At 38.4% G+C, this 144,179-nt stretch overlaps 1 protein-coding gene and 3 long non-coding RNA genes across 14 annotated transcripts; 2 read left to right on the top strand and 2 right to left on the bottom strand.

The window, feature by feature from the left end:
• Positions 1 to 14,816: 14,816 nt before the first annotated feature.
• LOC125961816 (UDP-N-acetylglucosamine--peptide N-acetylglucosaminyltransferase 110 kDa subunit-like) lies at positions 14,817 to 112,279 on the bottom strand. Of its 11 annotated transcripts, XR_007472803.1 has the most exons (9): positions 107,340 to 107,744; positions 105,286 to 105,375; positions 103,332 to 103,380; positions 102,811 to 102,866; positions 98,168 to 98,210; positions 93,630 to 93,758; positions 64,636 to 65,301; positions 63,986 to 64,110; positions 52,214 to 52,650 (listed from the first exon to the last, which is right to left on the bottom strand). XR_007472803.1 is itself a non-coding variant. In XM_049700840.1 (7 exons), the coding sequence occupies exons 6-7, from the start codon at positions 93,645 to 93,647 to the stop codon at positions 14,817 to 14,819; spliced, it is 921 nt and encodes a 306-aa protein (XP_049556797.1). In that variant the 5' UTR covers positions 93,648 to 93,758; positions 98,168 to 98,210; positions 102,811 to 102,866; positions 103,332 to 103,380; positions 105,286 to 105,375; positions 107,340 to 108,346. The 11 variants fall into 11 exon arrangements, 1 of the variants encoding a protein (XP_049556797.1); XR_007472806.1 differs by lacking the exon at positions 93,630 to 93,758; XM_049700840.1 differs by lacking the exons at positions 52,214 to 52,650; positions 63,986 to 64,110; positions 64,636 to 65,301 and adding an exon at positions 14,817 to 15,719 and having other exon boundaries at positions 107,340 to 108,346.
• LOC125961850 (uncharacterized) lies at positions 52,214 to 63,989 on the bottom strand. Its single transcript, XR_007472926.1, has 2 exons — positions 61,733 to 63,989; positions 52,214 to 52,495 (listed from the first exon to the last, which is right to left on the bottom strand). It is a non-coding gene; the product is annotated as an uncharacterized LOC125961850 (long non-coding RNA).
• On the top strand, positions 52,358 to 64,112 carry LOC125961846 (uncharacterized). Its single transcript, XR_007472922.1, has 3 exons — positions 52,358 to 52,481; positions 61,727 to 61,804; positions 64,019 to 64,112. It is a non-coding gene; the product is annotated as an uncharacterized LOC125961846 (long non-coding RNA).
• LOC125961853 (uncharacterized) lies at positions 98,184 to 120,758 on the top strand. The gene is made up of 3 exons (XR_007472929.1): positions 98,184 to 98,276; positions 104,350 to 104,458; positions 120,642 to 120,758. It is a non-coding gene; the product is annotated as an uncharacterized LOC125961853 (long non-coding RNA).
• Positions 120,759 to 144,179: the final 23,421 nt, after the last annotated feature.

The following is a 144,179-nucleotide window of genomic DNA, read 5'->3' on the forward strand; positions in this document are numbered from 1 at the left end:
AGGTGCCTGGCCCAAGAGAATGGCTCAAATCTGGACCCACCTCCTGGCTCTACGTTTCAATCCCTGACCCCAAATGCAATGTCTTTCCCCCAAATGCAGACCCCCTGATGGACCGGGGTATCCAAATATGTGTGCATCTTCCCTCCCTTCCCCCTCAGCACTTGATTCTAGCAGCTGATTTGCAGTGAGACTTCCTGGTGGTCAGGTGACCACCCTGAATGACCAGTAGTCTACTTGACTCCCTAACTGACTCAAAACCCAGGACATTCCAAACCAACTGCCCACATGACAGTTGCACAGAGAATTAGCATCATCTTCAACTGATCAAACCTGGATGATGAGCAGTTAATATTCATTAGCTGGGAACAGGGTCTACTGGGCTGGTGTTTTGGTGGCTTCACAGATGAAGTTTACAGGCTCCCAGGGTCTCACTGACTAGAAACTGACCAATCGTCTGAGCAGCTTGGACTAAGGCCTGGCTAAGAGCGGGCAGTGGCTGCACGGGCTCTGAGTGGGCACCTTCCCTGCCCAATCCTCCCTCAGCCAGATCCAGGCTCTGCTGTACAAACTACAGCCATTGCTCCTGAATCTACTTGCTGGTATTATTTCCACAGTACCTTCAATGGAGTGGTTAGTGGGGGTGCTATTTGTGTCCCTACCCTGTTGTTTGGCCAGATGCTGATTCTGATGTGCCTGAACCACCGCTGCGGATGGCCAGCAGATTATCTTGATCGCAGATGATATTCTTGTGCATCCTGTGTTTGACTCCTTTATAATCTTCCTTTTCTTCTTGGTACCCGAGTCATGATCCAGGAAAACACAACAAAAACTGAGAGAACTATTGATATGTTGCTGGGAGAAGACCATGCAGAGGTGTCAATTCATTCCCAGGTCACACGTCTGTTCTCTTTGTTCACCAGCCTCCTAGGGGAGTCTAGGGGAGTCAAGTGAATCGAAGCTGGGCTGAGAAGAGGGTGTTGCAATGTGGTGTGCACTTAAAGTAGCCAGCAGGCTGACTGCACGGAGACATGACTTTTTTTAGTGAGATAATACAGAAAGGGAGCACAGCACAGTGACCGACAGAGTGGGGGCTGGTGCCTGATGGACTGGATTCAAATCATACCAGAAGCCACATGAACCTGGGAAAGTTATGCAGACTCTCTGTCCTCAGTTCCTTGTTCTGTGATAACGGAAATGTTAATAGGGCCCACTTATTGGTATTACATGATGAAGCTTAATACAGCAAATCAGGTAGACCCTGATGAAAAATGATGGTTACTTCATAAGTGCTACCTAAGTGTTCAAATATTAAATGTCTGGAAGAATAAGCAAGAAATGTGGTAGTGCTGCCTCCAGAGAGGGGACCTGGATGCCACAGGGCAGGAGAGTGGGGAAGGTTATGGGTGTGATGCTTTAGAGCTTGTGAAGAATATGTCATCATCTCCTGTGATCCCCACATCAGCCCCGTGGGGAACTCATGGCAGGTGCTGTGAACCATATTTTATGGTACATGGCACTAAAATGTTGAGATTTTAAGTGACTATCCCGGAGTCGCAAAGCTGATGACAGATGGATGTGGGACAGGAATGTAGTTGGCTCCCTGGGACAGAAATCCCTGAACCCCTGAATCCTCTAGATGGTGCTCTGGACCCCTGAGCCCAGGGCTCCCCTCCCTCCATCCCCCCAATCCTCCTGCCTGCCCCATGGTTGCTCCAAGGACAGGAGGGGTCTGAGCCAACAGGAGGGCCCATGCCTGACCCACTGCCTCCCTTACATGTTGATCCCTGACCCCACAGCTCTTAAATATCCCTGAAAGAAGGTCCCTTGAAGGATCAGGGGGTCCCATCTACGTCCCTCCTCCCTCAGCGTCTTCACACACTGGGTGAGCCTCCTGGTGGTCTGACCAGTGGTCGGCTTGTCTCCACGTGGCTCAGAGCCCTGGTCTCTCCAAGCCAGTTGCCCACATGGCACGTCTCTAACAAATTAGCTTGGTCTTCAACAACCAGCCCTGGATGCACAGGTAGTGCTGATTAATGAGGACAGTGGCCTGCTGGGCTGTGCTTGGTGGTTTAGTGGGTGAAGCTGGCGTGCCCCACTGTCGCCTGACTATTGATGTGAGCAACTGTCTGAGTAGCCTGGGCTACGGCCTGGCTGGGGAGGGGCCGTGGCTGCACTGGCTCTGAGGGTGCACCTTCCCTGCTCATCCTTCTTCATTAAAATCCAGCCCCTACAAACTCCTCATCCATCCCTAGACCCTGCAGTGGCACAGGAGAGAGGCCCATGCCCTTCTAGAGGGACCCCTCCATAGCCACAGCCTAGAGACCCCATCCCAGGACTGTCTCTGAGGATGACCCAGGCCCTCCTAATCTCTGTCACCAAATGTTCATTCCACTAACCCGATGGCATTGTCCCTTCTCTCCACGTTCCCAGGCAGCACCCAAACACCCAGTGATCCTGTTCACATCAACCACTGGAAATACCACCACAAAATCCCAGTTTCCTTCCTTTCTGAAAACCTCTAGATTTAGACTGCTAATATTTGCTTTTGGATTTTGACATCGACATTCAGAAGTGTTTAGCCTGTAATTTCTCCTGTCCTGTAATATCTGCTGCTGGTATGACATCAGTATTCTCCTGGTCCGATGAAAGCAGTGTGGGTGTGTTCCCTCTGTATCTGTTCTCTGGAAGAGTGTGTAGGAGACGGGCATCGTTTCTGTCTTAAATGTTTGGTAGAAATTAGAGGAAGCCACCGGGCCCTGAAGTTTGTTTTGTGGGGAAATTTTTTTGGCATCTCTTTCTAATTGAAGTTTCCTTGGTGTATTGTACAGGTCACAGACCTTAAGCGTAGAGCTTTATGGTTTCTTGTAAATATAAACACATCTGTTACCAACACCCAGCTCAATATACAGGACGTCCCCAGCACCCTGGCTGCCCCCTGTAGAAGGGGAGAAGAATAAGTGCTAACTTATTCGGTTATAAGAATGAAACCAGTTACTCCACGTATATTCCAAGTGCAGTGATTTACACACAACTCAAAATGAGTGTGGCAGCACAATCAGAAAGTAGTGGAGGGTGCTGGAGGGCTGGGAGAATCCAGTCCCTTTGGGATTTCCGCTGTGGAGGTCGGGCCAGAGTAAGGAAGCTGAGAGGAGCTTCTCAGAAGCATCTGGGCTTTTACAGAGGGAAAAACTACTGCTCCCCAGAGTGGAGCGCCCATTGTAATTCACTGAGCCCTCCCTTTGCGGAGGGTGCTTTTCTATACTTGTGTGTTATCTTACATAGAAGTGTTTTAAAAAAAAACTGAGGAGGAGATCAATTTTGCTTGATGTAACAGCCTTTCACTGTTAAAAGTAAGACCTATATCTAAAATTTATGCTAAATCTGTACAGCTCCGACAGGAAGTAACCAGCACTCACTAGCTGACTCAGGAGCGGAGGGGGAGCAGAGAGGCGTTCCTCCTTCCTTGGCCTCGTGTCTCATTTAAGCTGCCAGACGCTGCACAAGCTCCATCCCCTCTGAGTCTCAGGCTGAGGCCTCCAGGTCACAGTCTTCACAGGTGTCAGACCAGAACCTGCCATACAAAGGCAGGGACTGGAGTCAGTGGGGAGGTGGGCTTCCTGGGGTCGGTGTGTGGGACCCAGGGGGCTACTCAGACCCTGCAAGTGACTTTGGGCCCTGACATCCCCAGGGCTCACATCCCCAGGGCACTGGGGCCTGTTTGCTGCTCTTTGCCAAGTGTGTTCTGGTAGCAGAGAGACCTGTCCTACAGGGGCGATTTAACCTGGGCATTTGGCCGGGCGGCGTTCAAGTGACTGGTCCCCTGAACAGTGAAAGTGATGCAGAGGAAAGGGGAGGCTCTGGGGCTCCAGGGTGAAAAGTGTGGGTCCCTCCCACCTGGGCGCCGTGAGGAGTGGGAGGTCTGATGACACACGTGGGAGTAGTGACCCTGTCCCTCCAGCCCACATGCAACACGGCCCATCATGAGACCAGCACAGTGGAAGTGGGCAGAGAACCGCAATGTTCCCTTTTCCCCTAATAATCATTTTTCTTTCTTTAACACCCCAGCCAAACTTGCCTGTGCTTTTTAATTTAAAAATATCCTGATGCTGTGGTCATAGAATCATAAATTCTATAGCTTTGCTGTATCCCAACATGAAAAGTTTGTAGAAGACACTGCTTTTCAGCGTGTAATAAAACCAGATGTATTTGTTATCTAATTTTAAGGTCATAATTAACTTGGAATCCTGGCCCTTTAACTCATCCTAAATTAGCATTGCTCTGAATTGCCTTCATTTTGTGTCTGTGTTGTATTCAATTTTTACACATCTATGAAAAATCTATAGAACCTCAGGTTGAGAAATGGTGCCATGAGGTGACCCAGGCCCTTCAGTGGGGCTCCACAGAGGCTGCGGGGTCCCCAGGGGCTGGGCAAATCCCAGCCAGGTGTGGATCCTGCTGTGTCCCCTACCGGATGCCAGGGCTACCGCGTGCCCACAGGGATGCAGCAGCGCTGGGCCAGGTGAGCTGTCTGCTTGCGTGAGAAGCCCCGGTGCCTCTGTCCTCCTCACCCTTTCCCCAGGACGCCTGAACTGGGGGGTACCAGGGCCACTCCAGATATCTCACTACACCTGGTGATTAACTGGGGATGTTGCCTGCTGACCTTGGCGGGTTGGGAGGGCAAGGCTGGGTCCTGCAGAGGGAGATGTTGAACCTCACCAGGGACACTCTTTATATAGAACACAATGTGAACAACACCTCCAGGAGTGATGTATGTGGTGACCCCACAGACACCTTCGGCCCCCCATCTAAACATAAGAGCCTGGCATCTTCAGGGGTTCTATGGAACGGGGACTGTTCCCTGGCGAGATGCACTCAGGTCATCCTCCAGTTGCCTGCGCAGATTACCACCATTCTCTTCTCTCCACCTTTTTGTTCACATGCAGTGGTGACCACCTCCGTGCTCTTCTCTGGCTTTTGGGTTTTCCTGAAGAGCAAAAAAAAAAAAAAAAAAAAAAAAAAGTCAGGGATGGCAAGGGAAGCACATACACTTATTTGCCTTCTGCTCTTCCTCCTACCCTCTCCACGCTCACATTTCCCCTTCTTGTTCTTCCTCATCCTTTTACTTCATCCCTTCTCTTGAATCCAGGACAAGAGAATTTCTTTTTTTTTTTTAATAGGATGAGTCAGTCTTCTTTTATTTATTTATTTATTTTTAACATCCTTATTGGAGTATAATTGCTTTACAATGGTGTGTTAGTTTCTGCTATAAAAGTGAATCAGCTATACATATACATACATCCCCATAACCCCTCCCTCTTTTGTCTCCCTCCCACCCTCCCTATCCCACCCATCCAGGTGGTCACAAAGCACCGAGCTGATCTCCCTGTGCTAAGCGGCTGCTTCCCACTAGCTATCTATTTTATGTTTGGTAGTGTATATATGTCCATGCCACTCTCTCACTTTGTCACAGCTTACCCTTCCCCCTCCCCATATCCTCAAACCCATACCGTTTTTATGCTAAGTTATATTCTACATGTACCTGGAAAAATGTTAAAAAGGTTTTTAAAGAACTGCGCATCTATTTTTGAAGCTGGTTTGCCTGTTCAAGGCTTGCTAGCACTTTATCCATCTCAGTGCTATTTCACTTAGTAAACAAATGCAGTTGCCATAATTGCTGCATATGTGTCTGTGTTCCCTTCTAGGTTATATGTTTTTGAAGTTAGAAACTATATTTATATCACAGCCCCTATGTATAGCACAATATCCATTGCTAATTCAGATTGTGCTTTAAGATATGAGACAAAATTTAAGACTTTTATTATAGTCATAAACATCTAGCAAACCAACCAGAAAATAAAAACTAATTTTCAACTGGTTGGCCAAGAACAAAAAAGAGAGGAATACCTAGTGCAAAATCATATCTCTAATAACTACTGTTGGATTTAGAGCACACACATGCTAAACTTATTTTAAAATATCTTCTCATCAAAGATTTGAGGTTGGACCTGAAAAAATTGTATCAGAAGTGAAAATAATTATGTGGTCTGACCAGCGTGGATCACACAAAGTAAGTGTATACTATGTATAAAGTAGATAAACTACGAGGTCCTGCTGTATAGCACAGGCAACTATATTCAATACCTTGTAATAACCTATAAAGGAAACGGATCTGAAAAAGAAATATATATATCTGAATCTCTTGGCTGTACACCTGAAACACAACATTGTCAATCAACTATACTTCAAGTAAAACAAAACAAAACAAAACAAAGTAAGTGTAAAGGGAAGTATAGTTTTATAAATTCACCTCTGATATCCAATGGACCAACTGAAAGACAACAGAAAGTACAACTTTCTAGGAGACAGGACATGGCCGGCAAACAAGGCCATTACCCTCGGTAACGGTCATACCTGCCAAAAAATATACAGACTAGCCTGCATTCATGAATACATAGGAATTCTTCATTTATCTGGCATTGTTAGGCAATGAGGTATTGTATGTTACGAGAAGTTTTTATAAATGACAAATTGAAGAGGAGTTATTTTAACCTTCACTCGGTAATTTTTTTCTAAAATTAAGAAATGTATCTACTGGTGTATCTAATGTTTCCGTGATAACTCGGGGTCATCAGTTCAATCAACGTTTGCATGAATAATGCAAATGGAAACAAGACAGGCATGCTTACTGAAACTGAAAATGACTTGGCACTGGCTGGAATAACTGATGAGAGAGGAAGAAAAAAGCAAAAATGAAAACAAACCGTGATCAAGAAACAATCAGTCAAGTTCTGACTTTCTGTACTTAGTTTCAAAATGAGATACCACAAATCCCAGCAAGAGACTCCAGCATCATTAGCTGTCTTTCTCCTTTGTTTCCACCTTCCTTTCCTTTTCCTTCTATCCTAGATTGTTCCAGGAAGTGTTTATAGCTCCTTGCAAGACACATTCTAATACTTGCTTTCTCTCACACAAACTTCACAATATGTCCATGTGATAAATAGTGTGGAGGTAAAAGACAATTCATCACAGGCACATCTCCTATGAAAATAAAATTAGAAACTAGCTTCTAAACATGCAGAGAAAAGGGCGTGGTGTCAGGCACTAATTTCCTTGCGAATTCCTCTCCATTTCTAATAGACGTTCTACTTTATCAAGATCCCTTTTTATTGGTGTCCTATTCCAGACTGCTCCACTCCGCCCATCCTCATCCTGTAAAATACATTCACACTCTTTTGTGACCCTACTTATTTGCCCATTAAATAATTAATCATAGAACTGTCGGAATTAAATACAGAGTGAAATTAAAATACTGGAGTCACTCGGAGGGTTTAAGCAGCTCCACCAGAAAATACTGGGCATGGATTTAAAAGAGGCTGCGTGGGACTTGCTCTTGTCCAACTTCTTTCTCAAGAAGTATCTGAAATAAGCCTAAATTCAGAGTTAATCAGACTGGCCTGCTTTCTCAGGTGGACTGGAACACATTGCTCTTTCCCCTCAACTCCCTGATGTCAGTGGCACTTTCTGGAGATGAGGTGGACTTCTCTGCCTACTGCAGAAGCTCAGTTCCCCCAGGAACCACTCCCCATCTGAATCCCACACTGGAGACCAGATGCCAGCCTTCCCAGAACATTCGTGGTCTCCTTTCAGTTTTTGACCTGCTCAGATTGAGTTCCTGTAGACTCTTTCTCAGCTTGAAACCTGATCTTCAACCCCTTTCCCTGACCTCGATGGTTACCTGCCTACTTTAGGCCTCAGGTGCTTTAGCTATAAAATGATATATTTGTCCTTAATTCTAAAGTCTTCTTTCTAAGGCTCTACAATGTGGTGGCTCCTTGAAAATGTTTCTCTTTGCTGGTTTTAATTTTGTAGAGAATTAAAACCCCAGCCACTCTAAAAGACAGTAAGTTGCATTGGATAAGGAAAGTGTGCTTTTGTAGTTAGATTAACAGGGATGGAAGACGACTTAGTATGTTTTAAGATACTCATGATCCGTTCTCGTGAGAGTCGGGGGAAGAGAGTTAATAAAATACCAAATGATTGTGACAAATTAAGTTCACCAAGATGTAGCTGATTAGTTACTACTTGAATAAGCCACACAAATCCAATTCAAGTTGTCCTTTATTTTTCTAAGAAGGATCCCAGTGAACTGAGTCCCATGTTCAGTAACTCCACGTTCAATGGCTTAGTCTTTAAAAATTGTTATGTTGCTGGAAGCAGAAATATTGCCCATCAGTCCTAACTGATGTCTACCTATCACGCACATTTGAAATAAATTTAATACTTTGCCTGATCTCAGTGTAATACATTCCAAAGGGGCAAAGAGCACACGAAAATTTATGAAGTCTCCATCTTCTACACTGAAGTATGCAATAAATTACATATTATTTGGCCGTGAAATTCACAAGCCATAGAAACCACGCCATTAGCAATGTATACAGAGGTAAAGAGCAGGTAATGAGAATGATATAAAACAAAATAGACTGTGTATGTTGGCACTGCTGCCAATAAAGCAATTATTAAATGCATTCATATGCATCTACGCTAGGTAAGCTCTTTGAGGGCAATTGCTATGAATTCTACATACCTGTCAGGATACTATATATAGCCCACTTTCTATGGCCTTTATTCAAAGACGCTGAGAAAGGGTTACTCTGGGTAAATTCAGACCTTTTCTCAATATAGAATTTGGTCAACATGCATTCTGAACAGCAAAATTTCACAGTATTTTCATACACTAATTGCCACCTCAGCAAATGCAGGATTAAGTATAATGGATTATAAGAAGTTAGAAAGGAAAGATGGAAGAAAAGAAGGAAGGTAGAAAAAAGGTGGGTATGGAGTACTTCAACATTTATGTAAAGAGTGGACCTAAAACTACCCTGAGGTTACTGTGAATTATTAGCATATGCTATAGAAACTTAAATGAAAAAATAAAAAAACCCAGCAAGGGAAACTCAAAGATTCTTTGTTTTTTCACTTTACTGCATATACACGTCCATCTTAAACAATCTATATGCTTATATCCAATAAGAGAGCATTGTTTTGCAAGGCTATTTGGGTTCTATCAGCATGTAAAAGTCGGACAACTCAACTTTAGCAGAGTTAGGCTTCAGGTGAATAATTGCTTCTCTCAGGTTGTGAGCATTTGAATTCTCCAGAAATGTTTCCCAAAAAATGAAAACTAAAAGAGTCCTAGGACAGCGTCCTTTAGAAGTTTTATAGTATCAAGGTTTTTGGAGGAAGAGTATCCTTGTCGATTATCAACACAATGATTCCAAGCAGGTCAATTTTTGCTGAGAATATTATATAACAGAACCCACTTCACCTCCATTATACTAACAGTGATCTTCCTTACTTCAACCTTGTGCTTCTTAGTAAAGTTGAAAATACTGAGCCAAGAACAGACAGTGACAATGCCAGAGACTCAGATGTACCTATAGGTGCCTTCAGACAACATCAGCCACCCAGGCTAAAGTCCTGGTTTAAAACATCCCAACATGAATGAATCTCAAAAACCATATGCTGAGCAAGTGAAGCCAGATCAAAAGGGCACCCACTGTATTATTCAACTTACATGAGATTCTAAACTGGGCAAAAGTCATCTCTAAAGATAAAAAACAGATCCGTGGTGGCCTTGGGGTGGGAGATGGGAATACTTTTGCAAAAGCCTAGGAGGAAACTTTCTAGGGTTTTAGGATTGTTATCTATCTTTATGGGGGTGCTAGTTATACAAATGTATACATTAATTAAAAGTCACTGAACCGTTGACTAAAAATGTCTGCATTTTATTGTATGTAAATGATACCTTAATAAGGTTGATTACAAAATGAACCAAAAATAAAACAAAGCAGAAGAGAAACCTCTCAAGACCTCAAAGGAAATACACTGTTTTCTTCCAGGGTACCAGATTGGAAATGAGGCATTGGTCTGTTCTACCCTCAGATTATCCCTAGGATTATCTAGTCTATTTTAAAGCACTAGAGTCCCCTATCAGGAAAACTCACCCCATGTTTAATTACTTGGATTTCTTCTGTGCCTCTTCTCCCAACACAGTGAAGCCATTCACGGAAGAAAAACCACCTTTTTCCTACTTTGCATCATCACATATTCTTTCCAAAGCTATTATGTATGGAATAAAATTTGGCTACACTTTGTAAAAATGTAGCTTTTTGAGCCTTACAAATCTTAACAGTTAACCTATTGCCTCCACTGGAATTTGCAAAAAAAATTATTTTGAAAAGGAATAGCTGAGACTTGACAATTTTGTTTTTTGTGATTTTCTCTTCCCCTAAGAGAGAAGTGAGTAGGAATGAGAAACACATACATAAAGGAAAAAAAATTATCTTGCTGCCTTTGCATGGTTATAATTTATAGGAGGCCCTTTTCAACAATAATCTATTACCAGAATCAATAAAATATAATCTCCATGAAGGCCAGGCCAGGATATTTGTCTCTTTTTCAGCAGATTGCAATACAAACCACATTCATGGATATGCTTCTTGATGATCTTTGTAATACTGGAACAGTTGACCATTTCCTCATGCCTCTTCACTTTAACTTGAATCTGGTTTTTCACTAATGACCTCACATTTCCTTCTCTATCACTTGGTTGTGGGCCTCTTTTCCAACTCCAACTCGCATTTCACTCTGGAACCAAAGGAAGACTCACACCTTCCTGCTTTTTAGTGATACCTCAACATCATTACCATATTGTGATCACCCTGAAGAATAGCCATACAATTGTTATTTCAGAGCCATCTGACAGTTTGTAGCTCTAAAAATTAACTAAGGACCGCATTTGTCAAAAATATCCTAGTTTAAAATTTTGGTAATACAGCAACAGTAATTCCAAAGTCATTATGCTACAGTTCCAGATTAAATAGACTAGAAAAAGGAAGGTTGCCAGATGGTGGTTTACATTATCTACAGACTGTCTCGGCTCAAGGTTAACTTCCCTGGGAGAAAACCCATAAACCCAGAATCAACAAAAATAACCTGCACGTGCAGGGGGGAGACAGCTTTGCTTGTCAAATTTTACATTCTTTCTGATATCTGGGCCATGGTGATTTATCTCCCATGGAATGGAATAAGGAGGGGAACAAGTAGGGACAGTCCCTTCGAGCAGCGGCCGCATGCCTGGCATGTCCGTAGCCTGCTCTCAAGGCTGAATGCTTCCCACACATATGTTGCCTTGTTTAAGCCTCAAGCCCTCGATCCTTTGTTGAAATACAAAAATTTCATTCCTATGGTTTTCAATACCAAAAACTCAACCTCCAGGAGGGCTAAAGTCTAATTTGTACTCCAAACCAAGTAGCAGTGCAGTTCGCTACTACTGAGACTGAATCCATAAAGACTTCAAGACCACGTCCAGAAGACAAGTTATTATATATAATACCCTAGAAGGTCTGAAACATAATTATCATATACATAGCTGGTCCTTCAGAGCTTTTTACCTATAACATGTTTCTTTGATGAAAGTTATTTAATGTACTGGAGATAACTGTGACTTACTGATCAAATATTTGAATACTTATACTTACCTGGGATTTCATTTCTGCTGAAAGAAAAAGGAAGAACAGGACTCACTAAAAAAAAAGACAACATTAGAAATGAAAGTAAAAATCTTATCACACACTATGACTTTTGGAAGCAGCATAGAGGGGCAGTCAACGGTAAAACACTGGTGAAATAGGTCAGCACTCTAGGCCAAAAATCCATTATCGTTATCATCAGTGACAGTAGCACAACTGTGCCCTTCAGAATTAATAATCACTCCTAAGAATCTTCATTTGGCACCAGATGATGCGGTTAAGAGAAACACTCTGGGAGGTTTTGAATCAGACTTGGTTTTTTGTTAGCCAAGTTACAGGAGAATTTTTAAAGTGGGGGGAAGGGAAGAAGGAAACGGACCAGGAAAAGAATTTAAGCCATCATCTATAAACCAACAAAGCACTGATAGTTCCGAACATTATGTCAGACACTAAAATGACTGATATAGGCTCAAGTGGTTTACAAAACCTATAAAAAGACTACACTAGAAAAGTCCCCATTTATCTGTAGAGTTCAGAAACTAAAACAAGGAATATTTTAGCTTAAAAGCTTATCTCAAGAGAATCATACACACTTCACATGAATAAAAATACCTGAAACCAAACATTTTTAAAAGCTCCAATACCCAAAATGTAAAGAAAAATATTAATTCAGAAGACTCAATCAATCCATGATAATCACAAAACGGCTGGGCAATCTCTATCTCCCTTCCACACTAACCATCCATCCCATGGAAGACCAAGGGAGATCAGACCTTCCAGACTTACCTTCCAGACCTTCCAGACACCTGGCTGCTGCAAAATTCTATGGAGACTCCTTGTGGAACAGCAGTTTCCCATCTCTTGTGTCTCTCCCTATCGTGATCATGATCATGCAGGAAGCAAGTCTGGCTGTGCTATTTCTTATCATTGTCTGTCACCCATCTGCAGCATGGTATTGTACAGATAAGGAAAAAGTAGTTCCCTTTCCCCCAGAAGGTTGAGGCTCAGGTACAGGGTAATTCTCCTGTGCACACAGTCATTATTTAGGCCGACTCAGTGACTTCAACAGGCTTAATCATGTGATCAGGTTTGTTGCCAGCTGCGTAATGCTCCCACATCTGTAGATAGAGCCGCTCTAGGTCCATTGTGTATTGTTTGGTGTTGAACAGAGGGCTAGATGTTCTCTGCTTCCAGACTTTGCCACGAATTTTCTTCAGGTATTCTAGATCAGTTCCCAGTTTCACAGCTATGTCTTCATATTCTTGTCTATTTTGAGCAATAAGCTCAAGACAGCCTAAACAAGTGAGCTGGGAAGCTGCAACTCGGGAAGCAAGAGTCTCTCCTGGCATAGTCACCACGGGTGTCCCTGACCAAAGGACATCCATCCCTGTGGTGTGTCCATTACAGAGTGGAGTGTCCAAGCAGACATCAGCCAGCTGGCCTCTCCGAATATGTTCCTCCTTAGGAGCAACAGGTGAAAAAATGATACAGTTCTGGGGAAGGCCCATATTTTGTGCGTACTGTTGAATATTAGGTTCTCCTACTGCTGGAAAACGCAACAGCCACAGTACACTTTTGGGAACACGCTTCAGAATATTTGCCCACATCTGCAAAGTAGATGGGTCAATTTTATATAACTGATTAAAGTTACAGTACACAATGGCATCTTCCGGTAACCAGTACTGAGAACGTGTGGTTACAATAATGGAACGGGGAACCTCCTCTCCAGTGGCAGCCTTAATGTTGATCTGGGTAGTTGGCAGTCCATTGCTATACTCAATCAATTAATTGTTATCTGAATTTGTCCTCTGTTAATCATTTCAATAACTGCCTCTGCAATAGTATTCATAGGAATGACAGGCATACTAAGAGCTGTATTACTGCTGTCTGCGTTGTCTCCTCCATCAGGACATTTCATCTTGACAATTTGCACATCTGGGAGACTATCAAGAAATGCTTTGAGGTCGATGCCATTCAGTACAATCCGATTGTCATAAATGTGTCCATTGGACTTAAAATCGATGACTCCTTTCTTCTTCAGGTGAGGGAACATATTAGCATGATCACCAATAAAGAAAGTATGGGGCATATAAGCCACTTTCTCAGAATACTGCTCAGCAACTTCAGCAGGTGAAGTTTCCTGATCAGTGATGATATAATCCATGAAAAGCACGCCACTGGTCCCAGGGTAGCCCAGCCACATTGCCTGAATAGGAGCTGGCCTGAGAGCAAAGAGTTCATTTCGAGCACCCCTGGTATAACCATTCATATTTACAAGGATGTGTATACCATCTTTATGGATGCGATCAGCTGCTTTCCCATTGCATGGAATCTGAGAAAGATCAATGAAATGATGGGCTTCTGCCATCACCTTTGCTCGGAAGTTTGTGCCATCATCTGGGCTCAGGGCATAACAGAATACCTCAAATTTATCAGGATTGTGCATGCCTGGAATAGACTGCATAAGATGAGAAGTAGGATGATTCCCAAAGTCAGAACTCACGTATCCTACACGTAGTCGACCATCACTGAGCTTCAAGTCTTTTGGATGTTCATACTGTGGTTTATGAAGGACATTTATCTCATCCAAGCAGAGGTTCCCATGACTCTCAGCAATAGCCTTCCTGAAGCCATGAGAAAGAAGACAGAGCATACTATGATGAGGCTGCACAGAAGGCAACCTATTCTTCTCCAACTGGTCAGCCACAATGCTGACCAACTTCTTCATTCGCTCATCATAGTCTGTCCAATCACAGACAATCTGCAGGCAATGAGCCAAATCACAATAAGCGTCAGGAAAATCAGGTTCAAGCTTCAGAGCAGTGCGATAAGAAGCAATTGCTTCTGGAATATTCCCTGAATACTTGTGAATGGAAGCCAGATTGCTGTGGGCATCCGCAAATGCAGGGTTAATCTGAATGGCACGAGTATAACACTGCAAGGCTCCCTGAACATCCTGCATCTCCTTTAGAGTGTTTCCCATATTACAGTAGGCATCAGCAAAGGTAGGACTGATTCGAACAGCCTCCTTATAATGCATCAGAGCTTCCTGCAGTTTTCCCTGCTGCTGCAATACACTTGCTAAATTTGAATGGGCAACAGCAAACTCTGGGAAGACTTCTAATGCTTTACAATACAAGCGAACTGCCTCTTCAATGTTTCGCTGGTCTCCTTTGATATTGGCTAGGTTATTCAGAGAGTCTGCATGGGTGGGACACAGCCAGAGAGCTGTATTATAACAATCTTCTGCTTCAGCAACACTGCCCTTCTCTTCCAGAGCGTTGGCTAGGTTGCAATAAGCATCAGGGAAATGTGGTTGCAATTCAATAGCTCGCCTGTGTCTATTGTCAGATCTATCAGGCCTTGCTGGTAGTATACACAAGCCAGGTTGGCAGGTACCACTGCATGATTTGGACTCAAGCTCAGGGCACAAAGGTAAGCTGCCACAGCTCTGTCAAAAATCCGTGCCTCTTGCAAGACATTTCCTAAATTGATACAAGCATCCAGAAAATTGGGGTCAAGGGTGACAGCCTTTTTAAAGTGATGAATTGCAAGCCAAATCTCCCCTTGTGCATTGAAAACACAGCCAAGATTACTCCAAGCTACTGCAAAGTTCGGTTGCGTCTTCGTTGCTTTCAAATAACATGCCTTGGTTCCTTCCAAGCGACCCAGGGCCTTGAGCAGGTTCCCCAGGTCACTGTGAACACAGTACAAATCAGGATTGCACTGAAGAGCAGAGACGTAAGCTTGTACTGCCCCTTCCATGTCACCTGCTGCTACCAAAGCGGCTGCCAGGTTAATATAACCATCGATGAAATCTGGTTTGAGACGCAATGCACGCCGGTAATGCTCAACTGCTTCCTGCAACTGCCCTCTTTCCTTGTACACATTCCCCAAATTCGAATAGGCTTCTGCCAGAAGAGGGTTCTGTTTAATTGCCAGAGTACTAAAGTGGGCAGATCTGTCCAGCCTTCGACACTGGAAGTGTAGAGATGAAAGTAATAAAAGTACTCCAGTATTGTCTGGCTCTTGTCTCCACAGCTGCATGCAGTGTCTCTCAGCTGCCTCAAAATCACCTGATTGATATTCTCGATGAGCCAACTCAGCTAACCCTTGGAAGGAAAGCATACGTTTCGTTGGTTCTGTGCTGTCGGCCACGTTGCCCACGGAAGACGCCATCTGGAGCTTCTGCAGAGAGTGATAAAAGAGGGTAATTGAGTCCCGCTGCCGCCACTCCTGGCAAGAATGTTTCTAGAGGTAGCAAATACGAGGGCAGCAGCCGTACCACTGCTTTGACAGGCTTAAGCGGCGGCAACAGTTACATGCACCAAACCTTAGGAACTCTAGTTGGCCATCTACCTCTCACGCTCTTGAAATCTTAATTCTTAACCCTGCCTTCTTCCACCATTTTTCTCCTAATCAGGGAATAAAAATTACCTATACACTTGCCTTAGAAGAAATCAAAAGTCAGTAGTCCAAACACTTTTCAAAATTTTGTTTTCTGCCCAGTTGGAGAGGAAATACATGATTGACTTTACTTCATCATTCATATAGTCAATGTGGAAAACATTAGGGCTGTGAATTTCAATACAGTAAGTTCAGAAAATTTTAAATTGGCCTTCCCAAACCACTAATAAGTAACCAATGTTGTATATAATGCTAAAATCTTAGAGACTGAGTTTGATATTTTAAAAGTTCTGAAAGGATTAGCTAATTTCTCATCATATTTCTCATGCCTCAAACCTGAGTATTACTTTTTAAAAAATAAATTTATTTATTTTTATTTTTTAATTTTTATTTTGGCTGCGTTGGGTCTTCAATGCTGCGTGCAGACTTTCTCTAGTTGCGGCGAGCGGGGGCTACTCTTTGTTGCGGTGCCCGGGCTTCTCATCACAGCAGTTTCTATTGTTGTTCCACAACTCTATGGGTTCCTTTTTAGGTCCTATGAAGAACCCTAGAAATTAATTCACGTAATTATAGGTTTTTGCAAAATTGTCAAAAGTGAGATATTTTAACTTCCATCAGGTAAGACCAGCGTCTCTTTCTTTGCCAATTTTCCTTCTATCATATTCCGCTATGTTGGATCATATTGGAATGGCCACAGGCTTTTTTGAAATCTGGCTAAGGAGATTTTCTTTTGTTCTGTGGTACGCGGACCTCTCACTGTTGTGGCCTCTCCCGTTGTGGAGCACAGGCTCTGGACGCACAGGCTCAGCGGCCATGGCTCACGGGCCTAGCCACTCCGCGGCATGTGGGATCTTCCCGGACTGGGACACGAACCCGTGTCCCCTTCATCGGCAGGTGGACTCTCAACCACTGCGCCACCAGGGAAGCCCTAAGGAGATGTTTTAAGTGAGGCTATTATGTGATTTTCAGACACCGCCATATGTAATTGACTATATACCATCCCAATACAGGAATAACTTCCAGTACTCATACTGACTACTCTACTGACTTAACTAGCACAAGACACAGAAGCATAAGGACAAAAACCACCTTACAATATAGCCATGTCTTGCACTTCAGAGCTCTCAAAGCATGTGCGTTTGAAGAAGAAAAAAAGAACTGAAAAGTACAAAACCAGAAGCTATTCTGTGGAAAATTATTTCAATCATCAGGCATGTGAAAGATAAGTCAAAGATTCAGTTTTATCAATGCTTAGTCAAAACGGAAATTTTCTTCTGTCAAGAATATACTCCAGAGGCTTCCCTGATGGCGCAGTGGTTAAGAAGCCACCTGCCAATGCAGGGGACAAGGGTTCAAGCCCTGGTCCGGGAAGATCCCACATGCCACGGAGCAACTAAGCCGTGGTGCCACAACTACACTGCCTGCGCTCTAGAGCCCGTGAGCCACAACTACTGAGCCTGCGAGCCACAACTACTGAATCCTGCGTGTCTAGCGCTCGTGCTCTGCAACAAGAGAAGCCACCGCAATGAGAAGCCTGTGCACCGCAACAAAGAGTAGCCCTCACTCTCTGCAAGTAGAGAAAGCCTGCGCACAGCAACGAAGACCCAACACAGCCAAAAATACATAAATAAATAAATAAATGAATGAATGAATGAATGAATATACTCCATCAACAATGTGTGTAATGGAATGGTGTGAATGAGTATTTTATCAGAATCCCTGTAATGCACAAACCTATAGCAGTACTGAAATCAGTAATGCATTTATAATAGTAAATACTTATGAGGAAGTAATCCATAGAGGTTTTCTCAAAGTTAACAATGAAAATTAATGTGACATTATCAATAATAAATTGTGAAGCTGAAATAAACTTTTCTAAACTATTAATAACTAGAAGCAAATTCTAATCAACCATGGTACAAGAAATCTATGTCTATACACTACAAAGTTTATTTCTTAAAATTTTATTTCGAAAATATATAAACTGTCGTATGAGGAGGCAGTTAAAGAACATATAGCTAAAAGAGTGGGGGAAAAGTTTTATAGAGACACATCTGGCAGTAGTTCATTTTTAAATGTCATTTTTCTAGATTTTGTGACACCTATAGTATTGATAATTGAAAGCATTTAAAAAATTGTAATTTGAAGATTTGCTACTTCCAGGTAGAATAAAATATTTTGAAGCAAAACAATGTTTCCACTGAGAAAAACAAAAAAAGCCAAATAAAATAGCCAGCATTCAATCAAAAAGTTCTAGACAAACCAAGAGATAGAATCATATGACTAAACTTCTAAGAAAAGAACAGATAATACAAAAATATTTATATAAGATATTGTGTATCTTTATCACAAAAAGTCTTTATCAAGAAAAGACTTTAAAATCACCAGAATTAATATATTTTATTTATTTGTATATTATATTTATATATAGATATTTATATATTTATATAAAGAACTTAAAGATAAAGCCCTAGTTAAGGCAGTGACAATAGCAGTAGCAGTGGGAGTGAAAAGAAATGGTTATATTCAAGCATATTTTGTCAGGAAAAGTCCAAGATCAAATGTCTGACTGCACACATGGGATGGATAGACGGAGTGGGAAAAATCAAAGTTAACTATAGAGGTTCTAGTGAAGATGGGGTTGCCGTCACCCAACCCAAGGGGCTGCGATCATCCCCAAGGTCTAGGAGACTCAAAGGGAAGGTCATGGTCAGAGGCAAAGTTAATTGGTGGGAAAATAAGACTCCCAGTCTCTCCATCTCCTTATACCAGTTTTTTTTGTAACATCTTTATTGGAGTATAATTGCTTTACAATGGTGTGTTAGTTTCTGCTTTATAACAAAGTAAATCAGTTATACATATGTCCCCATATCTCTTCCCTCTTGCATCTCCCTCCCTCCCACCCTCCCTATCCCACCCCTCTAGGTGGTCACAAAGCACCGAGCGGATCTCCCTGTGCTATGTGGCTGCTTCCCACTAGCTATCTGTTCCTTATACCAGTTTTGTTTTTCTGCTCATATACGTAGCAGCATTTCATTCAAGGGGAAAGTCATTGATCTGACTGGTCAAATTAAACAACATAGTTCAAGGCACATTTACAGTGGTTAGTTCCTCCACAATTTAGAAAGTCACATTCACAATTTCCCTCTTCCTACGCCGCGGAACACATTGGCCATTCCTCCAAAGTTTCCACTCCACAGAGTGGACCAGAGATGACATTAGCCCAGAACTGAGAGCTTGGCATGAGATGGTGTCAGCCCCACGTAGAGCTCTGGCATAAGTTATAACCCAATCCAGCTCTACAGAGAGCTCTGCATGGAATCCTGGGAGTAAACTCAGCCATAATAATGGGATTCTGTTTTTCATTTGCTTTTCTTCCTTGCTTAACTTTCCCTGGCCACTCTGACAAACAAACTTTCAGGCATTCCTGGGCCACTCACTAACTTTATTCCATTTAATCTCATCCAGATTCCCAAGAAAATTACTAACTATAAGGAGGGAAATTTGGAACATGGTGAGTTTTAGATGCCTGAAATATGCAGGTCATTGAATCCAGTTAAGTAGCAAATTATCTGGGTCTCAAATATGCCAGTAGAATAGCAGACTAAGCTCAATTTAATGTACTCTTACTGGAGACACACGTAAATTCTGGGTCAATTTTGAAAAAGTTAAAAGCACATAGCAGAGATTAAAAGAAAGAAAGGAACACCTGCATGTTTCAGAAAGTAACAGAGAAATTAAATCCAGAGAAAGAAGAGCGGACTGATGTCTGTGGGTTCCGTTCCTTAGTATAGGCCTTATGTAAATAGGGGCTGGAGCTAGAAATCTAACATTACTTTGAGGCCAGGAATTTAGACTCAGGATGGAACAATATTGAGAAGTTGGTACAGATATCCTACAGAAATTTCACGAGGAACTGCTTAGTCCATTAAGAGGGCCAAGGGAGGTGGTGAGGAAGATTGATATCTCTTGAAAACCTTCAGGTACAGAAAACATCAACACCTCTGAAAAGTAGGCCTGTCCTTCCCAGCGTTGTGATGGCCAGGTTGTCACTAACCTGTAAGGCCCTGTATGAATCAGAAACTGCAAGGAGAGTAATTCAAAGAAAAACAGATGCAGGATGGGTGTGGCAATAAATCCTAGGACCCTATCAGAAACAAAATTAAAACCACTCTAAAGGGAAATTTTAACAAACCAGAGCAGAGAGTATCCTAACCAGACTAGAATAATAATTCTCAGGAAGTTACTTTAGTTATTTAAGTAATATTCAATGCATTTCCATGGCCAGGCCCTTTTGAAGAATTCTAAAACATATACAAACAATTCATTTACATCTTACATATCCCACCATCCAGAGCAAAATTCACTTAAGTACTGTACTGGTGGAAATTGAGCAGCACTATGGAGACAATAAAAAGGTGTTTACCATCAAAAAACGTCAAGGTAAGAAAGATAATGTCTAATTTTTAATTATCTTGTGGTTTATTGAAATCTTTTGGAAACCCAAAATAGAGAAAACCTAGCAGGCAATGAAGACTTAAATCTTTAGAGATTTATCAACTCATCTATAAAAGCTTTATTAATCTCTTCTTTTAATACCACTCCTGAGAGGTATAAATGTGTCCAGTGATAGGGTTGAAGAAGCCTGAGAGAATTTCAATTGTTTACTATTCTTGGTCAGCTATTAAGACCTTTCAGGAGCATCTTGATTTTCATGGCATCATCCAACAAAAAGCAGGATATTTTACAGAAAGTCCTGGTCCACTTTTTGGCTTGCTTTTGTGTTTATGTTTTTGGTTTTCTCACATTGGGCGGTACATTAGGCTACCTACTGCATACTCCCTCAATCATGCATGCATTCATTCAGACAATATTTACTGAGTTGTGATATTTAATTAACACCCAATAAATGATGTTTAGATGAATGAATGCGCGTTTTATCAAAGTAAGTGTAAGTACTGAGAAAAATTACAGAATGTATGATCCCAGCCCCACAAAAGCGTATAATTGTGTTGAGGATATAACATATGCTGATGAAATAACTAATATATCATATTGGACAGTTTCTAAATTCAAAAATGAGTTTTTATAAATAATCAGAGCCTAAGGAGGACAAAGAAGGGACAGTTCATTATGGGTTGAATCTATCAATAAATGTACATTTCAGATGAGATTTGAGATTGACCTTAAAGAAAGAAGAGGACTTAGATATATGAACAGAGAACAAAAAAGGCATGGTGATAGCATGTGCATAGATAGTGTGGCCAATATTTATGTTCTTCATTAAAGATAGTCAGAGATAACCCAAATGTAACTCTTCCCATGGTTCCATTCTCAGTATCCAAACAAAATAGCAAATACTATCTTAGTAAAACTAATGAAAAACAGAGTCTTTAACAAAGAGATTGTGAAGGAAAGGGGGAGAGAAAGGCTTGCATCCCACACCACACAACAAAACTTATTTAATTATGTTTCATTTTCTCCCTCCGAAAATTTCCTCTCCTCTCTGTACGTCTCTCTTCTCCCACATCTGGCCACACTCTACAAGCCACCTTTCCAGATCTTTCCAGAACTCTCCATCCTAGTTTCATTATGCCACAAGTTAAACATCTCACAGGTCTCCAGGATGCATCCTCATCACTTATTCCACAAAGACAAACAAAGGACACTTCTCATGATCACGTTTCTTGGAAGGAAGAAGTCACGAGGAGTGATTATAAATAATATAAGGTGAAGAGCAGTGACTTAAAATACCATTTTTCCTCTTAGAATGTGAATACAGGGAACTTTAGGAAACTAGAAAATCTAGAAAGGATTCATTGATAATTATTTATTTTCAATGAATAAAATAAAATGTAATAATACGGCTAAACTCTGACAGATTAACTTTTTCAAAAGTTGCTTTCACACACCTTCACTATTGGGATGTTTGATAAACACATCTTTCTTCTTTATTTGCAGATACTGGCACCAAACTTTCAAACAGTAAGAACCTTCCCATAAGTCCCTTGCCAGGCAAGATTAAGGTATAACAATCCAAACAGATTTTTGAAGAAGATGACTGGTTGAAAGCACAGGAAAAGAGCTGGGTTGCTCTTTTTCAACAGTCACATAATGAGTCATGTGGGAATTGGTTTACAAAGTCTCTCTCCATGAGGGGCTAAGGTTAAGATTAGAACTTCTGAGGCCAGAAGAGCAAAATAACTACAACAACACACATATTTTCAAGAGCCGCCCTTTGGATGTGAGGGATTGATTTTTCCCACGCTTTTTTCAGCAACCCAACTGGTGTCTTTAGTAAATGACATAAGAGAATACAGTGTGGCCAAGAAGGCTTAGATTTCCTTAGCCCCAAGTCAGATATTCTCAAGTGACTGTCCACTCAAATTAAAAAGAGAGATTTACAAGAGGAAACTGGATACAACTGAGTGTACTTTTATTTCAACCCTTTACTTGAATGTTTCTTGTTTTCAGTTCTCCACTGAAGTTGCCTACATTAATATATTTTTAAGAACATTTCCTTAAGTTGAAGTATTCATTCAGTATATTCATTTACTATAATTGAGAAAAGCCAAATGACTTAGGCAAATTCATTTCTATATTGCCACAGCAGTGTATTGTGAACTAAATGACACCTGGCAGTTCTTTACTCAGATACTAACTCAATTAGAAGGCAGAACAAGGATACCTACCCATTCAGGGAAGGAAAGGTCACTTAGCCTCTGTAGCTGTCTTAGGTCTCTTATCATCACAGTAACAAACTGAAGACTAAAAACCATACGATCATCTCAATAGATGCAGAAAAAGCTTTTGAAAAAATTCAATATCCATTCATGGTAAAAACTCTCCAGAAAGTGGGCATAGAGGGAACATACCTCAACATAATAAAGGCCATATATGACAAGCCCATAGCTAACATACTCAATGGTGAAAAGCTGAAAGCATTTCCCCTAAGATCAGGAACAAGACAAGGATGCCCACTCTCACCACTTTTATTGAACAGAGTTTTGGAAGTCCTAGCCACAGCAATCAGACAAGAAAAAATAAGCAAATAAAAGGACTCCAAAATGAAAAGGAAAAAGTAAAACTGTCACTGTTTGCAGATGGCATGATACATAGAAAATCTGAAAGACACCATCAAGAACCTATTCGAGCTCAAACATGAACTTGGTAAACTTGCAGGATACAATAGATTTCTATATATAAATTTTGTATTTCTATACACTCACAGTGAACTATCAGAAAGAGAAATTAAGGTAACAATCCCATTTACAATCGCGTAAAAAAGAATAAAATACATAAGAATAAACCTGCCTAAGGAGGTAAAAGACCTGTACCCAGGAAACTATATGACACTCATAAAAGAAATGAAAGATGACACAAACAGCTGGAAAGATATACCATGGTCATGGATTGGAAGAATTAATATTGTTAAAATGACCATCATACCCATTGAATCCCTACGGATTCAGTGCAGTCTGTATCAACATATCAAGGGTATTTTCCACAGACCTAGAACAAATAATTTTAAAGTTTGTATGGAAACACAAAAAGATCCTGAATAGCTAAAACAGTCTTGAGAAAGAAGAACACAACTGGAGGAATCATGCTCCCTGGCTTCAGACTGTGCTACAAACCTACAGAAATCAAAACAGTATGGTACCGGCACAAAAACATCCATCACTGGAACAGAATAGAGAGCCCAGAAAGAAACCCATGCACTTATGGTCAATGAATCTATGACAAAGGAGGCAAGAATATGCAATGGAGAAAAGTCAGGGCTTCCTTAGGGATGGTTTCATCAATTTGTTTTCCTAAATGGACCATACTTTTCCATGTCTTCATACACCTTGTGATTTTTTTGGTTGAACATTTGGCTTTCAAATATTACAATGTGGTGTCTATGGAAATCAGATTCTCTCACTTTCCCAGGGTTTTCTGGGCTTTTGATTGTTGAAGGCTGTAGTAGTCTGTTTGTTTAGGGACCTTTCCAAACTATTTTTGCAATGACCGTACTCCTTATCGTATGTAGTCACTGAAGTCTTGTTCCTTTAGTTCATGTTTAGCTAATGTTTTGACAGAGATGTCCTTGAATTCCTGCACCTAAGACAAACAAAAACAAATATACACAAGCACATCCACATGCACACTCAAAACCACACACCTCTCCCCATTGTGCAGATTACTGGATCACTCCTTCAACATTTAGCTGACCTGCACTGAGTTCAGGGCTCAGCCCATGGTAAAAGCTTAGAGACTCCCCTGACGTTTTCAGAACATGCATCTGATCTTGAGTATGCATGTGGCTTTCTTAATTTCTCTGGACACATGTGTACGTTTTGTATGTTCTAAGTTCCCAAAGAATCTCCCCCAACGTTTGCTCCTGCATCTTATGTGGTCTATTGTATTTCAATGCACAGTCTTCTGCCCCAGCCATCTGTGCTTTGTTAGTTCACCTTGCACTTTTCTTGAGCAATGACCGCTGCTTTTCCAGACTGTGTTCCAAGTTAGCTAAGACAGAGTTAAGCATCTTCTGTCAGTCCTTCAGGTAGCTCCCAGACAGGTTAGAACAGATACACATAATAATCTGAGAGTACGGTCTCTTCTGCTCCCTCCTGAAGCAGGATTGAGGGTCCCATACTAGGAATGATCTGCTGCTACTTTAAGACTATCACTGCATCAAGACTCCACCACTTTAAGACCATCACTACACTAACAGTGGATGGGGCAAGGGCAAGTAAAAATGCCACAAAGCTTTCCTGCCATTTTCAAATTGCCTCTTCCCTGGTTCAGTATGTGTTTGCTTGCTGTAAATCTTTGCCTGATTTCAGGACTAAGAGAAACTCAAGGAACGCCACAACAAGAAACAGTGTAATCAAACTCTCAGATGCCAAAAGACAGAGAAAGAATCTTTACTCCCAAAGGAGAAAGAAAAAACAAATTGGTTACAAAGCAGGGATCCTCAAAAAGATTTATAGCTAATTTCCTATCTGAAACCACGGAAGCAAGAGGCCAGACATATTTAAAGTGCTGAAAGAAAAAACTGTCCACCAAGAATTCTATATTTGGCCAAACTGGTTTCAAAACGTAGGGAGAAATTAACACATTCCCAGATGAACAAAGGCTGAGGGCGTTTGTTTTACAACTTCCTACCACTGCCCTATGACAAATGCTAAATTGAACCTTCAGGTTGAAATGAAAGGACACTAGACAGCAACTCGAAGCTGTATAAAGAAATAGAAATCTCCAGTAAAGATAAATACATGGGCAAACACTAAAGCCAGTATTGTGCTACTGGCTTGTAACTCTACTTTTTATTTCTTACATGATTGAAAAAAGAAATGCAGAAAATAATAATAAATCCATGTTATTGAGCTCACAAAGTATAAAGGTGTAATTTTTGACAACAATAATGTAAAGAGGAGGAATGGAACTGTAGAGGAACAGAGTTTCTGTGTGCTATTGAAGTTGGTTTCAATTCAAATGATATTGATTGAACTTTTGAAGGGTAAATGTAATCTTCTTGATAACCACAAAGAAAATATCAATAGACTTTATGCAAAAAGAAATGGAAAAGGAATCAAGAGTTCACTACAACAAAATCGGCTAAGCACAGAAGAAGTCAGTAATGGAGTAAATGAGGGGCAAAAAATGCATAAGACATACAGAAAACAACCAGGAAACAGACAGAATTAAGTTCCTCCTCATAAGTAATTTTTGAAAAAGTAAGTGGATTAAGCTCTCCAATAAAAAGATAAATATTGGCAGAATGGACTTCAAAAACAACCATAATCCAAGTTTATGCTGTCCGCACAAAACTCACTTGATTTCAAGAGACACAAGTTGGTTGAAAGTTAAAGCACAGAATAAAATATCCCATGGAAATACTAACAAAAAGAAAGAAAGAGAGAGAGAGGAAAAGAAAGGAAGGAAGGAAGGAAGGAAGCAAGGAAGGAAGATAGATCTGGGATGGCTACGTTAATATCACACAAAATAAACTTTAAATCAAAAACTATCACAAGAGGAAAAGGAGGCCACTATATGTTGATAACAAGTTCAATCTATCAAGAAGATATAACAACTATAAACATATATGTACCAAAGAACCCCCAAATATGTGAAGCAGTCATTGACAGAATTGAAGGAAGAAATAGTTCTAAAATAATGGTTGGAGATCAATACCTTGTTTTCAATAATGGATAACACATCTAGACAGAGGATCAGTAGGGAGGTAGGGGGACTGAATAACTCATTTAACCAACTAAACCTAACAGCCATATATAGATCACTCCACTCAACAACAGCAGAATACACATTTTTCTCAAGTACACATGGAACATTCTCCAGGAAAGACCATATGTTACGCCACAATACAAGTACCAAAACATTTTTAAGAAACTGAAATCATACAAAGTATCTTCTTTAGCCACAGTGAAATGAAGGTAGAAATCAATAACAGAAACATTGGTAGCCATTTCCCATCATGCCTGCCACACATGATATAAAGCAATGAAGGGAAAAACATAATTGACCATTTAGAAAAGTGGGAAAGAGGACATACCATTGACACAGAGGGTGTGCTGTTTCCCGTTGTCAGGGATAGAAATAAATTAGCATCATTTATTCATTAGTGTGTTAATTTCTTGGTCAATCATTGCGCAGCCAGTGTTTCTGCCTGATGGGAAGATATCCTATACTCAGTGTTGAGTGGAGACAACCTCGAAAGGGACATTTAAAAGGATTATACTGTGATGGGCTTAGCAGTACCCTTCCTCCTATGCCAGTATTTAGGCTGGGGTATTTCCATGCAGTGTGTACAACCGTAGGCCCCAGGTCACCAGAATTTAGTTGGATTCGTTTTCTTAATACATTCCCTCAGTACTTTGTCTTTTATTTGACTGTTGCATTTACTTCATTCTTTATTATCACTGCAAAACAACTTTGTTTCCTGTTCAGATGCCAAAAAGTGGATATCAATACCTCCTGAGTTTTACACATCACAGATCTGTTTTACATATCAGAGAGAGAGACCGCAACTATTTCCAGTGACTTTGAGACATACTTTGAACATGTGATTAACATGTGGAGTGTTGAAATGTGTGTCGAGCTCATTATACTTACTCTAAAAGGTTTCAAACTGCAAAGATTTAAAAATCTTTATCTCTGAATAGTTTTCCTGTGCTGTCCCTTTGTGTCAGACTGTTAATGTGCAGTCTGGCACCTTCAAATAACGTGGCTTTGTAACCAATTATTTACATGTTGTTTTATCCACAGAGAATCTTTTTTAAAAAAAATAAATTTATTTATCATTTATTTTTGGCTGTGTTGGGTCTTTGTTGCTGCACATGGGCTTTCTCTAGTTGGGGCAAGCGGGGGCTACTCTACATTGTGCTGTGTGGGCTCCTCATTGCTGTGGCTTCTCTCGTTGCAGAGCACGGGCTCTAGGCGCTGGGGTTTCAGTAGTTGTGGCACGTGGGCTTAAGTAGTTGTGGCTCACTGGCCCTAAAGCACAGGTTCAGTAGTTGTGGCGCACGGGCTTAGTTGCTCCGCGGTATGTGGGATCTTCCCAGACCAGGGCTCGAACCCATGTCCCCTGCACTGGCAGGCGGATTCCCAACCACTGTGCCACCAGGGAAGTTCCCACACAGAGACCCTTAAGGCCAAAACATACAACTCGATTAACTACACTTCCTCCTGTTCAAATTTCCCTCATCTTTTCTTCATCTTCTGTCTACGTTTCCTTGGCCCTGTTTATATTAAGTGCTTTTGCCATTATATTTGATTGTCTGTATTTTGCTGAGTTACCACAATGCTTTATGAGACATGGTAGGATATAAATGCATTTAAGTAATATATATAGATAGATAGATAGGTAGATATAGATATATAGATATATATATGTAGTTTGCTTGAGTGCAGTGTTTTTTGTTTTCTGTACTGAATTCATTAGCATGGGTTGGTAAAAAATTTAGCATAGGTCAATATGTAATTTTCTAAACTAATAAAGTCTTAAAAGTGAGGAATTAAGTCTTTTGAATTTTATTATTTATTGTAAAGAGCAGAATAGCATACATAAACAGGTGCCTAAGGAAAACTTGTATTCTAATATGGAACTCTCATGAACACCTATTTTTTTTTCTTTTAATGGTATGACAGTAGGCCATTTGATTATTTCTATTTTTATGGCTTTAACTTTAGAACAATGAAATATTCGTAAATTTTAAAAAGTATTTTTCTGGGGCTTCCCTGGTGGCGCGGTGGTTGAGAGGCCGCCTGCCGATGCAGGGGGCGTGAGTTCATGCCCTGGTCCGGGAGGATCCCGCGTGCCGCGGAGCGGCTGGGCCCGTGAGCCATGGCCGCTGAGCCTGCGCGTCCGGAGCCTGTGCTCCGCAACGGGAGAGGCCACAGCAGTGGGAGGCCCACGTACCACAAAAATAAAGAAAAAAAAAAAAGTATTTTTCTTTATTTGATGCGGGTGGGATACTGGAGAAATGAAAGGTCAAACACCTATTGAGGAATCCATACTTGTCTATATATTGTGTACTTTTATTTCAATAACTGATTTAAAATTCCTAAAAGGATGCTATAATAAGTTATTATGCCATTTTACAGACTGAATTAAGTGAATTTCAGGGAGGTATGAAACTTGCCTAAGGTTATCCAGCTGCCAAGCGGTTGGAGTGAGAATTAAATCCAGGTATACCTATCGCCAAAGTTTCTGCTCATCTCTTTATATCATCCACTTTTAATAGCCAATGCTTTCCTGCTTACAAATATGACTGAGGTTTCCAGATAGTCAACATTCCTTTGTAATCAGATAGAAAACTTACTGTTGATTCTCTAAAGACATATTCCTTTTCCATTAAGTGCCTTTAGTTGTTCAAATAATACTTCCAGACAGTAGTAATCACACAGTTGGAGACTAAGAACAGAACTCAGGGATGTGTCTAGCAGTCAGTAAAGACCAACTGGGCTCACTGATGATATTTACGGTCATTTCCTCTAGACTAACATAATCTTATTAATAAGACCCTAATAATTCACAGTATTGCCCTTGCCTGATTGTTTGTTCTTCTCCCTCTATCACTCTCTCTTTCCCCATATTATTATTATTTTTGGCAATTTTTGGTGAATTAAATTCAGGGATTAGTATTCAGGAGTACTAGTCACAAAAGCAGAGAATCTTAGCTCACCAAAGGAAGAAAATAGAGAAAAAGTATAAATTATATGAATACACACACATACACACATGTGCCAACCATATGCTGCACTTCTCCAAAATCTATTCGGTATCTGCACATTTACTGTATATTAGCAGTAAGAGCAGAAATGAGCGTAACGCTCTGTTTACAAGGCACAGAAAACAGACCCAAATATGGAAATTACTAGCAATGAGAATGGGGAAGAAAGACTACAACAAGGAATGTAGATGATATTTTTGTTTCCTAGCTATGATGCCAAATATTGAACTTTCAACTTGAGACAAGGAGGCCATAAAAAGTTGTATTAGTTTCCTAGAGCTGCCATGACAAAGTACCAGAGACTGAGGAGGTTAAACAACAGAAATTTACTCACTCACAGGTCTAGAGGCTAGAAATCTGAGATAAGGTGTCAGCAGGATTGATTTCTTCTCAAGTATCTCTTCTTGGTTTGTAGATGCCATGTTTTCCTTTTGTCTTCACATGGTCTTCCTCTGTGCATGTCTGTGTCCTAATATTTTCTTTTTATAAGGACACCAGTCATATTGGATTAGAGCCCACCCATTTGACCTCAATTACCTATTAGGGCCTTATCTCCAAATACAGTCATATTACGAGGTATTGGGGGTTAAGACTTCCACATATTAACTTGAGCAGGACACAATTCAGCTGATAATAGAAGATAAGAGTAATTTAAGCAAGTAAGTAACTATTGTTTACAGTGAGTTGCTTAAGGATATGAATTTACTCAAGAAAAACAAGAAATTACATAACACTGTACGTTATACAAAGATATTAAATTAATCATCATAACATCCTGTGAGATGGGCATTAAATTAGACTAAGCAAGATGAAGCAACTTATCCAGAATTGTATAGTTGGTACTTTCCAGAATTTAAACCAAGTATTTTCCCAGTTCCATTCTACGTTATATATTCATTTCATTATTTGAAATGAATTTTGAGTCTTCATTTTGCTTAGTTTCTGAAGTTATATGGGGATAGAATGGAGTTGGATATTTTCAGTGACATTCACACATGGGGAAGGAAATTGAGTGCAGAAGCTTCAGCAATGTTTCCATGGAGAACACTAACAACAGAACCAGAAATACCGTTATCCTTTTGGTTCAGTGATCTTTCCTGAAGCACTACAAGAATCAATTTTAAGAAGCCCAGTGCTTTCCAAACTTTCACCAATGGGCTCTGTAGGGTCCTCTAACAGTATCTAAGAGACTAACTAGTTTCACATTCCAAGTCACTTAAGACAAGAAGTTCTGATTGTTCTCTGTGAGGAAATCAAGTGACAATCATAGCAGGTAACTTAGGATAGTTCCTTCAGGGCCCAGGCAAAACCTAATACACAGTAATAATCATTGTTAACTGCATCTTTGACAAGGATTAATCAGGTATCAAAGAGGTCTATAAATTGGGAGAAATTATGATCAAAGAGAAACATAGACCACAGATATTTAATTAATGCTCAATTATTTATGAGTTTAACTTTGGTTAACCTAATTTTCCTTCTTCTAGACAATTTCCAATTCATCTCCACAAAGAGACCAGAATAATCACCTTCCAATACAAGATTTATTGTGTTGCTTTAATTTAAAGCATACAGTGACTTCTACATTCACTCCACCAAGTTTTGCCAGGAGAGAAAAGGAGACGTGATATTTTGTCTTGAATTAGATATGCCACCTTACTTGACTTAGCTCATCCTACTGGAAGCACCTTGAGGGCAGATTCTACAGTCTTGTCTTACATCCTCTACAGAATCAAGCCAAGGGAATCACACACAGTTACAGCTGGAAAAACATTTGTTCTGGGTTAATACTTTTAGCCTTTACCACCAAGACTTTATCACCAAGACCTATCTTTACAGTCTCTAAACAGGAGACCTTCTTGCCTTCCCTTTTCATATTGACTAGGAAGGTAAAGGGAAGAACTGAGAAGTACCCAAAGTCAGCTAGCAGCCAGCACAGATAAATCATCTGTGGAGATAGTGTTTCTTTCAAAAGATATAAACATAAGAGGAAGTCCTAGTGTTTGAAACAACTGTGCATAATAAAATTCCATGAAAACCTAGAAATTTCCATGCAGATCAGTAACATATTGGTTAAATAAGCTGTTATGTTCACGCAATGGACGAGTGTACATACATTAAGAAGAACGAGATACTCTTTTCTATGAGATTCTCTTTTCAGTGAATTCATCAGTGCTGCAAAAACAATGTTACATAATACTTTTTCTTTAACATTATATCAGGCATCCTCATCTTGTCCTGCATTTATTGCCAGTGTTACTAAAGTCTATCACTTACCTCTTTCTCTTTTAGACATATAATTTCTTCTTATTTTGGAAGCATTCATCAATCCCTATTTTACCCTTTCTTTTAAATTACAAATGAATATTGAATTTTATAAAATATCTTTTGGAGGATATTTCAAGTGATTGTATACTTTTGCTCTCCTCTGACCTTGTTATATGGTAAATTATATTTTGTTATTTTATATTATGTTATTTATTATATATTGTATTATGTTTACTAATTATATTTATTATATTATAATTACATTATTTTTTAGGGAGCATTTAGTTTTAGATAGACAAAACAACGGAATAGGAAGCATCTTAAAATTAGATGCGAGAGCATAAGGGAATTGAGATTAAAATAAAATTCATGTTTTGGATCAGTAGCAAAAATTATTCAACAAAAGTGGGAAAATATGGCTATCATTACTAAATTCTAGATACAGCAACTAGTTAAAAGTTAAAAAATAATGAAAGTGTAAAAGTATCAGAAACGTGGGAGACGTGAAATAAATTATTCATGAGGAATACCTTTCTAAGATACAAAGAAAAAAGGATACATTTAATTATATAAGAATTAAAATTTTCCTCATGGCAAAATGCACTACAAAGGTCAGAAAACAAGCAAAAGAAATTGGGAAATATATTTAGAAATGGATATGCCTTCTTTACAACTTTTGAGAGAAGCACATGTTTCTTTTTCCTTTAACCTGCTATGTGGGTATTAATCTATAATGTAAGTGCATGGTTCCTTTCCTTTAACCTGTAATGTGAGATTTAATCTATATGGTAAGTGCATGGTTCCTTTCCTTTCATCTGTAATGTGAGTGTCAACATGGGGCACTGCTTCCAAGCACAGACTTTGGATGTTCCTGTACTGGTCCCGTCACTGACCATCCACAAAAACTTCCAAATGTTGCTTTACTTTCCTGGGGGTTAGAGTCTTAGCTAAGAAATGGAAGCAAAATAGAACTTTCCCCCAGGGATGATAGAAGGTTTAAAGGAGTAAATATGTAAGTGACTTAGCACAGTGCCTAGTACAAGAGAGATCAATATAAGTACTTACCAATTTTTTAAAGAGACAGATGAAAGAAATAAAATGTGGTGATTTCAATCTATTGATATATATTCTTGACATTAAACTACCTTTTCATTCATTGGATGACCTAACTTGCTCATGCTTTTTCTTACTCTAGTGAACTTGGGTAGCTAATAGCATAGTTTAAAATTTTTGCTTTTATATTTACAAGTAAATTTGACCTGTAATTTTCTTTTTCCTTACAGTCCTAATCTATTTTCATTATTAGGATTACATAGACTTCATAAGATGAATAAAGGAGCATTCTTCCTTTGCTACTCTCTAGAAGTTTTTCTTTGTTAATATTGATGTTATCTGTTTAATAGAAGTTGGATAGAATTCACCTCCCAAATGATCTGGCCGGGTCTGGTATTTTCTTGGTGAAAGCTTGTAAACTATTGACTTAATTCCTTTACTGGTGCAAGAACTCCAGCTACAAATTTCCTCTTGTGTCAGTTTTGGTAAACTTTAGGAGCTAGGAAATTGTCCACTTTACAGAAATGTTCAAATTTACTGGCATTTCATATATTCTGTGTTTGTACTCTCTGCTATAACATTGTCCTGATTCTTTCTGTACAGTATTTACTTACGTTTTTGTTTTGCTTAATCAAATTGTGTTTTTCTAAATCTTTTCAAAGAATATTCTTTTGACTTACTAAATCACCTCAATTTTATACTTTTTTCTGTTTTATTAAGTTCTGCTCATATCTTTATTGTCTATTTTTTCTATGTTCTCAGGGTTTATTGTTTTACTCTTCTGATGTTAATTAAAACACTTGGTTATTAATTTTAATAAATATTTTAGTTATAAATAGTTGAACTTTTTGAAGATTCCAGCTTAGTTGTACTTATCTCAGGGTCAGCTCTTCCTCATAGTTGCTGGCCTAAGGTTTAGTTCACCTATAGCAATGTATATATTGACATTTTTTCCCCTCAACTTTCTGTGTTTTGCTACTTCTCACTTTTCTTTGCAGAGAAGCCCTTTGAAATACCCTTAACTTATTTTACAGCCAATAAGTCTTTAAAATACTATGTATTTTCTTAAGATAAATCAACTTATGTAACTAGGCAGGAAATCTGATCTGCCATATTTTAAAAAAGCATAATTTCAACTCTTCTCCACGATTAATCTGCTGTATTACACGACCTTCGAGTTTTTAGCTTTATCAATGACATGTACTTTAAAAATGTTTGAAAGGTCCTACCCAGTCTTTTAAAACATCCTCGCTCCTTGTTTCAGTTCTAGTTTTATGTATATTTTCTGCCTGGCACCTGATTATTCCAACACCTGATGATTGGCCTTGGGAATCTAATTCTGGTATTGATTGTTTTTGCTGATTCTATCCACTTGTAGCTGATTTCTTCATGATTGTGTAAATTTAGATCATGAGCTCACCTTTAGCTAAACTTTATCTGTGGGAACGCTGTAGGCCTGTGTTGAAGGTCTACCTCTCCAGAAAGGGTTTAGTTTTGTGTTTGGAATACCACCGATTTGGGAGCATTTTAAGATCATTTCTTAGCTTCTGTTTGCAAGACCGCAAATAAATTTGCAACCCAAACACTGTGAAGACAGATTTGCGGTTCAGAATGCTCAAGATTTCCTACCTGTCTCCTACCCAGAGCAGAGGCCAAGAGAATTTGGTCTTAGTCTCCCTTTGCCAGCAGATACTTTTTTCTCCTGGCCCACCCTTTCATTAAAGGTGAAGCTAGGGATAGGTAGGTTTAGTTCTAACTTCCCATCTAGTAGGGATGGAGTCTTACCTCCTGCCTCCCATGTGGTCATGGCCATTTAAAAACAAGTCTCTATACCAGGTGTGTCATTCAACTACGGCCTGTATTCCAAATCCAGACAGCTGCCTATTTTTTATGGCCTATGAGCTATAAATAATTTTCACGTTTTAACTGGTAACATTTTAAATGGTTACCTAAGTACCTAAATAATATCCTCAATTTTGCCTCTTTGGTCTACAAAGCCTAAAATATTTGCCATTTGGCTCCATAAAAACAGGATTTCCAGCTTCTGTTCTAAGCTATCAAGATCTTCAATCCACTCTTAATAGAGCTATCACTCTCACACATGTACCACCCTTCCTTCATGGGTCCTGGAAATTTTGACGGCACACTTCCAAAATCAAACACGCACTTAAAAATAAGTTGTGTACATTTAACCTAGCATACCTAACCCTTTTCTTTTAGGAGAGTTTTTCAAGTAATCTTGCACACCGTATTCTTCAGAACTTCATTAATAATGGCAAAAAATTGGGCTTACCTGGTGGCGCAGTGGTTGAGAGTCCACCTGCCGATGCAGGGGACACGGGTTTGTGCCCCAGTCCAGGAAGATCCCACATGCTGCGGAGCGGCTGGGCCCGTGAGCCATGGCCGCTGAGCCTGCGCGTCTGGAGCCTGTGCTCCGCAATGGGAGAGGCCACAACAGTGAGAGGCCCGCGTACCATAAAAAAAAAAAAGGCAAAATATTAAAACATTCAACAAAAATGGAAATTGTTTATAACAATTGTAGAAGCACATACAGTAGAAAACTATAAACTGTTATTGAAACAGTGAGACATACATTTTTATTCTTAGAGAACTATGTTTATTTAGGTCCCTTTTGTTTAAATAAGTATATTTCTGTGTATGTATGTATACAGTCATGTATTTATATACACATACATTATTTGTATGATATATTTATATAAACATATGAAATACATACCTATACACATATTTTTGATTTATATTTGTATACATACACAGGAATATCATTATACATTTTATATACATTGAACTGAAAAGTGGTAGTATACATATATATCGTGTATAAATGTGTGTCTACGTGCATGTGTAGAAAAGCAGGTTGAGAGATATGGAAGCATGAGTTAGACAGGGTTCAAGATTTTAAAAGTACTTATGTGTAGGTAGTGAGGTTAAGGCCCATTTGATTGAAAATATTGCATAGTTTTACATCAATTGATATGACGACCAGATTCCTATGTAAATAAAATTATAAATAGCTATACATACTCGTATCTGTAATGTATAACTAAAAGATATATAGTTTTATATATGTATTATATTTATATTATATAATACAATTATCTTATACTAATACATTATATATTGTGTTATATAGAATATATTAACTATAGTGTATTATATCAGATAATAATTATATATTTATATATTATGATATAATTGTTTTATAATCAATATTACAGGATATATCATATTAATATTACGAACATATTAACCATTTCATTCCTCATGTATGTTGTATATATGCTAGGCAAAAATATATATTAATATACATAATTGTTATACATTAATATAAATATTAGTATATTACATTTATACATCAATATAATATTTAATATTGGTATATTTATATTATTTTTAATATATACATAGCTAATGCTCTTTAAAGCCATCTGCTACAAGTAGAATAAGAGCAGGAGTATGGCCAAAGCAAATTGTAAAAATATTAGATTACTTATATTCATTTATATGTCATTTTCCTGGAATCTGCCTCTGGCTATTAGATAGGACACACAGCAAAATCAACAAAAAGTGCCCAGGACATAGGATCCTTTATTCATTGGAACCTCAAAGGAAACACAGTGCTATTCAGTCCCCCTTCAAAGAGCCAAGAGCAAACCTTGAAGCACCCAGTAAAAGCCAATTCAAACAAAAAAGCTTTTCCACTTAAACTGGAAAAAGTTAAGTTCCCAAGAGACCCCCTACATCAACCACTGAAGCTCATTTGGCAGTAAAAACAATAATGTTCACCGAACAACAAGAAACGCAAAACAATAGTTGTTTTACCAAAAACACAAAAAAGCAGCTAATTAGTGTCTTTCCTGTTTGAGAGAAGGGGGTGGGAAGTGGGCAGGAGACCTGATAGGAAAGATTAAAAGAAAAGGAAAAGGAAAATAACAGTTTCCAGTTTGACACTCAAGCTGTCTTCTGCATCCATTTCGTCAAGGCCACCAAGTCAATGTGGAGGCTTTTTCCTCCTTCCTTTTCTTTTCATGAGACTGATCACAACCAGCACTGCAGATTCCATCGAATTAAGGAATGCTGTTGCCTACATGTGTGAATGAGCTGTGAGTAAAGTACTGAAGTAGAGGACACCTAAAGTAAAACGTCTTCATGAATGTCCACGTGGCTGAGCAGCAAGTTAACGTTTCATAGATGTGCTAAAGAAGAAGAGTTGGGTTTTATTTTATTTACTTTTCCCTGGACTGTGTTGAATGACTATCATCGACAAGTTCAGGCTACTTTTTGCTGAGGATCAATGCACTGGGAGAGCTGAGAGAACACTGAACAGTAGAGCTGTCTTTTTCTTGACCAGTTCACCTTAGTTTCCCATACTCTAAGTCTTTCCCTAATTCTTTCTCCTTTTTATTGTAGTAAAATGAACATAACACAAAATCCACCATTTTGATCATTTTACAATTCACTGTACCATTCAGTGGAATTTACTACTGTCAGAATGTTGTGCAACTATCACCACTGTCCAACTACGAAACATTTTCATCACCCCAAGAGGAAACATACACCCACTTTGAGGAGTCATTCCCTATTTCCCTCTCTTCCAAACCCCTGGAAACCACTAATGTATAGTATTTTCCGTGTGTATGGATCTGCCACTGCTGGACATTTCATATAAATGGAACCATACAATATAGAGCCTTTCGCGCCTGACTTCTTTCACCTAGTTGCATCCATGATGTAGCATGTGTCAGTAATCCATTCACTTCTATGGCTGAATTCCCTGATCCTGTTTTCTTCATACTGTTTGAATACAAAACTTAAAATATGTTGAGAGTGAAGCTCTGTTTTAAGGGCACATCTATGAGGGCAATTCTTTAAAAAGGTGAAAATGGAGATATTGTTGTGAAATGATAATTGTTGAGAAGCCTCAGCCAATTTGATAATGAAAAGTTTGGGAAATGTTGCAAAAAATTATCTGCTTTATATTAAAAGCCTTTTAAGCAAGGATTCAGGAGATTGTCTTTTTCTTGCAGGTAACTTAAATGAGTCAGAAGGAAATAACTGCGCTTTAAAACAGATTTTGAAAGGATTCTATTTATTCTTAATAGACGAATGGGAGTACAGGTAGTTCACATCCAATATGGACTCCCTGTGCAAACACTGTTTATCGTTTTAGCCACCACTATCGAATTATATTTCTTGAGAGTAAGGCAGCTCAATTCCTGCATATTACTTTTCTTTTCCTGCATATTACTTTTTAAAAATCATCTATCAAATCCATTAATACAGTATAAACAAGAGATGTTCATGTTTCAGTGCAGTTCAAATATCAGGTATAAAGAACCACCAGTAAGAAAAAGAATCCTATATCTCTTGCCAGAATGTGGTCAGCTCTAGGGTGCTTTGCTAGCTGAAACACACCTTCATTGTCAAGAGGATAGAGGTTGTTTAAGAGGGATGAGAGCCAAAAAATGTTAACTACGTGTATGTTTTAAGAACAGTGCTAGGTTATCTCATATTCTGTATCAGCCAAGGCTCACCATTTTACATATGTGAAAAGCGAAGTTAAAAGTGTTTTCGTAGGGCTTCCCTGGTGGCGCAGGGGTTAAGAATCTGCCCGCCAGTGCAGGGGACGCGGGTTTGAGCCCTGGTCCGGGAAGCTCCCATATGCCACGGAGCAACTAAGAGCATGCGCCACAACTACTGAGCCTGCACTCTAGAGCCCGTGAACCACAACTACTGAAGACCACACACCTAGACCCCGCGCTCAGCGACAAAGGGAAGCCACCACAATGAGAAGCCCACGCACCGTAACAAAGAGTAGCACCCGCTCACCGCAACTAGAGAAAGCCCGCGCATGGCAAGGAAGAGCCAACGCAGCCAAAAATAAATAAATAAATCTACTTTAAAAAAAAAAAAAAGGGTTTTAGTAACTTACTAAAAGGCACGCAATCAGTAAAGCTGAGCAAGAATTCAATCCCAAATCTGTCACACTGAAGTTTAAGCTAATACATGAGATTAATAAAAACAGCACGAAATTAAAAGTTCAGAGATATTTTTAATTTCATACTCTTTCACTAACGCTCTTTGGAGATAAATCATTTCTTTTATATGGGCCTTAGTTTTCACAACTATAATAGTTGGAAGCTTGACTAGATGATCTGTATGTAGTCTTCCAATTCTAAAATGTTCTACTCATTTGGATTCCTACAATAATTGCCCTGGCAATACATGCATGCTGCCCCCAAGTAGCCGTACAGACTATTAGTTCCTTTTATATCCCTAGTGGGGAGTGCATTTTGACATCAGATTTACCCGACAGTAGTACAACCTGTTAATGTAACTATAAAATAACAAAATAATCTGGTATTATTTCCTGTAAAGCAGAAGCTTTACATTGTCTGTGAATCATTATCAGAATCACCTGTAGGTTTGTTTTGTTGTGTTTTAACATATTTATTGGAGTATAATTGCTTTACAATGGTGTGTTAGTTTCTGCTTTATAACACCTGTAGGTTTTTAAACATAGAGGAAATCCATAACCCATTGAATGAGAATCTTCAGAGACAGGACATGGGCATCTGGATTTTTGGGCTCCCATCATCCGTATATTTTATTTTATTTTATTTTTTGCCTATGTACAATATTTGTCACATCCTCTTGAATCTTTAAATGCTTCTTTTTGTTTTAAAATTTTAGAATATTCCATAATCTTCACCTACTTTTCATAAGCTGTTATCTTTTATGTTTATTCGATCTTGTGCTTCTCCTGGTTAAGTCTTCTTTTTTTCCTTTTTTTTGGGCGGGGGGGCCCTGCCTCATGGCTTGCAGGATCTTAGTTCCCTGACCGGGAATTGGACCCCAGGGCCCCAGCAGTGAAAGCGCCAAGTTCTAACCACTGGACCACCAGGGAAGTCCCAAGACTTCTGTTTTAAATGACTGTTTTCCCACTCTAATTCATTCCTGGGATCAGTTTCATGTTTGAACATTAAACCAACCTTGCATTACTAGAATAAAGCTACTTTGATTGTTATATATGATTGTTTTACATACCATAGATACGGTTTGTGCTTCCGTTTACACATTTTGCATGCATGTTCAAAAGAGAAACTGGCCTGTGATTCTACTCTTGTAATATTCTTTTTAGTTTTGATCTGAAGCTTATGTGGGCCTTATAAATATTTTGAGCAATATATACTTTTCTGTCTCCTGGAAGATTTTTATGTAAGATTGCCAATATTTATTCCCTAAATATTTGGAAGAATTTACTTGGAAAGCCATTTATCCCTGGAAATCATTTTCTGTAAAGGTACTTAATTATACAAACAACTTTTGCAGTAGATATAGGTTTTTGAGATATTTTTTCTTTCTTGGGTTAGTCTTGTTAGCTTGCATTTTAAAAGAATTTTCAATGAATTTTCAAATTTATAAATATAAAATTATCATAATTTTAATAGCTTTATTGGGATGGAATTTACATACCATAATTTCAACACTTTAATGTATACAATTCAGTGGTTCTCAGTGTAACCACTAAAAGACTTGTGTAACCATCACAACAATCCAATTTTAGATTTCTGTCCCCCCACAAAAAACCCATTACACATTAACAAGCTTTTTTTCAATCTCCTCAAACCACTCAGCCCTAGGCAACCACTCATCTACTTCCTGTCTCTACAGATTTGCTATTCTGGGCATTTCATATAAATGGGACCGTACAATATGTGATCTTTTGTGAGTGGCTGCTTTTACTTTACATAATGCTTTCATGGTTCATCCATGTTGTAACATGGATCAGTAGATCATTCCTTTCTATAGCTGAATGCTATTCTATTGTATGGATATTCCACATTTTGGTTATTCATTTATCCGGTTGTCATTTGAATTATTTCCACCTTTTGTTGTTAGAAATATATTTCTATGAACATTCACGTACAAGCTTTTGTGCAGACATAAGTTTTTATTTCTCTTAGGTATATATTTAGTAGTGGAACTGCTGGGTCATAGGGTAACTCTATGTTTAACACTTGCAGGAACTCTCAAGCTGTTTTGTAAAATGGCCGCACCATTTTACATTCCCACCAGCAATGTATATGGGTTTCAATCTCTTCTCTTACAGCCTAGCATGTCATCTATGCTGGAAAACGTTTCACATGTAGTTGAGCAGGATGAGTATTTTACTGTTTGGTTGAGTGTTCTGTAAACATTTATTAGGTCTTGTTAATTCATAGTCTTGTCCAAGTCTTCTATATCATTGTTGATCTTCTGCCTAACTGTTCTATCCATTATTGACTGTGGAGTACTGAAGCCTCTACCTAATGTTGTGCAATTATCTATTTCTTCCTTCAATTCTTCATGGATTTTGGTATTTTCTTCTTCATGTATTTTGATTTTACCCTATTCAGGGCAAATATGTTAAAGGTTTTTGTATCTCTCCTTTCTTTATCATAAAATGTCCCTTTTCATATCTAGTAACTTTTTTGTTTGTTTTAAAGTCTATTTTTTCTGGTATTAGTATAGCCACTTCAACAATGCTTATGGTTGCTATTTGCATGATGTATATTTTTTCATCCTTTTACTTTGTACACATTAGACTTTTGAATCCAAGCAGTGTTTCCTATAGAAAACCTTTTTTAATACCCAGTTCGACAATATCTGCCTTTTGATTGTACTGTTTAATTCATTTACATTTAGTTTTTATTATTGATATGGTAGGATTTATTTATGTCTATCATTTTACCTTTGGTTTTCTACATGTCTCATGTTTTTGTTTTTTTGTTATTGTTCTTGTTCCTCCATTTTCCTTTTATAGTAAGTAGATATTTTCTACTGTAACATGTAATTCCTTTAATGATTTTTAACCACATTGTTTGACTAATGGCTGCACTAGGGCTTATGAAATACATCTCAGAATCTCTTCAGATTTTTACTAGGTTCATTCCAGATAGAAACAGAAACTGTACTTTTATAGAGCTGTATGCCTTCCCCTCTTTTTTGTTTTTATTACGTTTATATATGTTACATACTTAACAACATATTATTATAATTATTACTTCTCACAAGCTTATTTTTTCAAGGAGCTTAGAGAAGAAAGTTGAGCAAATAAATATTTTTGAGTTTGTCGGGTTAATCTATTTACCATTTCTGGTTCTCTTCCTTTCTTCCTGCGGAATCAGCTTATGATCTACTGTCATTTTTATTCTAACACAGCTTTGTTTTCACTGCCTTCGTTGTGCCATATCATCAAATATATGATATTTCTTTATGTTATATAGAGAACAGTCCAAATATAGTCATATTGTTTAGGCAGTTACTTTTTAAATTAGTTAAGAGAAGAAAGGAGAAGAAATTTGAAATTACAGTATCTTTTATAATTCCCTACACAACTGCTCTAGTCAGCATTCTTTGTTTTGTTTGTATGCCTTGAGTTACTGTCTGCTATCATTTGAAGAACTTCCACTAGTATTGCTTGTGAAGCCCGTCTGCTAACAATGAACTCACTCAGTTTCTGTTTCTGAGTTATGGTGAAGTATTGATGATAAGTTGTGGAGTGGTAGGAAAAACTAAAATGCGATGTGCTGTATGATGTATGTTTCACTGAAGTGTCTTGGTCAAATTCTAATGATTTATGATAGAAATCACATAAAGCAAGCATCACAATTCTCTAGGAATGTTCTGTAGAATGCTAATGTTAATGATGAATATGTGATCCCAAATCTTTCACTTGTATTGACCTTATCTCATTAATTCTTCTCCCAACAATGCCATAACTAGAGTTGAGTTCTAAAGTGTACCTTCCTCTTTTCCAATAGAAATGGTCCCACAATTTCAAAAAGTTCTCAAAGGTGAAAAAGTGCACACGGCGTTTATCACGTTTGCAAATGCCAATGAAAATGCTAAGGTAACACTGTCCAAAAGGCAATATTCTTCTGTGAGGGCACCCAACTTTAAACAAATACACATATTCTAAATACAGCTTAGATCTGTGACATGTTTTGGCCAATGAAGTGTGAGCAGACATGATGGCCTTCAATGAGCAGCAGAGGCCTTAAATGGGCTTGTGCAGTTGGGCTCACCTCTTATGTTTCAGTGAACTTTGTGAGAAGACAGGGCCTGGGAGCTGTGGCCTCACAGTTGGGCTCCAGAGGAAGATGTGTGTTACAGACCTCAAACTGACCCAAAACACAGAGCAAAACCAGCCATCTAGAGGTCTAAAAGAGAGCCACTGCAGCTAGCCAATAGGTCCAAGAAAAATAAATTCTTCTTTATGTAACTGAGTTTTGGGTCGATTAGTTCTAAAGCATTATCAGAGCAAGAGCTGACTAACACAACATCCTCCAAATCATTGTTATGTAAGTGGCTGCCACCATGCCTATATGTAAGGCAATTGTGTACTCAAATTGTGAGAATTCTTGAACTCTTGGTGCCTCTCCAACACAATGTACATGGCTAAATTTCCACAAATAATTTCACTAATATACCACAAAGATCTCCCTGAGCTTTAATTAAATTTAATGCAAAGTTCTTTCTTTTCATTTTCTGCTTCTACATAGTTAAAATGCTTTTTATCAATGTAAAATGGCTCTTGTCTTTTGGCTTCTGTTGTGAGAGTCTTTTGAACTCTGAAACACTGTATAATATCACCTATATATGGAATCTAAAACATACAACATTCGACCGAATAGAACAAAAAAGAAGGAGAGTCGCCGATATAGAGAACAAACTAATGGTTGCCAGTGCGGAGGGGGAGGAGGGGGCAATACAGGGGTGGGGAAGTGAGAGATGTAAACTACTGGGTGTACGACAGGCTCAAGGATGTATTGTACAACACAGGGAATACAGCCAATATTTTGTAATAACTGTAAATGTAAAGTAACCTTTAAAAAGGATATAAAATTTTTTTAAAAAAGAAATCATACTTAAAATTCGAAACAATTTAAATGTCCATCCACAGGAAAATGCACATATAAATTATTGTATTTCCCTATATGGGAATCCTACGTAGCGAGGAAAGTACATGAACTAGACAGAACTTTACGTGTCAGCATGGATGAACCTAGCAAAGATAACACTAAATAAAGCAAGTAACAAGAGAAAACAAAATAGAGTATGATATGCAGCTTAAAAATACTTAAAAATGTAGCCTACATAGAAAGACATCCATGCCAGTGATGGAGACCAAGTTCAGAAGAGTGGTTACCCAGGGTCAGCTGGGGAGTGGCTGTGTCTGGGAAAGTGGTCACACCAGAGACTCTTCAACAGGAATGGTAATGTTTCACTTCACACGCTGGCTAGAGGACGGAGGAGTGTCTGCGATGTTATAATGTGAGCACGCTGCATATAAAAGCCATTGCTGACCACATCTAGGGGATCTGATGCGCGGGAGCTGGTAGTATGGGTGGAGGCATCCAGAAGGTGGTGGTAGAAGAGGAACGTTGTACACGTAACGCCTAAGGCCTGACCAGAGGACGACCACTGCTCTAGAAACTGGACACAAATCCAACTTCTACGGCCAATCTTACAAGACAAACTGAGGCATATTTAAAATTTTAACATTTTATGTGCGCAAAAATAGATTCAATTCACGCACCACAAAGCGGAAGAGGTGAGGAGCACTCCAGCCACAGGAGCTGCAGAGATGTTTATTTTAAAAGGGCAGAAGCAAAGCAAGGAAACGAGTGATTTGCTATGGCTTTAACGCCTCGTTGGTGGTTTGTGACTGGGTGTCCTCAGCGGTGTTCGTCACCCTGAGGCGCTGACAGGCTTAGATTTTGGTTGGTTTAAGTGGGCGCCCGCATCACTAGAGCCACCGCAGGCTAACGGCCTCCTTGCAGGGTTAATTTACTAACACCAATTGTCTGAGTCCTTCCTCTTACTCAGTCACTTCACTTCCTACGCCTCAGTTTCTCTTCTCTAAAGTGGATATTCAGTAGTAAATTCTCTGTGGAGGTGTTAGGACAAAACAAAGTGATTATTAGGAACCACGATCATGTCCTGAATGCACGGAATACGTCACCGCTTGCCAACCACCGTGTCAAGTCAGCAGAAACGACAGAAATTAAGAGCTCTCCGCAGAAATTCACACACCCGTGCACCAGGTAAGGGACCACAGGCAGACGTTCACTCAGCCTTTCCTGTGTCCCTCAGGGAGTTCAAGCTCTCTCCTGGGCGGGGCGAGCACAGACACTTAGCGGGAGTTTAACTACTTTTAAAATGCGCTGATACAACCATGTCTCACTTTTGTTTGGATCAGTCAGCAAACGTACCCCAAACCCTCCACACCGCCTACCTTTCGCGGTGCCCTAGTCTCGAAGCTGCCGCCACGCTCCTCAGGCCGCATCATCATGGAGGCGAGTCTCCGTGCTGCTCCTCAGGCCGCGTCGTCTTGGGAGGCGGGTCTGCGTGCGGACGCACGGCGAGCGCGCAGAAGTCCTCGAGCCACGCCCCCACGGGCCCCGCCCGGAGGCTTAAACCGCAACCACGCGGCTCGGGAGGGCGTTGATGCCCGCGCCAACACCAGGCCGCGCGTGGGCTCCGGAGCGCGGCATGGAGGGCCCGGCCTAGCTGGGGCCCATGGCCCTATGTCTTTTGGCTGCGACGCCGGTCCTGCGCACGATGCGGGGCCGCAGCCCTCGGGCGGTGGGCGCCGGAGGGGCCGGGAGGCGAGCCGGGGCCCCCAGGCGAATGTGGGCATCCTGTCTGCAGCCAGAGTCCCCGAGGCCGCGCTCAGGCCCTGATCACTCGGTGAAGCTGCGCCCGGACAGCGCGGCCGACTCCTTCTCGCGCTCTGAGGACCTGTGCGCGCTGCAGGACTCGGTGCCTCTGCCCTCCGTGCGGCCTTCCCTGAGGGAGGGCCTGCTGGACTTAATGCCGACCGCCTCCGCGGGGTAGACTGGGCGCCGCTCCTGAGCACCCTCTGCCCCTGATATGTATCCAGAGCTTCTTCCAGCCACGGCTTGTCGAGACAGGTTTGTACTTCCCGCTTCCAGGGGCCCTCGTATGGGCGCTGAGAAGCGGGGTTTTAAATGGTTAAAGGTGGAGGGTGGGCACTAGAACCGGTGCGCAGTGCCCGGGTGTGCGTGCACTAGATGGGGCGTGCGGCCTAGGACTCCTGCCAGCTCGGTGACCCCGGCCGAGTGCCTTAAGGCTTCAAGGTCTCAGTGTTCTCATCTGTAGCATGGGCTTAACAGGACCCAGCCTCCGTGGTGGTTACAAGGATGCACTGTGTTAATGCTTCTAGACTGTACAAAGTAGAACACTTAGCACAGTTTGGAGCATCGTTAATTGTTGCACGGATGTTACCTGGTCTGTTGAATGACTTTGCCTGGTACACACCAAAGCGATTAGGAAATGGATATATCCCAGCTTCATTTCCTTTCCATTCAAACAGGGCTCAGGAAAAAAAAATTTTTTTTCAATAGGTGTATCATATATAGTGGAAAGAGCACCGGTGTGAAGGCAGCTTAGGGTTTGAATTCCAGAGCTTATGCTCTCTGTGGCCTGGACAGGTTTCTTTTGCACTACAACCCCCACACTTGTAAAATGACATTAAAAACCACTCTTTCTGTGGGTTCTTAGAATTAATTAAGCAGGTTATGTGTGTAAAGTATCCTGGCACATGAATGAGTTGTCAGAACCAAGGGCTGCTGGAGACCATGCTTCTGCCCTAGGTAATCTTCCCTTCTACTGGGCAGCAAGTAAACACAAGCACAGGAGTCAGTGCTCTGGAAGAAGTGAGTTCTGCTGCTACAGAGCACAGAATCTCTCTTTTTCTTTAATTTAATTTTTATTCTATATTGGAGGATAGTTGATTTACAATATTGTGTTAGTTTCAGGTGTACAGTAAAGTGATTCAGTTATACATATATCCATTCCTTTTCAGATTCTTTTCCCGTACAGTTTGTAACAGTGTGTGGAGTAGAGGTCCCTGTGCTATGCAGTAGGTCCTTGTTGATTATTTTATATATAGTCGTGTGTATATGTTAATGCAAACTCCTAATGTATCCCTCCCCGCCATCCTTCCCCTTTGCAGAGCACAGAAACTTGGAAGGGAAAGTTCAGGGTAGGATTCTTGGAGGAAGTGCCATCCTTTCTAAGGATATGTAGAAGCTCCTGGGGTGGCAGGAGAAAGCAGTGTGTGTTGAAGTTTGAGAAATGTAAGAAAATATGGCAAAACTAATATACAGGACTGGAACTCAGGGTTTGGGAGAGAAATGAGAGTTGATACTGAAAACTTAGTGGGGCCCAACAGAAAGGCGCCTTGTTTGTCCTGTCAGAAGTTTGGATGTTTATCCTGAAGGCTACGGGAAACACCAAAGAACAGTGAAATGGAATTCTGGTTTAGAGGCTCACTTGGACCTCCATGTGGAAGGCAGTTGATTGGGTGCAGGGTGAATTGTAATCTAAGGGTCCCACTTAAGTTATAAAAGGTGGGACCGGGTTTTGCAGATCTGAGAGAGAATGGGTGAGGCCTGGTGACCAGTTAGAAAAGGGAGGGCAGCAAGCGTGGGTGACAGTTTACAGCTGCATCTTTTTGAGAGATACAGAGCACAGTAGAAAGGGATTGGGGGTGGTGAGAGGATCTTCCTTCATCTTCAGTGCTTTAGAGGGGCCTGGTAGACAGGTCTGGGCCCAAGGTACAGATGTGGGCTTTTGCGAGGACAGGTGTTTGAAGGCAGGGTAGAGACTTAGGTTATCCACAAGAATATCCAAAGAATCATAGGTCTGAGAGTTTTTTAAGTGGGTATATTTGAGGATGTTTATAAGCTGAGAGAAAGTAGCCAGCAGAGGAAGGGTGTGAAGATCTAGGAGAGGAAATGATTGTTCATTTGTTTTCGAAAAGCTGAATACTTATCATGTGCCTGGCCCTTTTCTAGGATCTGGGGTTCACACCATCTGTTATCTCTTCTGCAACGACAGTTCAGCTCATCCCCTGGTGAAGAGAAGTCAGATTATTCTTTGCATCCCATTCAGGTATAAGAAGTGTTCTGTACCTCTGAAGGGACTTTACTTAACCAGAGTAGTAAGTTAGAAATCAAAAGAAATTAGAGCTGGAAGGGACCTGAAAGGCCACGGTACTTAATTTTGCCTAATATTTTACATTGAATGTAAGAAAAATTTATTGTAGAGCCCATTCTCTTCAGAGTTCCTTCACTGAACTTGCTTTATGTCTTCCATCCAATGGGTCCAGCTTGTAGATTTTGGCCTTCTCCTAAATTTGCTTCTTCATCCATATTGCATTTTGCCCAGACTGTGGCAGAAACTCCTGGGTGGTTTTGTAGCCCCTGGTTCAGTTCCTCTAAGTTCATCTGCCTACTCGTGTTGAGTGATCTTCTACCATAAAAAGATGTGCTTAAAATAATGCTGCTAATGGCTTGCCCACACAGAGTTAGTGCATACTAGCCGCCCAGCGTGTGCTCTGCACAGAGGCGTGTAGTCTGAACTGTGTTTGGCCAAGCCTCATAGGGCTCTTTGCCCTGAAGAAGGGGAGCTTTTTGTGATCACTCCCTTAATCTAATTGGTCCTTCAGCAGCGGGGTGCCTTTTTCTAATCAGCGGAGGCACCCTTACTCAGCCAGTGGTAGCCCCAGGCCTCATCACCTGTGGGGTACAAGCCATGCTCTCTCCCAGGCTTGCTTCGGCCAACATCTCTATTTTCATTTCTGTCTCTACTTGTACTTGGACCCCTGGCCCATAGTCATCCCCACCTGCAGCATTTACAGTGCCCAGCAGGAGTCAGGCTTGAGTATGTTTTCACAGATGTTCCTTCTGCAGTTAATGCACCTCCTACTCCAACTCTGCATAGCCTCATCTTTCTAGATTGTACTTCAGGGTTACCATGAAGCCATCACTTAGACATAACTTTTTGCCTCCATAGGAACCTCTGCGTATAAAGGTTACGTTTATTTATCTCATGTGATTGAAATTTTGAGTTTATACATGTCCCTCCTTAATGAAGGCTTTAAGGGCAGGAGTCCTTTCTAATCCTTAGCACAGAGCAGATGCTTTTGTTTTTATTTAGATACTTTTAAATGATGATAAAATGTATGGTTTAAATCACTCATTTTACAATAATTTTGCTTTAGGTTGTGACAGAAATAAAGTTTACAGAAGTCGTGTTCCTGCGATATGGAATAAAGATGTGACCTTCCAGTTGTGTAAAGCTCATAAATGCGGTGTAAGTGCGTCGGGTGCGCTAAGGAACGTGGAGCTAAGTGGGCTAGTTATGAGAGAGAGAGACTTAACTATGTTAACAAAGGTAAGCCTTGTGTCCTCCCAACATTTGATAGTTGCTTTTGGGGTGCTTTTGGGGCAAACGAAACCAAAAAAAGTTTAAACTGTTCCTCCCCATTAAAGGGATTGAATAATTGGCTTCTTTGGTGCACCTGTGTCCTGTGAATTCTCCAGTTGGAGATGGAGGTTTAGAAAGTGAGTTTCAGTCTTGTTTAAGTCTCTTCCCATCGGACTGGTCTCGTGATTTCCTACTCACCATGTCTGTCTACCTTTTCCCGTCTACCTTTTCTTGGTGTTGTTCATGCCTGGATTGTCTCCTGTACCTGCTCAAACCTTGGTCCATTCTCATTTGTACCATGGAAGTTTGTCATGCTGGATACTGTCAGAATTAATCTTATTTAAGTTTGTGTTAAGCCACAAACCACATGTTTTGTATATTTTCTGTTTTTTGTGTTTGTTTATATTTTTATGGTTTCTCTTCAAGAAATATTATGGGAAGGGAAATAGCAAAATGTAAAGAGCAAAAAAGTTGAGCTTCCCTGGTGGCGCAGTGGTTGGGAGTCTGCCTTCCAATGCAGGGGACGCGGGTTCGTGCCCTGGTCCGGGAGGATCCCGCATGCTGCAGGGTGGCTGGGCCCGTGAGCCGTGGCTGCTGGGCCTGTGCGTCCGGAGCCTGTGCTCCGCAACGGGAGGGAACACAACGGTGAGAGGCCCGCGTACTGCAAAAAAAAAAAAAAAAAAAAAAGCAAAAAAGTCATCTATCTGCAATCATAATTATAATGCACTGTGGTATGTGTTTAAATAGGAAATACACGTAACGTCCCATAGGAGCAGCAAATTTAGTGGTGTCGGTGAGGGTGTGTCATGGAAGTAATCACAAAGCAGGTGACTCTTGATTAGGGTCCTGAAACATTAGTGTGCCTTCCCTGTGTCCAGTAGTGGCCTGAAGGGGTAAGGAAGCCTGCCTTTCAATTTGAGGGAACAGAGGGTTTGAGGTCCTCCCTCTTCTATTGCTCTAGTATACTGCATAGCAGCTAATAAAATACTGGGTTTATAGTTGACATTTACATCGCTTATTGATCATCAAGATTGGCATGTATCATTGGAAATGAAAATCGGAAGTCTTACGCTCTTTAGGTTTTTCTTTTTTTTCCTTTGTCTCAAAAGTATGTAGTACTTTACTGAGTGGTTGGGAAGAAAGTTTGCAGTATCCAGTGTATTCAGTTTTAGTACTGAATAGAATTAAACTGTTGCTGTAAACTGGAATAACACTTTGTTACTGACAAGTTTTAGAATGCATCAGTTCATCAGTTACCTGTTTGGGAAGATTGTAGTTAATGATTTTAAGAATGTGGCTGTAAACCTCCAATTGACTCAAGAAAAGCAAATAAGTGAAGATTGACAAATGTATAGGCTCTTCATCTTATTGTGTGTGTCGTTTTTTTTTTTTCCTTTTAGTTACTTGTCAAGGTATAAAGAACTCTATCACTCTTAAGACAGTAAACTTCACGGGGTATAATTTGACATGGCAGGGAGCAGATTACATGGCCAAGATCTTAAAGGTGATTTTATGTTTAAACTTTCATGAAAACATATGTGATTGAAGCACATTAACATATTGATACAGATGGCAGTTAATTTTTGTCTTTTAATACATGTGAGTGCATCTTTTGTTTTGTAGAAAGAATATGACCAAATGGGGATGTGAATTGCTGTTGCATAAACTATAGTGTTGAATCCCCAGTCTGTGCACTTTAACAACTCTGTGGTTTCCTATCTTCTTCCTGAGACACTTAATCTCAGGTCCATCCTCCTCATACAGGGTGGTAAATTAGAGAATGATTAATATCAGCATTTAAAGAAGTGAGACTGAAATCTCAAGCATCCTGAACATAGGAACTGAAGGGGCCTCTCAGCAGTTCAGAGAGTTATTACCAAGGCAGCCGGCTGAATTGTGTTCAGTTTTCTCCATAGCAGAGCCCTCCAGGTCCTTGCTTTGAGCTTATTTATTTTTATACACAATTCTATATGGATACTGTACATAATACTAAATAGTTGTATTAACTGGGTTTAACTGGTGATGTATTTACATCAAGATCTAACTTTGTTTTGTTGATTTCTTTTTAGGGGCTTTCCATTCATCAAAGCTCGTGATGTATGTAATCAGTTGCTGGTGTTTAGCTATCATATTTATGATATATAGGGCTTGAACTGGGAAAGGTAGATGGTCATTCTTGCTTTTTAAACGGACAGAGTCTTACAAGAAGCATTTCCCTCTCTGAAATAAATCATGTAAAACATGTTTGGTCGCTCTCCCAGTGCAATGGTGTAGTTGTGTGGATTTGGCACACAACTGGCAGCCTTGTGCTTGTCTGTAAACAAGGAAGCCTGTTGTCCAGTCTGCAAATCAGCTGTTACCCGTGAAACGAACTTGACTGCCATTTCTGACCCCTCACATGGAGCTCTCGTACTCAAGAACGTTCATATGTTTGCAAGAAACGTTGTTTGCAGGCTATGTGTACAAACTCCTGATCTGAAAGCCAATATAAAGCAACATCTCCCAAACCTCTGCTCTCTCACCAAGGCCACACACACTCCCTAGCTTATGGCCTCATGGCAAGCTAATACTGTCAGTATCAGATTCTCCTTCCCAGTGGTTCTGGGAGACTGCATAGTTGCTCTGTGAAAGGCACCACTGCTGAGGTTGAGAGAAGAGCATCTTGGGTGTCAGTCCTGCCCTTGCATGCCCAGAGAGAGGGGTGTGTACCGCGTTCTCCTGTTAGGGTTTTCCTATGCTGCAGGGTTTGCTGCTTGTTGTCAAAATGATGTCCTAGTGACTTGTCTTCTGCGTGGTTATATAATCCCAGCACACTTCTTTATGATCTGTAGACTTTTATGGAGTTGTGGCCAGGTCAGGTTTTAAATGTTTGGAAATGTCCAGTTGAACAGCATTGCAGTGGCAGTGAATCTTGATGGGAGAATTGTATTACTGTTACCCTAGTTTTGGCTTAAGGGTGATGAGAAGATGAAATTTCTGATGGGTCAGTTTTAGTTATGTATGTGTATGTGATTTACTTTTATAAATTCTAACATCTATTATTCCCAGCTTAGATATGTTGACTTTCTGATTATTCTTCTGATTCTTTATCAGTCCCTTTACTGATGTATTTTCCTCTGTAAAACTACATTTTCTTCCAGACTGTTTGTGTCTGATGGTGAAGAATAAATTTTTCATTTGCAGTATAAAGTTGATCTGAGAAAAAATGTTTACCTTGGCTCTTCACTTGGCTTCTGTGAAAGAAGCTTAATAAAATAATATGGGCAATTCCCATTACTAATCCTAACCATGTACCACAGAGGTCTGTACAGTAACATAGCAAAGATAAGTTCCTGTAATTTTACTTAGTCATTGCCTCTTTTAGACCATGGAGCAGTGAGAGACGTTTATAAATAATGATACCTCAGATCACTTTTGTTAAATGTCCTCTAATATTTGGATATTTGGTATCTGGCTTGTGTTGTCTTTTATACAATCTTGTCTTCTTTCTTTGCACTTTAGTTTAACAACTCTGTGGTTTCCTATCTTCTTCTTGTGACACTCAGGTCCATCAGAATTTCCTGTGACTGTGACAGTAGAGAGTCCTTCCTCCTCAGAAATCGAAGAGGTTGATGATTCCTCAGAAAGTGTTCAGGAAGAGCCAGAGAAAATCAGTTTGAAACAAGAAGCATTGCAGGTACAAAGTTATCACTTTAAAGCTATAGAGAAGATTATTTTTCAAACAGCAGCCTGATTGCAACACGCCACAGCTGGTGTGAGGGTTCTGTTTTCTCCTCCCATCTTCATTGTATCCCCTTGAATGGTTCCTTAAGCTTAGACCAAGGTGAATGGTGGACATTTGAACTCTAAGAAATAAAAATCAAAACATGTCGTTAGTAATATATTTTCCTTTCCTTAGAACCTTAGTATATTAGATTTAGGGAGAACCGTAGTGATCATAAGATAAAGAAATTGAGTTCTGAATGAATCTAGTCAGCTGATTCAGGGTTCTTGTTTTACAGATGAGAAAATTGACAGTTCTAGTTGAACTCTGTTTTAATAAGAGGAAAATATGGCCTCATTTTAAATAAAAGTAAAGTTGAAAAAAGTTTTGATTTTGATATTCTCCTTTCCTAAAATAAAAAATATCAAGAAGCTACATTATATTACCAAACAAACCTGACCTCTAATGTCATTCCATACTTTTGTTTGTATGGACAGAAAAGAAAAATTGATTTTCATAAGAAATTTTTGCACCTCAAAAATAATATATTTATTTTATTTCAACTTTAATGCAGAGCTGAACATTTCTAGTAAATAAAGGAACACCATTTGGGGGGGACCTTGTCTTTGTGCTACAAAGTCCATGTTTAATTTTTTAAAATTATTTAATATGATTTTCTTTTCGTATGAAACTTGACCGGTTTCAGAACTAATTATCCCATTATTGTAGGACTATGGGAATTAACTCTTTGATTTTCAAAAGAGAAAGTTAGATTTTTATTTTTTTAATTAAAATTAATGATAATATAGAGAAATTTTAAGAAAAGAACTTAGAAAATTATGAAATGTTAGAGTAGGAGAAATCTATAGTTCATGTAGAGTTACCCCCTTTCGTTTTATAAATGAGCACTACAATTTGTAGCACGTAGTGGTTTATTAGTAAATGGCAGAGTATGAGAAGACCCTAGAGCATCTACCCGCATTCCTTGTCATTTTAGATGTGTTGTATTCATTTCCTTCACGAGTAGACCAGGAGATTGTATTTCTAAAAGCAATGATAGACACTGGGGAAGACCAAGAAGTTTAAACACTGGGACCACAGAATAGCAGATTCAGAAGGCACTGAGAACCCTTTTAGCTCTTCTCCATTTTGACGAGACACTACAATGATGGTATCAAAGTGTTTAAGTATATAAGCCCACAACAATCAAGAGATTTCAACATAGTTTTGAAAGACGGAAGACAAGTGGAAGAGTGTGAAACTGAAGCAGTAGAACAGAGGAAAAGCATCACCTAGAATATGCACAGCGACCACCTGCAACTGAGGAGGATTCTGACCCCACCTGCAGAAGTAGCCCCATGCTCAGATGGGCATGTAGGAGAGAGGGTGGAGTTAGTTAAAAGTGTGACTGAAATAGGGGAGCTCATTGAAGGGTTGTGTTTGGAGGAGTGGACTCCCAGCCCCACCCTCACACTCCTGAAATGAGATGATTTCATTTTGAAAACAGTGAAACTGGCGAGAACTAGGGCAGCTAGTGTGAGTTTTTACACCCTAGAAAATTGTGTTTGGGGGAGATCCTATTACAGTTACTCCCCGCTTTTTCCTGCACAAGAAACCAATCAGTCATTGACTTCAGGGAGCTTTCTGCACTCATTCTTAAATAGAAAATAACTGTCATTTGCCTGATAGTTGAGTAAAGCTTACAACACGAGAGAGGGGGAAAAAAGAGTGAAAACATATCCTGGTAGGACCAGGGACAATTTAGGGAACAAAATAATTTAAGAAAAATCCCTAATTAGTATCCTGAGAGAGGTTTAAAAAGAGCTAGCAACTATAAAATAAGACTAGGGTGTTAATTAAAAAGAGAATGGTCAGAAAGCAAGAGAGGTCTCTTGAAAATGAAAATACGGTTGCTGAAATAAATTCAGGAGCAATTTTAAAAATTTCTCAGTATATGAAAAAGAAAGACACAGTGGAAAATGTGATAGCAATATGTTAGAGAGGCTGCATCTGGGAGATCCCACATGTTACTATTGGAAACTCCAGACCCAGAAAAAAAATGGAGGGAAGCTATCAAAGGGCAACAAAATTCCCCACAGCTGAAAGTAGACATCAGGCCTCAGATTGAAAATAGTTACTCAATTTTTGAGCAAGATAAACAGGAATAGACTCATACCTAGGCATCCTTCACTGTGAAACATTAAAATACTGAAAAAATAAATTAACATACAATAAAATACTGAGAGGATACATCCATTCCAGAGAGAAAAGTACTGGTCACCTAAAAAAAATGTTAAAATCTGACTTTATCATACTTGTCATCAGCACCATGGATCCTGGAAGGCATTAGAAAGATACCTCCAAAGTTTTTCAGGCACATAATTTTCACCCTAGGGGTTTGTATCCAGCCAAACTATCAGTCATAAGTGGAGGCTGAAGAAGATATTTTGTACACAAAGATATTTGAAAAATTGACCTCCTGTGCTACACCTTAAGCTATTTATAGAAATAATCCAGCAATATGAGGCAATAAACCAAGAAGTAGGGTAATAGGGGATTCAGTGCAGAGAGCAGATAGTCTAGATTGGAGAGGCTTCTATTGATTGTGTGATTGAGAGCTTAGAAACACCTTGAGGCATATTGTACTTACTAGCTATTAGGCACTGTTGGAAGGGAGGAGGGAGAGGAAGAGGAGAAGGAACTTGAACTCCAGAGGAGAAGAGGCTATACGGACATAAACCTGAAGCAAACTAAGCTATGGTTGATTTTTAACCACTTAAACTTGACACTATAGATGAATCCACTTAAACTTCACACTATAGATGTCTCCCTTTTCAGTGACACACAGGGGTAATGACCACCTATCTAATTTGTTGTCCACACCAGAACACTTCAATAGTGTAAGGAGGTGCTCTAATGCTGTAACATCAGGACAACAGGTATAAACTGGAACAGCCCAAGGCGGCTTGGGGTATGTGGTCACCCTGCACAAGGGCAGTGACACTGACACAGTATGGAACGAGGTGTAGTCTATACACAGAGAGAGTACATCTGCAGTGGGCAATATTAATGTAATTGTAATAATGGCAATACTGTCTCGGTTTGCCGGTTTTATTGTCAACTTGCATGTAATAACAAATAACTAACCTATACTTACTATGTATTTGTATTAACTTGGTATGTACTGAAATGTATTGTGTACTAGTATGTACTTAGTATATATTAGGCTCTAAGTGTTTTTGCATATATTAACTCATTTAATCCTCTGAATAGCCTTATGAGGTTGGTGCTAATATCATTCCCACTTTTTTTTTTTTTTCCTGTACGCGGGCCTCTCACTGTTGTGGCCTCTCCCGTTGTGGAGCACAGGATCCGGACGTGCAGGCTCAGCGGCCATGGCTCATGGGCCTAGCCGCTCCGCGGGAGGTAGCATCTTCCCGGACCGGGGCACGAACCCGTGTCCCCTGCATCGGCAGGTGGACTCTCAACCACCGCGCCACCAGGGAAGCCGCATTCCCACTTTTGTGAAAAGGAAGCTAAAACAGGGAAGGAACTTGCCCAGGCTGTACCTAATTTAGGGTTGGATCGAGGCTTTGAGTTTAGGCTCTCTGCCTGTTCTCTTAAACCTTACTCCCTACTGACTCTCAAATAACAGAAGACTTAACTGCACATAGAACAGAATATAAATTTCAACTTTGACAATGTAAAAGCTAGGTCTGGAAGGTAGACAGGAGGTAGAAAGAAGGAAAGATGGTATGAATGTCCTCATTTTACAAAGCGTGACGTTGAGAGAATTTATAGTTGATCAACAATTTAGGTTTTTAAGTATATCACTACAAGTCAAAGAGATCCTGAGCAGTGGAAAACTAATGATGACATAACTTTACTAAGCAGTGTGGAAACAGTGTAAAGGAACTAAACCCTTACTTAGTAAAATAGGAAATGAACAGATAATGCCTCCAATTTAGTGAGAAAATAGTCATGTAAGAGTGTTACTTGGAAATGGAGAAGAATTCAAAATAACAATAGTTGGACCTCGCTGGTGGCGCAGTGGTTAAGAATCTGCCTGCCAAGGCAGGGGACACGGGTTCAAGCCCTGGTCCGGGAAGATGCCACGTGCCGCGGAGCAACGAAGCCTGTGCGCCACAACTACAGAGCCTGTGCTCTAGAGCCTGCAAGCCACAACTACCGAGCCCATGTGCCACAACTACTGAAGCCTGCGTGCCTAGATCCTGTGCTCCACGACAAGAGAAGCCACTGCAATGAAGAGTAGCCTCTGCTCGCCGCAACTAGAGAAAACCTGCACGCAGCAACAAAGACCCAACACAGCCAAAAATAAATAATAATTTAAAAATAATAAAAAATAACAATAGTTGACGTAAACGTCATACAAAAGGAAATCCAAACAGCCAGTAAACAGAGAAAAGTGTACTACTTCATTAAGTAATAAGAGAAAAGTGAGTCAAAACCAATGAAACTACATGCCAATCAGTTTGACAAATACATAAATAAAGTGTGGTAGTATCAGGTATTGTAGACCTGGAGTACTATGGGAATCTTCTACCCTGTTTATACTGGAGTATAAATCGACACAACTACTTTGGAAAGCATTTAGCACTCTCCATCAACTGAAGGTATATAAATAGTCTGTGAGCCAGCAGCCCTCACCCCCGCCCTGTGTAAATGCATCAGAATAACCAGTACAGCAGGATTCCTGTCCATGATTTGCATTAGCACAAACTGAAAACAAACCAAATGTCTATTAAGAGTCAAAAATTAAATAAATTTTGTGTATTCGTACAGTGGGAAAACTATCCAGCAATAAAATTGAATGAACTAGAGCTACAGGCAGCAATGTGGGTGAATTTTTTAAACCAATGTTGAGAGAAAGAAATAAGATAGAAAAGACTTCATATACTATGATCCTCTACATAAAGGTAGATGTTGACAAAACTAAACTCTTTTGTTAGGGATGAATGCAGGTTAAAGGAAATGATTGTCAAGAAGTGAGGATGGTGTTTAACCTGAAAGAGGAAAGGAGATTGTGATGAGAAAAGGATATGGGGGGGCGGTTTTGAGATGCTGACAAGTATCAATACTTTCAGATTCGAGTAGTGGTTATGTAAGTATTCTTTTTTTATTTGTCACATTGACAGTTTTGTCCTGAGCACTTCTCAGTACACATTATCGTATTTTACAATTAAAAACCTGAGTAAAGAATCAGTCGCTTCTTGACTGCTGGATGTGGGAGTGGGATGAGACTATTTCATTTTAAGCCCTTCACTACTGCTTGCGTTCACATGTTCATTCATTCAGCCTTAACTGAACATATGCTGTGTACCAAGCACTCTTCTAATTTTATATGTGTTTTAACTCATGTAATCCTCACAAGAGCTCTGTGATGTGGGAGCTTATCTCCATTTTATAGATGAGGAAGTTGAGGCCTAGAGTTATAGAACTTGTCCAAGGTTATATAGCTAATGGGTAGTGCCAGGCCCATTTGCCTCAGAGTCTGAATTTTTACAATACAATCTAAAAGAGAAATTTAATTACTAATTATAAGCAAAAAAATTGCACACTAAAGAAGATGACAAGTTTTCATCTGTCCAGTTAGAGAAAAGCACACAGTCTGTCTTTCACACACGTACATCGTGTATTGGCAGGGATTTTCCTTATTAAGCAATTATTTATTGACCGTCTACGTTGTGCTAGGCACAGGTGCTGGGAATAAACACTTAATAAAATACACCCCCTATCTTCAGATAACTTGCACTCTAAGTGAGGAAATAAGCCAACAGTTATAGTAGAGGTTATATACCAAGTGATACATCGCTGATGGATGGCAGTATAAAATCTCAGACATCTTTTGGAAAGAAGTTTGGAGATAGGTATCTCAGAGCCTTAAAAATGTTCATTTGCTTTGACGTGAAACTCATTTTTATGGATTTATTGCAAGAACGTTATTCTCAATATGGAAAAAAGCCTTCATGCATAAAAACGGTTATTTTGTCTGATAATATTGAAAAGTTGGAAAGAATTTAAATGTGTAAAATGGTTAACCAGTAAACCCACTCAGTGGAATATTTTGTAGCCCACACAAAAAAATCAAGGTTATGAATCCCCTGATTATATGAGAAATGATTGATTTCAATGTTAAATGGAGAAAAGGTGAACATAAAATTTGATATCCAATACGATGGGAGCTTTGTCCCAGAAAAATCACCCTAGCTGGTGTACAGAAGGGAGGAAGGAGAGCAGATGACAGGAAGGAAAATTATTCCAAAGCCTTATCATTAGTCTTACTTAAGTAATAGAATATCAAGCAATTTTACTTTCTAACTTTTTTGGTTCCATATTTCCATGTAAGGGACATGAATTATGAATACTTTGTAGTAAGAGGACACAGTTTCTCACAAAAATTTAATACTGTGTACTAATTCCCTCCATTAGAGGGAGAAACTATTCCATGTAATTGCACTTTGATGTGCTATTTAGAACCAGTCAGGATGTTTTACTCTACTTTCCTCTGACTGTGGTGAGGGTTTTTTTGTTTGTTTGATTATTTGTTTAGAATTTCTTTAAAATCGGTTTTGAAGATTTATTGAACCATTATATTGAAAGTAGAGGAATTTTGCAATTTTTTCCCCTTTTTCCCCATTGAAAACTTGGCTGGCTTTAGTAATGAAACATTAAAGAATTTGAAGTTCTTAGACTGTCAGTTTTTTAAACATGATCTGAATATAAAAATATATGTTCGTTGAGCAAATTTTTGAAAACAATGAACAACTCATTGAAGGAAATAAAAGCCACCTCTGCATGTACACACACCTAATCTGCTCTTTTGTCTTAAAGAAGTATCAAAAATATTTTGCCATGTCACTAAATACTCTTCTACATCAGAGAATTTGATTAAGCTTATGCACCGTCTCCCAGGAAAAACGCACAGATACATTATGAATGTAGAAGAACTCCTGAAGCCCATTCATTAACTCTGGTTGACACCTGTTGTCATTCTTTTCTTAGTGGCTTCATAGCGCATTCCTTCAGACGGTGAGCTGTTTTTGTTTAAACCAGTCCCAATTTGGAGGCTCTTAGCTTTCTTCTAGGGTTTGGTTATAAACAATCTTATGACATCATGTTGGTAGATAAATCTTTGCCCACATCTTTGATTTCCTTAGGGTAAACTCCTGATGTAGGATTGTTGTTAGGTACCAAGAGCTACTCTCCAGAAAGTGATACCAGTTCCTCTCCCAATGATGGCATATAATAGAGTTCCTCATTCTTTAAGTGATTGTTCAGAGCAGTTAAAAGGTATAAATATACCGTACTGTTTTCATAAGTATAGGTATTCTGATTGTTTATCGCTGCATAAGAAACCACCCCGAAACAGTGGCCTAAAACAATGACAGTCATTTATTTTGTTCACGAACCTGGAGGTTGAGTAGAATATTAATTCTTTTACTACACTCTTACTGACTGAAAACAGTACCTATTTGACTAGCTCACAGTTCTGCAGGTCAGAAGTCCAGGCACAGCGTGACCGGGTTTCCTGCTCAGATACACACTGGAACATGTGAGTTCCCTCCTGAGAGTGTTAAAGCACGTGAAATTTAAGTGTAAGACATTGAGCCCCAAACGTTGGATGTTCACCATAGTTTGTGTGGGTCACAGAGCTGAAATCAAGATGTCAGTCAGGCTGTGTTAGCATCCAGAGGCTCTGGGAAAGAATGCCTCCAGGCTTCTTCGGCTTGTTGGCATAATTCAGATTCTGCAGTTGCAGGACAGAGGTCCCCATTTCCTTGCTGGCTGTTAGTCGGGGGACAGTCTCAGCTCCTAGAGGCCTCTCGCTTGCCTTCCCTGCTGCAGCATTTGACTTCTTCAGAGCCAGCAATGGAGAGTCTCCCTCTTGTCCCTTTTGTACTTCAATTCAGGAAGAGTTCAGGTCCTTTTCATGGGGTGCCTGAGTAGGCCATATCCACCTGGAATAATCTCCCTATCTTAAAAAAATCAACTGATTTTGAACCTTAATTCCATCTGCAAAATCCCTTCACTACAGCACCTAGATTTAGAGTTTGATTGGATAAGTGGAAGGTTTGTGTACTTCAGTAAGTAGGAGTCTTAGGGGCTCTGTTAGAATTCTGCCTATTGCAAGCAGTGTCCCCACTTCAAGGACCAAAGTGTCTTAGTTCCTAAAACTCCTAATAGAGTTTATCAGTGTTCATTTTATTTCAGTGACCTTGGTGAATGGGAAGACTACCACCTCTGTGAGCAGGAATGGCACCCAGCTTCCTGAGTCCACGGTGTGGCTCTGCTACTTAGTGGTGTGACCTTGGCTGTGCTGCTCTACTTACTCTACTTCTCTGCCTCTGTTTCCCTCATCTGTAAAATAACATGGAGTTAGTGATCGTAGGGTTTTTTGTTTTATAAATTTATTTTATTTATTTATTTTGGGCCGCGTTGGGTCTTCGTTGCTGCTCGGGGGCTTTCTCCAGTTGCGTCGAGCCGGGGGCTACTCTTCGTTGCGGCGCGATGGCTTCCCTTATTGCGGAGCACAGGCTCTAGCGCGCAGGCTTCAGTAGTTGTGGCACGTGGGTTCTAGAGCATAGGCTCAGTAGTCGTGGCACACGGGCTTAGTTGCTCCGCGGCATGTGGGTTCTTCCTGGCCTAGGGCTCGAACCTGTGTCCCCTGCACTGGCAGGCGGATTCTTAACCACTGTGCCAGCAGGGAAGCCCCCTCTTAAGTGTTTTGATGATTAGATTATTTGATACCCAGGGAACTCCAGGAACAGTGCTTGACTGTAAATTGCTTTAAAAGTGATTACTTTTTAAAAACATCCTTTTGAATCTGCAGTTATGCAATTCAGGTATGTTAAGCATGTTCATTAATAGGACTTCCTGCTATAAAGAGACCCACAAATAAAAATAGAATTTTTCTTTCTTGGTCTTCTTATTTCTGACTTGCTATGTTATACGCATATGCCTTTTATGATGGGCTGCCACAAATTTATGTTGGAAAAAGTGGAATTTAAATAAATCTTTACTATGCTAATTTGATAGATTTTGATAATTCATTTCACGAGCATGGTATATTACCAGTAGCAGACTAAAATCTGAGTTCACTTCTGGCTCTGCCCCTAAATCCTGATGAGACCAATAGCTGGAAAGGCTTTTGGATATTATACTACGAATTACTTATAACATTTACTCTGTTTGTTTAGGAAAACCTGGAGGAGTGCCTAAAGCAGTTAAAGGAGGAAAGAGTAATAAGACTGAAGGCTGATAAATGAGTCAATGAAGTAAACAATTTCTTATACTTTTGGGAGTGTTTTGGTTTTATTTCGATTTGATTTTAATCCATATACACATAGCTTGTAAACTTTAAAACTGTAATATGTTGCAAATTGGTTGTATCATATGGACTTTTGCATTTACTGGTATTTAGTGATCATATGATCTATATTCCAGAAAGCATGTTTTTAAAAATGTGAAAATCTCGTTGTGTGTGTGTGTGTGTGTGTGTGTGCGCGCGTGCGTGCTTTATGACATTAGCTTATGTTCTGTTCATGATTCTTTGATTCAAGAAAGCACTTTTTGTGCATATACTATATATACAGTAGCATAAAAGACATGATGAGACTCTCCTGGCAATGAATTAGGAAAGTGAATCATTTAAATAAATTTAAGATATTGGAAAACTTCTAAGAATGCAATGAAAGATAAAAATATATACTATAAGAATTACATTAGGTAATGTGCATGAAAGCAGGGCATAATCTAAAAAGTTGTATCTAAATATACTTTATCAGAGGTTGAGTGTAGGCAGGAATTTTTCAAAGTGCATCCACTGGATTGGCAGACACTCATTCAATAAATGGTGAGCACCTGCTTATATAAGGCAAAAGGGGCATCATGAACGTAACAGCCTTTCTGAGAAATACTGGAGTTGAGCTTATAGGGGGTTTTAAGTGCATAGGTGATGAGCAGAAGGGGAAGAGTGCACGGGAGTGAATATTTTGAAGGAGCCAAAGAAAACATTGGTGATCGTACATTTAATAAATTGGGTTGGGTATAATTTAGGACTTTTAAACGTAAGCATTAGATATTTTGCTCACTAAAGTTAATTCTTAACATTCAGCAGAGTTGTAATATGTTTTGTTCAGATCAGATTCTATAATTCACTTTCTAATTTAAGGGAAACTTAAAGCAGGCAATTTTCTAATGTGGAATGAGGCTCCATTATGAATTTAACCAGTTAGAAATGTGATCTTTTGTGAAAGATCATTAATAAAATGATAACTTTGGTTTATTTATATACCACCTAAGCGTTATATAGGAAACTTTGTTGGGTGCCTGGGGTTTTTGTTATTATGTGATATGGTCTCTGTCTTTACTGGTCGAGAGTTAGGTTAATTACAGATTAATTACATTTTGAGTGTTTTAGTTTTGTTACTTGAAACTAGACAAGACTACTTTTGATGACAATGAGAAAAAATCATGCAGACATTTTCCGTCTTCTTTTATAGCTGGAACATGAAAATGCCCAGTTAAGAAATGTAAATTTCTCTTTGTCTGAAGCCCTTCATGTCCACTCATTGACAAGCATGATCCTGGATGATGGTGTTTTAGGCAGCATTGAGAATTCTTTTCAGAAGTTCCATGCTTTCTTGGATCTCCTTAAAGATGCTGGATTAGTTCATTTCTCTTCATGGCGTTCTTCTCTTTGCGACTATAATGGTAGTTTGCTGAGGAGCTGGAGCAATTTTCATCACTTACGTGGCCATATTTAGCCAAATTTAGTGTAATTATAGGTAATATAGTTGACGTTTTAAAATAAGGAATTAAATTTTTTAAGAAATGCAAATAGGGGAGCCTGTTTTGGTAGAGTGGGGAGCCCATTATAAAAGAGTAACCTGTAGACAGAGTAATTAGTAGGTACAGTTTTTTGTAAAGACTAAATTGAAGGCAGCTTTCATTGAAAATATTCGGGAATGGGTAAGAATTTTCCTATCTTTCATTTACTTTGCTTGTTTGATAAGTTTGAATTAAAGTTATTTTTGTCTTAGACATAAAAATTATTATTAATCTGCAGGGAAGATATAGGTCAGTGGTTCTCAACCGTGAGCAATTTTGCTGAAAGAGGGAAGTGGAGATTGATAGTTGATGGAGTGGTGTTTTGTCAGTGAATGAGTTGGTGTTGGGAAGGAAGGAACAAACACATTCTTGGAAACTGGAGGAAAGGTGGTAAAGAAGTGTGGGAATGGAGGTGTGACTGGCAGTGGACGGGGTGCGTGGTACATGTTGAAGCTGCTAGTGAGACAGTGGGATGTTTCCTAGAGGATGAATCTGGAAAGGGCTGAGAATTTGGGGGAGAGAGAGGCTTATAGTCTGGAGTAGGATGTTGGCTTTTAAAATTTTATAAGTATTTCATGATTGTAGGTCTGGGGAAATCTAAACTGCTCTTCTGTGATTATAATAACCTTTGTCTTTTCTCCTTTCCTCCTCTGGTCCAGGCTTGGGCAGCTAGCCACAATGGCTGGTATAGATCAGTCAGATTTTCATTTACTAGGTCGTCCCCAGATGAATTCTACTGTTAGTAGTCCACCTAAAGAAAAAAAGAAGGCACTTGAAGAAGAAAAATCAGAATCAAAGCAGAGTGCCCCAGGACCAACGCAAAATCTCCAAGTAAGTGGAGAGGACAGCACTTAAGGATTCTAAGAGTGATTAGCAAAAAGGAAATGACCAAGTCAGAGAGAAAATAATAATGGTCAGTCTCTAATAGTTCACATGCTCGGGAGCTAGAAGATTCTGGAGTCCTCTCCAAATCTGAGATTAGTAAATGTGGGCCCGTTTCATGATACTGTATTGTTGTACATAAGAAAACTGGAAGTTCTTTAGAAAATGTATGAGTTAAAGCAAACTCTCCTTAATGAAGAAAGAAAACATTACAGAAAATATTCCAAATTTTAAATTGTATAAATGTCTGTTCTATTCATATTTTATCTAGGTTTCTATTTGTATGCAGTCAGCTTAATAATGAAGGAACACTAATGGAGGTACACGTACTAATATAATTTTTAAAATAAGTAATCTTGACATAGCTGATACGTAAGATATTATAGTGACTCACCTGGTCATGGGAATGGGAGGGGAAACCTGTCAGCTTTTCCTCCAGCCTCACTTGGAGCCCCCTTCGCCCAGCTCAGCCAATCTCAGACTGGTCTTGGGAACTGACAGCTTGAGAACACAGTCTGGTCACAAACTATATTATATACTGTTTACATGTGCCTGGAGGATAGCAAAGAAATTAATTTTCTTACAGAGTAGGGTTTTATTTTTAGTGAGGGAAAGGAAATGGGTAATAACTACCCCAGTCACCAAAGTCTGAAAATGTAGCGGACACAGCCTTGGATATAGCTAGGTTAAGCTGAGAATCACTTGGCAGGATATAATTAGAGAAAAAGTGGCTCTGAAATCTTCTGAAGAATCAATTGACTGTGTTAATAATAAGATCACAGAGTAACATTGAAGTTTTGAACTCTACTTTTTAATGGTTGGCTTTGTTCATCACTGAATTTTTGTCTTGTCTTTTGTCTTTCCCTCCAGTTTCAGAAAATTACAGGTGATGCTGGGATTCCTTTGCCTCTCGACTCCTTCCATGTTCCAGTCTCTACTCAGGAGGCCTTAGAAACTTCCAAAGACAACCTGGGGGTCGCAGTCACAGAGCAGCGGCAGGAGTCTTTTGAAGATTTCATTGCTAGAACATGTTCTCCTTCAGCAGACGTCATTTCTGGAACTGGAAGTCAAAGAAAAGAAGAGGAATTACCTAGAAATAGCAGGTCTTCTTCAGAGAAAATGACCAGAGCATAATATACCAAAAACTACTCTGCTAAGAAACAACCTGGGAAGGACCTGCATTCCTGCTCTGACTCACCTGTAAAGCAGAAAAGCAAAGGAATTGGGCAAAATAATTCTTTGCTTAATGAACCAATTAGAAGTGAGTCTTCGAAAAAACACATTTCTGTTAAGAAAGAGTACAATAGAGACTGTTTCTTCAAAGACAACTAAAAGTAAACTCAGTCTACTAGAACATTCTGAAAGTGATACTCTTGGATCTGATTGTGAATTTCCAGAAAGCATCCATATTCCATCACACCTAACATAGGTCTAAATCTTTTAAAATTATGTTTTTGCCTTCAAATTTTAATAAATTACTTATGTTTTTATTATAGCATATGGTGTTTTAAAGTACTTGACTGGAAGCCATTAGAGAAAGATTTATCTATACTTTTTTATTATAATGAAAGTTTTGGTGTATTTTTCCTTGTGACAGTTTGCACCATTCATTCAGCTAGTGTTTACTGAGGGCTTCATATGTACAGTACTTTTCTGGGTGCTATTGCTTTCAGCAGTGAACAAAATAAAGCTTTTACTCTCCTGGAACTAACACTCTGTGGTGGGAGAAAACATAAACAACAAAACAGGGTAAGGGGTAAAAAAGAGATGGGAATAATAAATAGAATAGTTTTACCATTTGGTTAACTGTCAAACTATTATAAATCGTATGGCCAGAAGCCATTGACATATTTTAATTCACAATAACCAGAGAGCATCAAACAATTTACCAAGGCACTTAACCGTGTTTATGGATTACGGCAACACTATGAGGTAGGGAACTATTACCATCCCCATTTATAGATGAGGAGACATTATGTGAGTTGCCCAGAATTACACAGCTGTAAGTGAGTGAGAAGCTGGGATGTGACCAGAACCCATGCTCTTTATTTTTAATGTATGGACTTTATTATGTTTCATTTGTTTCTGATTTATGTGATTTTTTTAAAGATTTTTTTTGATGTCGACTATTTTTAAAGTCTTTACGGAATTTGTTACAGTATTGCTTCTGTTTTATGTTTTGGTTTTTTGGCCGCAAGGCATGTGGGATCTTAGCTCCCCATCCAGGGATCGAACCCTCACCCCCTCCATTGGAAGGCGAAGTCTTAACCACCGGACCACTAGGGAAGTCCCCCTTCTGTAGTGATTTTTATGGCAGTTTTTTAAAATTTATTTTTTATCGACGTATAGTAGAATTACAGTGTTGTGTTAATTACTGCTGCACAGAAAAGTGACTCAGTTATACATTTATATACATTCTTTTTCACATTCTTTTCCATTACGGCCTACCACAGGATATTGAATATAGTTCCCTGTGCTATACAGTAGGACCTTTTTGGGTTTTTTTAAATACATCCACTTTTTAAAAAATAAATGTATTTATTTTATTTTTGGCTGTGTTGGGTCTTCATTGCTACACGCAGGCTTTCTGTAGTTGCGGTGAGCGGGGGCTACTCTTCTATGCGCTGTGCAGGCTTCTCATTGTGGTGGCTTCTCTTGTTGCAGAGCACGGGCTCTAGGTGCATGGAGTTCAGTAGTTGTGGCACACAGGCTTCAGTAGTTGTGACTCGCAGGCTCTAGAGCGCAGGCTCAGTAGTTGTGGCAAAATAGTCAATAGTCAAAATACGTGAAAATAACCAACAAAATGAAGAGTGCTATACTATCATTTTAGATAACAAATATGTGAGTTAAAATACATTTCTATGTGATCAAATATAAGCTGTTATTATTAAGGATTGACAACTATATTTGTATTGAGGAGAACTGTATTGAAGCAGCCTATGAACTTATTAATGGTTTATTGATTGATTGACTTATAGATCTTGGAAAGCAAAAATTTTCTTAAGGTCAAGTTGTAAAGGTAGGAAAGTAAAGACCATGTAGGATTTAAGATTGTGAAGAAGTTGAAACACTTCCTAGGCAGATGAAATAGGGATATATTGGAATATAAGGAAAAGAACTTGTACTCCAGATGAGTGAATGCAGTTGGGTGAATGGATATTTGCTGTATGAAGGAAGTGGGGAGAACTACTGGAAGTGGATTTTGGTGGATTAGAGTATGAGTATCTTGAATGCCAAGCTAGGGGATTGAGATTCCACCTGGCAGGCTGTTTTTGAAGGATGGCATGCTCAGGAAGCCAGGGCTGAGTAGTTCATTGCTAGTCATAGTCAGGGACTCAATCATTCAGCCTGGTTGTCTAATTTTTCTACTGCAGGAAATTCATCTGAAGAAAGGTTGGGTGGAAGACTGTGACGGGCTGAAGACCACTTATCCTTACCCTTACTACTAAAATCACTAAAATGCTAAACCTTTAATGGAACAGCCTTCTGGCTTGACTAGGAACACTACTTCACAAAGAAAGGATGAAACCAAAAGGTTTATCCAACTCAGACCTAGAAGTGGGGAGAATGGTGGGAAGGCTGCAAATAGTCAATCATTTAATACTGAATGGAGAATTAAGGACTCTAGAACTAACCTTTGGAGAAAAGTAAGAACAGAAAAGATAAGATTTGGAACCCTCATTATTATTCCTGTTTTCATATAACAGAGTTTCTTGTCATCCAACTATTCGTTATCTACATTATAATTTTAAGGTGTCTATAGATTCCAGCCCTTCTAAGTCAGCAAACTGCTCATCCTGTTTCAGAAAATTACTCACAGATGGATTCATAACATAAACATAATACCGTATAATAGAAATAAAATTCAAATCAACTTTAAAGTGAAATTCTGAATTTTAAAGATATAATATCATGAAGCCATTGTAAATAATACCAGAGATCTGCTGGGTTGAACATACAAAGCCACTGATAAATGAGGATGTGCAGTTAACAATTTAAAGACGAGATACAATAGAAGTAAAAGAAAAAACAATTGAGTATCAAATAATTAAGAGAAGGCCTTGGAAAACTGTTGAATTTTTACCAGAATTAGCCTGTTTGAGCTGCTAACATTGAACATGCAGTGAAGGACAGTTTACTGTCCCATAAACCAGTTTTGCTGAAATAATCACTCGAAACAGAATGTAATTCTTTTTTTTAATTGTAGCACTTGTGCTTAATTAAAATTTAACCTAAATTTTACTGGCTATAAGAGAAAATATACTGGATTCGTTTATATAATAACATATTTTGACAAATGAAAATTATTTTCAAATGCATTTTCAACTACTCTTCAGTCACTATTTACAGATGATTTTAAGTATATGGATTTTTTTTTTCATGTACAAATCATCCTTGAAAAATAAGGATTCTTTTACTTGAGTAGGACTTATCTTAATCCAGAGATCAGATCTAGGTCCAATAGACAAAATTTTAAAACTTAAAATTTTCTAAGAGTAAAAGGCACTTAAAAAGTTAAAACTTCCTAACAGACCAGCATTCCGACTACAGAATCAGCTGATTTATGGGTAGTGAGCATTTTGTTATCAAAATACTCAACCACAGCTAGTGAGCCTATAGCATGGATACATGGTAGATTTCTGTACCAGAAATTGGATGAGCTTGTGTGTGGATCTCCTTCCAAATGCTAAGATTTCAAGGGCTTAACTGAGACCAGAACAGCATTTTCCAAAGTTGCTAGAAACAAAGAGTCCTTTAAAATGTTCCACTGACAAAGGGTTGTAGAGCCAAATAAAGTTTAAAAACACTTCAGACCAAACTCTACTTAACAGTAAAATTCACAGAGCACATTATAGCTCATTCCACATCTCAAAAGTCCTCCAGTCACGAAACATGTTTAAATTTACTGAACCCAGGATTTCTCAAGTTTATTTTACTACAAAATCCTTTTTCTTACTTTTTTTTCTTTTTTGTTGACTTCACATTCACTAATGTCCCATGGGAGCATAGGTGATATTCAAAATATTTAACAAACTTCAAGTGAAGGCACTAAACAATCAGAAGGCTGTCTGACTAATTAGAATGACCATAAAACTAGTGTTCTTTGGATCACTATTTAGAGGAAAAATCTGGTTTAAAACTGAGATCTTAATTGATAATCTAATGCCATCAATCTGCAAAGTTGCCTTAATTAGTAGGGTTTTTTTTTCTTCTTTTTGGTTACAGTTGCTGGACTTAAAATGTAGCTGATATAATGTAAATCATTTCAAACAGGTCAAATGTATGATGTCACATGTTCTCTAGCATCAAATCCATTTCACTAAGTCTAAAATAATCTCTTTCAAGAGACGCAATATTTTTTTTAACCCTGGAAGGTTCGCTTCTAACCTTAAAATAACTTAAAGACACTTTTCAAAACTAAACTAAAAATTGAAAAAATAATAAGTAGAAAAAGGGAAGAGCTAAAGTAAGAGACATTTTCACTGGCCATTAAAAAAATTCTCTTCTTAAATCTGATTTTTAAAAATTAATAGAAAAGACTGGCAATTAACTTATTTTCCCTGGTGACTACTGCCTGTTTGGGGTGATACAAACATTTACCTAGATAACTGTGCTTTAGGAGTAATAAGAATTATATGTTTGGTCTCTGTCCCAGTTTCTGCCACAGAGTTTCTAAAACCCTTGGGATTTCCTAAGTGAAGAGATGATAATGGTGCCTTTTGTTATGTTAACAAGGTGATCTTTGCAAAGCACCTAAGGATGGGAGCAGGCAGCCTGTGGAGCCAACCTTGTGATTAGAGGTTGGAACTTTCAGTCCCACCCCCTTGACCTCAGGGCAGGGAAGAGCCACTCAAGATTGAGCTCAATCGCCCATGGCCAATGAGTTATTCAGTCACGCCTGTGTACTGAAGCCTCCATAAACCCCCAAGGACAGGGTTCAGGGAGCTTCCCAGTTGGTGAGCACATGGAGATTTGGGGAGAGTGGGCTCCATGCTTTCTCCCCATACCTCGTCCTATACATGTTTTCTATCTGGCTGTTGCTGAGTTTTATCATTTTATAATACACCGGTTAATCTAGTTAATAGAATATTTCTGCGAGTTCTATGAGTCACTTGAGCAAATTAATTAAAGCTAAGAAGGGGGTCGTTGGAACCTCTGATCTGTGGTACAAGGGTCAGAAGCACAGGTGTAACATATACTTGGTGACTGACACCTGAAGTGTGTGTGTGCATTCCTGCTGGACTGAGCCCTTCCTTCACATGTGAGATCTGATGCTATCTACAGGTAGATAGTGCCAGAATTGAGTTGAATTATAGGACACCCAGCCGTTTGAGCACTGCTACGCTCTCTCAGTGGAAATGGGGTGCTCAGGACCACTTAATGCTTTCCAGGCTCTGGCTTCTGTGAATTCATGACAACAGTAACCTCTGAAACATACACATGTACCTCTGCCACAAAAAACTTCTGATAGACACATAAGAAATTAATAAAAGTTGCTAAGAAAGGGCGTAAGGGACCTAACGTTGGTTGGATGAGGGGCAAAAATATTCCAGAAGGAATTACTACTACTATTTATCTTTTGATAGTATGTGATTTTTAAATATGTGATCTCATTAGATTTTCCAACTACAAATAAACAAGATAATTATCATTTGTTTAAAAAAAGGCTGAAGAAAATGTAGTTTTATATACTTCAGAAAAAAGAAAATTGAGGGAGGATTTGATTATAGCGTTCAGTAGGCCAAGAAATGTGAATAAAGAAAGAATGACTATAAAGGGGCCAGAAAAATGATTTAGGAGACAAGACTTTAGGAGACACTTTCTGATAAGCAGAGCAGTAACTCTTGCCCATTTCCTTTGTTTTTGGCCAGGAATGGTTAAGGCTCCTGTGAGACGGCTACAAGGGGACTAGTGTCCACATCAAGTGGATAGCTTGGATTCTGATACCAACTACTGGAAATTATCCAGGGCCCAGGAAGGAAGTACTGGTAAGCTGCAGTTGCCAGCACGGTGCTTGGTAGATGTAAATATTTGTGGGTCTGCTAAATTAACGGTAAGACTATAATTCATAATATCTTGCACACAAACTAGATTGGTAAGTTTTCAGTGGATGACTTTATTACCATTCCGAACTCAGTTAGATGGAACAGTACTCCTCAATGATTGAGAAATCAATCTTCCTCAATCTTCATGTATCACCATCTGCAAACATTGCTCTCTCTCACAGATTACCTGCCTTTAGCTATGGATGAGATAGTGAGATGCATTCCATTCTCCTCTTCCTGGACACACAGAACAATGACCTTTTCTAACCTCCCTTGGAGCCAGGCAGAGGTCAAGTTTTTGCATTCTTGTTGAAAGGGTATGGGTCTACCACTTTCAGGCCTGGCCAGGAGATATTATGCATGACTGTCCATGTTCCCTTCTGCTGTAGTTTAGGTAGTCATGCATTTAAGACAACACCTCAAGGTGGAGGGGGCATGGGTTCCTGATTCACTACTTGAAAGCAATCTGCTAAGAATGAACCACCGAATTCACACTGGTCTCTGACAAGAGAAATAAACATTTATTAAGTTAAGACACTTGGCTTTCAGGAGTGTTTGTTAGACTACCTAGCATCAATTACCTTGAGTAATTCATTGCTAAATTGGTACACTGGTAATAACCACGGACTAGTGATGAGTCTACTTAATTCCAATCCTCTCCATTTCTCATTGCTGATTTACTCTATACTCACCAGAAATTATTTTTCATAGGACTTCCTGATGACCATGTCAGTCTAGAATTATCCATAGTACCTCTATGTCTATCTCTTCCTCCAATTCAACTTCCCAGTAAGGGACCTGGCATTACCCCTCTGTGTAGATACAACCATGGAGGATCAGGTCCTAATGAGGCCCTGTTCTGCAAGGTTTATGGTTTATTTTGCTATACCTTGGATTCATATGTTGGTTTAAAATAAAGTGACATGATTTTTGAAGGTTGAAGCTGAGTGGCTGAACCAAATTTCTATAATCAAGTTAACATATATTTTCCCCCTGAGTCTGTACTAGGTCATTTCTTAAAAATTATTTTTTCTATCCTATGAATCTATATGTTTACATAAGCATTAGCTATTATTCCCAACGTCTATGTTATGGACGGAAAATAGGATTCTTCTCGTGTCCCAACTCAAATCAAACAGTAAAGCATTGTTTACATTATACAAGGTTTACATTGCACAGGACTGTTTATATTCTACAAGGATCCTGAGGTCACATCTAGACCCAATGGGAAAAAATGTCATAATAGATTAGTAAGGACTGTAATGAAGATGGAAGGGGAAAGTGGTGGCTTATGTGCTAGGCATTTATTTCCCCAGCTGAGGTCATTTCCTTGTCATGTACAGTAAAAAATCACAATGTTACTGTAGTTGCTCATGTGCTGCAATCCACTGCCCACCCATCCACCCATCTAACATTTTTGAGGACTTAATCTGTGCCAAGGACTCTACTCTCTGCCTGAAAGGCAAGTGAAAAATACAACCCAGGTCTTTCCTGAAAGAGCACATAAAGGAAGACTGATCTCTGAATAGTAAGTGACACAAGATAATGGCTGAATGGGTGGTTTCTTTTATTGCGCACTTGCAGGATAGAAAGCAGAGAGAAAAATAGCTCCAAAGAGTTGGACAGTTATATTATCATTGATTTTCGAGTGACCACCAATTAAAGGGCATGCTTAGCAGCTAGAAACGAGGACCTCATTAGATGACTACAAGAGCCAGACACTTTCAAAACTTTCCCGTAAAGTCGCAGTTCCATTTTCATTTCATGAAGAGACTTGGGAAGTCGGAGGTCACGCTCTTGTATGTCCACAACAGGGATGATTTAAGGCCCCGGTAAGCTCCTGCTGAGCTGCCACCTAAGGTCATACGACTGTGAATCATGGCGGGATATAATGACTTGGGCAACATTCTTTCCTGCAAATACGTACAAGATGGATGGTGATTAGTATTGAAGTATAACATATGGTGCCGATCATGAATTTAAATTCCCTCAGAAATGGTGGAGAAACAATTAGCAAAGGGCATTCTTGACTTCGTTGAGCAGCAATGCCTCTCTGACTCCTGAGACACTCATTTTCAGCAGTCAGGCCACAAGATGTGTCTTCAATTTCTGCAAAATCTAGTTCTAGCTAGATTTTGGGAACTAATGGGAACATGATCTTAATGGATGTCTCATGTTTCTCATGCAGTGTGGCTGTGAAAGTTTATGGGATGGAGTCAACAAAAAAGACAGGTCCTTTTTAACAGCATTCTTTATATCTGTTCAATCTTGTCACTACCATCGTGTCCTACTAAAAGGACGTTTCAGGGACTGTGTGAGGCCTGGTACAGTGCGTTTTTATAGTCAGAGTGGGTCAGCGGATGGAGAATCACATGAGAGAAAACAAGAGGATGAGGTGCTATTCCTGGCTCCAGCTTCACCTCAGAGAATGACCTTGGCAGAAGCTCTTAACCTCACTTTGAATCTTTGAACCTCAGTTTTCTCATCTGTGAAATGAGGAAAGAACATCTGCCCCTTTGCTCCCTCTCAGGATTCTTGGAGGATTAAACAGATCAGGGCTATAACCTGAAGTACAGTGAACTCATGAGGAAAAAAATTAGACATCACTTAACTATATAATATTCTTTTTAATCATTACTAATTTCCAAAGGTGAAGAAAACCTTGTTAAAAAAATATGTAAGCTGATTGTTTTTCTGGAAACAAAATAAAGGCTCAACTAGCAACCCTGCATTAAAAAAGAGAACCTGAAATGCACATTCCAAATCTACTTCAAGACAGAAAGACCCCCAAATTCCTTCCAGTTTCCTAAGATTTTTCCACTATAATTTTTTTTCGTTATTGTCTTCTTCATAAAATGTTAGTTATATTTTGGGGTTTTGCTATTGCATAGTTTAGCATATATAAGGAAATCGTCTTTCCAATTCACTAATACAAAAGGGAGGACAGGAGAGAAGAAGGAAGAGAGGGAAGGAGGAAGGAATAAATAGAGAGCAAACCCACGTGGCTAAAAGAAACTGACCTGAGAAGACAAAACAGTTCATAATTTAAAATACTATATAATACAAATGAAGTTAAAGATGTGTTTGCCCAGAAGAGGACTGACTTGAAGTAAACTGATATGATTTGCTGGATAACACCCTGTATTTCCCTCCTTTAGTGAAACAGTCAGTCATAGAAGAGCTCTATCTACAGGGAAATTATGAAAGAAATAATCTTCATTTCTCCATGATTCTTTAAAACCAAATTGGACTTTATTCCTTCTTATTTCTCTCTCAAACTCCACTCTTCGACATAGAAAATAGCATTCTGGAATGACTTAGAATTAGAGAGCAGTCAATATTTCATGATTTTAAGGTTCTTCATTAGGAACAATGTGAATTTGGGCCCAATAATCCTAATCCTAGCTTTTTCTTTAGTTCTATAGTTCTATTAGGCCATGTTGTTACAGCACTGTTTACACTTATTGCCAATAGTCTCTGGATTGGAGGTCAAACTGTCACTTACCTTCTTCAGCATACCCTTCAATGATTAAATGCCCCCAAGGACTTTTAAGAATCACTTTCATCTTGTAAATATTTTTAAATTGACATCTTAACTTTATAGTTGCTTCCCCTGTGAGGGAAAGAGACTAGGGTGATGGAGGGTTTTTGGTTCTTACTTTGTATTTTTTCAAGTACTTATTACTTTTTAAATTAAAATCAAGGAACCAGCACAAGAATGCTAGTAAGGTATAAGTGAGATGTAATGCTTGGTGTGCATAAGGATTCAATAGTCCACTGTGAGAGTGCAGCCTGTTGAACAACCTCAGTGATAAGTGGGAACCACTTGTCCAAGACTATTTTATTTAAGATGCAATACTCATTTCTATCCCCTTCAATACATTTTAAGTACCCCAAGCTAGAATAATGGGGCTAGAGGTGCAAGAAGAATATTATACCAAACAGGGGCAATATAAAAAAAATCACAATCAAATTTTCCTTATTAAAAATAAGTCAAAAACCTAAATACACTATTATTCCACAGAATTTTAAGGTATATTAAAAACATTGTGATAGGATGTTTCAAAAATTATGGTACAATCCCCTTCTGACACCCTCATTCCTGAGTCACCACTTCAGTAGGACTGGGTTTGGCATACTCAACCCACATGATGAGACAATAGCAAAAGAGCTTGATGGCTCAATTGCCGAGGACTAGCCCACTAGGTTCTGAAGACAAGTGGACCAGGTGCTCCCACTGTCCAAGCCAACCACCAAACCTGTGAGTGAGGCTGTCTCAGACCAGCTCTCACTCAGCTGATCCATCAGTTGACTAAAACTGCATGAAGGAGCCCAGATAAAACCAAAAGTAAAACACTACCCAGATGAATCCAGTCCCAAATGGCCAAGTAATTGCTATTTTAAGCCACTAAGTTTTTTGTTGTTGTTTTGTTTTTTATATCTTTATTGGAGTATAATTTCTTTACAATGGTGTGTTAGTTTCTGCTTTATAACAAAGTGAATCAGTTATACATATACATATGTTCCCATATCTCTTCCCTCTTGTGTCTCCCTCCCTCCCACCCTCCCTATCCCACCCCTCTAGGTGGTCACAAAGCACCAAGCTGATCTCCCTAAGCCACTAAGTTTTGAGGTGGTTTGTAATACAGCAAAAGCTAATCTATACTATAATACAATTTGGTCAAGTGGGTTTATCCTTGAGAATGCAAGGTTGGTTCAGTATCAGCCAATCAATTCATGTGATTCACTGTATTAGTTAAATAAAAGGAGAAAATCATATCATTCTTTTAAGATAGAGGACATAAAAAGCATCCCATGAGGTTCAAAATCTATTGGGTGGGGTAACTTTTATAAAACTAGATCCAAATAATAACTATCTTTCCTTGATAAAGGCTATATACCAAAAATACATGGCACATGTATACACTAACAAAAATTATTATACTACAATTTTTTTTAAAAAAATTAGCATTTCCTTTAAGGAGAGAATTGAGATAAAGATTTCTAACATTACTGATCTATTGGAACTGACCTTTTTGGAGCTGTGTATTGAGAGAAATAGAAAGAGAGAGAAGGTTTAGAAGAATATAGATAAAAATGTCATATTTATAGGTTGTTTTGATTATGTATTTAATTGGAAACACAGGAAAATCAATAAGCTATTAAATCTAAGAGAAGAGCTCAACATAGGGGCTGGAAAAAATTAATACACCAAAATCAATTGTGTTCCTCCATAGCATCAATATCTAGATACAATACAAGATGAATTTACCATAGTAACAAAACCTAGAGAGTATGGGGTTTCACCTAATAAATTATGCAGAAAATCTTCATAATGAAAACTTTATTAGAGGACAGATGAGTAAAAGAAATATATATCACAGGTATGGATGAGATGACTTACTATAATAATATAAATGTCCTTATATTAATCTATAAAATTAAATGCGACTGTAATAAAAGGCCACGCTTTTTTTTTTTTGAGGGACAGCATAAAAAAGTGATTCTAAAATGTCTCTGGGGGACTTCCCTGGTGGCGCAGTGGTTGAGAATCCACCTGCCAATGGAGGGAACATGGGTTCAATCCCTGGTCCAGGAAGATCCCACATGCCACAGAGCAACTAAGCTGGTGCACCACAACTGCTGAGCCTGCACTCTAGAGCCCACGAGCCACAACTACTGAAGCCTACGAGACTGGAGCCTGTGCTCCGCAACAAGGGAAGCCAATGCAATGAGAAGCCTGTGCACCACAACAAAGAGTAGCCTCCTGCCACACCACTCACTGCAACTAGACAAAGCTCACACGTAGCAATGAAGACCCAATACAGCCAAAAAGAAAAAAAGAAAAAAAGAAGAGCAGATTGCTCTATCTCCTATAAGAACATTAAAATAAAATAAAATAAAATAAAATGTATCTGGAAGAATAAAGTTCTCCATACAGCTAAGGTAGTTTTGAAAAATAAGCTCAAAATGGAGAATGTGCCCTATACATTAAGATATAGTGGGAAGTCATGATAGATAAGAACTGTGTGATGCCCTTGGAAGAAACGGCAAACAAGAAAACAAATCAAACAGGTGGCCTAGAAATAGAGCTATATACAGATAGGAAGTTGGCACATGAAAGAGATGGAATCATAGTCCAATGGAGGAAGTTGAATTACAGCTTTTGGGGAAACAGTCTCATTTTCAAAAGAGATATGAGACTGGATCTTAACCTAGTGATATCACTTATGTTGTACCCAGTCCTATATAGCTCACCTAATCTTCACAAAAAAATCCATAAGGCATAAACTATTATCCTCATTTTACAGGTGGAAAAACTGAAGTATGAGAGATAAAATGACTAGCCTAAGAAGTACATGGTGGAGCTGGAACTTAAACCCCACAGAAATCATTCTATTAACCATTATGTTATATAATTCCACCTAATGTACAAAACTAAAATACAATAGTTTTAATATCTAAATGTGAAAAATAAAATCTAGAGAGATTAAAAGAAATTGCAAGGTAATATATTTGTGATTTCAGGGTAAGAGATGAAATAGATCTTTGAAAAATAAAGAAGCATACATTGTATGAAGCAAAAGTGATGAATTTAACTATATTAAAATTATAAATTTAGTAATATAAAAAATCTGATTTAAAATATGGGCAGAAGAGCTGAATAGACATTTTTCCAAAGAAAACATACAGATGGCCAACAGGCACATGAAAAGATGCTCAACATCACTAGCCATCAGGGAAATGCAAATCAAAACAACAATGACAGATCACCTCACACATGTCAGAATGGCTATCATAAAAAAGAACAAAACTAACAAGCCTTGGCGAGGATGTGGAGAAAAGGGAACCCTGGTACTCTGTTGGTGGGAATGTTAACTGATGTAGCCACTAGAGGGGTGGGATAGGGAGGGTGGGAGGGAGACACAAGAGGAAGAAGATATGGGGACATATGTATATGTATAGCTGACTCACTTTGTTATAAAGCAGAAACTAACACACCATTGTAAAGCAACTATACTCCAATAAAGATGTTAATAAAAACAAAAACAAAACAGAGCAACCAGATAATCCAGTAATTCCACTCCTGGGTATATATCTGAAGAAAACAGAAACACTGATTTGAAAAGATGCATGCACCCACATCCAGTGTTTATAACAGCATTGTTTACAATAGCCAAGATATGGAAGCAAACTAAGTGTCCATCAACAGATGAATGAACAAAGAATACGTGCCATATGTACACAATGGAACACTGCTCAGCCATAAAAAATGTTAAATTTTGCCATTTGCAACAACATAGATGGACCTGGAGGGTATTATGCTAGTGAAATAAGTCAGACAAAGACAAATACTGTAATGATATCACTTATAAGTAGAATCAAAAAAATAAGACAAATGAATGGATACAACAAAACAGAAACAAATTCACAGATATAGAAAACAATCTAGTGGTTACCAGTGGGGAGAGGGAAGCGAGAGGGGCAAGATACAGACTGGTAATTAGGAAGTGCATATAACTATGTATAAAATAAACGAGATACAAGGATATATTGTAGGGCATGGGGAATATAGCCAATATTTTATAGTAACTTTCAATGGAGCATAATCTATAAAAATATTGAATCACCATGTTGTACACCTGAAATTAACATAATATTGTAAATCAATTATACTTTAATAAAAAATTAGAATTTTATGTACAATAAAGGATACCAAAGTCAGACTGAAAAACAGTTGATGGGTAGAAGACATATACATTATCTAAAACCCAAGAAAGGATTCAACATCTGAATACAAAAACTTCTACATCTCTAAAGACACAGAATACTCAATAGAAAAATGAGTGAAGGTCATGATAGGTAATTCACAGAATGGAAAACATGAATAGCAAGAAAGTATATGAAGACCTAACTTTTCTAGAATCAGAGCAATGCAGAATTAAAACACCTTACTTCATATGAATCCACACATGCCAAATTTCCAGAAGTTAAAATGCAAATTATGCCGTGGAGCAACTACGCCTGCGCACCACAACTACTGAGCCTGCGCTCTAGAGCCTGGGAGCCACAGCTACTGAGCCCGCGCGCCTAGAGCCTGTGCTCCACAACAAGAGAAGCCACTGCAATGAGAAGCCTGCGCACCGCAACGAAGAGTAGACCCCACTCGCTGCAACTAGAGAGAGCCTGAGTGTAGCAACGAAGACCCAATGCAGCCAAAAATAAATAAATTGATTAATTTTTAAAAATGCAGATTAACAGCATGTGGTGACAAAGGATATGGCAAGAGAGAAATTCCAAGTATTGCTGGTGAGGGGAAAATGGTACAGCTATTCTGGGGAGGAATCTGTGAAATAAGGCATATATATGACTTCTACCTCAGCCATTCCACGGCTGCACTGTTACTCTGCACTGTTACTCAAGGGGACATATGGAAAGAGTGTATTAATGCTTTATGGTGGACATAAAGTGTTGAAAATAGCCTAAGTATGTATCACCAGGGTAATGGATAAGCAAAACATGGTATTAACATAGTGGAATATTATACAGTGGCCAGAAGCAATAATTTCTATGGAGCAACACAGACAAATTTTAAAACAATAATTTTGTGTAGAGAAAATAAAAGAATAGGATGTGATTTTTAGTTGATACTACTTTTGCAAAAAGTAGAAAATACAAAACAATTCGGTATTTCAAATATATACATATGTTTAAAATAACTATGAAAGGTGAGTTGGGAAATTACATATTAAATGGCCCCAATGGTGCTATATAGGGGAAAATAAAGGAAATAAATCTGGCAGAGGAACGTCGGGGCCAAAACCAATCTTAAAAGTATTAGAAAATAGAGTGACCATACACACTGATGATAGAGTAACATGAACTGAGGCATATGGTCCCTTTTGAGTAAATGCCTTAAATACAAACTAAAAAAATAATGTCATAAGATTTACAAGCACTATAAAAATATTTAGCAGTATTGCAGTAGATAGTAGAAATATATAACCTTTCAACTTAAATAAAAACAAGACTGATGAAATATCATCTTTGTTCCCATGTCATCCATGCTAAGGAAGAAATAATAAATCAGCTTTTAAGATAGAATTTTTTACAATGAGAGATAAAAAACAAACAAAAAGAAACCCTAACTGTTTATCCCATGAAGGGAGAAAAAAACAATTTGAAAAGTCAGAGTAGAACTCTCTGAGGACAATATTTAACATCAATTTTTGTAAAACAGAATTTTAAGAAGCTGGTTTTGAATTGTTTATAGAGTTTCTAATTAGCATGCTGAGGAAATACAGGCTCCAATCTTAATCCAGAAGCAAATAAAAAGTTCTGACTCTTAAAATTCTAGGCTCTAGAGTAGGTGCGTGCTGGTGTGCTGGTGTGTATGTGTGTGTGTGTGTGTGCACATTTGCTGTGTGTTTTCAATAAACTCAAGAGTACATAAGGGTGTATGTTATTACATTGTAACAATTCTTGAGCAAGTCTATCTGAAGGTCAGTAGCAAACAAGTAGATGCCGCTTGGGTGGCCCCCCAAACTCTCAGGTAATGCGCAGATCTGGCTTGGCAATCATGTTCTGCTTTTAGACATAATGCATTTTTATGTTCTTGTTAGCATTGAAAGACTAACTTGAATATTCTGCAACTGATGAAATGGACAACAGAGCAGTAACCTAGAGTTTACAAGTATTTGGGGCAGTAAAACTTTAGTTCTAGATTTAACTTGGATTTTAGTCCTAATTTAACTTGGATTTTCTACAATGCATTTTTTTCCTATAAACTGGAGGTATATACCACCATAATCCTAAAAAACCTGTGACTTTGGGCTTCAGGGGTCTAAGCCTTCTCTCTAAGTGACTGAAAGGTACAACTAGATATTAGACCTGTCTAAAAATTGTCCTTTTCTGTCCTCACATACAAGGGTTCAGCTTGATTTTTGGATAGCTGTCAGTAAAAAAAAAAAAAAAAAAAAAAAAAAAAAAAAAAAAAACTGTGCAAAGAGCTAATGCCTTTTGCTACAAGACAATTTCTCCTGGACATGCAGTAATAGGAGGCAATGCCATGTGTTGGAAGCATGCACATATTTTATGATAGATATTAATCTGGAGGTTAACAGCTAGGTGCTCTGGTTGAAGTAGTTTATTCCAAACATACATATAATGTTAACCCACTTTGTAACAAAGCCTTCAACATTTCATATGCAAATTCATTTTTCTTTCTAGTTTAAGCCCAAGGAAATCCCTATAAATCTTGTCTCCAAAGAGAAAATATAAAGAATTCATAAGATTAAGGAGTTCTTATCAATTGTATAAAAATCTAGAAATGTACTAACTAGACAAAAATGTAGACGTCTAAGAGAACGTCCAACAAATAGAAAAGTAGAGGACTGCACTGAGATTGTAATCCTGAGAAAAATACATTATTTCTAAATGAAAAAGTAAAAGGAGATAGTATAAATTAAAGCCAGAAGAAAAATTTTAAACCTACAAAAATACGAGTCAATACAAAGTTAAAAACCCATGAATTTTACTATATACCCAAAGGCTTCACAAAAGATCTCATGAATATCACAAATTAAAATAAAACAAACAAAAGCCAGAAATATTGTTTTCCCCAAATTGTACTACTACCTGCTTATTGCTTCAGTGGTAAGAAGAAAAATTATCTTCAAATAGTTAAATTGTATACCTACTTATATTTTAACTCTTAGATGGATCTTGTTATATAATATATATGATCTCTAAAGAAAACTTGTTGGTTGTTTATTTTGGCATCTGTTAGGAAATTCCTATTTAATTAGATAAATCTCTTTAGATAACTCTTAAATAAAAATAGATGCAAATATAGTATGTTTCATATCATTCATTTTAGACCTCTAAGAGTTGGAAAAGCTCAACCTGGAGAAGAAACTAGTTTTATTGAGGGAAGAAACTACTTTCCAGTTTAGAAGAGGAGGGATTATCCCATTTCTGTAGAGGAAGCAATCAGGAAGATACAGAAAGAATGATCCTTGCCTAGTGCTAAGACCAGAACTACTGTGAATATTGTACCAGATCTTGTAAAAACAGTCACTGTGCTGGCACTCACAGGCCTGGGTCATGGTGTGTTCAACAATAAAACTTTGTTCCAAAGGATGGAACTCCTTTGGGCCAAAAAGCTTTCACCTGCATTATTCCATTAACCTCACTGTTTTGTTATGGGAAATGTGTTTATTTTTTGAAATGACATTGAAATATATCCTTAAAAGAACACTTTAGGTCTCAACAAGATTCTCTTCTCTTTCAGCCAACACATTACCTTTTAGAAATCAACAGTCTACTTCTTTCTTTAAATCATCACATTTCAAAGCTGTAGCAGCTAATAAATGTTAATATAATTTTTCCAAAACTGCAATCTCCCTAAATTTCTATGCTGTCTTCTTTATCCTGTCTTTTCAAGGTAACGGTATCTTTCCAGTTTTCTTAGCATTATCAGGATTACGGATTTTGTTCATTGTTAAAGTTCGTTATTTATGGACATAAGTTAATGTAAATGCAAAAATATCTCGTATTATTCACAAGCTGGCTGACTTAAATCACTCGCTCTTAAAACAACTTTACTGCTCTCCAATCTGTTCAAATGCACGGAAATATAAATTCAGGATGATGTGGCTTTTCTGCAATGCTTTCTTTTCAGGCTGCAGTCTACATGACAGCGTTATATCTTATCCTTGCTGCTGTTGTTGTTCAATCTATAAAATCTCTCTTGAAGACCCCCAAAACAGCTTGTAATTTAAACTTTTACTTTTGGTGACTCACTGTTTTCAAATTGCCATCTCTGACCATATCCCCCTTCCAGGGGAATTTATGCAGACTCTTAACCCATAATTGCTTTACTCTTTACCTCTATTTCTGGTTTCTTAAATTAACTGTTACATCAGTGTTCTTCATTACTCAAATTATTTTTTCTTAGGAACTTTCCCTGGAAGTAAGTTCATGCTATTTTTGACAAGCAAACATTTGACCTCTGAAAGAATTCTTATGGAAATGGGTTTATATCCCAAATGCACCACCAAAAATCTTTGTGACCTTGCATAAACGTCCCTTACCATTTCAGGTGCTATCTTTGCTTGACTCCAAAGTGAACTGATTAAAACTATAAGCATCTAGCTGTTACGCATTTTTGTCTCAGTTTGGTCAATGAAACTCTCAAAAATCCATCAGATTTTCATTATTGTTTATCATTAGCCTGTTTGTGTAAAATAAGTTACCATTTATGGAGCCAGTGTTCTCCTTTATTCCGGCATCCAATCATTGTAAATATTTCTCATGGACACATTCTTAGAAGGCCTATGAATAACCTGGCCTCTTACTGATTCTCCCTTTTGGAGTCTTACTAGCCAGACTTCCCCAATAACTTTCAGAGAGAGTTTTCCCCCTTTCCAGGTCTTCTTTTTGACTTCTATACACCACAGAACTTTCAAAAGTCAACACACCAATACTAATGTTACCACATACCCTCCAAAAAGCTCCAAGCTGTTTATGCCTATTCATTACATTAATACTTTATCAAAACTTGTCCAATTGAGTAGTTTTAGCACAGATATTTTACACATTTTAGCACAGACATGCTCTGTTTAAGGTTGACAGATCCATTAGGAATTAACTTTCTGGTACATTTTCCCTCTGACATTTTCCTCACAACTGCGTTTCCTCATAACTGAGCCATCAGTTATCTCTTGCCTATAGAAAGGCAGATAAGAGAAAAGAAAGCTAAGTGAGAAAAGATATGTAAATAGAATAGCACAATATTGGACACATAATAAGTATTCAATAAATGATAGCAAGTATTCTTACCCTTATCCTCACATTAGTTTATATGTATTAAAAACTGTTTAATGGACTCAACTCTTACTTCCATTTCTCATTAGATCCTCACAGAAACCTTGGGGGAAGCGAGGTTTTATCCCCATTTTACAGGTTGGGAGACTGCAGCCTAGAGGGCTTAAGTACCTTAACTGAAGTCATATAGTCAAGAAATAAGCCTATATTTGTCACAATCACTTGCCCATGCTTTGACGTGACACCACCACCCATCATTTACCCAGCTTCACCAAGGTACTACTAAATTTTTTACTCTTATTCTCCTCTCTTTGCTTCATACTGCCATTGTCACCAGCCCAGTCAAATTCACTTTTAATTTTCCAATGTTAATGAAGGAAGTAGAAGGTGGAAATTGAGGTTAAAGGAGGAAACTTTAATGTTACTCAAGGATGACTTCATCTTAACTTCCAGCCTTCGTCTACCCATTCTCTGCTCCAGTCACACGCAGAGTATTTGCTATCTCTTCCATAAGTCTTGACTTTTCCTGTCTTTATGCCACTTTTCTTTTCTCCATTTGCAATGAATCTCCCTTTCCCTTGGTTCTTCACCATTTCTTACTCCATACTCTCCATTAAAATTCAAATCTACCTTTAAAGTCCAACTCATATACCAGTTCTGTCCTGCAGTCTCCTGGATCTGCCAAGTCAGAACTAACCACTTGCTCCTCCGTGCTCCTGCAATGGCAATGATGTTAGAAGGGCGAGTGATTTTACAGCTTGCTCAACACCTGTGGGAAATATGTCCTCTTTGCCCTTCCACATCCTTTCTCCACCCAACTCTATATGGATGGCTTGCATGGCTTATCTTAGTAAGTGTCCTTGCTTTGGCTTCCGTTTGGCTCACCAATGAAGAGTACCAATAGAAGATTGTAGGGAACGAAGGAGGGCAGTGAAGTTAGGGTAATAATTCTTGCCAAATTGCTGGGAGTTGGCTGCATCCCCCAACTAACGTATAGTGCTTCTCTGTGGGGCGTCACAGCATCTTTGGGGAGGACTCTCTCTCCAGCAAGGCTTTCTTTCTCTTTCATCTCCTATAAAGTAGCCACACTTTTACTGAACCCAGGGCACTACACTCTCTCTTGATTCTCTACATTGGGCTCAATTTATCCTTATTGATGTACCCCTGATTTCCTGCTGAGACCCTGTCTGATGAACTTCGTAATAATGCTCTTCTAAGCTGTTAATTTTACAAACCACATTATTACACTTATTAGAAGAATGTCTTCAGGATGTGTCAGTAAGCTCTGATTGATAATGGTAAACAGCTAGAATTTATGGAACATAAAGTATGCTTTGGTTACTCTCTAGAGTACACCATGTGCATTCTTCTAATTAATTAAAATCACTATTAGCTAAGCTAAGCAAGAGGTTCCCAGAAGTAACTTGCTCATGGTCACCCCAGTGTCTCAGTAGTGTTTAGGACTCAGATCTGTCCAAAGCCTAAACCTTAAGTTCTAGGTCTAAGCAGTGGCTCTCAAACTTGAGTATGCATCAGCATCACCAAGACAGCTTGCTGAAACAGGTAGTGGGCCCCACCCCCAGAGTGTCCCAGTCTGTAGGTCTGGAGCAGGGCCCAAGAGTTTTTATTTCTAAAAATTCCTACGTGCAGCTGATGTGCTGGTCTGGGTACCAGACTTTGAGAACCACTAATCCAGGCATTTTAGGTCCAGAATTTCAGGTGTTAGAATAATTTTCTGGTGATAAATTGTCGGAAAAAAAAAAAAGCACTGCATTTTCCTGTTTGTAAGGAGGTAATACATTCAATCTTAAAGAGTCAATAATGGGGCTAAGTATTTAAGAAAGAAGAGTTATTCTCCAGGAAGATGGGAAGAGATGGACATTCTAAGGACAGGAATGCCCTTTCAGGAAACTTGCAAAGGGAACAGAAAAATAACATAGTAAGATTCTGCTATCCAGTGTTCACAGAACATGAGTGGGATACTCTTGACTGTAAAATGGGAAGCCAACTTTTGCTCACCATATACATACCTTATTCAGTACAAATGTTTATTAAGAATCTCCAAAAGCTAGACACTAGGCATCAGGGCTACACTGATAGAGCAGATAAAGTGCCTGGCCTCAGGGAGCTTGTGCTTCAGAGGATGTACATCAGCTAGATAGACTGAATGATGGATACTATATTGGGTTCACACTTCGTCTCAAGAAAAAAATATATCCATAGACGTGATCCAGGAGTCAAATGGCAAAAGACCTAGCTTCAAAGTGAGTGTTAATTTCATTAAATGGTAGGTAAAAATTATTTTATATGCCGAGATAGGCTCCGCTTAAAAGACACACTATTCCTCCAAACGTATTATTCAAGCCAGCTTATAAACCTGTGACTTTTTCTAGGAGAAATGTTGCCTTCTTTCCCAAGAAGGGAGCAGTAGGGGTCGGGGTGGAAATAGTTTCATCATCAGAGGCACAGTCTCACTACTACTGCTCAGCTCCAATTCGCAACCTTTTGAATGGTTTCCAGACTAAGTAATTTAGCAAAGTGATGAAGAAAACATGGCCCATTAATCTTATGATGCGTGTTATAACTTCACTCTGGGTTTAGCATAGGAAAAACATTATTTGCATTGATTAGAAATATGCTTTATGGCTGCATATATTATTCACTCTGAAGATTCTAAAATTATTAGCTGGGTTGACATGATGAACTGCACAGGAGTACTTCTAGATGGCATCTCAATGTCATCTGTTACTCACATCATAGAGGTCTAGGAATCAATATGTATTTTACTCAATATGAGATCTTATTCCAAACACCAAAATATGCCTGTTTTTATTCGATGGTTATCATCATGAAATTAGCAGCTAAATATCATTTAGAAAATTCAAAGCAAGTAAATTACTGTATTAACTGTCCAACTATGATTATGACTTTCCTCCACTTATAGCTGAACCTAATATAATGATCTGGTCAGTCTGACTAGGAGGATTTATTCATTAATTTACTCAAATGTTCTGAGGTATATTTTGAAGGACTTAAACTATGGTCTGGTTTGTAGGATCCAACAGTAAGGCTGCAGGTTTATCTCCTACAAGCTCTGGGACCTTGCCCAAGTGACTTAGCATCTCTGAGCCTCACCTTCCTAATCTGTAAAATGGAAACAATAATAGAACCCAAGTTGTAAAGCTGAAGGAAAAAAAGTAATATGGTAATGTATTTTGGCACAAAAGAGCAGTTACGCTGATGGTCATTATTTGTGAATATTGTTGCTAAGATTATTGAAAACCTGTTTTGTGTTAGGTGCTGTTCAAGGACTAGAATTTTAAGACTGTTCTTCACCTTTATCCCAGTTTTACCTGCAAAGTTCTGCCATGCACTGGAAAAACATACTGGTATTTCTAGGGAAGGGGACCACTCAGGTGACATTTTTGTTTCACCAGGTAGATAAAGTATACAAAGGTTATAGTGTATCTTTTGAGTCCTTTGGATGTCTAGTTACCTTTCACTAGAATGATTCTAGTAGATCCTGATAGATACCTGAGACAAGGTCAGGTCAGTGATGTTGGTACCTTTTCTGGCTTAAGAGCATAGGGCAGAAACACAGGAAGAGAGGTCTTCCTTTTCCACTCCTGTTACTAAGAACCCTCTTGAATAATGACAATCTGAAACAGATCACTACATTGTTGCATGCTGTAGAATCAAAGCAGTGTACAAAGCAAAGAGCACTGGCCTCCATTATACGTGCATTTCACTTGAGATTCACTTTTCTAGACCGTGGAGAAAGCAGATGTTTCAACACTTTCCAGGTACTGGAATATTACAATCTGGCCATCTCCACCACTGCATGTTTGATCACATTGTTCCCTGCAAATGGAATCCTGTTCCATCAAGGTCAGACTGACCAGTGCAAATACCTGATTTTATCGTACAGTGAGAACCAAATTAACTTACTGAAATTCTGCCCAGCTCAGGGTCTACCTTCTCTGTGAAACCTCCTGTGAGATCCCAAGTTACAAACAACTCTATCTTCTTCAGAAGACATTGTATACTATATAAATAGTAATTTACATATAAATATATGTATATGTGTGTGTATTTCTTTGTTACATTAAGTTATAACTCCTGTGGTTTCTCTTCTTAACTAAACTGGACCCCCTTATCATCACAGTGGCCATGTACATCATTGTATCCTCCAAAACATCCAGAATAATATCATGGATTCAGTATATAGTTGTTTAATAGAAAACAATTAACTAACCACTGCAGAATACTAGTGTCTCTCAAGGTGTGTTCAGTGGATCATAAATCCTGTGAGACAGTCCATGAAGGAAAAGATTTCAAATAAATTTGGGATCTGTTGTCCACTACATCCCCTTATCAGAGACTCATAATTCACAAGACTCGTGAAAAGCTCTGTAGCAAAGAAACTGTTGACTTAGTTTGACCCTGTATTTCTCTTACAAGAGTATCAGTTCTGGAGGTCAAGGACATTTTTCACCTCTAATATAACATCTCTACTGCCTAGTAGAGTGCCTGGCACTTAGTAGACACCTAATAAATATTTGAATAAGTTTCAACATACATTCCCCTTTTAAGCTATAGAAGAAAAACATAGTATATAGTAGATTTTGATTTACTTGGGGAGAATAATAATATGAATAGATAAATTTACACAAATCATCTTAAAGTATATATATTTGATAATACTTTTTTCCACAAATCTACACAACTGCACATTTAGTGGTGATAGTAAACGAACTACATTTGCTTCGGAAAACTTGCTAAGAAGGATGGCTACTAAAAACTACAACTTGAACTCAAAACAATTGATTTAGTTCATTGGTCCCCACTCCTTAGCAGTTTTAATATAGAAGAAAATAGACGCATATATTTCTTTTCTGCCATAATATGACATCACATAAGGAATGCTATGTTATTAGCTAGAAATAAGATTTGCTTTTGTTATTTTAGTGCATGTGATCACATAAGAATAATTCTAGATTTTCCCCCTCCTGTGACTCTCACAGCATCCCCATCTAAAACAGACTTTGGAGATTTAGATCAAATGTCATATCAATTGTCCTAGACTGCTTACTATGTGCTTTCACTATAGATTTTAATGTCAATAGAGAAAGGAGAAGGAAAAGTCAGAGGGAAATGAAACAGGTGTATGCAACACCCCTCTCTACTACCAACATTTCTCAGAATTCTGGGGCAAGTTGCATCTATAAGGGGAAAGTTTTTCACCATGGAACTCACGGTGGTTGAACTTCTCATGAAGAATTTTTTTTTCACTACTGAAGAAAACTATGTTTGATTTTACCATAACTGAAAAGTTCTCCTGTTTCTACTTCTGAGGTTTGCCCTCAAGACTACTGTTTACCTAATGGAAGTGACTCCTATGCATGGAGGAAAAAGTGCACCATTTGAAGGAAAAGCTAAAGGAGTGATATTCAGGTAGCTCCTCATTCCACCAATGAAAATGTACACATAGATTTTCCACTTTACACCTCATTTTACACCTTATTTTCATGATTTTGAAATTAATATGTAGGGTCTGATGAGTTTGTCAATAGTCTATAATTATTAGTGTTATTAAAATAGAATACAAATGATAAGCCATATGTAAACTTGCTGTGCGAATAAACTGCTATACCCCAAATAATACAAATGAGTGAATGGCAGTAAATACTAAGAGGGATTAACAACATAAAGGATATTAAAAACACACATAAAGGATATTAAAAAAATGATGACTGTATTTCATATTTATGTGTCTTTTTCTTTCTCACTCTTTTTTTTTTTTGCGGTACGCAGGCCTCTCACTGTTGTGGCCTCTCCCGTTGCGGAGCACAGGCTCCGGACGCGCAGGCTCAGCGGCCATGGCTCATGGGCCCAGCCACTCCGTGCCATATGGGATCTTCCCGGACCGGGGCACGAACCCCCGTCCCCTGCCTCGGCAGGCAGACACTCAACCACTGCACCACCAGGGAAGCCCTTCTCTCTCACTCTTACTCAACTCCTAAATAACTAAGAGAATATGCTCACAAATGGTAAGCATGTTTTGGATGTTCGATGTGTGTTTGTGGGAAAGAACAAAAAAAAACCTGCCTCAATTAGGTCAAATATCATACAAGAGATGAATGAGATTAGAGATGGGACTGGGATTTGTGTTAGTTACTCAGTAGCTAACCAATCACAGATATGACAGTGTAGTGTAATATGCAAATATACTTTTAAACACCTTCTCTTAAGTTATCTACTGTCTGTAAAGACAGTCACACTCAACTGCTCTGCACTGAACCCCAGAGCTTCTGAGTTAGAATCTCTTAGAAATAGGTACACGTTTCATTGCTTTGGCAACATTTACATGGCTCTGCATCAGGCAATACAACTGCTAAGACCACACCCTGGGAATTCAGGAAAGGCTAGTGTCCAGTTCTGATCGTTCTACCACCCAACTGTGATCTAGGGTAAATTCCTGATAAAAAAAAAAGACAAAAAACCCTGAAGATGCTGAAACAGTATTTCCTACTTCACAGGGTCGTCATGGGGATAAAAGGTCAGTAGGATAAAGTGCCTCTCACCCAGGAAACACTGATAAATGCTACTGATGCTACCATCATCATCATCATGACCGATCAAGAACATATTGCCACATGGAAATTCAACATTGCCTGGGCCATTCACAACTTTCCTTTGAAGGACTCATATTCTATGTGGGGTCTTAACACCTTCAAATAACAGAAAATACAAGTCTTTACGCCTTTTTTTCTGTAGCTAATTTTGGCATCTTTCAACTCTGTCCACTTAAGTGTCGGTTTAGCATATTCTTGTCACACAAAGAAGCTACTTCCCAAAGAGAGGAACAATGTGTCAAGTGACAAAGACATTGAGTGAAGTCTTTCACATCCTAGATTGTCCAGTGTACAGCTCAGCTGGTCTCTGGGTTGGAAGGCCTGGGTCTACTTTGCTCGTCTAGTCCTTAGCACGTGGTCTGTGAAACAGAGGTAGCTGCTGGTAGAATTATAACACAAGCAGAACTGGCTTCAATTCTTCCTTCTTAGGTCTTTTTCTTCTTGTTCAGCTGTTCAAGGAACTTGCCTGCCCTCTGTCCCTGCCAGGACGATGTTACGTCTGCCTGGATAAGTAGGTCACCATTGTATATCAGGAAAGGTCTTATTTGTAATCATCAGGAACCAGATATGGCTAATTTGAGCAGAAAAGGAAACTTTTGGAAGTTTATGGTTAGGTCTCAGTAACTAGAAGCAGACTAAACAACCGAAAGCCAAGCCTATGCTATTGCAATTATAGGATCAGGCCAAAGTAATGTTATAAGTCCTAGCTGACCTTGCTACCAAGCAGGAACAGGAAACAGAAGATTGACCCAACACTGCTGGCCTTGCTTCTTTACATCATTTATTTGTAATTCAAAATCCAAGAGAGGGGCTTCCCTGGTGGCGCAGTGGTTGAGAGTCCGCCTGCCGATGCAGGGGACACGGGTTCGTGCCCCAGTCCAGGAAGATCCCACATGCCGCGGAGCGGCTAGGCCCATGTGCCATGGCTGCTGAGCCTGTGCGTCCGGAGCCTGTGCTCCGCAACGGGAGACGCCGCAACAGTGAGGCCCGTGTACCGCAAAAAAAAAAAAAAAAAAAAAAACCCAAGAGGGGGTGCAGTTGGCCAACCCGAGGTCGCCCGACTGTTTTCCATCTGTAAGGGAGACTGAGCATGTGAGTAAACAGTGTATCTGACATGTTCAGCTTGTATAACGAGAGGAAGGCTCTGTTTCTCACCAAGACCCACAAAGTGGAAAATTCCCCAAAGAGAAAGGAATTTCAGATCAGATGCTTGGAAAGTTAAAAACAACAACAACAAACAAATGCAGATGTGGAATTAAAGACATGGAATTATTAAGAACCTATATGTGGAGTGATTCAGACCTGAGTTCACATCTGGAGCAAGCTACTCAATCTTGCTGAGCTTCAATTTTCTCTAAAGGAAACAACATGGAAGATGATGTCCACATGTAACTTGTGGTACAAATGAAGGAGGGTAGTACAGGATATGATGCCTGGCACATCCTATGCATTTTCTAAAACTACTACTAGTACCATTATTATTGCTACTTATTATACAATTTATTGTAGAAATTAACAGGGAGAGTATTAATAAATGTTAATACAGTGCTAAGTGTCACATTTATGATCAACTAATTATTTGTTGATTCAACAAACATTCCACATATCAGAAAATAACCTGTTAGTATATATATATATATTTTTTTACAGAAGAAAAGAAACCGTGAGGCTTAGAAAGTGTAAACAATGTACCAAAAGTCACTCATTTAAGAGGTAATGGAATATTATTCAGCCTTAAAAAATGAAGGAGATCCTTTCATTTGTGACAATATACATGAAACAGGAGTGCATTATGCTAATGGAATAAGCCAGACAAGATAAATACAAATGATATCATTTATATATGGAATCTAAAAAGAAAAAAAGCCACACTCATAGAAACAGAGAGTAGAAAACTGGTTGCCAGGGGCTGGGGTGTGGGTGGGGAAAAGAGGGGAAGACTGGTAAAAGGGTACAAACTTTCAGCTGCAGGATGAATAAGGTCTGAGGATCTACTGTGTAACATAGTTACTACAGTCAATAACACTGTATTGTATAACATTTTCTGAGAGAATAGAACTTAAGTGTTCTCACCAAAAAAAGAAAAAAAGGAAAAAGGTGTCATGAGCTGTTAGATGTATTAATTAACGTGATGGGAAGGATCCTTTTGCAACGCATATGTATATCAAATCATCATGATATACTCTTTGACTATCTTACAATTTTGTCAATTATACCTCGATAAAACAGGAAAAAAAGAGGTAATAAAGATGAGATTCCAATCCAGGATTATCTAGCTCAAAAAACTACACTCTTAACCATTACAAGATAGTATCCATCCATATGTTGTAACTGTAAAATGCTTAACACAAAGGAAACGTTAAATAAATGGTATTTATTCTAACTCTAATGCTTACTAGATATTACTTATGTGGTATGCTTTACTTCTAATTACAAGGGTATAAGGTGCAAATTCTTGCTACAGAACATAAAAGCCCCTGTGGTACCCTGTAGGATAAACACAGTACCTGTAAATCTCTCATCTCTCAACCCAGAGTCTCCTCAAGTTGGAGGTCTTTACCCCATTTATAATGTGGGAATAATGCCTTTCCCACATTTGCACTGGGCATGAAAATCCATACTTCCAGGTGTATACTGAACCTCCACTTAGCTCCTCGTCACCTTGGAATCACCAGACCAAAGATCATTTATTCCATTAATATAAATGATGTAGGGATAGAAGTACAGAATATACAGAGAGTGTTGGAGGAATCCAAACAAGTCCTCCACTCTCAAAACAAATTTTAGAGTTCCAAAAGTAAAGAGCAACGTTTGGAAATAAAACTAAAAATGAAACATCTACAATTAGCCAAGTATTTATTATGGGTCAGGCTACTTACTAGGCACTTGATAAACATTACAGCTCATCTTCCTGCAGTCCTTCAAAGCATATAATATTGTTTCTATTTCATAGAGAAGAAAATTGTATCTAAGCAGGTTAGTGATTAGCCCAAGACCACAGGGCTAGGCTGTAAGAAAAGAAGGCCAAGTTTCAGTGGTCAAAATGGTGATGGATGTTATAACTAGAAGATTATGGCTAATCAAATAAAAATATTCAAAACGGTCCTAATGTATTATTAGGATTTCTTTAGAATAACTTGGGTGCCTTAGTGAATACAGTAGTGGTAGGCACTACAGTCTCTTTAATTTGCTAATCATACAAATCTACTTTAATATTCTTGGTGACAAGGAGCTAACTACTGATAAGACAGCTTCTTCAGTTTGGGGGCTACTCCAGGGTGAAATGCCGGAACGTCTTACTGCCTGCAATGTTACCTAGATCTACCAGGGAGAATAAAGCAGAACAAGTAGCCACTGTTCTTGACAAATGGATACAGTTTCAGTTTTCAAAATGTGAGTGTCAGATTCATTCACTGTATCAGATATATCTGTCAAATGGCTTTGTCCATTTACTAATGGATGGCACACTGCAGACACAGGTTGGGTCAAAGGACTCAATGTCACCTCATTGATACTGTCATCAATATAATTTGTATTGGCATTTTGTCTCACCCTGACTTTAAGGACTATGTGGGGAGATCCAAGTCTCCAGACCATGGACTGATCACCTCTGCTTGACACAGTATTCTCTGCTCATTTCCAGAGGGGACCAAGGATGAGCTCTTGTACTTCTGAGTCTATTCGCCCTACCTGGCAACACACACTAGCTGGGCTGACTGGATCAAGCAGGAGCCCCAGAGTTTAAATTTCCAGCTGCATTGGAGGAAACAGAGGCTATGCCCCAATCCCATAACCCCTCACTTCTTACTGCTAGCCTATCCTAGGCTGTTCTTGCTGATAGGAGTATTTCATGCTAAAAATTAATTTTGCTTACCTGATGGCAGTCACACAACCTCAAATGCCATTTTTATAAACAAGGCAACCACCAATGGAGTGTGATTTAGGGTTTTTTCTTCTGTAGACCCTGCCTACCCTATAAAATCTCCCATTACTGCATCATGGAGACTATAATCCCTTTCCGAGGGAATAGATTCTTTCCAACCATAAGATGAAATAAGAACCTACATTTCCATACTGCCCAAAAGGAAATACATTGATTACAAAATGCAGGAGAATGACTGATTTTCCACATTTGTTGTGTTCATTAAAGGGTTTTTGAATAGACTTGACAGTATTAAAGAAGTTCAACACACACAAAATAAAAATTAATAAATGAAGAGAAAAAAATTGCATTTACAACAAACAACAAAATAAACACATTGATATATAAAAGGTTGTTATACATCGATGAAAAATGGATGTCATAAAGTCACAAACTAAAAAGTATTAACAGCCAATAAAGATATGAAAATATGTTCAACCGTGCTATTATTAATCAAAGAAATACAAATAAAATAATTCAGGTGTCATATTTTACTGACTAGAATGACAAAGTTTTAAAAAACTTGATAATACTGGTATTGCTATTGATAATACTGGTACTGATGAGTGTGTGTAAGAAACCACACTGGATGTTAAATTCTTGGTAGAAATAAAAAGCACGGTAACCTTTCTGGAAGAAAATATGTCAGTATGTACCAGAACTGACAAACAGCCATTCAAGTTCTAGAAGTCCATTCTAAGGAAATAAACAAATGCTCAAAGACATATGAACAAGGATGCTTGTCTCATTGTTTAGCAGAGCAAAACAGGAATAATCTAAATGTTGAACAGTAGGGACTGGTTAAATAAATAATAGAATGCTGTTCAACCATTAAAAATGATGCTGCAGATTTTTATTAGGTGATGAGTAATCATACTTATATTACTAAATAAAAATGTTATAGAACTCTTTTGTAGTTTGATATAATAATTAAAGGTATTTTATACTTGCACTGTATTTATATGCACCCCGTCACAAAAAAGTTTCAAAAGATACCCTCAAAAATGTTACAGAGATGATTTATCAGAAATGGGATTTTGAGTTATTTTTCCTTTTTTCTTTAAATCCTTTCAATTTTGGAGTTTCTGCAATGAGCCTGTATTATTTTTACAATTAAAAATATTTAAATTTACAACAAAAGGATCTAAATTCCTCCAGTTTTCCATTTATTTTCTACCCTGGCTCAGGGTATTTGTGTAAAAGAAAAAAAATCAGCTTATTTTCTCTTTTGTATCAATCTAAATTTACTTTTCATAAGTTAACTATTTTAGTCTGGCAAAAGTTTCACACAGGAAAACTGTTAAGGTCTGAGTATTCTATTACCTTTAGAAGCACTGGAAACTGAAATTATTTCTGTCAGAATTTTCATATAATACTGAAAGGCGGGGGGGAGGTAGCAAAATGAAGGGAAATAGATAGTAGTAGTCAACTTCAATTAAGAAAAAGCAACAAGAGGCAGTTTGTACTCTTTTGATACGGCAGAAGCTCCATGTGTCAACTCATGCTAAAAAATGTATATATACACACACATATATTAATCCACACATAATTAATCCAGTCTTAGGCTAATCACTCATTGTGGCAGAAACAACGAGCTGTTGACTACACTTTAATTAGCTCCTCCAGCCTGTAGAGGCATCACTAGGATCAAGATAGGAACAACATTCTCCATCTCCGCTTGCATCTGGGTATGGTTCTATCCCAAAGAATGTGACCAGAGGTGACCTGAAGAGTTTATGTCTGAAGGATAACGAGTTGATAATTGTAGCTTGCAGCTTCCTCTCTCCTTTCCTTTTTAGGACAAACGTAGAGCCACTTGATGAAGGTGGTGGGTCCCTGAATAACTGAGCAGAAAACTGACCCGCAGACCACCAAAGTCCATACTACACTCCTGAGTGAGTGAGAAATGAACTGTCCATGTGTTGCTCCACTGAGGTTTAAGGTTTATTATTTAGTGTCTAACTAACGCATTTTTTCTTTAAACCTCAGTTGCCTTCTCTGTAAAATAAAGTCTTTGAAAAGGATCCACTGTAAGTTTTTTCCATTGCTTATGTTTTTATCTTAGTTTTTAATTCTCAGAAACATTGCGCGCATTTTACCTTTTAAGTTAGTAAGTCTACTTTTTTTCCCACAAAGACGGGTTCTTCAAGTTATGGAGAAGTCATAGCAGACTGTTGCTTCAGTTTAAGATACGCATTCACATATGAGATGAGAAGGGTGAGGACCCAGAGAAACGCCTTTGACAGAGGGGAGTGAGAGCATACTGAAGAATGTTTAGTAATAAAGAATTCAGATGGGAGAAACGGATGGGTTACATCTAACAGATTTGCTCAAAGGAATTCTGGAAAGGCAAATATGTGAAAATGGATAGCAAAGACATGAAATGCCTTTTGGTCCCTAAATGGATTTCATTTCAAAGACGTGCATATTGCAAATACATGTACCATAACACTTCTCTGTCCATTTCTAGAATTTTCTAAAGCCTGACAGAACATCTGCAGAGAGAGGATGTCATTCCAAGATAATCGACTGCAAGTGACTAAATTAAGATAAAAATGTCCTTAACCTTGAACAGTTTTTAAAGAGATTTTAGAAGAAAGGAGCCCTCCAGGGGGTTGTATAACTATATAATTGTACCCTTTCTAAAAGGCTATTTACAGATACATAATGTTTCCCCTCCATTCTTTAAAGTAAAATATAGGATAAAAAAAATAGTTTGGGGATAATATTTGATTGGGACAGCAGGCACTGCTAATCAGTACCACTCTCTCCTTATTCCTTACTATCAGAGCCCTGGTTAGGAGACCCCATTATCCTTAAGGCTAAGGTGGCCAGTTTAAAATCCGAGCTGATGAGATCTAAGTGCAAGTCGGCTGACCATCTGTGGTAAAAAATTTGCTCTCTGAGTTAGACACTGCCTTTTTTTTCTTACTTAATTTCTTTTTTTTTCCTTTTCTTTCTTCCTGCCCAAATTGTTGGAACACTATTGGAGATTCTGGGGTCACTTTGAAGCTATGTGGACGTGCGAGAGATGTGGAAGCTGGAAGAGCGAAGCAACCCAGTACCCTGTTGATGCCCTTCAGCAGCTAGAGGGACTATCTCCAAACTTCCTGCTACCCGTGGAAAGTAAGGTAAATCACTCATTCACTTTCTGTTACCTACTAACTGATCCAGAACTCTAACCTCAGGGTTCTAGAACCCTTCTCAGTATCCCATAGTCATACTCATGTTCCGGACTCCTGATCATCAGACTTGCTTATAGCAGATGTATGGGGAGGGCGGGCTCTTCTGGAAGCCCTCATACTTCCTCCCCTACCCCCACCACACACAAATAATGATCTTTATGTCCACTCATCCTTCTATCTACACTCAGAGGCCAGGGCCCCCAGGAAGGCTTCACTGACAACCCTTTACTCCTCTGTACATGCAGAAAGGGTAGAGGTGTGGGCTCTGGAATCAGACTTCCTAAACTTGAATTCTTAATCTGTTACTTACCAGTTTAGGACGCGGGCAAAGTAGTTACCTTCTCTGGACACCCCTGTAAAAGAGGAACACTAAGTAGCACCTACGTACCTTACTGAAAGGATTAAATGAGCAAATGCAGGTAAAGTTCTTATAATTTTTTCTTGGGTCAATCAATTCTAGCTGCTATTGTTACCTTTGGCTAATTTAGGGCAGAGTCCCTTTGCCCTCCTTTGGTTCTCTGGGCCCGTCTCATTCACAACACACACAACCGCATACTGCATTCACAACACACACAACCGCATACTGCAGAGTTTTGAAAGGTGGTTCTCAAAATGTGGTCCCTGGGCCAGGAATATCAGCCACACCTGGGAACTGGTTAGAACTCTGGCACTGGAGCCCAGCAATCTGTGTTTTAACAATATTCTCAGGCATATCTGATGCACACTAAAGGTTGACGACAATGAGAACATCTGTCTCACACTCTCCTGGAGGCATTCACCAAAACTAGAGTTACAGGACCTTACACCTGACCAGTTGGAGAAGGGGTCTAGTAATTGCCCTGGTTATCATGCTTGTCATGATTTTTCAGCACATAAATGTTTGAGAATCACTGCCATTTTGAATGTGTGTTTCACTTGTCTGTTTTTCCAGTGGACTTTACTTCCTTGCAAGGAAGGTTTGTGAAGATTTGTTGCTGTTGTTTGCATTATTAGTTTTATTATGCTAATTCTAGAATCTCTGGTGCATAGTGCAATCTCAGGCAGGAAGTAGTGGCTCATTAAAACAGGTATCCCAAAAGTCTTAGTAGAACTTCAAGATTAATTCCTTCAAGAAGAGGTAAAATTGTCATTAGATGCAGATGATATGATACTATATATAGAAAACCCTAGAGACTCTACATGAAAACTACTACAACTGATAAACGAATTCAGCAAGGTAGCAGAATACAAGATTAACATAGAGAAATTGGTTGTATTTCTTTATACCAACAATGAAATATCGGAAAGGGAATGTAAAAAAACAATGCCTTTTAAAATCACAACCCCAAAAATAAAATACTTAGGAATAAACCTCACCAAGAAGGCAAAAGACTTATACGCTGAGAACTATAAGACATTAATAAAGGAAAGTGAAGATGATTCAAAGAAATGGAAAGACATCTCATGTTCTTGGGTTGGAGGAATTAATATTGTTAAAATGCTCATACTACCCAAAGCAATCTACAGATTTAATGCGATCCCTATCAAATTACCCATGACATTTTTCACGCAATTAGAACAAATAATCCTAAAATTCATAGAGAGCCATAAAAGACCCAGAATTGCCAAAGCAATCCTGAAGAAAAAGAACAACGTTGGAGGCATAGCCACCCCAGCCTCAGACAGTACTCCAAAGTCACAGTAATCAAAACAGCGTGGTATTGGCACAAAAACAGACATATGGATCAATGGAACAGAATACAGAGCCGAGAAATAAACCCACACATCTCAGTTAATCTTTGACAATTAATCTTTGACAAAGGAGGCAAGAATATATAATGGGAAAGAGACAGGCTCTTCCGCAAGTGGTGTTGGTAAAGTTGGACAGCCTTATATAAACCAGTGAAGTTAGAACACATCCTTTTACCATACACGAAAATAAACTCAAAATGTCTTAAAGACTTAAACATAAGACATGACACCATAAAACTTCTAGAAGAGAACACAGGCAAAATATTCTCTGACATAAATCATACCAATGTTTTCTTAGGTCAGTCTCCCAAGACAATAGAAATAAAAATGAAAATAAACAAAGGGGACCAAATCAAACTTACAAGCTTTTGCACAGCAAAGGAAACCATAAACAAAATGAAAAGACAACCTACAGAATGGGAGAAAATATTTGCAAATGATGCGACCAGCAAGGGCTTAATTTCCAAAATATACAAACAGCTCATACAACTTGATGACAATAAAAGCAAACAACCCAATCAAAAAAAATAGGCAGAAGACTTAAAGAGACATTTCTCCAAAAAAGAAATACAGATGGCCAATAGGCACATGAAAAGAGGCTCAACACTGCCAATTATTAAAGAAATGCAAATCAAAACTACCATGAGGTACCACCTCACACCAGTCAGAATGGCCATCATTAAAAAGTCTACAAATAACATATGCTGGAGAGGGTGTGGAGAAAAGGGAACCCTCCTACAACACTGTTGGTGGAAATGTAAGTTGGTGCCGCCACTGTGGAAAACAGTATGGAGGTTCCTCAGAAAACTAAAAATAGACCTACCATATGATCCAGCAATCCCACTCCTGGGCGTATATCCAGACCAAACTATAATTCAAAAAGACACATTCACCCGGATCTTCACAACAGCAATATTCACAACAGCCAAGACATGGAAACAACCTAAATGTCCATCAACAGATGAATGGATAAAGACGATGTGGTACATATATACAATGAAATACTACTCAGCCATAAAAAAACAATGATATAATGCCATTTGCAGCAGCAACATGGATGCAACTAGAGATTATCATACTAAGCAAAGTAAGTCAGAAAGAGAAAGATAAATATCATGATACCACTTATATGTGGAATCTAAAATATGACACAAATGAACCTATCTATGAAACAGAATCAGAGACATAGAGAATATACTGGTGGCTGCCAAGGGGGAAGCAGGTGGGAGAGGGATGAACTGGGAGTTTGGGATTAGCAGATGCAAACGGGTATATATAGATTGGCTAAACAACAAGGTCCTACTATATAGCACAGGGGACTATATTCAATATCCTGTGATAAACCATAATGGAAAAGAATATGAAAAAGAATGTATATACATATGTATAACAGAGTCACTTTGCTGTACAGCAGTAATTAACACAACGCTGTAAACCAAGTATACTTCAATAAAAAATAAGTTAATTAAATTTTTAAAAAGATTAATTCCTTCAGAAGAACAAGTACTACACATTCACAGAAAAAGCACCCTTTGAAAGTTTAAATTTTTGAATTTCTTTGCCACTTCCTTAGTTTTGATCATCTTGGACAATATAGTTTTAATATTGACTTTTAAAAAGAATTGTGTTTCAGTGTTTGCTATCCTTAGAGAGACAGAAACAGATAAGTACAACTAAATACTTATTTTTCAAAAGTCTCAAAAGTATAAGGGAAATGAAAGTAATTATATCTTCAAATGATTTTGGGGTATGTTTCTAATTTCATACTTCTGATGCGATTCAAGATTAAAACTGTATTAAGACATTTGAGACATGCCGCATTGGTATTAAATGAATTTAATTTTGTGTAAAGTGGCAGAAATATTTTCTTCAGCAAACATACCTGCAGATATAAAATCACAACCATAAATCTACAAAAAAGCAAGCTATTGAATGAAATCTGATTGGTTATTTCCCTGCAGTATGGATCTGCTAATAATTTAATTTACTACTTGCTAACAGAAGCCAAAATTTAAATATACATATATATATGTGTGTGTATATATGTATCTCTCTTCAATTTTAAATCATTCATATATATGAACAAGTATACATACACATATATAACAATTGTTCATATATATATATATATACAATTTAAATTAAAGAAAGTACATCTGGTGGCCTATTTTTTCCCCCCGATTTCTAAAGAACAGCATATTCTATTCTAGGCAGTGGAATGTCAATCCACCTTAAGGGTTGTTCAATGAGCATATCTGAGAAACCACTGGTTTAGCCAATGATGTACTTATTGAGGGAGGCCCTAGTGCCACTGTCAAGAGCTTATCCACAGGAGAGATAAGAAGGCACCTGTTTGGTTTGTGAAAAGAAGGAGTAGTGAGGAATGGCAGGTAGCTGCAGGCTGATGACACGTGATGTCCGTATATATGTAGAACCAACACACCCATAATTGCACCCCTTTTCCATACCCAAATCCAAAGCCTTTATATCATTAATCCCAGGCAAAAATGGTAAGATTCATGTGTGTTACTACTCCACGGCTTCAAGATGCCTCTAAACTCATATGAGTATGTCTTAGTTTTATCAGTGGAGGACAAACCAGGCTTCTATCACCAAGCCCCATTCCATAACAGGCAAACCAGTCCAAGACTTCTCTGAGTGCTGCAGGAGAGTCTATGGAAGGGGCGCTCACTCCACTGTGATGCCTAAAATGCCTTTGCACAGAGCAAACATTCAATACATGCTGAGTGAATGAATGAGTGAACTGGTGTCATAAAACAGGCTTATTTCAGGGAAATTCCATTCAACAGGCTGGCATTCCTTCCTACCCATCTTAACTGTTAAGCTTGCCATCAGACAAAAATTTAATTATAAAATGTTAGAGCTGAGGAAATTTTAGAAACTATCTACTCTCCAGAGGTATACAATTTTAATTCAGTGGTAAAAATCACTAGGAGTGATTTAGGAGTCTATCAGACCTGAGTCCAAATTCCACATCTACCATAATTTGGTGAGCAAATAACTACTTCTGAGGCTCTGTTCCATGTATGCATTATGGGATATCATAATAATACATACATTAATTGTATGACTATCAGGGGATGAAATGACACAACCCATTTGCCATTGTCAGCTAAGTAATTTGCACCAAGTAAGCACTCAAGACATTAGCCAATATTAATAGCGGAGAGATGAAAACAAAACTCTGGGACTGATGCCTACCCTAGTGGCCCCAGTGGTCATAATGACTGTCTTCCATTCAGCCTGCTCTCTTCTCACTAAGGAAGAGAAGATGAACAAATTAGGAATAACAATTTGAAAATGGTTTTATACTCCCTGAATGAATGGAATTATAATAAAATGATTCATGAGTTCTGCAGAAATATGATGAGACTTTAGATCTTTATGTTAGTTCTCTACAAAACCAATTGATGGCCCTAAGATGTACCTTCCCACCCAGCCCCATCCTTACCAGGATCAAACATCATTGTAAATGGAAAAGTCAATAACACATAATCAACAAGCTAAGTTACAAGCCAGTGAAGTCTCGGAGCTTTGATAGAGAAAATTCAGATTTATCATTATATGTAAAAATAAGATGATATGAAAAACTCAATCTAAAAAATATTATCTGGAGATCTATAATCTCTACAATAGTGCTATAAAAAGTAAAGAGCTAGAAATCTATTTAGATGGTTTTCCTTATAAGAAAGCACTTTCTGTATAACTTTTAATGTACTTACTATTGATGAGAACAATTCAACAAAATTCAAATAAATATCTGCAGATGTCCTACAAGAAGAAAAGAACAGAGTTAGATGTGACAGGGGATAACTGGACTTCAGGATGAGTAAGACCCTATACTTGACCTCAATAAATTAACATGAAATACAGTGGATGAGTCATGTACAGAATGTCAGAATTCTAAAAGGCCAAGCTAAGTACCAAAAGGAACATGTGGGGACTCTTAAGGAGGAAATAAAATATTGGTTAGTTGATTACGAAAAGGCAGAAGGGAGTAGGTTCCCTTTGGCTGCTCTTTGAAGAGATCACTTCCTTTCCCACCTAGTCCTGAGGCTAGGGTGGCATGGGCAATAGAGGAATGTGGGGACTGAGAATCATTTCTCCTCCCACCAGAGTGGCTAGAAGCAGATTTTCTTACCAGGATGTAGTAGTATGCTAATATTTAAGGGTTCTTGAGGTCAGAGAGAAGGGTTTGAATACTCCAGCTCCATCTCTTGCTGTGGGTCAAGTTTCTTACCTTTCCAACACCTCAGTGTCTTTATCTGAAAATTGGGGATGATGATAATGTCTCCCACCTGAGTGTGAGAACTACATGATATAGTGCATACGCAGGGCTAAATTTGGTGCCTGGCAAACAGAAAGTGCTCAGTACGGCAGGCGAGTGTAGTGACAATAAAGGCAAAGATGACGGGGGTAGTGCCGGTGTTGCTTCTGCCCCCAGAACAGGCTCTGACTGGGAGAGAGTTAAAGCACCTTTGGGTTCATGGGGGTTTATATATAAGCAACGGTTGATCAATGTGAGCTGGTTGTCCAAATGATTATGTGCAATCTAAGAAAAAAATGGGCCTCGGATCTGCTCAGCTACTTAATAATATTAGCAGCGGTAGTAGTCAAAGAAGCTAAATTTTATTACGTCTTTATATGCCAAACAACGTGCTGAACGTTTTAAAAGGATTTACTCACTTATTACAAGGAGGCTATACGCTAGGTCCTGATAACGTTATTCGTCTCTTTCAGATGTTGACTGAGCCTCAGAGGGGTTACAAAAGCACCTAAGATCCCGTTGTCAGTACATGACGGAAATGAGTTCAAATCCAGCCTGCCTGACTTGTTCTTAATCACTAAGGTATGAGATTAAGCATGTTGCCCTTTGCCTGATTCTCCTTCTGAGGCCTGAATATTTCACTTAGCTGAGTGCAGAAGAGAGAAAATTCTCTCTCCTTGACCCAACTTGGCATCAATATCCAACTCCCCTTCTCAAAATGGGTTGCTTCAACGAGCAGCAATGAATGCCGGGTTGTGGACCAGTCACCTTGATGACTAAGAGTCAGACACTAGGGAAAGAAAATGCTCTGTGACAAACCTACCCTTGTACAGAAACAAGACAGAAATGGGGGGACAAGCCAGAAGATAATGGAATAAGGCATAGGAAAAATAGCAACTGGCATCGTGACAGTAATAATAATAGTAGTAGTAGTAGTAGTAGTAATAATAATAGACTTTACTGTGCTCTAGGCATTGTATTAAGTGCTTGGTGTAAGTGACTTCATTTTAACATTGAAAACAAGTCTACGGGGATGAAATATTATTAACATCATTTTATAGGCAGGAGTATTGAGGTTAGGTAATCAGGTAAATTGCCCAAGCTCATATGGTTAGCAAGTGGAAAACAGAGATTTGAACCAGCACCTACACTCCTAACCATTATGCTATAACCATTATGCTGAAGACATAAGAATTCCAATGGTCTTTCCCCATAACCCACTCCTGCACTCCAGACTTAAATAGTCCAAGATCAAGAGAGAGCAAGCTTGGAGTTGCCACTCTTCAGTGAGTATCAATCATTTCAAAACAGTGTGTTTGCTAACAAGATGCAGTTCCTGTGATAATCTTCTCAACCAGCTATCAAGAAACAGGAAGCAAAGATTCAAGTAACAGTAGATTCCTACTTACGAGGAAGGTGGGACAGCATAGTTGACACTGGGCTTAACTGTTCTGAAAACGTGGTCCCAGTAGGCATACACGCTGGTACATTTTCCCCACCTACCAAATACAAAAGAAGTATTTCATTTCCATGTTGCTCTTCAAAGTTCCACCTCATTCGTGCCTGTCATTCATCCTCTGGCCTCTTCCTGTCTCCATTTCTGTACAGAAAGGTGCTGAGTCTCTGCTCTCGCATACGAAAAGGGTGTGTTAGGAGAGGGAGCCATGGTACCTCAATGTCTTTTTTTTTTTTCATCTTAATTCTATTATGCCAACTCCACTGAACTTAATTAGAGTGAATACAGAATTACACAATTACCCTCTGTTCTAGTCTTCAGATGTTATATTTTGATAAAATTTACGACATGCTGCTCTCCCCTTGAACACCAGATGAACACTAGAAATGGATGTGTGTTGACATAAAATCTGTTATAAGTACAATTAAAGTGTAGCTTACATAATGATAGTGTTAACATAAAATTATAGATGTGTAGAGACAACGTGGTCATGCATTTTTTAGTATAAGTACATGCTTAGACCAATATCTGTTAGCGGAATGAAGATGGAAGAGAATTTTGGTTAAGCCACAAAGGCTGTTTAAGGACTTGCAGATAGCTAAGGGGAACTCAAAGACCAGTAAGATAATATTTCCCCTGCCATGTTTGCAATTGCAAAGTGAAGGGGAGATGTGAAAGTAAGTACCCCTATGGAAATTACAACACAAGTACATTTTTTTCCTTGAATACCTGGGTAAATGCTTAAATTCTAATGTATATCAGTGATGCAAATTTTCAACTGAGTTTGATAAATCATAAAATAATAATTATACATATATGTATATAAAACTGCATGGAACTAGGCAGTTCAGAATTACTTCTAATTAAAGAGGTACCCTATGACAACTTACTTAAACCTTACAAAATATGGTTCTAAGTACCCTATCAGAGTGAAAAGCAGGAGACTGAAAGGTTTATTGTACATGTTTGTAGTCATGGTATCTTAACTAAAACTACTGTGTCACAAATACTATTAAAATAATTGTGACATTTTATTCACTTTTACTGCAAACAACAAAACAAACTATAGGTATTTTTTCATTTCAGGTAATTATTTTAGCTAACAGTTATTAAATGTTTTGAGAAGACAGAGTGCTAATTGCATTACTTCATTTTATCTTTAAAATAGCGCTTCCATGTAATTATTCTTAATATCTCCATTGTATTAAAGTGTATCTCTAGTTTAGACCTTTCTTCAGAACTGCAGACTTGTGTATCCAACTGTGTACTCAGCATCTCTACTTGGACGTCACGAAAACATCTCAAATCTTATACCTCCAAAACTGGTCTTTAATCCCCCAAACATGCTCTACCCCAAACTTTTTCCATCTTAGGTGACAGTAACCACACCTTTCCAGTTCCCCAGGCCCTACATCTCGAATTCACCCTTGATCCCCTCTTCCTTTCCATTCTTGCATTCAATCTACCACGAAATGCTGTCACAACCTTCCCAATGTGCCACTTCTGAGAATTACCAGCCACTAGCAGCCTGGTGCAGGCCAACAACATAGACCTTGAGGATCCTGTAGTCGCCTCCTGAGATTCTCCCTGACTCCACTCTCTCCCCACATCCTCAAGACCACAGATAGAGTTATGCTTTTCAAACAAGAGACAGTTCATGCCACACCTCGGCTAAAATCCTGTCCCTGGCTGCCTACATTTAGAGTAAAAGACACAATGCATGTGATGGCCTCCCAGGACTTACCCAATCCATCCCATCACATATCCGACCTCCAGCCCTCCTGCTGTCTCTTCCTCCCCACTGACTAAGTCAGCCAGGGTGGCCTCCTTGATATTCCTCCAAGCTGCCCGGCATATTTCTGCCTTAGAGTGTTGGGACTGGTTATTCTTGCTCCTAGGGAGTGGTCTCCCCATCATACATTCTGACAACTCCCTCACTTCAAGTCTTTGCTCAAATGTCAACTTATAAAATCCACCCTGACTACCCTATTTAAAAACAGAACCTACCTGTACACTCCTCCAGCACTCCCAACCCAAGCCTCTTCAGTGAGCTTCACATCCTTTTCCTTATCCCGTAGCACCCATCAACTTGTGACAAAGCATAGAATTTATTTATAACATCCGTTTCCACACGAGAGTGTAAGGAGGGAGAGAGCATGCAAGAAGGAGCACGCAGGCAAAGGCTCTTGTCTAATTTATTCATTGATACATCCAAGCATAGAGAACAGGAAGATGCTTGATAAATAGTCCTGAAAAAGATACAGATGAGGAAACTAGTAGTAAAGCTCAGAAAGTTTAAGTAACTTCCTCAAGGTTTTAGAGCTAGAAGAGGGTCACAGTAGAATTCACACTTGGGGATGTCTAACTTCAAATCTCTTAGCCTCTCTGCTATCTTTTTTTTTTTTTTTTTTTCTTTGCGGTACGCAGGCCTCTCACTGTTGCGGCCTCTTCCATTGCGGAGCACAGGCTCCGGAGGCGCAGGCTCAGCAGCCATGGCTCACGGGCCCAGCCGCTCCGCGGCATGTGGGATCTTCCCGGACCGGGGCACGAACCCGTGTCCCCTGCATCGGCCGGTGGACTCTCAACCACTGCGCCACCGGGGAAGCCCCTCTCTGCTATCTTAAGTCCATGCAATTCAGGATTTGTTTTAATCAGTGCCATGGAAATTCTCACTCCACTGAATAGGATCACTAAAGTGTTCTCTGTCTAGATTTATATATATATTTTGCATTTAAACAAAGGAAACAGAAGAGGGGAATTCATCATGGGTTATTGCGGTAGTTTTACAGCAATTTTAGCAATAATGACATTTAAGTAATAGTGATATTTAATGATAGCATAATAATAATAAAATAATAGCTCTTAAATGTATTGAAGACGAATCGCATGCTAAACTCGGTGCTAAAATATTTCCATGTATATTTTGTGCAAAATCCTTATGAATATTCTATCAGATGAGCTTGATGTGTAACTCCACCAGGCATACTTCTCTTATTCTTCTTTCAAAGATAAGGAAATTGATGAGAAGTGTGGTAACCGTTTGATCAAGATGAGACTGGTAATAAGTTGTGAGTATGAATTTATATTCAGGTCTAACTCCAGAATTTGATTCTCAATCCATACATGAAAATTCTGATAATTCCTTTGATAAGGGTATGTTCTCTCCTGGAAAACACCCCCATTATGTCTGCCTGTGCTCATACCTTCAGAACACAGTCAAGTTTAAAACATGATAAAAATGTTTAAATAGTGTGCTTTAATAAATGGAAATATCTTCATCTAAACAATAACACAAAAAGGCAGGCTGAGCCCTTTGAAGTGGCTTCGTTGCTCTCTTCCATCCAGAACAAGAGAAGGAATCAACAGCTGCAGAGTAAAGAAAGCATGAAACCCAGAGATGGAGGATTCTGTAAATGACCAATTACAAGACTATTAAGCCGCACTTTCATAGCAAGAGGCAAAATATTCCATTAAACTGAAAATTCTTCTACCCCTCACTCCAAGGCCCACACAAACATTAATGTTGCATTTATTAGGATGTATTTCCTGTGCTCTATCAACTTGACTTTCAGCAACTGTATTAATACAGTCCTTTCGCTTTGCACATATATCTGAATGATGAATTCCATTACTGGAGTTTTGTAGAAAGAGTGGAGTGAATGAAGTAAAGTTTGGGAAGAGCCATCATAATCCATAATGATGGGCACTGAATCAGGACAAGAAGAAACCTCTCTTCTCACTTATTTGAATGAAAATTCTACTATATATTTATTGCCTCTGTACAGGGCCATGTGTTGAATAATGGAAAACAAGCATCTTTCATTTGGAGGTAGGATTTGTGGGCTCAAGTTTCGATGGGCCTGCAGAATTAATCTTGTTTTAGAAATGAAATAAAATGTAATTTCTTACTGTAAGTAGATGTGGTTAAGCAACTGGCAACTTTGATGTCTTTAAATCACTGCAGTTTCAGGGTAGGCAAATCTATAATTATTTCAAGCACTTCTTTATTGGTGCAACAATTGAGCAGTGTACATAGTGGTCAACAACCTGGGCATTGCCAGACGACTCTAAGTTTGAATCTAGACTTTGCCACTCACCAGCTATGTGACTTTCAGCTATGAGAATCACTTTCTTCAGCTTTACACTGTGGATTATTATATGCCCTTTGCAGAACTACTGTAAGAACTAAATGTATATGGGCACAGTGGCTCATAGTAAGGGCTCAAATTAGTACTGTGGTCACTACTAGTAGTACTGAAAAGAAATTACAACTTCTATTCTCATAAAGTGGGATATGTGTCCCTTTATCATTGTAATTTCATATCATTTTACTTTTGACCTTATAATTTAATAGCTTGATCCAAGAAACATTTAGCAGTAAATATAATTGAAAGAAGGTTACTTGTCAAGCATGAAATACTGTAGTATCAAGTGTGCTGGCACAATACTCTTCTCAGATAATTAACCTGTAAAAATATGTTATTGTCTTCTTTTTAATTGAGCACATTCAACATATATATTTACTGTGCCAATTGGCGAAAGGTCCATTAATTAATCAGTCTAACTATATGTTGCATAAACGTCTTCTAAACATAATCGTATATGTATTTTATTTGTTGGGAAAATGTGTTTGAGATTGTTCTTTTCTGCCTATTTAAAGTAAAAGAGGATGAGAAGTAGAGTTAGGCTTAATGTACTTTGTACTCCATTATGCCATGAAAATGCTTCTGTGCCCTGGAGACAACAACAAAAGATTTGCTTTAATGACAAGAATCAAGTATGTTCTAAAGCTTCCAGGTAGGAGGCGTATAGGTTGCAGTTTATGTCAGAAGTCTTTGCTCTCTCTCTCAACTGCATCTAGATGGGAAAGATGTGGTCACAAATGCTTCAAGGTGATACAGTAAATGTTGGAAAAAGGGGGGTAGGAGGCAGAGTTTTGAATATCTCAAACCTGAGCTAGAAGGATTTTATTTAAAGAAAATAGCGGATATGATTTTTCACTTAAGGAATGCCAGTCAGCAAACCTGACATTAATGTAGGAAATTAGCTCTTTTAGCTATGATGCTTTCAAATGCACATGGCTGAAAACAAATTCAAAATAGTCAAAGGAAATTTAAAAACAAAAACCAAACAACAACAACAACCTCAACAAACAAGTACTAGAAATTCAGGGATGCAGCCATATTCAGATACAGTTGGATCTGGACGTTCCAGAGTATCAGCAGGGTTCCAGCTCTCTCTCCATCCCTCAGCCCTGCTTACCTCTGCAAGACTTTATTTTACAGAAAGTCTCTCCTTGTGCTGGATGGTTACTGGGAGTCCCAGAGTCATATCTCCCCAGCTTAGAAATTCCAGAGAGAAAAGACAATTCTTCCATTTTGCTCTGAGACAAAAGTCCTGGGGAGCAGTCTGATAGACTTAGCCGAGGTCAGATGCCTACCCATGAGCCAATCACCTGCTTTACTGGAGTTCAGTCCCTGGGCGACTCATCCCCGGGGCCCCTCAGGAGGCAGGATGGCATTATCTGGCAGTTCTCCAAGAAAACCCTGCTGTTTTTTTGGTAACACGAAAGGGGAGAGGACATGGATAATGAAACCTGTATCTGCTTCTGTAAAATCCACTGAATCTTACTCCCTGCCCTGTGTCGATGACCATGCAGTAAGCTGACCCAGGAGGTCATTTTTCCCACAACAGTCTTTATATATATGACTAAGGAACACACTGGTAAAAGAATATGGGAGAAAGTCTGAGTATGACAAGTCAGCTAGACTGATATTAACTAAAAAAGCTGTGTGAAAATATCCTTAAAAGTTGCCCCCAACTCACTCAAAGTCCAAAGTTGGAGCTGGAAATACAATGTCATGGAGTTTGGATAAGAACAGGTTTTCTCCAAGCTGAACTATGACACAGAGATTAGAGACTTCTAGAAACTATACTTTTCCAAAGAAAAAACATCACGTGAGAAAAATGAGGCCTAGAAAAATTAAATGACTTAAGGTAACATAGCTAATTAATGGCAGGACTGAGACTAGAGTATATATACTTTGTGTAACTGGCTATGGTTTTTTTGTTTGTTTTGTTATCACTTCAAAACGAGACAAACTTAAAGAAAAGAAACACAACCAAAACTCAGTGGTTGGAAAAGAGATGGATGTGAACGCCCACTTGTTTCTTACATATAAAGTTACCCCTCGCAGTGTTTTGGAGGCGAAAACGCTGGCTCTTCCCAACGTTGGTTACATACACAAAAATTCCAAAGACAAGACAAGTGCTTTGCAAACAAAGTAACTAGAACCAGCTCAGGCTTCCCCGCGCCGGGTCCTACGTTCCACGGTCAGAACCACCAACTGTATCCCCCCGGGGAACAAGGTGATTCAGAAAAGCTGGCGTCTTCAGAGAAGGGAGAAAACCTAGCCGGGAAGAGAGGAGAAAACTTGCTCAGCTTCTTGCTGGGGTCTGAAACGATCCCAACAGAGTCCTTAAACCCCTCAGGTTTCCCCAATCAAGCACCCTCGCCTCCAACCTGGGCCACCCCAGATCTGACTATCAGACGACAGAAGTCTGCGTACGCACGAAGAACTGACCACCCCACGAGAGGGACCTACGCGCGGCCGCGCCCACTCACCCGCCGCTCCCCGGGAGACGGGAGACCAGCCCGGTGTCCAAGTCCTGGGCGTGGCTGACTGACCCCTCTCCGGGCCCAGCTCCAGCTCACCTCAGTGCGGCCCGCCTGCGCTCCGCCATCTTGACCACGAAGGGGGCCTCGCGCCGGAGGCCCCTGAGCGGGCGCCCTGAGCGGAGCCGGAGCGCCGGGGAGCCCCAGGTCGGCGCCTTACGTCCCCTGCGCGCTCGCGCAGCGTCCACTCACGACGAGAGTCCCGCACGCAGCCCCCGACCCAGGCTTCCGTGGACCCGGGGCCCGAGCAGCCCGCACCGCGGCTCAGGCGGCGCCGAGGGCGGCCCGGGCGGAAGAGCGGGCGCGGGGCACGCGCTCGGTAACCTGGCAACGCGGAGCAACCCGGCGTCTCTGGCGAACCCCAGCCTTCCACCGCGAGGAAGCACGGAGCCCCGCACCCGCCGCCCAGCCCTCGCCGCCGCTCGGTCGCTCCGCCCGCCGCTGCCCGCTGGCTATCGTCTTTTAAATCCATGATACAACGTCTATATGTAACAAATCTGTTAAACCCTAAATGTTTATGATATTCAAGTAATCCAGTATCTGAATTATTCTTGAAGATAAAACATCCAAAGACTTCTTAATTGTATGGGTATACATACATAAAATACACGTGGAGGTAACTTCAAATATAGTATGTGCCTGTCTCTATTCCTTCCCTCTCCGCTCTTTTAAAAAATGCCCCTTTAAAAATTGCCCACTCACCATCTGTTAGGTAAATTTGCTGAAACACAGTAAATGTGGAGACAGAAATTGTTATAGAGACTATTCCAAATGACACTGACATCTGTATTTATGAAAGTTACTATTTTTATTATTATCCTAATTGTAGACAAGAAATTATTGTAATAGCCAACACTTATCTGGAACTTACTATGCCCCAGGTACTGCTTGAATGGTTTACACATGTTGATTTATTTAATCCTCATAATAAACTAAGGATTTATCTCATCCCCAACATATAAAAGGCAGGTATTATTATTCATCACCCCTATTTTTCAGATGAAGAAATTGAGGTACAGTGTTCTTAAGAGACTTGCCAAGGACATAAAGCTAGGAAGCACAGAGCTCAATTTGAAGTCAGGAACTCTATCTTCAAAATCTCTGTTTCAACCGCTCTGCCACCTAGCTCTTGGGTGCAGAAACAGAGCTCATACCCATGTCTAATCTCAGCAACAACACTTTTAACTATTGTACTCTGTTGTCTGTCTATGTATTAGACACTAATCCCTATCAGCAGTGTTTCCAGAACTATTCCTCTTGGATGAATCACGTTCTGGGTATGTCCAGTGAACAACTGAACATAAAATGTTTAAATTATTGGAAAGTTCTCTCTGGGGAATGTCTTACGAGACCATCTACCATGCTTAATTCCACTAATCGAATTAAATGGAATTTTAGACCATCTATCATTTTTTAATATTCACATCTCATTTAATATTCAAACAATATTCCTTAGGGTAATTACGTATATTCTTTGCATATCTTGATTCTTTGTGATGTGGGCCCATTTCTCATGATCGTATCTGCTTTGAAATTATTTAACGTAAGTTGATACTAGTATCTTCCCCATGCAAGTTATTTATCTTACAATGATTAAAAAAATTTTTTTTATCATTGTGTTGTGAATTCACAGCATTTTAAAAATTATTTTTTATTTTATTTATTTTTGACTGTGTTGGGTCTTCGTTGCTGTGTGCAGGCTTTCTCTAGTTACGGCAAGCAGGGGCTACTCTCCATTGCAGTGTGCTGGCTTCTCACTGCGGTGGCTTCTTTTGTTGTGGAGCACGGGCTCTACGTGTGCGGGCTTCAGTAGTTGCGGCTCACGGGCTCTAGAGCACAGGCTCAGTAGTTGCGGCGCACGGGCTTAGTTGCTCCAGGGCATGTGGGATCTTCCTGGACCAGGGATCGAACCAGTGTCCCCTGCATTGGCAGGTGGATTCTTAACCACTGCGCCACCAGGGAAGTCCCTATCCTATAATGATTTTGATTCTTCAGTTCCTCAACCCTCCACCCCATTAAAATAAAATCAGAAGTGGGATCAAGTCTCATTTCTGTGGGGAGAAGGTAGCAGGTAAGCGCTTGTAGACATTCATTCAGTCAATCAATCTCAGTTGAGGACTCCTGCTTCTAGCCATTATGGAGTAATTGGCCCCAGAATTTTCCTCTCAAAGCTAATCATTAGAAAATTAGAATAACTTAAACAACACTTTTAAGACACTGGGCAGCTAAGAGCTCAGGACTGTGTTCCCCAAAGGAGGGGCAACAAATGAGGCAAGACCTATGAATGTTCCTGCCTGGTGCCACTTTTCAGACCCAAGCTGAGCATGGTCAATGGGCTAATTTGAGAAAACAGAGATCAGAGTTCAGAGAGACTCAGGAAGCTGCAACTTGCAGGCAAGAGTACAAGATAGACAGGAGGCACACAGAGAAAGAGGGCTAGAAATATGTATGGTAGTCCCTCGAATTTTGGCTCAACACTAAACTGGGAAAACATAGGATGAGGATATGGGACCCTAGGAAAATAACAACTATTAGGGAACTGTAACAGCTCACACAGCACTGGGAGACACTGAAGTGCTAACCCTCTGGAGGGGAGAAATCTTTCTGAAGACTCGGACAAATTAGTAGAGACCCAGAAAGGTTACACTTTAATAGCAGGGCTAAATACCCACTGGAAAAAGTCTTAAAAACCAACCTGGAAAGGATCTAGCTGACCTGCAAGTAACCTAACATCTGCTAAAACAAGATTCAATGCTTTTTAAAGGAAGAGAGTGAAATGAAGACACAACCACATTATTTTTACACTGTACAGAATCCAATAAAAATTATAAGGCATGTGAAAAGGCCGGAGGAAAAACTAGTCAATAAAAACAGATCTAGAAATGACAGATTTTAGAATCAGCACAAATACAAAAAAAAACCAGTGTGACAGAATTCTAAAATAGCCCCCATAATTATATAGTGAATGGGATTTTGCAGGTGTAGTTGAGGTTATTAATCGGTTGGCTTTGAGAGAGATTCTCCAGGTGAGCCTAACCTAATCATGTAAGTCCTTAAAATAAGACTTTTCTTTGGCTGGTCACAAAAGAGTATGTCAGAGAGATCCTAAGTGTGAGAAGGATTCAACATGAAGGAGGTTCTCTATTGCTGAGAGGGAAGGAGCCATCTGGAAGGGTCTGAAAGTGGCCCTAGAAGCTGTCTGGCCCCTGGATAACGGCAAGAGAAGACAAGGACGTCGTCCCTACAGTTGTAAGTAACTGAATTCTACTGACAAGGTAAATAACCTTGGACATGGATTTTTCCCAGAGCTTCCAGATAACAGCTTAGCCTGGCTGACACTCTGACTTCAGTTCTGTAAGAAGAGCCTCAGGAGAGATCCCAGCCAAGCCGCCCATACTTGAGTACCTAAAGATCTGTGAGATAAATGAGTATTGTTTTAAGTCACTAAATGTGTGGTAGTTGTGTCACAGCAATAGGAAATAAATATAAACAGCTAGTGTAAATATGTTCAAGAATTTGAGGGAAACATGAACCCAATGAGGAGAGAAGTGAAAAATATAAAAATAAATGGAATGTGTAGGGCTGAAAAATACATTGTTTGAAATTCACTGTATCTGTGTAACAGCAGTCGCATACTGCAGAAGACAAACTTGAACATTGTTCAAGATAGACCACATATTGTTCCATAAACAAGTTTCAATACACTTAAAATTATTGAACTCATTCTGATAACAATGGTATTAACTTGAAAATCAATAACAAAATATCTAGAAAATCCCCTAATATTTGATATTTAAACACACTTAACTCACAATTTTTAAAAAAATCCAGGTAGGGGCTTCCCTGGTGGCGCGGTGGTTGAGAGTCCACCTGCCAATGCAGGGGACACAGGTTCATGCCCCGGTCCAGGGAGATCCCACATGCCACGGAGTGGCTAGACCCATGAGCCATGGCCCCTGAGCCTGCGCGTCCGGAGCCCGTGCTCCGCAACGGGAGAGGCCACAACAGGGAGAGGCCCGCGTACCGCAAGAAAAAAAAAAAAAAAAAAATCCAGATAAATTAGAATATATTTTTAATGACTGATAACAATAACAGCCTGTCAAAATCTGTTGACTCTATCTAAAGCAGTTCTTAGGGAGAGATTTATAGCTTAAAGCCATATAGTAGAAAAGAAAATATACATTTAATTCAATCATCTAAACTTTGCATTCGAAACTAAAAAAGTAAAATACATTAAACTCAAAGTAAAAAGAAAGAATAAAAAGTATAAATCAATAAAATAGAAAAGAGCAAAAAGAGATAAAACCCAATAATACCAAAAGCTGTTCCTTGTAAAGACCAGTAAAACTGAAAATGTCTAAGCTGGACAGATTAAGAAAAAAAGAAAGAAGAGAGAAATGACCAATATAAAAAGAAAAAGCATCACTCTAGACCCTAGACTCATGGAAAGGAAAATAAGGAAATGTCATGAAAATTTTATATCAAAAAATTGATAACTAAGTGAAATGGACAAATTCATTGAAAGGCACAACTTACCAAAACTGACTCAAAAAGAAAGAAAAAAATCTAAAAGCTTTATGTTTGTTACATTTCCTTTACAGTGAAAAACCTTCCCATGCCTGGGGCTGGTGGTGGGAATGGGGATAAACTGGAAATGGGCATGAGAGATCTTATTAGGGTAATAAAAATGTTCTAAAACTGATTCATGTTGATGGTTGTATAATTTGGTAGTTACTAAAAATGACTAAATTGTATCCTTGAAATTAGTGGATTTTATAAGTAAAATTCATCTCAACAAAGCTGTTTGAATAAGATAAAGTAACTATAAAAAATCCTTCCCACAAAGAAAATTCTAGGTCCAGATGGCATTCCTTGGTGAATGTGATCAACAATCTAAGGAAAAATGTCAATCTTACAGAGACTCGTTCAGAAAATAGGGGAGAAGGAAGCAGAAATGGTGAAAATTTCACAAAACATATATTTTACAAAGAACTTGTACATAAGGAAGGTTATATACTACACACACATACAGAAAAAGTATATGTTCACTAAAGAAGATACACAAAAGGCAGTAGGCACGTGAAGAGATGTTCAGCACCATTAGTTTTCAGGGATAAGCAAATTAAAACCAAAATGAGATCCCACTACCTATTACAAAGGTTAAAATGAAAAAGACTGACCATTGTGAGTGTTAGAAAGGATACAGCAGAACTAGTACTTTTATACACTGCTGGTCAGAATGCAAAATGGTGCAACCACTTTAGAAAAGTCTTTCTCAGTCTCTCATAAAGGTAAACATACACTTACCATTCAACCCAACATTTCCACTTCTACCCAAGGAAATAACAATCCACAGGTATTTCTGTATAAATGTTTATAGTGGTGTTATTCAAAATAACTATAAAATGGAAACAACCCAAATGCCCATCAAAAGGATAAATACAAGTGGTATATCCATACAATGGAATACAACTCAGCTATAAAAGGGAACAACTAATATACACTAAACAGATATATCTCAAAAATGTTATAGGAAGTAAAGGAAGAAAGACAAAAGACAGTGTATGTAATATGACATCTTTTATATGAAATTCTAGAAAAGTCAAAGTTAATATGTAGTGAGAGCAGATCAGCCTGGGTCTGAGAATAGGGGATGGATTGAGTAAACAGGGGTATAAGGTACCTTTCCAGGGTGATGAAAATGTTATATATCTAATTTGTGGTGGTTTTTAGTATATAAAGTTTTATGCTTAGTTTATATTTTATAAGCTCATCAATCATATATTTAATATGCATATACTTTTGTTTATGTAAACTATACCACAATAAAGTTTATATATAAGGTTAAGATCCAATTATCTGGGCAAATTTTTCAACTCATCCATTTTTATTATCTATAAACTGAAGAGTTTTTTTTTTTTTGTGGCTCTCTGAGATTTAACATTTCTTTCAGCTCTAATTATATGCCATGATTTTTATATAAGTTTTGATAAAATAACTTGCATGATGCCGCCTCATGAACTTTTACACTTATATTTATGTTGCTTCTTGTAAAACATTATTTCCCTATAAATCCAACAGTGATTAATATTATAACTAATACTTTAAAAAAGGAATTGATAAAAGTGCTTTAGAAACCTCTTTCGAATACTGATAATGTCTTACTTAGGATGTTAAGACCATACCTGTCTTGCTCCTACTTCAGGTCCACTCTTAGAAATCTCTGAATATAAAATGCGGTGGTATCCCATGATATTATCCACAATAGTCTTCTTTAAGCCAGATTTGTCACAGTCATGTCAGCCTTCTTCACATCCTGTCACACTTTAGCAGTTATAAAGATTGGTTCCTTGTGATTTTTCGTTAAGTCTCCCTTTCTGAGGCTTGTTCATCCTGGTGTTCTTACCTATAGGACAAGGTTTCAAGTCCATGGGATGGTAAGTCTGCATTACCTAGTTATTCCAGTCAGGAAAGATATATGGAGAGATGGCCAGTCTATAAAAGGTAACCTGATAGAGTCAAACATAGTTAAGAATCTGGTTATTTATTTTGAGAGCAGCTCAAAATTGTGATATGTCTGCTAAGAGTTGGGGCACTTCTGACTCAATCATAACTGAAAGGATTCTTTAGGGACTCTATGAAATCAAAAGATTAAATTAAGACAAGTTAAAACAACTTTAGAAGGCCGACAGAAATGTTCTACATCTTGAAAGAGATAGTGGTTACACGGGTAAATATATCTGTCAAAAGTCATGGATTCACACACTTAAAATGTGTGCATGTTCTCCATATAAACATAATTTGAAAAGGTTAACAACCATTTTACAAGAGTAACTTTACAATGGAGAAACACGTCAAACACTACCTCAGCCAGGAGATCCAGGTTAATATCAACAATGATAAGCCACATTGATAGTATATACCCTTGATGTTATGTGATAAAATTGGCACTTTACCTCTGTGATCTCCTCCCCCAAACCCATAACCCCATTATAATTGTGAGGAAAACATCAGAGAAATCCCAGTTGGGAGACATTCTACAAAACACCTGGCCAGTACTTCGCAAAAGGGCCAATGTCATCAAAAACAAGGAAAGCCTGAGAAACTGTCACAGTTAAGAGGAGCCTAAGGAGACATGATGACTAAACATAATGTGATATCCTGGATGGGATCCTGTAACAGAAAAAATACACTAAGTGAAAACTAAGGAAATATGAATAAAGTATGAACTTTAGTTAATAATAATGTATCAATATTGTCATTAATTGTGACAAATTAATATAAGGTGCTAATAATAAGGGAAAGTGGGTGTGGGGATATCAGAACTCTCTGTACTATCTTTGCACCTTCTTTGTAAATATGAAGCTCTTCTCCTAAAATAAAAGATTATTAAAATCATTCTGAATGAAAGACAAGTATATAAAATACATGGGAGTTCAAACATATCCATGAAGGAGGCAGTGTTCATGTTATATAATTTATTGTCAAAATCTGAACATGTTTTGAAGTAGAAGGGGATGCAATTAACAATTGTATCAGGACAAGAGGCATAAACTGAGATGTATGGTCCCCCTAAGTACAAAGTCGTATTAAATATCCAAGCTCTTGTTTCACACTTCCTGTGTTTCAATCCAAACTCTACCACTTGCTAATTAAGTAAATTATTTCACCTCGCTGAGCATTATTTGCAATTTGAGAAAGAGAGTAATATTCACCTTGTAAAATTTGGGAGAATTAAATGAGATGATCAAATTAAAGAGCTTACTTAGCAAATGCCTGGCACATAATCAGTACTCAATAAATGGTAGATGACAATTTGTGTATATTTGGACATTAGTGAATTTTGCTAAAGCATGCCTGCATAATTACACTGAATCCTCTACACTAATGCATCCTCTTGTTTTTCATCCTAACCAACAGTAGTCATACAAATACTTACTCTTTAGTAGTTAGCTCAGATGTGACATGACAACTTCTAGGTCCCACCCAGGATGTGTTAGGAGACTGAATGTCGTCTAGAATAATGATGATGAAGGTAATCATCATAACCATCATCATCATAAATGATACTGACTACATAGCTTCTTTTCCTTTCAGTAACTCTCACTTCACCTTATCTTGGTGGGTCTGTCAGTATCATGGTCCCAGCACCCAGCTGCAGAAGTGGTACATGGACAAGGCTGAGGCACATCCTCTTAGATACAGAGACTGCTCCAGAAATGGGCCTAAGACTAAAGTAGAGTCAATAAATGTCATGTGAGGAAAAGAGGTAACTTTACCTTTGGAGTCATGACCTCTAATGACATTAACCCAGATCTGCTAATTGTCTTCTTTGCAACAATGTGGAAAGACAACTCAGAAGCAAACAAAATTAAGAGGTAGAGAAGGAGATAGAATTCAGGTGCCATGGTTTGAACTCCTGAGTCCAGCTGTGCATGGACTCAGGAGTTCAACCCTGAATGCAACCTCATGCAAATTTTTTTTCCTACTTAAGCTAGTTTGAATTCCTTTTTCTGTCACTTACAATTGAAGAAGCCATAAGTAATAGAGTGAATTGTCTGTCTCACTCTGCACTTGCCTACAATAGCTTTTATACTATTCATGGTTTCTTGAATTTTTTTTCCCCTCCCTAGACTTACATCTCGGATAAAGACTGAAGTTCAGAGACTTGGTGTTTAACAACTTGGAATCCTTCCCTCTTGGTTGATAATTTGTAAATGTTGGCTGAATAAATGAATTATACAGTTCTTACACAGGTGAGCTCAATTACTGGTCCTCCATCATTAGAATTTGCAAACAGTATGTGAATAGAAGGACACACTCTCTGGTTTGATGCTGGACATTTTCTTCCTCCATTATCATCTCTATTTCAATCTGTTATGAGGTCATTTTTCTCTGATGCCTTGCTTCTCCTTGAAGAACAGGTTTTTGTGAGATAGCTCACACATACTCTTTATTTGTTCATTATTCCTGCATTAAAGTTCAAGGGGCTTTTCTTGTTGTTTCGTGTTAGTCTTTCATCTGTATAGCTGTCATTTTATTTCTATGCATTTGCAATTCCTTGCTCACATTTGCTCAGTGGGAATATTCTCCATACTCAGCAGACCTCTTTCAACTGTAAGTGATGGAAACCTAACACAAACTAGATGAAGCCAAAAAAAAAAAAAAAAGTTACTTTGTTGACTCATGTAGCTCGATGTCCAAGGGGCAACTGAGCTTCAGATACGGCTGGATCCAGGTGATTAAAGAAGTCTTGAGGTGCTTTATTGTTCAGGGTCTGTTTGCCTTTGTATCTTTTTGCTTGGTGGCTTAGTTCTCTCCTGTTGTGGCTAGGCTCTTTGCATTGACAGGCAAGATAATCACTGTCCCAGCTACTTTATAAAATCATTACAGGTCAAAATGCTAAAGTAATAGTTACCTCTATGCCAATGACCATAGAACAAGTACAGAAAATAGCATGAAAGTAATCTAGTTGGGCAAAGCTGAGTCATGCTTTACACCAGGAAGTGATCAGACACTGTGCTGAGAGACTCAAGAGAACTATGTGGGTGATAGAGGAACAATTCCACACTGGGATTAATAGCTGTTCACTAATACAAAGTAAAAAAAACAACCAAAAAACAAAAAATAATTCCCTTGTATTGTAACTAGGGAAAGCTAGTCCTCAAGATAGCCCTTTCTTCATGACTTTTTCCATCTTCCATTCTAAGACACATCTGGACATCAAAGTGGCAAGCTTAAAATCCCCATCACCATCACCATACTCTACTCTAGAGTCTGACTGCCTTGTCCAGCCATCAAAGACAAATATTTAACTCTTTTTGCCTATTACATGTAGGGTCACATAATACAAAAAGTTAACAAGAACTGAGTTCAATTATATTAGAATATTAAATATTTTTGTGGACTCTCCACACCCACCAAGCACATAGTCAAAGCTCATGCAGCCCACTTCACCTGCCTGCATTAAGGCTTGACTCCCACACCTGCCTCACTTCTTACAGCCATGATTGTTTTCCTTAGAATTTCTAAAATATCACAATGGACTGCTTAAAATCTTGGAACAAATGTCTACTCACAATAGCTAACATATGGTAAGATTATCTTCAGTTTGGTGTCTCAGTTTGGATCTAGACTGTACATTATTTAGATCAATCGTTCTCAACCAGGGGTAGTATTGTCTCTGGTGGATATTTGGCATTCTCTGAGACATTTCTGATTATCATGACTGAGTAAAAGACTGTCATATCTCCATGTATCTGGTGGGTTGAGGCCAAGGATGCTGCTAAACGTTATACAATGCATAGGACAGCAAACAACAAAAAAATGTGTCACTCCAAAATTTTAGTGCTGAGGTTGAGAAACCCTGATCGAGATGAATACATTTTGGGGAAATTTTTATTTTATTATTTAAATTCTTTATCACATACAGTATGAAGAATATAAACAGGTGAAGAAATAATTATTTGAAGGAAAAATGCAGTAGGCAAGAATAATTATCGATGATTTTAATTCTCTTTATAACTCTTTTCTTTCATTCTTTCTATTTTTTTTAAGCCATCATGTCCTATTATGGAATTCCAATTGGGTTCTTAGATCTTTAATAGAACAAAAACATGAAATAAAAATCAAAAAGCACTAAAACACAAGAAACCATGGTCCTAGTTCCCATTGTATCTTTTAGTAGAGTTATGACCTGGGAAAATCATTTAATCCCTTAAAAACTAATTTTCCAACTTTTCAATATGAAATATTTATATTAAATTATTGTTTTAAAATAAAATGTTAATCTACTAAAGAAGAACACAATGTAAAAAGAAACTCAAAGAAATGCTATGAGGGGAGAAAACCAAGGAACCAAAAACCCTAATTTAGCTTACCTTCTTTCTCCACAATGGTACTGAAACAGAAATTCTTCTAGAGTCATCTCACTAATCACTGAATTCAATGAACTCTATTTTCCTTTCCAGCTCTAATGTTTAATTACTAAATCAAACTTTATCTGTCCTAGGCTCCGTTTTTAAAATATTTTGCTCTCTATCAAGGATTAAAGTTTGACCTAATAAAATAACCAAATCTATCCTCTTAGAAACCATCAGGGAGTAATATTTCTGAGATAAACAGAGAGGAATCTTAGAGCATTATTAGAATACTTATAATCTCAAGAATAATGCCAATCTAGAGCAGGTGACATTTTACATGAGGATGCCATTTTGCTTCTGCCAAATTATGTGAGAAGATGGTTTATTCAAGACTTGTCTAAAAGGGACAGCTCCAAAATGCCAAGCCACAGAGCAAGCCACGTTCCAGAAACAGGAACAAGTGATGGAAGATCACTCCCGACAGCATTCACTTGGTATAAGAAAACAATATGTCTCACATACAGAAAACCAGTTATGAATTGAAAAGAAAATTTTAAGTATGAAACAAAATTTTCTTTGTTAACCAGTGGATTCTTCTAAGAATGTTTATGTCCAAAATTTCAAATAAGATTTTGGAATGCCAGAAAATGAGCAGGAATGTAAGACCAGTAGAAGTACTTACTAAGAATGTGTTCATCTCTTCTAGTTTGTCCATTTGTTGGTGCATAATTGTTCATAGTAGTTTCTCATATTCCTTTCCATTTGTGTGGTATCTAGGTGTAATGTACCCTCTTTCATTTATAATTTTGTTTATTTGAATCCTCTTTTATTTTCTTGATAAGTCTAGCTAAAGGTCTGTGTGTTTTGTTTATCTTTTCAAAAAAACTCAAGTTTCAGGGATCTTTTCTATTTTCTTTTTAGTCTCTCATTCATTCATTTCTGCTCTGATCTTTATTTCTTTCCTCCCACTAACTTTGGTCATAGTTTGTTCTTCTTTTTCTAGTTCTTTGAGTTGTAAAATTAGGTTGTTTATTTGAGATCTTTCTTTTTTCTTCATGTAGGTATTTATCACGAAAAACTTCCCTCTTAGAACTGCTTTAGATGCATTTGATAAGTTTTGGTATATTGTATGTTCATTTTTATTTGTCTCAAGAAATGGTTTTGATTTCTTCCTTGACCCACTGGTTGTTCAGTAGCATGCTGTTTAATCTCCACATATTGGTTAATTTTTCAGTTTTCTCCTGGTAAACTAGGAGAAACTAGGAAACTAGGAAAACTTTTAGTTTTATGCAACTGTGGTGCGAAAAGGCTTTTGATATGATTTCAATCTTCTTTATTTTTTTCAAAGAAGACAGTCAAACAGGTACCTGAAAAAGTCCTCAACATCAGTAATCACCGGAAAAATGCAAAACCACAATGAGATACCATCTCATACCTGTCAAAATGACTATTATCAGAAAGACGAGAAACAACAAGTGTTGGCGAAGATGTAGAGAAAAGGAACTCTCCTGCACCATTGGTGAGAATGTAACTTGGTGCAGCCACTATGGAAAATTAAGAGGGTTCCTCAAAACATTAAAAATAAAACTACTACACGATCCAGCAATCCCATTTCTGGCTATACATACAAAGGAAATGAGAACAGGATCGTGGGAGAGATATCTGCACTCTCATGTTCATGGCAGCATTATTCACAATAACCAAGATATGGAAACAACCTAAGTGTTCCTCAGCAGATGAATGAATAAAGATGAGGTGGGGGGGTGTATATACATACGTACATATTATTCAGCCATGAGAAAGACACCTTGCCATTTGTGACAACATGGATAGAACTTGAGGGCACTATGCTAAATGAAATAAGCCTGACACTGAAAGACAAATATTGTATGATCTCATTTACATATGGAATCTAAAAAAAACCAAACAAACAAAACCCAAAATTCATAAAACTTGTAGAAACAGAGAAAAAAAGTGTGGTTACCAGGAGCTGGGAGGTGGCAGAGAAGTGATATGTTGGTCAAAGGTTATAAACTTCTTGTTATAAGATAAATAGGTTCTGGGGAATCTAATGTACAGTATAGTAATTTACGTTAATAATACTGTATTATATACTTGAAAGTTGCTAAGAGAGTATATCTTAAATATTCTCACCACAAAAAATAAATCGAAATCATGCTACATGATTCAGGTATTAGCTAATGTTATGGTAGTAATTACTTTGCAATATATACGTGTATCAAATCAACATGTTGTACACCCTAAATTTACCCAATGTTATATATCATTTATATCGAAATAAAGCTGGAAAAAAGTACTAAGTTTCTTTGCTTCATGCTTTCTCCTCTCTTAATCAGCCTTACCAATTATTTTGGTTTAAGATTTTCTGCTAGGTTTTCCCTTTGATGCATCTTTCCTGGATGTCTTTGTGAAGAAAACCCAAACAAATAGAAATTCTGTTGCATGGCTCTGTCACTATCTGAGTGTACACTTGACTTCAGACGGTCTTTATTTGCACTGAACCTTTAAACATATTGAAATTCCAATATTTGGGCTTTCAAATCTAATCAAACTTATCCTGGAGTAGAAGGGATTCACACCTCAACACAAACAAGGTTTCTTTCAACCTGTCACATCGGTGGACTTTGAGGGCATCATGCTAACTGAAGTAAGTTGGAGAAAGACAAATTCTGTAGGATATCACTTATATGTGGAATTTTTAAGAAGTCAAATTCATAGAAACAGAGACTAGAATGGTGGTTACTAGAGGCAGGGGGTTGGGGGTAATCAGGAGATGTCAGCCAAAGAGTACAAACTTCCAGTTTTAAGATGAATAAGTTCTCTGGGTCTAATTACTTTATGGTGATTTTAGCTAATAAAACTGTTTAATATACTTGAAAGTTGCTAAGAGTAGACCTTAAATGTTCTCACCACAAAAAAGAAATGGTAGTTACGTGACATGATGGAGGTGTCAGCTAGTACTATGGTAGTGATCATTTTGCAATATATAAATGTATCATATCAACATATTGTATACCTTAAACTTACACAATGTTATATGTCAATTATATCTTAATAAAGCTGGAGAATTTTTTTTGAATTCCTGTTGTTTCTTTCCCTTCTTTCTTTTTCTATTAGTGTTAAATATCTTGGCTTTTTCTTTTTATTCCAAAGCAAAATTTCCCAAGTGACTAATATAGAATAGTAATCCCAAAAAGTGTTTTTTTTTTTTAAAGAAAATAGATGACCAAATATACCCTCTTTTGGATATTCTCCATTCCCATTTGCCAAATAAATTTTCTGAAATCCTGCAGCAAAATTAACTTTTTAAATTGTTTCCTCAAGATATCTCACAAGTGAACTCTCTACCCCAACGCTCTCCTTTATATTTTTCAAGTAATAGCTACTAAAACCTGTGAAGATAGCAGAACTCATTCTGGAAAATGCTGGTCTTTTATTTGTATTATTTCTTTCCTCCTCTTTCCTTCTTTCCAAGAATTTGCAATCTTCATTGTGGCTCATATGTTACTCCCTTTGTAGCAAAGCACTTTTGCAAGAATCCCCAGTGATGCTGAATGTCTGATTTTAATAGTGTCTTTTAAGTCTTCATCATAATTGAGTTTTCTGCAAGGTACAAGAAACCTCCCATCATTTACTACCTGGTTCTCTTTGTCCCTTGATTTTCAAGGAACCATTTATCATCTGATTCTCACTCCTTTTACATGTCTCTTTTCCCCCTTGATTCTCTTTGTATCATCTTATAAATACGTCTTCACCAGGAATCCACTAGTTCTACTATTTCTTTTGTTTTATTTCCTCTTCTTGTGTGATCTCATTCACTGCATGCGTTCAATTACAAGTGTATACTAATGACTCTCAAATCAGTAACTCCCGCCCAGACTCCAGTCCTGAGCCTAAGAATCAAATTTCAGTGGTTCCCAAATACTAGTCCGTAGTTTACAAACTTTGGGTAGGAATTTCGTGTTTCTTTTTTTTTTTTTTAAGCTTGGCGCTCATTAGAGTGCCTTCATCATTACACATACTTAATACATGTTGGTAAAATCAAAACTTTGAACCAAATTAACTACATGGCTTAATAATACATCTGAAAGTTTGAAGTCTATTTAACTTACCATTGGTTAAATCACTTAATTGCTTTGTCAGCTCCATCTGAAAATTGGAGAAGATAGACGAGATAATTGCTATGATTCCTATTAACATTACCTTTCAGTTTCTAAAGTCTCTATTATCTCTTTTAAAATGAAAAGAATCTTGTAAAAAAACACCTAAAACAAGAGAAGCCTTAACTAAGCAGTTACGTTATTTCAGTTTGAATGCATTCATTTAATACACTTTTCTGAGTGCCAAATATGTGTTAGGCACTGGGCTCACAATTTTATTCTGATAACTAAGAAATACTAGGTATAAACAGAAAGATAATTCTAAAGAATGTGACTTACATTTCCTTTTTAAGCCTTATATTTTCCTATATGAGTTTAAAAAATATTCCACCAAATCTTAATTGAAACTAAAATGAGTTTGAAAAGTGGCCTAAAAAACTCATAAATTCACTGTTAAGGGTACCACTAAATAAATATTTATGCTAAAATATTTTCATAATTTTTTAAACTTGTAATAAAGTCGATCCTAGTTGCAAGGACTTAGAGGGCAGTCAAAAAAAAAACTGTACTGTGTTAAACATTAAATAATTACTTCATTTTGTGTTTGCTATAAATTTTGAAAATATGAAGGAAAATCAGAGAGAAAATAATATTAGCCTGATATTGATCAGAAGTGCTGGAAGGCAAAATAATGACATCTACTCATTATCAGAGTTAAGAGATGTTATGAATGGGGCATCTGGCACATAGCAGTTCACGAGCAAAAAAAAAAAAAAAAAAAACTCCATAAAAGCATTGAATGGCACCCTGCTCACAGTATTTCAGAGCTACATATATGAATCAGAAATCACAGGAGACTGAGAAATATTTAAATGTAACCCTCCTCACACTGGAATGAAGTACTTTAAAATAAATAGTAGCTGATGTAGACTGACAATTAGTGATAAGGGCACATACTTTTATCCAGATATTTTTACATCTTTAAAACTTGATCTAAATTATCAAGTAAAATTTTACATAAAATACTGAAGAAAAACTGGCATAAGAATAAATGACATAGGGGCCTATTTTTAATATGTGAAACGATGTACTTTTAGTTTTTGTGCTTGGTGGGATTTACTACGTAAAACATGGATGAGTGTTTGTTATCTCCCTTTTAGACCCTCACTGCATTCAGAGTCCAGTCCTTATTCACCTTGGTCTTCCCAACACATAGTTGAGTAGGTGTCCAGGAGAAGGGGCTCCAGAAGGCTACTGAATTCAACCAAGCTAAAAGACAAAAGAAAAGAAATACAAAATACATGCATGATTGATATGATTATATAAAATGTGTGTAAACATGGGAGAAGCCCTTTTAACTGGTCTCAATTTAACTAACCTATTGGGTTAACTAAGAATCCCAATTTTCTTTGCAAGACTTAAAACATAGGTTCATCAACAAAGGACTGCACCAGGATACTAAATTATGGTCTAATACTCTCCCATTTCTGCCACCACCACATAAACTGCATGTTTATCAAGAATAATTTGTGCTTTCTCTCAATTTTTTTTTTCCCCCAGTGTCCTTTTTATTACTTCTTTGTTATTTATATAACCTAATGGAATATGAGCATGGAAAGAGCAGTTCTTTTGAAGTCTGTGCTTAATGGTTTCAAAAATACTTAAGCAGGTTACAAACAAAGTCTTGAATTATGTATAGAAAAACATAAATTTAAAAAATTAGGCAGAGGAATATAAAATCTATGAGGATTATAGTCTTGGATCATTTTACAAATACATTTACGTTCTCATTTCACTTAAAAAAGACAAACAACATGGAAATAAAAGACAATGCATTATAAATACAGTTTATACAAGATAAGTAAATTCATGTTAAGAAACAAAATAAAAACCAAATAACAGTAAATGTAGCCCTGCTTCAAATTATTATAAAGTGGATGACAGTTAAAATAGTACATCTACATCAAACATTTTTAAATGAGTCCCCTCTTTAAATTATTTCTGTCATTAATTGACCAGTGAGGCCAGTCATAGTGAATTAAAAAAGACTACTCTGTCCAAACTAAACATAATATATGATACCAGATGTCAAAATTTAAAACACTTTCCTAGTACCTCTTCTTACTGGTAAGCCAATTTCTTTCTTTGTGCCCATTCTACCATGAAGGCTTGGTCATGAAGTTTGTTACCTCAGGTAAAAATAGAGCAAGTTCAGCACAGAATAACACAGTCACTATTCAGCTTCAAGTCTCAATGCTGACTTATTTTTTTTCCTATTAGAAAAAACTTATCTAATACCCTATGTCAACAACAATATCAGAATCTCAAAATTCCAAGGGATCTTGTACCTAACAAGGTAGAAGGCAGTGTTGGATTAAAAAAAATATATTAATTAGATGTGTATTTTAGTTAGTGGTCTCACAGTCATTTATATATAACTTTTAAAAAACCTCTTCTTGCAAGAGAGGTACCTAGAAAATTATTTTGCTTTGAAGGTCTGCTTTTTAAATTGCATGGTGATGCCTCTTCACTTGCTAAATACCCTGAAAGTTCTTCCCTCTGAAAAGGATTTGCTAGCTGTTGTTTATAGCTAAGGAAAGAGAGCGGCTTGATATGTTTAAGAAGAGAGTAGACATGAGATACTGTCAGGTCTGCACAGGATTGGAGAGGGATCTAGAAGGCCTGGTACACCCCCAGTGGAATTGCTGAGGATTGAGAGCTAAACTTCCTGGGGAGGCTGAGACCACCATGGTAAGGGAATATGTAGCCATGGGATGGATGCCTTGACATGAATAGTCTATGCCAGGACCTGGAAAGCAGGCATTTCAGATGCTCTCAGAGCATCTGAAGCAAAGAAAATCAAGATGGAGCCAAGTTACTGCAGAAAGGGAACCACTGTACTCTGAAAAGACCATGAATTATACCAGCTTTAAGCTACTTCAGCAGCAGGTAGAGCAAGATGTGAAACCATGACTCAGAGTCTAGTTAAGATCACTTATGGGTAATCTAGAATTTATTATAAGTTAGGAAGAGAAGAACATGCAGACCATAGGCCCCTTTGTCAAATCTCTGGGCACAGATAGGTATCCCTGTGCACCTAGAGGGGGCCTACATTGGGAAGGAAACGATGGAACACCCTTTGAGATGGGATGAATAACCTTGATAGTAAGTGTGAACTATGACTTCACTGAGTATTCACCTCATAATGAATTACATTCCCTTAGGAAGTTTAAGTTTTTCTGAAGTACACTTATGGAGGAATAAAGCATCATATTTTATTCTTTCCACATTTGAGTGGGAGCAAATACAGTTTTTACATATATATATATATATATATATGTATATATATATATACACACACACATACACACTCAAAGATATATACATACAAATCTAAGAATAGAAAATTAAAGTATCTGGGAGGGAAACCATCTTGATCTCTCTGCAGAGAAAAAAACATTTGTTCGATTGATTCTATGGAAATTGGAATGAATGAAAATGTGTAGTTCTTGTCTTCGTTTTACTTATTAAAATGATTCATGAACAGTTTTGAAAAATAGAAACTCTTTAGTATACACCCTCAGAATGTTTTCAGACAGTCATAAGAATTCATGTCCCAGAGTTAAATTATTCTGATAGATGTAAATATCAATATCAAAGGAGTGCAGAATAAAAAAATTCTTATTTTAATACTTCTTAAGTGAAAATGAGATATTGAGGCAGTTAACAGCTGAGGGTAATATGGGGGAACCCATCTTAGATGAGGTGCACAGGAAAAGTATCTCCAAGTAAGAAACATGTCAGGCAGGACAGAAACATGAGAAGGGACTAATTACAAAAGGAGCTGAGAGACAGAATAAAGAAAAAGAAAAGAGAAAGGAAGACAGAAAGGCTGATAGGAAGGCATGCAGGTTAAAGAAAGGAAAGGAAGGAAAGAAAGGGAAAGAAAGAAAGAGAAAGATTCTCCCTCTGGGGGAAAGTGTGAGGCTAGGTGTTGGAAAAGAGATCGGAGCACAGAACTAAAATAAGAACAGAGTAGCTGCAGTGAGACGAGCAAGGTGGAAAGTGACACCAGATGACGCTGGAGCAAAGGTCAGCAGCCAGGACATGGCAGTCATGAGAAGGCCTTGCTGTAACTGCAAAAATGTAAGAGCTGTTCATTTTTGAAATATCAAATGTCTGACAGGGAAAAAAGAAATGAGTTCTTTGCCATGATTTAAGAATTCTGTGATCACACTTGCCTTCTAAAGTACTAAAATCCTTTCTATCACAAACACTTCTCACAAACACTTCTCCACTCTGTCGAGCTACGATGCTCTTCCTACCATCAATTCCTAATAATGCAAAGATGCCCAGTGTACGAGCACTGTACAGTGTGTGTGTGTGTGGTTTCAGAAAATAATAGTGTTTTTTTTTTTCCAATAGGAACGAGAATGTTTTGAGGCTCAAGAGTCTAGGCACACACAGTTCAACGGATTTACTTTGGGTCATACGCCTGGTCTACCACCTAGATCTACTTTACCATTCTCCTAACTGTGGTCCAGAATAGCCACAGGCCATGAGTTCTAACAGATGTGATTTCCTCCTGTACTTATAACGACTGCTTCCATATTTCTTCCTCTTCTCTTACAAACTCTGAGTCCACAGTCTAATCCCCTACCCTCCTTGGGGTCAACTAACAAACCTATTTCATACTCTATTAATGATTCTTTCTTTTTTCATTTTTCCAAATATCTTTGCCAAAGCAGAGATTATTAAATAATTTCCCAGAACACTCAGAAATGATTGAATTAATCAGAAAGTTTTAAGTAGAATTCATTTCTGAGGAATACACGAATTTCTGGAAGGGGGCAAATCATGATGAGTTCCTAGACTCTTTTGCAAAATTTGGCAGTTCATAAAATAAATTAGAGGTTTCAGGTTGTTTCAATCTGTTTTCTGAGGAAACCTGTTTTCTGAGGTTTCAGAGGTTTCAACCTGTTTTCTGAGGAAAATAAAACAAAACAAAACATAGTAACTGCAAGCACTATAAACTCTTACAATTAATAAAGGTTCCAAGGTTTTTTTTATCTTTATTTTATTTCTATTATAAATAATTATAAAATATAATGTACTATGAAAGTCCTTTTGTATTCATTAATTGTATTTATACTTAATAACCACTGGAGTTCCCTGATATTTAATTAGATTATTTATTTTTCATTTTGTTAGGTCAGATTTCAGTATCTAAAAGATGAGTGCGGTAGCTGTAACTTCTACTAATGAAGACATTGAGTTTTTGGAGACATTTTCTCTAATCCGTTTTCCCTCAAGTGCTTTGCTTAAACTATTTTTCCAAAGTAAGATCAACTTTTTCAAAGCCTGAATTAGGGTAAGTTGAGACAAACGTATTTCATTTCAGATATCCAATGAAGAATATATTCTTAAAATTGCCAGCAGCAGTAAATGACATACAAACAGAGCAAACAGCACGCTGAGCCCCAGCAAGTCCACCTGTCCTTTGTGTGCATTCTTTTCATCTTTCCCACAGTCTTTAGGTGTCGCTAAAGAGGCTCCTAATACATTGTTATATAGTCTTAGTATTCCAAAAATTGCAAGGAGGAATCATCGATGTCAAGAATTCTTTGAAAAAGCTACGTAAGAACCGAAGGTTGACACACTCTCTCTCTCTCTCTGAGTGTGGTTCCCAACAGGAAGCCAATGTGTACTGCATGCCTAGGCTTGAGTCTAAGCAATTATCTCTTGGCTAGAGTCAGGATGAGCAGAGATCCAAGTGTCATGGCTATATGACACTGAGAAGAAAGTGGCATTTGGTGGCTGAATCAAGCAAAACTCTGATCTTTGATTCATGGTGCTGTCTTGTATCCTGGGATGAGCTAAGAAATTAGTGTGTTCCCTTTCATTTGTTGAAAGGAGCAGCCAAGTCTCTGTGGGTGATATTCTGTTAGGAACTGGAAAATTCACTACACCAGAAATGGGCAGCCATCCTAAATTTTCTATAAGATAAATTAACTTGGACAATATCATTGGAACTTCTACCTGGGGTGATCCAAAAGTAATGATAATTTCGATCAAAAAGTATAAATTCAAGTGTATTTGAGTTAAGAGGGCTCATAATCACTAATAGAAAAACATCAAAAATATTTTCCTTCAGACTATACTACAAAGCTACAGTAATCAAGACAGTATGGTACTCGCACAAAAACAGGAATATACATCAATGGAACAGGACAGAAAGCCCAGAGATAAACCCACCCACATATGGTCACCTTATCTTTGATAAAGGAGGTGAGAATATACAATGGAGAAAAGACAGCCTCTTCAATAAGTGCTGCTGGGAAAACTGAACAGCTACATGTAAAAGAATGAAATTAGAGCACTCCTTAACACCATACACAAAAATAAACTCAAAATAGATTAAAGACCTAAATGTAAGACCAGACGCTATAAAACTCTTAGAGGAAAATATAGGCAGAACGCTCCATGACATAAATCACAGCAAGATCCTTTTTGACCCACCTCCTAGAGAAATGGAAATAAAAACAACCAAATGGGACCTAATGAAACTTAAAAGCTTTTGCACAGCAAAGGAAACGATAAACAAGAGAAAAAGACAACCCTCAGAAAGGGAGAAAACATTTGCAAACAAAGCAACTGACAAAGGATTAATCTCCAAAATATACAAGCAGCTCATGCAGCTCAATATCAATGAAACAAAGAACCCAATCCAAAAATGGGCAGAAGACCTAAATAGACATTTCTCCAAAGAAGATATACAGATTGCCAACAAACACATGAAAGGATGCTCAACATCACTAATCATTAGAGAAATGCAAATCAAAACTACAATGAGGTATCACCTCACACCGGTCAGAATGGCCATCATCAAAATATCTACAAACAAGAAATGCTGGAGAGGGTGTGGAGAAAGGGAACCCTCTTGCACTGTTGGTGGGAATGTAAATTGATACAGCCACTATGTAGAACAGTATGGAGGTTCCTTAAAAAACTAAAAATAGAACTACCATATGACCCAGCAATCCCACTACTGGGCATATACCCTGAGAAAACCATAATTCAAAAAGAGTCATGTACCACAATGTTCATTTCAGCTCTATTTACAATAGCCAGGACATGGAAGCAACCTAAATGTCCACTGACAGAAGAATGGATAAATAAGATGTGGCACATATATACAATGGAATATTACTCAGCCATAAAAAGAAACAAAATTGAGTTATTTGTAGCGAGGTGGATGGACCTAGAGACTGTCATACAGAGTGAAGTCAGAAAGAGAGAAACAAATACTGTACGCTAACACATATATATGGAATCTAAAAAAAAAAAAAAAAAATTGTTCTGAAGAACCTAGGGGCAGGACAGGAATAAAGACACAGACATAGCGAATGGACTTGAGGACATAGGAAGGGTGAAGGGTAAGCTGGGAAAAAGTGAGAGAGTGGCATGGACATATATACACTACCAAATGTAAAATAGATAGCCAGTAGGAAGCAGCCACAGAGCACAGGGAGATCAGCTCGATGCTTTGTGTCTACCTAGAGGGGTGGGAAAGGGAGGGTGGGACGGAGATGCAAGAGGGAGGAGATATGGGGATATATGTATATGTATAGCTGATTCCCTTTGTTATACAGCAGAAGCTAACACATCAGTGTAAAACAGTTGTACTCCAATAAAGATGTGAAAAAAATTTTTTTTCTTCTTGCAAGAAAGGTGCCTAGAAGATTCTGTGTTTCTTTTTAATCAGGTTGTAACGCCCCATCTCCTGTTAAATACCCTGAAAATGCTTCCCTCTGAAAATGATTTGCTAGCAGCCATTTACACCTTATAGTGAATTAAAGTCATCATATCTTTCCAGCCAAGGGAATACATGCTTGTATTGAGAATGCATTTAAGAATTTGTCTTCTAATGAGGAAACCACAGAGAATGGAAAAGATGAAGTAAAATGTAAAAACGAAATAGAAAAAAAGAGAAGGAATAGGGTGGGGTGGGAGGGTAAACGGAACTCAGGATAAGAAAAACAATTTGTTTTTTGAACATGAAATCAGTGGCAAGTGTGGTGCTATTAACTTTCAAGGTCCTAATGCCCTTTAGTTCCCCAGCTGCAGTCGTTATCTCAGATGAATTCTGAGAGTGTCCTGAGACTTCTACCCTGAATTGTCTTGTTGCCTTGGGATCCTTCAACATTTGCATCAGCAAAATATATGGAATTAGAGACTCAGCTGATAATATCAAGCTAGGTAGGACATCAACTGCTATTTTTGAGCTTCCTAGTACTTTTTTGATTCCATTGTGCAAACACTAACTTTCAGAGAAAAGACTTTTGTGAATCAAGAGTCAATTCCTGGCATAAACAAGAGACTTAGAATATTGACCTAATCTGCTTTAATCACTAGCACAATAGAACAAGGAGTCCTTTTTAGTTCTAGAAAACATTAGAATTAGTTGCTGGGTTGGATCTCGTGCTGATAAATGAACCCACTATCCTCCAGCCCTGTGCCAACCTCAAGCAAGAAGGGGGTGGAAAAATGTGCAAATAAGATTTATCATTTAATCAGCACAAGCTATTATTAATTATAATAACATTTTAGGTTGTCCTTGATTTCAGTCTGCATAAAAACTGCAGTGTTATTAACAGGCAATTATACCAAAAAACACCATTGAGTTTTACTATTATGCATTTAGAAATTATGGATATAATTATAAGGGAAACATAATGATATTTATAATGTTTTTCATTTGAGAATTCTGAAGCACATGATAAATTATTGCTATTGTCCAATGTAAAATAATACAACTTAAAAGGATTATAAGTAATTCATCTAAGTCATATTCTCATTTTAGAAACACCTAACTTGAAAACAAATTCAAAGCATTTTCTAAATAATCTTATTTGCCTTCATAACACACCTGTGAAATTTTTCTATTTTACAGAGAAGAGAAATGCTCTCATCTTTATAACCCTTAGATTTGCAAATTTTCCTCACTTCTATAATCTAATTTTATCTTCATAACATCCACGCACTAGGTTGAACAGGTGTTAATATTTCCACCTTGTATAGATAAAAACAAGGCTAACTTTGTATGCTGTTCTCAAAGGCACATGAGAAATTGGCAGATTCACATTTAGATTGTGGATCTCCCCATCTCCAAGAACAAAGGTTTTGGGTTTTTTTGTTTTGTTTTCATCAAATAACAAAGCACAAAAAGGTTATATGACTTGCTCAAGGCAACTGGCAGAGCAGGAACAAGGAAAAAATCTGCAGGTTTCAAACTTAAGTGTGTGTAACAATCACTGGGTTCTATTGAAAAATACAACTTGCCAAGCCTTATCCCCAGGGATTCCAATTTGATAGTTTTGCTTGGGGCCTAGGAATCTGCTTATTTAACAAGATTCAACTGTTTCTGATGGTGATGGACTACAGACTGCACGCTGAGACAAATGGCCCTGCCACCAAAGTCACAGTTTATAGTTTATGAAGCAGAGAAGCAAATTTGTCGTGGACCCTAGAAAGTTGCCATGGGTGCCCTATACAGTTTACTCCACAGAGGATTTTCCTCTTGTAAGACATCAATATCCGTATCTATATCCTTATCTGTATATCAGTATCTATATCTTACTTTTATATATATCTTACTTATTGTAAAGTATATATGTAATAAGTACAGTAAATATATATTATAAAATATTTTATATAGTATAAACATGTTAATACATTTATTTATAAATATACTTCATTTATATGTAATATATTGCATATTTATAAATATTTAATACATTTATAATATATTCATATTAAATATATTTGTTGAAAGCAGGTAATGCCTTCTTTTTAGAATACAAGTTAACATGATCTAAGCATTATGTGCTTTATAAATATTTTGTACTATATATAAATGTTTGCAGTATTTAATTCTTAAACAGCCTTCTAAGGTCTGTGCTAAAATTATCCTCATTTTACAGATGAGGACACCAATGCACAGAAAGTTTAAATGACTTGCCTAGGCTTACACAGCTTGATACTGGAGGAGCTTAGATTTAAGCCAAACTGCTTAGCTATTAGGAGTAAAAGAGTGTTTATATGGACCTAATAAACTGTCAATAAAATGCAAGGAGTTATAGTAAAAGAGGAAAACTCCACAAATCAGAAACATTTCCACTTAAGGTTCACTTTAAATTGAAATGAATAGGGCCTACCCTTTGCCTCTTGGCTTATAGTGAGTTCACTGCACTACTAAATAGCAACAACAACAACAACAACAACAACTGATAGAGGTGCACTGTATTTCAAGAATGAGGGAAACAACACCATTGCTTATTTTTAACTTAGAAATTCGACAAGGCTGAAATCTTAAACTATTACACAGGGGAAAGAGGTGGGAGAAAAACACCAATTTCATCATTGTAACGAAAGATAGAAAGTTCTCTGGACTTGAAATCAATGCTATGGCTTTGGACACCCTTGTTTGCCAGATTTCCGCACTTCAGCAAGACACTTTTATTTCTTTGAGTCTCATACATGGAGGTTTTAAGCACATTTCTACCAGATTTGGGTACTGGTTGAAATAACATATACAAAATTTCTGGTAACAGAGCTCATGTTCAGCAAGTGTTTTTTTTTTTTTTTTTAATCTTTATTGGAGTATAATTACTTTACAATGGTGTGTTAGTTTCTGCTGCATCACAAAGTGAATCAGCTATACGTATACATATATCCTCATATCCCCTCGCTCTTGCATCTCCCTCCCAATCTCCCCATCCCACCTTTCTAGGAGATCACAAAACACTGAGCTGATCTCCCTGTGCTTTGAGGCTGCTTCCCACTCGCTATGTTACCTTTGGTACTGTATATATGTCCATGCCAATCTCTCACTTCGTCCCAGCTTCCCCTTCCCCTTCCCCATGTCCTCAAGCCCATTCTCTACATCTGTGTCTTTATTCCTGTCCTGCCCCTAGGTTAATCAGAATCATTATTGTTTTTAGATTCCATATATATGTGTTAGCATATGGTATTTGTTATTCTCTTTCTGACTAACTTCACTCTGTCAGACTCTAGGTCCAGCCACCTCACTTCAAATAACTCAATTTCGGTTTTTTTATGGCTGAGTAATATTCCATTGTATATATGTGCCACATCTTCTTTCTCCCTTCATCTGTTGATCAACACTTAGGTTTGCTTGCATGCCCTACCTATTGTAAATCGTGCTGCAGTGAACATTGTGGTACATGACTTTTTCTGAATTGTGGTTTTCTCCAGGTATATGCCCAGTAGTGGGATTGCTGGGTTGTATGGTAGTTCTATTTTTAGTTTTTTAAGGAACCTCCATACTGTTCTCCATAGTGGCCATATCAATTTACATTCCCATCAGCAGTGCAAGAGGGTCCCCTTTCTCCACACCCTCTCCAGCATTTCTTGTTTGTAGATATTTTGATGATGCCCATTCTTAACTGGTGTGAGGTGATACCTCATTGTAGTTTTCACTTACATTTCTCTAATGATTAGTGATGTTGAGCATCCTTTCATGTGTTTGTTGGCAATCTGTATATCTTCTTTGGAGAAATGTCTATTTATGTCTTCTGCCCATTTTTGGATTGGGTTCTTTGTTTTTTTGATATTGAGCTGCATGAGAAGCTTGTATATTTTGGAGATTAATCCTTTGGCAGTTGCTTCATTTGCAAATACTTTCTTCCATTCTGCGGGTTGCCTTTTCATCTTGTTTAGGGTTTCCTTTGCTGTGCAAAAGCTTGTAAGTTTCATTAGGTCCCATTTGTCTATTTTTGTTTTTATTTCCCTTGCTCGAGAGAAGGGTCAAAAAGGATCTTGCTGTGATTTATGTCATAGAGTATTCTGCCTATGTTTTCCTCTAAGAGTTTTATACTATCTGGCCTTACATTTAGTTTCTTTAATCCATTTTGAGTTTATTTTTGTGTATGGTGTTAGGAAGTGTTCTAATTTCTTTCTTTTACATGTAGCCGTCCAGTTTTCCCAGCAGCACTTATTGAAGAGGCTGTCTTTTCTCCATTGTATATTCTCACCTCCTTTATCAAAGATAAGGTGACCATATGTGTGTGGATTTATCTCTCGGCTTTCTATCCTGTTCCATTGATGTATATTTCTGTTTTTGTGCCAGTACCATACTGTCTTGATTACTGTAGCTTTGTAGTATAGTCTGAAGTCAGGGAACCTGATTCCTCCAGCTCTGTTTTTGTTTCTCAACATTTCTTTGGCTATTTGGGGTCTTTTGTGTTTCCATACAAATTGTGAAATTTTTTGTTCTAGTTGTCTGAAAAAGGCCATTGGTAGTTTGATAGGGATTGTATTGAATCTGTAGATTGCTTTGGGTAGTATAGTCATTTTCAAAATGTTGATTCTTCCAATCCAAGAAGATGGTATATCTCTCCATCTCTTTGTATCATCTTTAATTACTTTCATCAGTGTCTTATAATTTTCTGCATACAGGTCTTTTGTCTCCTTAGGTAGGTTTATCCCTAGGTATTTTATTCTTTTAGTTCCAGTGGTAAATGGGAGTGTTTCCTTAATTTGTGTTTCAGATTTTTCATCATTAGTGTATAGGAATGCAAGAGATTTCTGCACATTCATTTTGTACCCTGCTACTTTACCAAATTTGTTCAACAGCTATAGTAGTTATCTGGTAGCTTCTTTAGGATTCTCAATGTATAGTATCATGCCATCTGCAAACAGTGATAGTTTTACTTCTTCTTTTCTGATTTGGTTTCCTTTTATTTCCTTTTCTTCTCTGATTGCTGTGGCTAAAACTTCCAAAACTATTTTGAATAAGAGTGGTAAGAGTGGGCAACCTTGCCTTGTTCCTGATCTCAGTGGAAATGGTTTCAGTTGTTCACCATTGAGAATGGTGTTGGCTGTGGGTTTGTCATATATGGCCTTTATTATGTTGAGGTGAACTTCCCTCTATGCCTACTTTCTGGAGGGTTTTTATCATAAATGGTTGTTGAATTTTGTTGAAAGCTTTTTCTGCATCTATTGAGATGATCATACGGTTTTTCTCCTTCAGTTTGTTAATATGGTTTATCGCATTGATTGATTTGCATATATTGAAGAATCCTTGCATTCCTGGGATAAACCCCACTTGATCATGGTGTAGGAACCTTTTAATGTGCTGTTGGATTCTGTGTGCTAGTATTTTGTTGAAGATTTTTGCATCTATTTTTATCAGTGATATTGGCCTGTAGTTTTCTTTCTTTGTGACATCTTTGTCTGGTTTTGGTATCAGGGTAATGGTAGCCTCGTAGAATGAGTTTGGGAGTGTTCCTCCCTCTGCTATATTTTGGAAGAGTTTGAGAAAGATAGGTGTTAGCTCTTCTCTAAATGTTTGATAGAATTCGCCTGTGAAGCCATCTGGTCCTGGCCCTTTGTTTGTTGGAAGATTTTTAATTACAGTTTCAATTTCAGTGCTTGGGATTTGACTGTTTATATTGTCTATTTCTTCCAGGTTCAGTCTCAGAAGGTTGTGCTTTTCTACGAATTTGTCCCTTTCTTCCAGGTTGCCCATTTTATTGACATTTAGTTGCTTGTAGTAATCTCTCATGATCCTTTGTGTTTCTGCAGTGTCAGTTGTTACTTCTTCTTCATTTCTAATTCTATTGATTTGAGTCTTCTCCCTTTTTTTCTTGATGAGTCTGGCTAATGGTTTATCAATTTTGTTTATCTTCTCAAAGAACCAGCTTTTAGTGTTATTGATCTTTGCTCTCGTTTCTTTCACTTATTTTTCATTTATTTCTGATCTGATCTTTATGATTTCTTTCCATCTGCTAACTTTATTTTTGTTGTTGTTGTTGTTCTTCTCTCTCTAATTGCTTTAGGTGTAAGATTAGATTGTTTATTTGAGATGTTTCTTGTTTCTTGAGGTAGGATTGTATTGCTATAAACGTCCCTCTTAGAACTGCTTTTGCTACATCTCATAGGTTTTGGGTCATCATGTTTTCATTCTCATTTGTTTCCAGGTATTTTTTGAGTTCCTCTTTGATTTCTTCAGTGATCTCATGGTTATTTAGTAGTGTATTGTTTAGCCTCCATGTGTTTTGATTTTTTACAGTTTCTTTCCCTGTAATTGATATCTAACCTTATAGTGTTGTGGTCAGAAAAGATACTTGATATGAGTTCAATTTTCTTAAATTTACCAAGGCTTGATCTGTGACCCAAGATATGATCTATCCTGGAGAATGTTCCATGAGCACTTGAGAGGAATGTGTCTTTTGTTGGTTTAGGATGGAATGTCCTATAAATATCAATTAAGTCCATCTTGCCTAATGTGTCATTTATAGCTTTGTGTTTCCTTACTTATTTTTATTTTGGATGATCTGTCCATTGGTGAAAGCAGGGTGCTGTCGATATCCCGTTTTATGGCTGTTAGCATTTGCCTCATGTACTGAGGTGCTCCTAGGTTGGATGGGTGCATAAATATTTACAATTGTTATATCTTCTTCTTGGATTGATCCCTTGATCATTGTGCAGTGTCCTTCTTTTTCTCTTGTAATAGTCTTTATTTTAAAGTCTATTTTGTCTGATATGAGAGTTGCTACTCCAGCTTTCTTTTGATTTCCATTTGCATGGAATATCTTTTTCCATTCCCTCACTTTCAGTCTGTAAGTGTCCCTAGGTCTGAAGTGGGTCTCTTGTAGACAGCATACATATGGGTCTTGTTTTTGTATCCATTCAGCCAGTCTATGTCTTTTGGTGGGAGCATTTAATCTATCTACATTTAAGGTAATTATCAATATGTATATTACCATTTTCTTAATTGTTTGGGGTTTGTTATTGGAGGTGTTTTCCTTCTCTTGTGCTCCCTGCCTAGAGAAGTTCCCTTAGAATTTGTTGTAAAGCTGGTTTGGTGGTGCTGAATTCTCTTAGCTTTTGCTTGTCTGTAAAGGTTTTAATTTCTCCGTTGAATCTGAATGAGATCCTTGCTGGGTAGAGTAATCGCAGTTATATGTTTTTCCCTTTCATCACTTTAAATATGTCATGCCACTGCCTTCTGGATTGCAGAGTTTCTGCTGAAAGATCAGCTGCTAACCTTATGGGGATTCCCTTGTATGTTATTTGTTGCTTTTCCCTTGCTGCTTTTATTATTTTTAATATGTATTTAATTTTTGGTAGTTTGATTAATACGTGTCTTGGCGTGTTTCTCCTTGGCATTATCCTGTATGGGACTCTCTGTGCTTCCTGGACTTGATTGACTATTTCCTTTCCCATGTTAGGGAAGTTTTCCAGTATAATCACTTCAAATATTTTCTCAGTCCCTTTCTTTTTCTGTTCTTCTTTTGGGACCACTATAATTCTACTGTTGGTGTGTTTAATGTTGTCCCAGAGGTCTCTGAGACTGTGCTCAATTCTTTTCATTCTTTTTTCTTTATTCTGTTCTGCCTTAGTTATTTCCACTATTTTATCTTCCAGGTCACTTTTCTGTTCTTCTGCCTCAGTTATTCTGCTATTGATTCCTTACAGAGAATTTTTAATTTCATTATTGTGTTCTTCATCATTGTTTGTTTGCTCTTTAGTTCTTCTAGGTCCTTGTTAAACGTTTATTGTATTTTCTCCATTCTATTTCCAAGCTTTTGGCTCATCTTTACTATCATTACTCTGAATTCTTTTTCAGGTGGACTGCCTATTTCCTCTTCATTTGTTTGGTCTGGTGGGTTTTTACCTTGTTCCTTCATCTGCTGTGTATTTCTCTGTCTTCTCATTTTGCTTAACTTACTGTGTCTGGGGTCTCCTTTTCACAGGCTGCAGGTTTGTACTTCCCGTTGTTTTTGGTGTCTGCCCCCAGTGGCTAAGGTAGGTTCAGTGGGTTGTGTAGGCTTCCTGGTGGATGGGACTGGTGACTGTATTCTGGTGGATGAGGCTGCATCTTGTCTTACTAGTGGGCAGGACCGCAACCTGTGGTGTGTTTTGGGGTGTCTGTGACCTTATTATGATTTTAGGCAGCCTCTCTGCTAATGGGTGGGGTTGTGTTCCTGTATTGCTAGTGGTTTGGCAGGGGGTGTCCAGCACTGTAGCTTGCCGGTCGTTGAGTGGAGCTGGGTCTTAGCGTTGTGATGGAGACCTCAGATCTCTGGGAGAGCTCTGGCCAATTTATGAGGGGCCGGGTGGTCTCTGGTGGACCAATATCCTGAACTCAGCTCTCCCACCTCAGAGGTTAAGTCCTGATACCCAGCCAGAGCACCAAGACCCTGTCAGCCACACAGAGTTCTGAAGGCTGGAAGTCCAAGATCCAGGAGTCAGCTGATTCTGTTCCTGTTGATCTCTCTTCCTGGCTTGTAGAACGTCATCTTTTTGCTCTGTCCTCAGTGGGGTGCCCTGTCTCAGCGGCTCCGGAGATGACTCCCAGGAACTTCCCAAGGACCTCGACTCCGCAGGCTCTGGCATGCAAGGGGGTGGGGGGATCGAAGTGGGAAAGAGGGGAGTTTGGTGTCAGGAGAACCCAGGGCAGCAGGCGCTAAGCTCGGCCGGAGAGGTGTTCATCCCCCAGCAGCCCCATCGGTTTGGGTCTTCCTTCCCTTCAACTCCCTATTGACACTGTCAAAGCCCGGAAGGCGGCTAGGCATCCTTTAAGGGCTCTTCCCATAACTCACTTTGCTGTGTTTAAACTCCCTTTTCTGGATTCACAGGAGTTTGTGAGGGGAAATCCAAGCCTGCCATCTCGTTGCTTCTCTCGTCCCTAAAACAGGTGTCAGAGCTCAGGCCCCAGCTGACCAAAATTGAGCAAGTGTTTCCTAATGGTGATTTCTACCCTAGGATTCCATTGACTAAGAAATTACCTTTTAGGAGTAGAGAAAACTACATTGGAGGTAGAAGATAATGTTCCAAGGTAGACCTTTTCCCAGAAGCAGATTTTTGTCAGAAAGAAAGAGATTTGTAATCCACTGCTTATGAAATAAAGTTGGTTTACTTTTTATTTTCTCTGAAAATTGGTATGACTCTCTTATTTTGATTTTTTCAGGACGTTCTTAGGTTGTAGGGACTGTATGCAGCTCTATTTCTCCTACCAGATATAGCACTTCCAACCTGATGATTATCACACCACTTCATTCTCGCTCTTAACATGTGAGATAATTATTATTATCCCAATTTTCATAATTTAAAAAACTGAGATTCAGCAAAGCAAAGCGACTTTCTGCCACCAAATTTA

The sequence above is a fragment of the Orcinus orca genome, chromosome 17 (assembly GCF_937001465.1).
Source record: "Orcinus orca chromosome 17, mOrcOrc1.1, whole genome shotgun sequence".
Taxonomy (NCBI): Eukaryota; Metazoa; Chordata; class Mammalia; order Artiodactyla; family Delphinidae; genus Orcinus; species Orcinus orca.